The following is a 144179-nucleotide window of genomic DNA, read 5'->3' as shown; positions in this document are numbered from 1 at the left end:
GATCTTGACAATATGTAATAAGAAACATAATGTTTTACTACACCACAAAGATGTTAGGTTAGCATTTATTGGAGGTATTTGAACTAGCATACGGGGATAATGCTTTTTTTTTCTATTTTTGTTTGTTTAATTGTTTTATTTAAGCCCAGCATGCATTTATATTATTTTATTTGTTCTATTATGTTTGTTTAATTGTTTTATTTAAGCCCAGCATGCATTTATATTATTAGAAGGAAGAGTGCTATTTATTAGAAAAAGAGTGCTATTTAACTGTGTCTTTTTTGGAGAAGTGATTGGATATGACTATGTCTTTTAATTTAACTTCCTGCTCTATTCTAACCTCTGAGAATTTTACAGAATGTCTTCTCTGATAATTCTCTCCTTGATTTGTTTGATGGCTCTTTTTTCTTTTTTTTTTTTGAGACAGAGTCTCGCTCTGTCCCCCAGGCTGGAATGCAGTGGCACAATCTCGGCTCACTGCAAGCTCTGCCTCCCGGGTTCACGCCATTCTCCTGCCTCAGCCTCCCGAGTAGCTGGGACTACAGGCACCCGCCACCAAGCCCGGCTAATTTTTTTGTATTTTTAGTAGAGATGGGGTTTCACCGTGTTAGCCAGGATGGTCTCGATCTCCTGACCTCGTGATCCGCCCGCCTCAGCCTCCCAAAGTTCTGGGATTACAGGCATGAGCCACAGTGCCCGGCCATTGACGGCTCTTTTTAATATCTCCTGGAGAGTGCTAGCAATTCTATCATTACTTTGTGGCCATCTACCATCTAAACTAAGATGTGCCATTAAATGTTTGTCTTGAGAAAATAATACTCCATATTTGGGGAGACAATTTTATCAAATAACTTTTAAAAAGGCTCGCTGCAAGACGTGTGTGTATGTGTATGTGCGTTTCAGCACATATTTATTGATTATGTGGTGGCATATAATATCCTTAAACCAAGAACATTTGGTTTCTGCATAAGGATTATTGAATAGAAAAATAAGATACTGTGTAAAACCTGTAAGTGAAGTCTACAATTCAAGCAAACAATGTGCATTATTATCTAAAATTACACTATGAATGTATGTGTTTATTTTCAGTTTTTCTTATCAAATGTGTAAGATCTAGAAGGCAAATATAGCGCTGAATGTTGATTTTTTAACAATGTCTTAGAGGTAAAAGATGCAAGTTTGTTTCCAGATGTATAAAGGTTCTTTTTACATATGTCCCTTGTAACGTTCATATATTTAGCCAGTGGGCAAAATCCAAATGAAACTGCCTTTCATCCAGACTGCCCTTGTTTTACTTACAGTAAAAGATGTCCATAGAGGATCTGATCTTTATAGAAATTTAAATACAGCTGCCTTCCAGTCACCTATGCCAAAAAGAAACAGAGTAGTAGATTATTTCCCTTTAGAACTCATTAAGGTTAACACCATAATTTTAGACATAAGGAAATAAAAACCTAAACCGATAAGAGAACTCACATATAATTGTATTTTTTAAACTAAAAATATGTAAGAAATATTTATCTTGCTACCACAAAAAGGTATTATTTCAAAACCTCGTTTTTTTGTATAGGAGATAAGCTTGCCTAACAAAACGAATATTGGAATGGAAATTTAGATTTACTCATTCATTTATTCACGATTTGGATGCATTTACTTTATATCAAGAATTGTACTACAAACCAAGTGTTTTTTATGCAATAATGAGGAATACACTATCCTGGCATTTATGAAGCAGGAGAGTGGAGGTGATAAGCAATGAAAAACGTACTGTGTAAATATAGTAAATAATCTCAAACTACTGTAAGGACTTTAAAGGAAAGTAATAGGATAATATAAGAGAAAATCTTTGGTACAGGACAGAATAGTGGGAAGGAAAGTCCTCTCCAAAAAAGTGGTGATTAGATTGACATGTGGTAAATACACAAGACCAGTCAGGAAAACATAGGAATAAAAATATCTCAGGAATATTTTAGGAACAACATGTACAAATTCGTTGAAAAGAGAAAGAATAGTCTTCAAGATGATGAAAGGGGTTGAGGTACTGATGTGCCACTGGATCATGAAAACAAAGGGTGAGTATAGTTCAGATGTATTTGAAGGCATAGGCAGAAAATGTATCATGCTTTATTGGTTCTGGGCACGCTTCCCTTCTTTCCAGTTCCCACTGTGCAACAACTACCTATATGAAGATACCAAATCACTTTTCTGGCTTTAAGCACATTTTCCAGTTCTATAAAATGCAGATAACAGTTCTTCTCTCAGCAAGGTTATTTTCAGGATCACACAACATTAGGCATGTGGAAATGATTTAAAAAGTTAAAAATACTATGACTCTATGGGATCAACTCTGCTAGAGTCAAAACCTGCTTAGAGCACCAATGTCTCTGCTAAGTTTTGATATACATAAACAAAGATCAGTTTGTTTTCACCAAGATGTCATGATTTTGTTATACATTTTCTAGATTATTTGATATCACTAGAGAATTTCATACTGAACCTAAAGTAAATGGCAAGAAAATAAAATGGACTGCGTTGATCATGATGAAAGTTAATATTGACCTTTCAATATTCTTCTTCCAAGAAGTTCTCATTATACAAAAACGGAGGCACTACAACCTTTGGTGATAAGTAAATGTTAACTGAGAAAGCATATTAGGCAGAGCGTGATGGCTCACACCTATAGCCCCAGCACTTTGGGAGGCCGAGGCGGACAGATCACCTGAGGTCGGGAGTTCACGACCAGCCTGATCAAGATGGGGAAACCTCATCTCTACTAAAAATACAAAATTAGCCGGGTGTGGTGGTGGGCACCTGTAATCCCAGCTACTCGGCAGGCTGAGGCAAGAGAATCACTTGAAGCCGTGAGGCAGAGGTTGCGGTGGGCCGAGATTGCGCCATTGCACTCCAGCCTGGGCAACAAGAGCAAAACTCCATCTAAATAAATAAATAAATAAATAAATAAATAAATAAATAAATAAATAAAACAAAAAGCCATATTAGGAAGTGAATTTCCCTCAGTGCAGGCAAATTAAAAGGTCTGTAGGGCACAAGATGCAGGTGGGATATCCGGGAAGGATGCTTATACATCTATTTCTTTATTATCCCATTACATGGGCATAAACAAAGCTTAGCTACCCAGCAGAAATGCACATCAGCTGGAGGCTTCTCTAATATCTCTTTCAAGCTGTTAACATCTACAACTCCTTGATTCTCATCACTGATATCACCTAAAATGATGCAAAACTCTGAAAGTTTAAATCTTTGACATCATTTGTTGCTCAATAATAGTATTTTCTTTCTTGAAATAAAATGTTGAGAGGGATAAAGAAATTTCAGGAATCTGGACACCTAAAGCAATAGGAAATATGATGTCCTTAAGTGTCCAGTGGTAAACTGACTGCTTTAAAGTTATGAGCATAATTTATCCTCGGTATGTTTAATTTACTCTGACTTCTGTGTGTGTGTCTTCCATAACATCAAACATTGAAGCAGTATGGAGTATCCAAGTAATTATTAATTATACTAGATCATAAAACTTATTTGAACTCCTGATTCTTGGATGATTTTTTGACAAAGGCTAGTGGAAAAGTAGCTAACTGAGAGTTATGCAGCTCTTTGTTTGTATCATGAGTTTCAGGTCCTGATTATAACAGTATTTTTCTTTTACAAGATATGACAATTAGTCAAAAAAACCCATTCAGAGCTCACAGGAGAACAAACAAGTAGCATGACAAAAATGTAAAGCGGTGGATGAAAGTAAGAATAGTACTGAATATTTTGAGTAAAGTTTAATATATGTATACATATTGCATGTGTGTATCTGTGCCTGTGTGTGTTTGTGTGTGTGTGTGTGTGTGTGTGTGCGCGCGAGAGAGAGAGAGAGAAACAGAGAGGAGGGAGGGAGTAAGGAAGGGAGAGAACAAGACTTGGCCAAATAATATTAAAACTCCAAAGCTGCATTTGCCTAGAGTCATTGTGAACACCTTATTTTATTTTTGTTTACCATATCCATCCTGGGAATATCTTGTAAAACATATTTCACAGGCAGGTAAGATATTTGACTTTTTGTATTGCCATGGTTTAATCCACTTGTGAATTTAAAACTTAAATCCGTTTAAAGATTCAGTCCCTTTGAAAATGCTAATCTCAAAAGGATTTTTATTTTTATTTTTGGCAGAAAAACAATCGCTTCTCTTTCTGGGGAATTATAAACTACATTTTATTTTATTCTTATTGCATTTTTTTACATTAATAGTATTCTCTTAATACTCTAGTTAGGATGCTGCCTATTTCTTATAACTCTATCAACATAAATTGAAAAGGCATTCTTGGAAATGAAAAAAGAATTATATTAAAGTTTTATCAAAATTTTTTCTTTCCTTATTCCTTTTCACTTCAAAACACTGCACTCTAGTATTGCTTTTACATTTGAGGCTAAGTCTGCAACTCAAAAAAATATTGATTCTTTTATGTGCAGGGTGTTCTTGGCTACAGCAGACAGCACAAATGAATAAAAATACATGTGCTTTCTTCATTTTTCAAGGAAGACTCATTATCTGCCTGTGCTCTTTCCTGATCAAGGCACCACGCCCATTGGTTTAATGTGATGTAAAGCATTTCTACAAAACAGTTCCACAGAAGGTTTTATCTTAGGAAAGTGAAAGAAGAGAGAAAAACTAAGAAACTTTTCTATAATGACACATACCATCAAATATTTATTAAGTGCCTTCTAAATTCCCAGAACTGTGCTAGAGTCTGTAGATAAAATGGCCAGAAGAAACTTGCATGCTCCTGGATTTCTTGGAACCTGTGCTCTTGTGAGATCAGGAAAGCCAGTTGTATGGAAAAGAGCATTAGCATTTTGAGAAATTCCTGATGGTCAGCAAGTTACGGAGTAAAGTTTATTTTAGTCTAAATATTTATTAATAACAATCCAGGTTGAAGGTCTACTACCAATTAAATTCTCAAACGTACAATAGAATTTAAAACGCCTGCCTCACAGTGCTTCCTAATAACCTAAATAAGAAAATGCTGTGAAAATATCGTTGTGTACTTTTTCTGTTGATTTTTAGTGTGTTCTGATTTTTGTTGTTATTCTCTAACATATTCTCAGTTCTTTAACATTTCCAGATACGCAACAGTGATATAGATTGATATGAATTTGTTGAATAAAAGACTGCAAATATTGAATAATTGAAGATCGTGTCATTTTGGTTCTTGAAAATTATTGGGGACTCCCTATTTAAAATATAGGGGTCTGCATTTAAAGTGTATCAGGATGATTCTACTTCCCCGTTATTCCTCCAGGAAACCCTATTTTCTTAACTAGTAAAGAAAGATAACTTGTTAGATTTTTTTATATGTTCTAATGTTAAAATGTAAAATACACAAAATTTTGAGATACACTTGATTTTATTTTGTCAAACTTTTGACATTGTTAACCCAAATCCTGAATTTTTTTATTAATGGCGAAGTTGTTACATATTTCTAAGAAGACAGCAAAATAAAATAGGAAGGAATATTGAATTACAAATGAAAGCTGCAATTGCATAATAAGGCTATTGTTGCTACTAATAATTTTCTTCTCAGCTCTGTCTTAAGATATTGGCACTATTCTGAAGAGAAGGAGAGAAAAGGGGGATACTGGAAAGACTAAAAAAGGAAGTTTCGGTTTAGCTTTGTTTTCTCTCTTTGTCTTTTTTCATAAGACTTGTTCAGAATGTCCTTTTGGATTTAAGCCAGAAATATCGAAGCACAAATTTTTATGACAGTCAGCCAGATATTTCTCAGCCAAGCCATGGCTTCCCTCTGCAAAATTTTCTTAGGTTTACAAGTAATAGTTTGGGCTGAGGAAGAGTAGATTCTCTCACAGGTAGCAATTATTTTTTTTAAAAAAGCTGTATGTGTGTATATGTGTATGTCTGTGTGTGTGTTTTCCACAAACAGAGTCATGGCATAAAATGGCTTACCAATGAGTGATTGTCTCACTTACCCTAAAGAAACATGACTTACACTAAAGCACAGGAAAGAGAAAAAAGCCCCTATGAAAAAAGTAATTGTGCAGGCAACAGTCATGGTTTACATTACTGGGCATTGTTTAATGTTGATTCAATAAGACAAAAATAATGCCTCACATAATTCACTAGGTTATGTATACACACTTTTAAAAAACTGAATGTTATAGAGAAGGATGCTCACCCTTAGGCTATCAAAGCAGGATTAAAGTGGATTTCTGAGATGAGCACTGGACTAAGAATTACTTAACATCATAAACCCCTTATTTTGTTTTACTTTATCATTGACAAAGTTCAGTTGAACACATTATTATATTTAAATCGCTAACAAAACTGAGAGGTAAGCAAACCTATTTATCCATTTTAATGTATACCAGAAATAAATTGATTTGTCATAATCAGTAAGAATGCTTTTCAAAGACTAGACTATAAATTTAAGATTATGTATCCCTCCTCACTCCACCATGGAGGCTGTTTATAACTTCTGCCACCTGACCTTAATCAAAAAAATTAATATTTTGAAATTTGCATTTCATCTATGCTGTTCCTCCACAGACATCATGTTTTTAATCAGTACTGCCCTTCCTCTACAGAATTCTCTATGAATATTTCATATATATTTCAGATAGTTATGCTGTGTATGTAAATAGGCATTTTAAGCTTCACAGAATACAAAATTTCAAGAGGCAGTAGCAATGTCTGCCCAATGATACCTTTATTGTTTTAGTCAAGAATAAGTATATAACTACAGTCTTAAATTTATCATCTATTTTCTTATTTAGTAAGTTATCATAAACATTAATCTATTCAACAAATATTTATCAGCATATTACTCTGTAACAGTTTTTAAGCTATAGGTTGCACATATGCATTTGAAAGATGCCCAGATCTTGAAAAAAGAAATAACAGAGACTTTATGTAAAATAATTAACTTTTACATTACTTCAGTCCAAATGCAGGCATCTTTCACCAAAGAAATCCATTCTTTCTTGTAGTTCACATCATTTTTGTTAGAGCCCCTATCTTCATGTGACTATCTTTGCCCTTACCTGATTTACACAAAATAATTTTTATATTGAATCTTCTTTATTATATAAAATCATGTTATATTGCATTTATTTCAGATCTATATAATTGTTGAGGAAAACAGAATATTAAGACTATTTCTGACCCTTTTATATTTGTATACTTAGAGCTCTGGCATCCTCTAGATGGGCATTCAAATATCAGCCCACCCGTAGTCTTGGTTTTCTGGCTTTAGGCAAACAAACCTCTAAAAGCCCCAGCAGCCTCCTCTGTAAGAGGAAGGTCACAGAAATGACTACTTCATTGGCTGGTTGTATAAATTTTAACAGGTAAGCATGCAAAACACTCAAGCAGTCATCTAACACATTAACTTTCACTATTGTTATTTTGTTTTTATTTTTGGTTTTGTAAAAAATTGTCAACTGGAATCAATGATTATACAAGAAATGAAGAGAGGCTTGGCTTTCAGATGAAACTGAAAGAGCATTTGCCTACAATGAAATTATTTAAGTCACTTATAGGAATACAGAAATTATTTGGGGCCAAATGCCAATCCAAGATAAGGAATTACATTATTTTAGAAAAATTATAAAACTCTAGAAGTCAGTAGCACAAAGCAGCACTGGAAAAATAATTTTTTTTAGAAATTTGTTTACAAAAAGTTACATGGGATTATACACATACATGCATACCACACATGTATGTTTATATACTTTGATACAGTCATATAGCTACAAATATATTTATTTATATTTTATTGAATCCCACCTCCATATCTTCCTCAGGGAGTTTATGTCTTCAAGATATCATGTTAGAGTTCACCATGTGACTTGCTTTGGTTATGATGGGTGGAGACTAACACCCCAACCCTTTGCCTTGAGCTTGGCTTTGGGAAATACTTAGAAAATGTAATGTTAACATATAGAATGAAAGCAGAGATTTGAAAAGTGCTTAAGACTTTGAATTTTCCCTGGAGGTTTCTGCCTTCAACACAGTAGGCACTTCCTCCCTGCCCCTCTAGCCACTGCTTCTTATACTATGGATCTAAAAATAATGAACACTTGTGGAACAGACTGATATTGTTTGGATGTGTGTCCCCTCCAAATCTCATGTTGAAACGTCATCCTATGTTAGAATTGGGACCTGGTGGGAGGTGATTAGATCATGGGAGTGGATTTCTCATGAATGGTTTTCCATCCTGTTGGTGATAAATGAGCTTTTGCTTGGTAAGTTCTTGTGAGACTTGGTTGTATAAAAGAGTCTGAGACCTCCCCCTTCTTTCTCACTCTCACTTACTCACTTGCCATATGACCTGCTTCTCCTGCTTTGCCTTCTGGCATGAATAAAAGCTTCCTGAGGCTTCACCAGAAGCTGAGAAGATGGCAGAATCATGCTTCCTGTACAGCCTGCCTAAGAGTGAGCCAAATAAACCTTTCTTCTTTATAAATTACCCAGCCCCGGGTATTCCTTTATAGTGATGCAGAACAGACTAAACAAGGCCTATATCCAACATGCCAATTCTATGCAGACCTCAATATTTAAAGCAGAACAGCTTGGCATAATCCTACCAGGATCATCATCCCCCAGTTAACTGACAGACCCACAAACTAGATTAAATGATTGGTATTTAAAACTACTGAATTTTGAAGCGCTTATGTAATAAGAGCTGGCTGACATAGGATTGTTTATTCTAGATCTATAAAATTCTGAACATTTAGGCAAATGTTTTGCTATTGCATTCAACAGCATTTAAAATACAGGTGAAACGTCACAAGTAGTTATCTACTAAATGTGTTAAAAAATGATTTAGTTTATTGGTGCATTTATTTCCCTTATCACTGAAATTGGAATGAAGAAACTAAGTCATTTCCAATATTACCAGATTGTCATAAAGATTAAGTAAGTTATTATTGTAAAGATATTGGAAAAGAGCCCAGCAAGTAACAAATATGCACCATTTAATTGCATATTAAATAAAATACACACTATTTTCATTAGAGCATATGTGTCCTCTTTCTACTGGCATAAAATGTGCTTTGAATATTTTATTAGTTCTCTTCGGTGAAAGAAATTCTGCAAATGGGTAAATAATATGACCAATATAATGTGATAAGGAATAAAATATTAGACATAAAATACTTTGCAATATTAAAAGAAGTTTATCAGTATGTGAGAAACTACATTTTCTCAAGTAAGATAAAATGTTCATGGTAAAAAGTTAAGCATTAAACACATGGAAATATGTATAAAGTATGAAGATAACATGAATTATCTGAAACTCCATATATAATGTCATATATACATATATATATAACTCCATATATAATGTACATATATGTCTTAAGTCACTAAGTCACTTCCTTCAGTAAGAATCTTGAAGTAAGATCCCTTTGATCAATACTCTGGAAATATCACATTAAATTATAATTCCAGCATATGTTTAAAAAGTCCTCATATTTTAAGCCAGAATATTTTCATGTATGTTTGCTTTGTTCTTTCTCTCTTTCTTTCTGACTCTCTCTCTCTGTCAAGTTGTATGTTTCCAAAACATTGTGGCTATATCTTCTTCCTTAACAATTTGTTGCATGACCTTTAGAAAAATAGACTGTTACACTATTTATTTGAGGATCTTTGGCTTGAAATAGTTACTGTAAATTTTCAAGTGTCCCACATTATTATAAACCTTATCAATGAAAACCAAAAGAATTCAATAGGTAATAAAGTATGTGTTATATGAATTTTCAGTAAAGACTAAGTAGAGAACATCAATAAAATCAAGTGCCAACTGGCAAGGGTTTTTTTTTAATAGGAGGATATATTTCTAATTACTTTTTCATGCTTAGCACATTGACTGGAGATGACTTTTGCTTCCAGCCACTCAAAATATCTACTGGATAGATGTGTCATATAAATATGTAAATGATGGGCAGAGCTGTTTATATCTATTTGCTGTTCCTCCTTAATGTGGCCCTATACTTTCTGTATGCATTTCAATGTGTCACACATATGTAAATGAAAGAAAAAAATTATTGTTTGAGCTGAACTAAGGAGTTCACTAGTTTACAAAAAATTTTAGTCATTTCACCAGAATTAACTATTTTTAATATTAGAAAATATCAGTAAATCCACACTTAAATGTCTTAAAAGTTTTAGTATATAAAAGGTACCATTCTGTTTCTTCTTTTCCTAAAGAAATTCACCACACATCAGTAATTATGAATTAGTTACTATAATCTTAGAGTATTATGCATTTTGAGAGGGAGATCACTTCTGGTTTCTCAGATAAGATTCAGGTTTTTCTCATATAATAACACTCATTTGAAAGAAAAATTAAAAAAACTACTTAAAAATATAGAAACACTTTATTCTACTATATCACTAAAATTTGACTGTAGGTTAGGAAAGGGGTCAAGACTTTTTTTTAGACAAGTCTTTCTACTTATGGAAAGGACTCTTTTGGACAACAGTTTCATAACTTAACAAGGCTCAAATAACATGACATTAAAAGCTTTCAATAATTATCCTAACAGTTTTTTCTATGTATAAATATCCTTATCCAGGAATATTATACATTCCAGAAAAATAACTAAATAACACGATAATTTCTGGAAAATGAGGATGATATTAAGAAAGGGTAAGCTGAATGGCATATGGCTAACTTATTTTTAGACATTTTAGAGAGAATAAAATGCTATATCATTTTTGTTTCATGGCATACAAATTTAGATTCAGATGTTGCATTTTTATCCCAATATGGGTATTTTCTCTTTATTCGTGTTTTGTTCCTGCTATTCATATGTACATCCTCAGTCTTCGCTATTTGCCTTAAGCAGGTTTCTCATTTTTATGATTTTTTTAGTGTGCCTGTTTTGACATTTTTGTTCATCCTCTTTCAAAAGCATGAATATATAAGACAAAAGCGGCAGTAGAAGGAAGAAAAGATAAGTAGGGATTAGAAAGAATGCTTATGTAAAATTTCCACAGAGCAGATAAAAAATAATTTATATTTGGCAGGACATGATATATGGTTCAGTAAATCTGCTGGGTGAATTGTCAAAAGCAACACAATGTTCAATTTATTTTAAGTCTTTGTAAACTTGTTTCTCTTCAGACAAGAAAAATCTAACTACAATAGAGAATAAAGCTTGGAAAAGCAAAGCATTCCTTCCACAGCAGTCTTACTACTAGAAAATCACACTGTGCAACCTCTTTCTCCGACAACTATTTTAATCGCACTGTTCTTCAGAGTGAACCAATTCATCCTCACCTATAATTAATAATTATTTGGCATACCTCCCGGCCAGACTTCTTACCTGTTAAACTCACACTAGCTATTCTAGCTCACAAACGATCTCAATAAATTGTCATGACACTTTAGTTTGTTAATACAAGATTAAGTATTTAGATATTCTCAATTAATTGTATATACCTCAAGTTTTTGCACAGACCATAAACAACAAAGCTAACATTCAACAGTCTTTCTATAACAAATCCCTCTTATTTTATTCTCTGCGCTTATTTTCTCCTGTTTCCAGGTTGTTTATCTGCTATGTTTTTAATGCCATTTGATCCCAACAATAAAAATATATTGATAATTCATGTAGACTCCTTTAAATAATATTGGACAGATAAATATATTTATTTTGTGCATAGAAAAGATACATTCACTTCCTGGATACATAACCATCCCCTTACATCTGTTTCATTGAATGCCTTTAGAATGAAAATATTTACCTTTTCTTTTTCATGAGTCATGGAGGTACCTATTGTGCCTTCGAATGAAGATTATGCTTGAATTGTAAAATATTTGAACAAGGTAGAGATATATTTTTATGTATTTATTTATTTGTGAAGTTAGTGATGTTCTAGGTTTAATATTTTTGTTCCACCCCCAAAAATTCATATATTAAAATATTTATTACCAGTGTGATGACATTAAAAGGTGATGCCTTTGAGAGATGATTAGATCATGAGGGAAGAGCCCTTGAGGATGGGATTAGTATCTGATAAGAAAAATATGAGAGATATCATTTCTGTCTTGGCTATGTGAGGCTACAAGGAAAGAACATTGTTGGCAAACTAAAAAGATTGCCTTAAAACTTCTGGCACCTTGATTTTGGAATTCCAGACTCCAGATATGTGAGAAATAAATGTTTGTTGCTTAAGCAACGTAGTCTGTAATATCTTGGCATAGCAGAAATGACTAACACAGGTGGTATCTATTAAGAAGGTACATATTGGGAGGCTGAGGCAGGTGGATCACGAGGCCAAGAGATCGAAACCATCCTGGCTAACACGGTGAAACACCATCTCTACTAAAAATACAAAAAATTAGCTGGGCATGGTGGTGGGCACCTGTAGTCCCAGGTACTCCGGAGGCTGAGGCAGGAGAATGGCGTGAACTCGGGAGGCGGAGCTTGCAGTGAGCCGAGATTGCACCACTGCACTCCAGCCTGGGCGACAGAGCAAGACTCCGTCTCAAAAAAAAGAAAAAAAAAAAAAGTACATTTGACCCTGCACATCCCCCACCACACAACCCCCACCACAAACACACAAATTTAGACAGCTATTAATGAATAGAAATATATTTGTGAGGGCTAAGGTTTTAATTAAGAATGTCCATCAACACGATAAAGAAATAAAATGGAGAATAACTACAGTGAAAGTTTCACTGGTAAGATTGTCATACCTGAGACATCTGGAGATGCCTAGGTATAAAGAAGAAGGTCAAGAGATATCAGTATCTGCCACATGGTCAATGCCCTTCTTGTCCCCAGTGGCCTGCTTCGCAGAGGACATTGGCAGCTTTCACATTTACGTAATCCACAGACATTACTGCCACAATCTTCTAGGAACTGAAGATATTTCTGTGCTCCATCCCAAGAAGGAGTCATTGCAATGCCACTCCAGACACTGGCATTGTTGCCACAGCATTTGCACCAGCATGTCAGGCACCAGAGCCACCAGTGATGTGGACTAGCCCTTCTCTTGGCCCTGAAACTGTGTTCACTATTCAGGCACCTGTGTCACACACTAGCTCCGCTGCCACTCCATGAGAGTATATGTCTCCTATGTATGAGCTGCCATCACGGTAAGCTAGTCCATGTTGGAACCCTGGAACTCCTGCCACTCAATATGTTCTTGAGCTCCAGACCCAGGTTTCTGATATATACCATGTATGTCCCTGCCTCCACTGGAGGCAGTAATGAAGCAGATGTATCTGCACTGTATCCCTAGAACAGCAGTTATTCTATCTTATGGACATGTGCTCTGGATCCTAACTCCACAGCCACTTCACAAGTGACCTTGTCACACACACCTTCACCACTGTAGTAGTGGGGGTGTCTGTGCCATAGATAGCAGTGCCACCACTGTCCCAGGCGCTGGAGTTATAGTCCCTGAATGTGTGCCTACTCCACAGCTCAGTGACCACTCCATGAGAGTGTACATAAGACAGTAGTGCCACTGTTACTGTGAGTGCACCTGTGAACATAATATTGCGTCCGGAATTGCTGAGTTCTTGGTCTCACTGACTTCAAGAATGAAGCCACGGACCCTCACGGGGAGTGTTACAGTTCTTAAAGGCGGTGTGCCTGGAGTTGTTCATTCCTTCTGGTGGGTTCGTGGTCTCGCTGGCCTCCGGAGTGAAGCTGCAGACCTTTGCGGTGAGTGTTACAGTTCATAAAGGTGACATGTCTGGAATTGTTCGTTTCTCCCGTCCAGAGTTTTTCATCCCTCCCCGTGGGTTCGTGGTCTCGCTGGCTTCAGGAGTGAAGCGGCAGACCTTCACGGTGCGTGTTACAGCTCATGAAGGCAGCCTGGACCCAACGAGTGAGCAGCAGCAAGATTTATTGCAAAGAGTGAAAGAACAAAGCTTCCACAGCGTGGAAGGGGACCCAAGCACGTTGCAGCTGCTGGCTGGAGTGGCCTGCTTTTATTCCCTTATCTGGCCCTACCCACATCCTACAGATTGGTCCATTTTACAGAGAGCTGATTGGTCCATTTTGACAGAGCACTGATTGCTGCATTTACAATCCTTTAGCCTCCTCCAGTGGCCAGAGGGGATGCCAAGGCCGAGGAGGCACCAAGAGTGAGCCAGGGCTGCTAGCACGTTGTCACATCTCAATAAAGTGCCAAGAGAAATATTTTCAGTCACAAATTCCCCCATGGGGGAAAGAAAGTTCAACATGATCACAGTAGATTGCACCACTGAAGACCCCAATAGCTCTTAACAGTGCTGCAGATACCCATAGCCAGGGCTACTGAGGACACCTGAAATCTTTGCTGTTACTGATAGCAGTATACAGACCTGTACAGAGACTATGCTACTGCATCATCACTGTGCCAAGAATTGCCATATCCCATCAGACAGCATCCTCACATACACTTATAAGTGAGGATCTTCCCTCACTGGAACCAATCTATAAAGTCAAGAAGCACTAACTGCTGCATAAAATGAACAGATATCAACACAAGACAAAAAGATGCTATTCCTATCAAACTACCAATTACATTCATATGGAACTAAAAAAGAGGCGTAATAGCCAAGGAATTTCTAAGCAAAATAAAAAAGCTGCAGGCATCACATTATCTGATTTCAAACTATACTACAAGGCTACAGTAACCAAAAAAGCATGGTACTGGTACACATACAGACACATAGACCAATGAACAGAATAGAGAGCTAAGAAATAAGGCTGCACACCTACAACCATTTGATCTTTGACAAAATTGAGAGAAACAACGAAGGAGGAAAGGAATCCCCTTCAGTAAAAGGTGCTGGGATAACTGGCTAGCCATATGCCAAAGATTGAAACTGGACCGCTGCCTTACACCATATGCAAAAATTAAATCAGGATTAATTAAATACTTAAATCTAAAACCAAAAACTACAAAAACTCTGCAATATAACCTATGAAATACCATTCTGGACATAAAACCTGGCAAACACTTCATGACAAAGATGCCAAAAGGAATTGAAATGAAAACAAAAATTGACAATTGGGATCTAATTAAACTAAAGAGCTTCTGCACAGCCAAAGAAACTATCAACAAAGTAAACAGACAACCTACAGAACGGGGGAAAATATTTGCAAACTATGCATCTGATGATAATTTAATATCCAGAATCTATAAGAGATTGAAACAAATTTATAAACAAAAAATAAACACCATTAAAAAGTTAAAAAGTTAGTAAAGGATATAAACAGATATTTTTCAAAAGAAGACATACACACAGCCCACAAGCAAATAAAAAATGTTCGATACCATTAATTATTAGAGAAATGCAAACCAAAACCACAATAAGATATTATCTCACACCAGTCAAAATGTCTATAATTGAAACGTCAAAATATATCATTTTCTAGCAAGGCTGTGGAGGAAATGGAACAATTATACACTGCTGGTAGAAATGCAAATTAGAGGCCCGGTGCGGTGGCTGATGCCTGTAATCCCAGCACTTTGGGAGGCCAAGGGAGGCGGATCACAATGTCATGAGTTCGAGACCAGCCTGGCCAGCATGGTGACACCCTGTCTCTATTAAAAAATACAAAAATTAGCCAGGCTTGGTGGCAGGCTCCCACAGTCCCAGCTACTCAGGAGGCTGAGGCAGGAGAATCACTTGAACCCAGGAGGTGGAGGTTGCAGTGAGCCAAGATCACACCACTGCACTCCAGCCTGGGTGACAGAGCAAGAGTCCATATCAAAAAATAAATAAATAAATAAATAAATAAATAAATAAATAAATAAACAAATAAAATAAAATAAAAATAAAAACAAATGCAGATTAGTTTAGCCATTATGGAAAGCAGTTTGACAATTTTTGAAAGAACTTAAAAAAAAATACCATTTGGCCCAATAGTCCCATTATTGGGTATATACTAAAAGGAATAGAAATAATTCTACCATAAAGGCACATGCACATGTATCTTCACTGCTGCACTATTCACAATAGCAAAGACATGAAATCAGACTAAATGCCCATCAGTGATAGACTGGATAAGGAAACTTTGGTACATATATGCCATGGAATACCATGCAGCCATATAAAAAAACAATGAAATCACGTCCTTTGCAGCAACATAGATGGAGCTGGAGGCCATTATCCTAACTGAACTAACACAGAAACAGAAAGCCAAATATTGTCTGTTGTCACTTATAAATGGGAGCTAAACATTGAGTGCATATGGTCACAAAGCAGGGAATAGCAAACACTGTGGTCTACATGAGAGTGGAAGGTGGGAGAAGGGTGAGGATGGAAAAACTACCTATTGGGTACTATTCCTATTACCTGGGTGATAAAATAATATGTATACCAAACCCCTGTGATATTTAATTTACCTATATAACAAACCTGCACATTTACCCTTGAACCTAAAAGTTAAAAAATAAAAAAAAAAATCACACACACACACACACACAGAAATATGGCAAACCAAGGACAAATATTACCACCAAAGAATCGCAATAATTTTCCAGTGACTAACCACAAAGAAATTGAGATGTATGAACTTCCTGACAAAGAATTCAACATAATTGTTTTACTCAGTGACTAAAAAGTGAACACAGATAATTTAACATATTAGGAAAACAATAAATGAATAAAATTAAAAGCTCAACAAAAGACAGAAATAATAAAAAAGAAACAAACAAGAATTCAAGAGCAGGAGAATATGGTAAATGCAATGAAACCTGCACTTGACAGTGTCAGCCACAGAATTCATCAAGCAGAAGAATAATCTATAAACCCAGAGAGAGGTCATTTGAAAACATGTCTTCAAAAGAGAAAAAAGAAAATAATGAAAGAGAATAAAGAGAGCCTCAGGATTTGTGAAACAGCACCAAGAGAGCTAACTTTTGCATTATAGAAGTAAAGGAAAGAGAAGAGAGAAATGAACAATAGCTTAAAGAAACAATGGCTGAAAACATTCTAAATATAAGGAAAAATACAAACACTTAGGCATATGAAGGTTCAAGGTCTCTAATGAGCTACAACCAAAAATAATTCACAAGATAGAATGTAATTACTATTGAAAGTCAAAGACGGAGGGAATCTTGAAAGCAACAAATGACAAAAGTTTCCTTACAAGCCAGGAAATCCTTATGAGGCATCGTTTCTTTGCAGAAACTTTGCAGGCCAGAAGAGAATGAGATTACATTTTCAAAGTTTTGTAAGAAAATAACACAAAACTTCTAACCAAGGATAATTGGTTAGCAAAATCAGGAAATACAAAGATTTTTCCTAGAGAAACAAAACCTGAGAAAGTTTATCATAACCAGACTTGTTTTAAAAGAAATGCTAAAGAAAATTCTTCAAGCTGAAAGAACAAGGATGCTAATTAGTAACATGAAAATACGTAAAGTCAGAAAACTAACTGAAGGAAGGCAGTACATAGAAAAATTCAGAACACAGTGCAACAGTAATGGTGGTGTATAAATAATGTATATCTTTAATAGGAAGAACTAAATATGATTATAAATAATCATAGCCATAATAATTTGTTAAGGAACATATAAAATATGTAATTTGTGACATCAAAAATGTAAAATGTGGGGGGAAAGTAAAAGTGTAGAGTTTCTGTAGGCAAACAAAGTTCTTATCAGCTTGAAGAAGTTTATTATAATTATATGATGTTTTATGTAAGCCTCATTGTAACAACAAAGCTATATCCTATAGTAAATAAAGAAAATATAAAAATAAAAAATCAAAGTATTTCACTACAGAAAAATCATCTAATCACAAAGGAAGACAGTAAGAGAGAAAAAAAGAAAAAAATATATGCAAAATGACCATAAAACAATTAACATTTCACTAGTAAATCACTACCTATCAATAATTACCTTTAATGTAAGTAGAGTAAATTCTCCAATTGAAAGACATAGAATAGCTGAATGAATTTAAAAAGATGCAAGTATACGCTGCTGACAAGAGACTCACTTTACCTTCAAGGACACACAGAAATTGAAAATGGAGGGGTGAAATTACAATTATTTGATCTTACAAATTATAGGTATGTATTAAACTATCAGATGGGGCCAGGCACAATGGCTCACACCTACAATCTCAGGACTTTGGGAGGCTGAGGTGGGCAGATCACTTGAGATCAGGAGTTTGAGACTGGCCTGGCCAACATGGTGAAACCCCATCTCTTCTAAAAATACAAAAATTAGCCAGGCATGGTAGCAGGTGCTTGTAATCTCAGCTACTCAGGAGGCTAAGGCAGGAGAATTGTTTGAATCAGGAAGGCCAAGATTGCACCACTGCACTCCAGCCTGGGCAGCAGGGCAAGATTCCAAAATAAATAAGTAAATAAATAAATAATCACATGTATCATGAAAATATGTATATCTATCATGTATCCATTTTTAAAAATTAGAAAAGTAGTAATTGAAGGGATAGAAAAAGATATTCCATGCAAATGGAAGCCAAAAAGATTATATGAGCATCTACATTATATCAAACAAAACAGAAATTAAGTCAAAAACTATTAAAGACAAAGCAGGTTATTATACAATGATAAAATTATCAAGTCATCAATCAGATACAGCAACTGGAAATACAGAATAAACATCCTAACTTGAAAATCTAAAATTTTGAATGATTCTAAGTTAGAAACTTTATGACCACCACCATGACCATCAATAGAAATACTCACTGTAGCATTTTAGATTTTAGATTTTTGGATTAGGAATGCTCAGTGGTTAAGTATACAGTGAATATTCTAAATGCCACCCCCCCAAAAATTTTAAATCCAAGACACTATAATCCAAAGCTTTTCAGAGAAGTGATACTCAGCCTTACATATACACCTACATCACAGCACCTGAATAAATAAAGCAAATACAAACCTCTTTTCACTTGCTGTTTTCAGAATTATCTATTTCTCTTTAATTTTTGATAGCGATTAGGTTACATCCTGGTGAAGTTTTCTTTGGGTTGAAGCTCAGTAGAAAACTTTAACACTGGATGTGAACTATAATACAAATGGAATCAGGAGACATAAGAAATATCTAACAGTAGCAAAAAATGCCTCGTTCTCAAGTACACATGAAACATTATCTAGGACAGATAATATGTGAGGCCATAAAAAAGTCTTGTCAAATTTAAGAAAATTTAAATTATATCAAGTATGTTGTGTGACTGCAATGGTATAAATATAGAAATGAGGAACATGAGGAGCTCCAAAAAATTCACAAATATGTGGAAATTAAACAACATTCTCCTTAGCCATCAATAAATCAAAAAAGGAATTAAAATGAAAATTTTAAAAATATCTTGAAGCAATTAAAAATAGACACACAGCATGCCAACACATACTGGATGCAGGAAAGCAGTTTTAAAAAGGAGTTTAATAGCAATGAACACCTATATTCAAAAAGAAAGAAAGATAGATACATCTTAAGTAAACTACCAAACATTTCACCTAAAGGAAATAGAAAACAAGGAACAAACAAAGCCCAAAGTTAATACAGAAAAGGAAATAAAAAAGATCAGAACAGAATAAATGAAATAGAGTCTGGAAAAATACTAAAGAGATGAACAATATTGAGTTTTTAAAAAAGATAAACAAAATTGAGAAACATTTTGCTAGACTAAGAAAAAAGGGAGAAAATTCAAATGAATAAAATAGAAAAGAAGAAATAACTCACACTACAGAAACAAAGAATCCTAAGAGACTACTATAAACAATTATATGCTAAAGATTGGATAACTTAGAACAGATGAATAAATTGCTAGACTCATGGAATGTACCAAGACTGAATAATGAAGAAATAGAAAACTTAAAGAGACTAATGATGAGTAAACAGATTAAGTTGGCAATAAAATTCTCCCATCAAAGAAAAGCCCAGGAACTAAAGGCTTCACTGTAGAGTTCTACCCGATATTTTTAAAAAATAATGAAAACTAATCATTCTTAAACTATTAAAAAAAAAAGTTAAAGAAAAGAGTATACTGCCAGTGGGCGCCTGTAGTCCCAGCTACTCGGGAGGCTAAGGCAGGAGAATGGCATGAACCTGGAAGGCGGAGCTAGCAGTGAGCTGAAATCGCGCCACTGCACTCCAGCCTGTCTCAAAAACAAACAAACCAACAAACCAAAAAACAAAAACACAAAAAACTGTATACTGCTGCCAACATGACTCTGTTACCAAAGCCAGATGAAAATACCATGAGAAAAAAAAGAAGGAACCAATATCCCTAATAAACATAGAAGTAAAAATTATCAACAAAACACCAGCAAACTAAATTCAACTGTACATTACAAGAATAATTCACCATGATCAGAAGAAATTTATCACAGTGGTGCATATTTCAATATCTATAAATCTATAAAGGTGATATACTACATTGACTTAATGAAGGACATAACCATATGATCATATTAATAGAAACAGAAAAAAACTCAAAAAAATTGGTTATAGAAGGAATGCACCTCAATACAATAAAGGCCATGTATTAGAAGCCCATAGTTAATGTAATACTCAATGGTATAAAGTTGAAAATTTTTCCTCTAAGATCTGGAACAACGTAAGAATAACCATTCTTGCCACTTATATTTGATACAGGAGATAGAAAGAAATTATTTAGGCAGACAGTAAGCACAACAGAGCCCTTGGGAGAATTTTCCTTTTAACAAAAAGCAGCCCCAAATCATTTCTTTTCTAACAAAGAGCAGCCTGAAAAATGAAGCTGCAGACATAGATAAGCAAGCTGGAAGCTTGCACGAATGAATGCTGGCAGCTTTGCCAGTAGAAAATGGCTACCCTGGAAGCCAGTTGTGTTCAACGAGGAAGGTCCATCTTGCCTTTTCTTTGTCACCACGTGTACAGTAAAGAAGCAGGCAACATGGTGCTGATCAGGTAGAGAGTCTATTTGCATAACTATGGACCGGAAAACCTGTTCAGGACCCCTCTCTCTACAAGAAAGAGCTTTTCTCTTTCTTTTGCCTATTAAACTTCCGCTCTTAACCTTACTCTTTGTGTGTCTGCATCTTTGATTTCCTTGGCCGGGGACAACGAGCCTCGGTTATTACCCCAGACAACAATGCCACTTCCTATTCACTAAGGTATGAAAAAACCTAGGCAGAGCAATCAGAGAAGACAAAGAAATAGAAAGCATCCAAATTGGAAAGGAAGAAATTAAATTGTCTTTCTTTGCAGATGATGTGAACTTATAAACTCTAAAGACTCCAACAAAAACTTTTAGAGTAATAAAAAATTCAGTAAAATTGCAAGGTACAAAATCAACATATAAAAATCAGTAGTGTTTCTATACACTAACAACAAATTAACAAAAAAAAGTTAAGAATATAAGTGAGTTTACATAAGCTACAAAAATAATAAAATAATTAAGATTTAATTTAACCAAGGAAAAACAAGATATATGGATGAAAAACTATAGAACATTGAAGAAATTAAATAGGACAGTAATAAATACAAAGATATCTGTGTTCATAAATTAGAAGAGTTAATAGTGTTAAAATACCCATACAACCCAGAATGATCTACAGATTCACTGCAATTACTATAAAAATTCCAATGACATTTTCACAGAAATAGAAAAACAATCCTAATATTCAATGTAAACACAAAGATCCTGAATAGTTAAAACAAACTTAAGCAAAAAAGTGCAAAGCATAAAGTATCACACTGCCTATTTTTAAAACTACTACAAAGTTATACTAATCTAAACATGATATTATAAACTCTAAAGACTCCAACAAAAATCTTTTAGACTTATGGACAATTTGAGTAAAGTTGTAAGACAAAAGTCAACATGCAAAAATCAGTTGTGTTCATGCATTACACTGGCATATGATAGTATAAACCCTAAAGACTCCAACAAAAATCTTTTAGACTTATAGACAATTTGAGTAAAGTTGTAAGACAAAAGTCAACATGCAAAAATCAGTTGTGTTCATGCATTACACTGGCATAAACATAGATACATAGACCAAAGGAGCAAAATACAAAGTCCAGAAATAAAACCAACCATTTATAGTCAGTTGATTTTTGACAAAAGTAGTAATAACACAATGAGGCAAGAACAGTCTCTTCAATAAATTTTGTTGAGACCAGGATATTTACATTCAGAAGAATGAAATTAAAACTGTATCTCACACCATATACAAAAATGATCAGCTCAAAATGAACTTAACACTTAAATGTAAGAACTGAAACTGTAAAACTTCTGGAAGAAAGAAATAGGGGGCAAGCTCCAGGTCGTTGGTGTGTGAAATTTTTTTTCTGATATGACGCTGCAAAACACAAGCAACAAAACCAGAAATAGACAAATGGCTTTACAGTAAACCAAATGACTTCTGTGCAAGAGGAACAATCAACAGAGTGAAAAGACATCATAAATGATGGGAGAAATATTGATAATTTATACATTTGATAAGAAGTTAAATATCCAAAATATATAAGAAACTCAACAGCAAGAAAACAAATAACTCAATTCAAATAGGGGCAAAGAAACTGAATACACATTTCTCAAAAAAAGACACACAAAGGACCAACAGGCATATGAAAATGTATGCAATATCACTAATCATCTGTAATGCACATCAAAACCATAACAAGACATAACACCACACCCATTAGAATTATTTTTACCAAAATGTCAAAACGTTAACAAATGTTTGTGAGGATGTGATGAAAAGGTAATCTTTACATATTGTTCATGGGAATGTAAATTTGTATAGCCCTTATAGAAAACGGTATAGAGGCTCTTCAAAAAATAGAACTACTACATGATCCAGGAATCCCGGTTCTGAGTATATATCCAAAGGAAATGAAACTACTGTCTTGAAGAGATATCTGTACCCACATGTTCATAGCAGTATGTTTTCAAAATAGCCAAGGTTTAGAAACAACCCAAGTGTCCGTTGATGGGTAAATAGATTAATAAAATGTGGAAATCTTGCCATATGCAACAACATAGATTAACTGGGAGGACTTCAGGCTGAGTAAAATAATCAGGCGCTAAAGACAAGTACTACATAATCTCACTGATATGTGAAATCTAAAAAAATTTGAACTCATAAAAGCAGAGAGTAGAACGGTGATTGCCAGGGACTTGGAGGAGGTGGAAATGAGGAGATATTGGTCAAAGCATACAAATTTCAGTTTTGCAAGATGAATTAACTCTGGAAATCTAATGTACAGAAGGATGGCTACAGTTAACAATACTTTATCATGTACCTGAAATTTTCTAAGAATTTAGATCTTAAGTGGTCTTTCCTCCCCCACACTCACACGGTAACTACGTGAGGTGATTAATATATTAATTGGCTTGATTGTGATGATCATTTCACAATTTCAAAGCATCACATTGATCATCTTAAGTACATGCAATTTGTATTAATCAATTATACCTCAGTAAACCTGAAAAAAGAATAATTGAATAATTAACAAACTATTATTTAAATGATCAATATGCATAGGTGCTCAACTTCACTTGTCATCAGAGAAATGCAAATGAAAACCATGATATAATACCACTATACCATCAAAAAATAGCTTAAAAAATAATGGTAACCAATATCTAAATTTGGGGAAAATGTAAAGCAACTGAAACTTCCATAAATTCCTTGCAGGAGGATAAACTAGTTCACACATTCTGGAAACCTTTTAGCAAAATTTATAAGCAGCATAAATGTATTACTCACAGTTCTGGATGCTGGGATGTCCAATATCAAGGCACTATCACGTTCAGTATTTGCTGAGGGTCTAATCTCTGTTTCCAAGTGGGCACATTGAATGCTGCATACTCCAGAGGGAACCTAAACTTTTTTATGTCATCTACTAGAAACTAAATATGGGCCAGGTGTGGTGGCTCACACCTGTAATCCCAGCACTTTGGGAGGCTAAGGTGGGCAAATCACTAAGTCAGGGGTTCGAGACCAGCCTGGCCAACATGGTGAAACCCCGTCTCTACTAAAAATACAAAAAGAAATAGCTGGGTGTGCCGACGTGCGCTTGTAATCCCAGATACTTGGGAGGCTGAGGCAGGAGAATCACTTGAACCCGGGAGGCAGAGGTTGCAGTGAGCCAAAGATCACGCCACTGCACTCCAGCCCAGGCAACAGTGCAAGATTCCGTCTCAAATAAATAAATAAATAAATAAATAAATAAATAAATAAATAAACTAAATATGTGTTCTATGTGTCATCAATCCCATTTGTAGGTATATACATACTCAATAGAAATGAGTCCATATGTTCTCCAATAGATCTGTTCCTAGAAGCAGTATTCATAAAAGCCAAAAATTGGAAACAATCCCAAATGCCCATCAACAACTTAATTGAAAAATAAATGTTGGCAAAATCACCCAATTTACAGTAATGGTTCTCAAGGTTTTTAGTCTCAATACCTCTTTGTATGCTTAAAAATTATTACAGAAACCAAGGAACTTTTGTTTATGTGAGTTATACCTATTAATATTTATCATCCAGAAAATTAAAATTCAGAAGTTTTGAAAACCAGGAACACATGAGCACCATCGCTTAACATAACCTCTGAAAAACTCGTCTGTATGCTTATGACAGATTAAGACTGAAAAGGGGAAGAATATCTTAATGTTACAATGAAAATGGTTTAGACCTTGTGAACACCCTGAAAATGTTTCAGGAACCCTAGGAGTCTCTGTGTTACACTCAGAGAAGCGATGCTTATACAATAAAATTGAACAAACTACAACATGTAAAAATATGGATTAGTTTCTCAAACTTAATGAAGAAGCCTGAAAAAGACTACATACAATATTATATCATTTCTATTAAAAAAGATAAACTCAGGAACAGGCCAGGCAAGGTGGCTCAAGCCTGTAATCCCAGCACTTTGGGAGGCCAAGGCAGGCGGATCACCTGAGGTTGGGAGTTTGAGACCAGCCTGACCAACATGGAGAAACCCTGTGACTACTAAAAATACAAAATTAGCCAGGCATGGTGGTGCATGCCTGTGATCCCAGCTGCTCAGGAGGCTGAGGCAGGAGGGTTGCTTGAGCTCAGGAGGTGGAGGTTGCGGTGAGCAGAGATTGTGCCATTGCACTCCAGCCTGGGCAACGGGAGCGAAACTCTATTTCCAAAAACAAAAACAAACTAAAACAAAACAAAAAAACGGGAACAGACAAAACTAAGCCATGCTGTCAGAAGTGAGAATAGGGGAGTATGACCGGAAGAGAGCTAAAGGGAAGTGTTTAGGGTGCACTTACTGCTATTTCTTAATCTGGGTGCTCGGTTTGTGAAAATGCACAGGGCTCTGCACTTACAAAACTTTTGGGGCCGGGCGCAGTGGCTCACGCTTGTAATCCCAGCACTTTGGGAGGCCGAGGCGGGCGGATCACGAGGTCAGGAGATCGAGACCACGGTGAAACCCCGTCTCTACTAAAAATACAAAAAAAAAAATTAGCCGGGCGTGGTGGCGGGCGCCTGTAGTCCCAGCTACTCGGAGAGGCTGAGGCAGGAGAATGGTGGGAACCCGGGAGGCGGAGCTTGCAGTGAGCCGAGATTGCACCACTGCACTCCAGCCTGGGCGACAGAGAAAGACTCCGTCTCAAAAAAAAAACCAAAACAAAACAAAAAAAAACTTTTATGTGTGCATTTTAATAAGCAGTAAAACACAAAAATATAACTTAACGTATGCAGATGCAAATATTGTATATGAATGTTCATAGGAATAGTATTCAGAAATAGTATTCATAAACCAAAAGGTAGAAAATATTTAGAATATTGCCAACTGATGTGATAGATTTTTTGTTACACAAAATGTGATATAGCCACACAATGAACTATTATTCAGCTATAAATTAATGAAGTACTGAACCATGCAACAACATGGTTAAACTCTGAAAACCTGCTAAAGGAAATAAGCCAGGAGCAAATATATTTTATGCTTGCACTTATATGAAACATCCAGAATACACAAATCTATAATAACAGAATGTAGATGAATGGTTGCTTTGGACTGAGGACTGGAGTTGCGAGATGATGGCTAAAATATAAAAGGTTTCTTTTTAGTGTGATACAAATATTTTAAAATTATTTGTGGTGATGGTTGCACAACTCTATGAATATAATAAAAATCATCAAATTGTACATGTTAAATATATGAATTATATCTCAGTAAAGCTGTTACCAACAACAACAAAAAAATCTTAGCAGCTAGCTTTTACATTCTTCCAACTGCTTCTGAAAAAATCACTTCAAATTTGTCAGAAATGTGAACTGCATGTAATACATTTTTATGGAATTTATTCTTCTGATTATAATTAGCTGCTTTGATAACAAACTCTTCTGTTTAGGGAGATCATTAAAATACCGGTTCAAGGCTGTCATAGCCTAGACTATGTTAGGCAGAATTTCTGTAACATTTCCTGTATTGTTTAGTAGTTTATTTTAATTCCCTTTGTGTTTGCATTGTTCCTTATGCTTAATTTCTTGATGTGTGAGTTCTTTAGATCTTGCCTAACATTGGGGAATACTGCTAATTTCATAAAGTCTAGACCTGCTGAATTCACATGATTATGAGCAGTGTTTGGTTGTTCTCACTCCCTCCCACTCTTTCAGAAATCTTTGTGGCAGAATACAATAAGAATTAAATATTATTTTGTTCAAAATGTTCACAGCTTTTTCTTATTCCCTTCTCTACTTCCCTCTGCCTTTAACTTTAGTGAAGTGAAAATACCAAATAGCATCTGGCTTTTGTTCACATTTTAAATAAATGGCAGTAGAAAATCTTTGCCATAAGCATAGCTTGCATAGATATTTGAGGCAGATTATTGCAGAGAAAAGTATGTCTATATAAAAATGGTTTGAAGCTTACAAATAAATATCTGATTTCAAAGAATCTGTCAGTTACTATGAAAAGCATTTTAAAATCAATGAGTAACCTGGTATGAATTAATACAAATATTTCATTTCCACTTATATTTATTTATATTTTATTTCTACTCCATTTACTTAAGTGTGTTTCTATATTAATTATTTCATATCTCTAATATATATTTTTTCTAAATTTTGAACCTTAGAATTGAAGACTACCCAAAATCTGTTAGGAATGCTTGCTTTCCAGGTATCACTGGTACTGCATATAAATAAGATGACATAATTTATTGCTTACATTAGTGAGGGGGAATACCGCCTCAGCACCTCAGCAAAGGTTTTATAGTGTTTCCAAAGGGAAAAAGACAAGGTGAGATTTATTGAGTTTTTTCAGCTTTACTGATTTATAATTAACATATATAAATTGCATATATTTAAGGTATACAACTTGATGTTTCAACATACATATACATTAGAAAATGATCACCACAATATACTAATTAACATATCCACCAACTGACATATTTTGTGAATTTTATGTCTTTTTTTAATGTGATAAGACCACTTAAGATCTACTTCTTAACAAATTTCAAATATATAATATTCTTAACTATAGTCACCATACGAAACATTAGCTCTCCAGAAATTATTCATCTTTTGAAGTCTAGTTTAAGGTAAGTGTTTTATTGTGAAAGTTGGTTAGATTTGGGAAGTATCATAATTTAGCAGTTTATGATTTGGGAGAGCAAGGCACACTTCTGAGGCCAAGAGGTAAATAGCATTCGGAGGTCTGCTGATTCTTCCTATTAAAGAGTTGCTGAGTTTTTCAGAAAATTCCTATAAATATTTCAAGTTATTTTCTTAGTCAAGAGTCTCTTGGAGCAGTAAAATTATACTAAAGAAAACAAGGAATAATAAAGACTTATTAACATAGCAAGCTATGTGAGGGCAGATAGTTCTGGTTCTCTACTGCTTTAACAAAGTGTTCACAGAGAGGGGACATTTGAACTTGTTCTTGCATCTTTGAATCATACTATTTCTTTTTCTTTTATTTTTTGAGACAAGGTCTTATTATGTTGCCTAGGCTGGTCTTAAACTCCCAGGATCAAGTATTCCTTTCATTTCAGCTATCCACGTACCTGGAATTACAGGTGTGAGCCACTGCATTTAGCAATTTACTATTATTATTAATGAGAATAAAAGGATAGAAACAATAATAATATTTATTTCTTTCTGAAAGACAAAAGCTAATAAAAGTTTGAGCTGGAAACTTGGAGATAAAGAAGATATTGACATATTAACTTAAGGTCTTTAGTGAAAAAACATCAATGAAAACATTTGATGTTATGAGCCAAGTAATAAGGAAAGGAAATTTACTACTAAACTGAACAAAATCAAAATGTTAAAAATAGGCTATACTATGCAAAGTACAAAATAAATAATGAAATCATCCTCAAGTAGCAACTGGTAAAGCTCAAGTTTAAGACAGGAAGATAGAGGGTAAATACACAAGTTATTGTGGCACATTTAGTCTCATCTAAGTTATATTTTACTTTTTAAGTTTAATAATATGAAATCTATAATAAAAAAACTTTATTTTAATTTTGTGAGTACACAGTAGTTGTATATGTTTATGGGGTACATGAGATATTTTGATATAGACATGCAATGTGTAATAATCAGATCATGAAAAATAGAATGTCTATCCCATGAAGCATTTATCCTTTATGTTACAAAAATCCAATTATACATTTTTAGCTATTTTTAAATGTACAATGAAATTATTTTGATTATAGTCACCCTGTCATTCTATCAAATACTAGGAATTATTCATTCTTTCTACTTATTTATTTTTGACCCATCCCCACCTCATCCCCACTCCTCACTAACCTTCCCAGTCTCTGGTAACCACCTTTCTGCTCTCAATCTCCATGTGTTCAATTGTTTTGATTCTTAGATCCCACAACTGAGAACATGTGATGTTTGTGTTTCTGTGCCTGATATATTTCACTGAACATAATGATCTCCAGTTCCATCCATGTTGTTGCAAATGACAGGATCTCATTCTGTTTCAAGGCTGAATAGTACTCTATTGTGTATATGTACCACATTTGCTTTATCCATTAATCTGTTGATGGACACTTAGGTTGTTTTCAAATCTTGACTACCGTGAACAGTGCCGCAACAAACATAGGAGTGTAGATCTCTCTTCCATATACTAATTTCCTTTCTTTTGAGTATATACCTAGCAGTAGAACTGCTGAATCATATGATAACTCTATTTTTAGTATTTTGAGGAACCTCCAGACTGTTCTCCGTAGTGGTTGTACTAACTTATTCCCACCACAGCAGGGAATGTGCTGGGTCACACCTATAGTCAGCGTGTCTCAGAGCACGAGTTCCTGGATGTAGTACCTGTGTATCACTGCTGATTATTGTGGGCCCAAGGGCTATTTAGTCAGCAAGTGATGAATTTTGTGAGGACCGGATCCTTCTTTTCAAGGCAGCAAGTTCCCTTTTGTGCCAGGGTGTGTCAATAAATGTCGTCCACCCAGGAGCTAGAACCTGGAATGGGGGAATTACAACACTTCTCAGTGCCCTATCTTACTGTGACAGAGCTGGTTTCCAAGATGCAAAACAAAGTCTTCTTTGTTCTTCCCCCTCCTCCTCTTAAGCAGAAGGAAGAAGACACTTTCACTGTTGTGAGGTGCACTGCCTGGGGTTGGGGAAGGAGTGGCGGCAAGCACTCCTGTAGCCACCTTGGCTGATGTCTCCCTAGGTAACATGCCACCCTAGTCCTCTGGCTCTGAGCCCAGCCCAGCACTAGGAGTTGCCCAGGAATTACAGTCCTCATGTCCTATACTGCCTTTCAAATTTACCTAGGACCCCCAGAACACTTGAGCCTGCCATGGTAAGGCTTGCTGAGAAACTCAAGTTACAACAGATGGGATGGGCGATTCCCCTTTGCCGAGGGCTGGTCCAAACGCTCCCTCCAGGCACCAGTACTGGCTGAGCCTAGCACAGCTTTGCTCTCTACCATAACAGGGCAGCATTGAGTTCAACGTAATGTCTCCCAGTTGCTGTGCTCTCCCTCCCCTAAGTGCACAGGCTCTCCTCACCTCAGAGCTGCTGCTGGGGGATGGAGGGGTGGTGGTGTTGGCGATTCTGGACTGTGTCTCCAACCTTCCTCAATGTCTCTTTCAATGATAGGAAGTTAAAACCAGGTAATATGATCACTCGCCTGATTTTTTGTTTTTGTGATGATGCTTAATTAAGTCATAATTCTATTTTAGTCCTAATTCTGCCATTTTCTATTTATGAAAATTATATAACTATAGTTATTTATTTTGTTTGTATATATGTGTGTGTTTTGTAAACTTGGGGAAATAGCAAAAAAGATTCAATTGTTATTGGTTTAAGTAAGACTACATATATATAGTACTATCACCATATTTAGATTCAGTAGGTTTTGATAAAATTTAGTTGCATTATTTTAATTACTGTTTTGTTATAACATAGGCTTTCATTTTTGAGATGGTCATCAGTTTCAATTAAAAGCAGCAAGGGATTTCCACTAAAGAGTCAAGTTTCTGAAATAAGGCATAATTTTACTATTGTGTTCTCAGACACAGGACTGAATGCCCTCACTTGTAAAGTCTCATGTACTTAAAATACTTTATATTCATCTTTGTCCACTAATGCTCCTTTGGTAGTCACTTGACTTTGGACTTAGAAGAGGAGTCAGGCAATATGTGGTGAGTTTGTTTATCAGGTTGGAAATTATTCAATGCACAGGATGAGAGATGTGTAATATTGTGTTTCAACACCAGGAAGTTATAAGAACTCACAAAACTTCTTGAAGGAGGAAATACACATTTTCTGAAACTAGAATAAATATATCCCTTGCATTTTTGTTCTTCCCCTTCTGCCAAGGAAGAGGATTGTTAAAGATCCTGATAACAATCTTTTTCTGGTTTATTTAGCTGAGAATGGCTCTTCAAACACTAGGAGAATTACACTGATATTCAAAAGTGGTCTTTGAGAGGTGTTGATGTTTCACTAAAAGACTCTTTGGTACCAGATTTTGGTGCTGCCTTCAGCTTACTGTAGTTTCTGAATTATCTTATTAATCAAAATCTGTGGTGGAGAAAGGTCTTCCAAGTGTTATAGGACTGTTTGGAAAGACGTGAGTGGAAACAAGATGTGTTGATCGGAAGTCACAAGAGATGTTATTGAATTTAAAGGCAATTAAGTTTGGGCAAGTATTAAAAGGCTAAACTACAGGACCCTGCAAGTTCCATTGAGGACTGGGGATATTATGGCCTACTGGGGAATTTTCTTTTCCTTGTTGATAGGTAACCAAAGAGAAAGGAGGGTGTTGTCGCTTGTTATGCAATAATCTTTTTCTTGCTTATAAATAATAAAAGTTCTTCAGAACACAGGAAGAGGTAACTGAGTAATAATACAGACTATTCAGATACACAATATTAATAGAATTCTACACATTCTATGTGAAAACTTGAAACTTGGAAAGCATTTTATTTAGAGAGATACTACTGCAACATAAAAACACTGTAAAGAAAACCAAATAAACGGTGATTAAAAAAGTGAAAATTAAAAAAAAAACAAAACTGAAGACCTCAATTCTCTCTATTTCTCTGTAAATTCAATGCAAATGAGCACTTTTCTATTGACTTGAAAGCATGTGTTAACATTTTTACAGAAGATTAAAAGGGGCCAAAAACTGTCCAGATGATTTCCAAAATGAACAAGGTAATGAAATTACCTACTAGCTGCCAAAGTGTATTATGAAGCTCAATCTAACTAGTTCTAGTAATTAGAAAAATATGTGATATTTGAATCAGTAATGGAAAGATTGGTGCATTAGTTCATTCTCAAGCTGCATTGAAGAAATACACGAGACTAAGTAATTCATACAGAAAATAGGTTTAATTTACTCACAGTTCCACAGGGCTGGGGAGGCCTCAGGAAACTTACCATCATGCCAGAGGAGGAAGCAAACATGTCCTTCTCCACATGGCAGCAGCAAGGAGAAGTATAGAGCAAAGAGTGTGGAGGAGCCCCTTAACAAACCATCAGATCTCGTGAGAACTCACTCACTATCACAAGAACAGCATGGAGATAACCGCCTCCATGATTCAATTACCTTTCACCAGGTCCCCCCCATGACACATGGGGATTATGGGAACCACGATTCAAGATGAGATTTGTGTGGGAACACAGCCAAACCATATCAGTTAGATAGGCCAGAAATAGATCCATGTTGACATAGACAACTTTACATATCAGAGGAGGAAGAAGTATATTCAATAAACAGATTTCTAGTGTTAAATAGCACTTTCTATAATGGATGAACATATCAATAATAAAGTACTCATAAATATGACAACATTACAATGTAAAGCATTGTTCAAAAATAACAACACAATAGAATGAATTAGTTAGATAACATTACCAGGTGTATAACTAATAAGGAATTGGGTTCTAAAATATATTAAGAATATCTAAATTCAACAAGAAAATGAAAAAGTCTGCAATAGAAATAAAAATATAAGCAAAATACATTACAGAAAATGAAAGCACAAAAAAGGAAATTTGAAAGGTCAAAAGTGTAGATACACCCACAAAATCCCCACCTCACCCGTAAACAGAAAAGAGCAAATTAAACAACTGAGGTGCAAAAACTTTGGAAAACAAGTAGATAATGTCTAGTAAAGTAAAAAGGGCACATGATATTCAACTAAGTCTTTTCACATTTTCTCCTAAACTTATTTCTACACTGTAAGAGGATGCACACACACACATATTTCTACATTGTAATAGGGTTCACAACCATGTGTGTGCTCACACATACACACACAAGCAACAACAACAAAAACTAAGGTATAGGATCTTAAATGTTCACATAAGTAAGAATAATTTTTTTCAAAATTAAACAACTGAGTATATAGAGCAGTTAAATCAAATAACATGTCAAAATTATATATCAATGATCCTAGTTGATATTTTTTTTTGAGACAGAGTCTCACCCTGTCACCCAGGCTGGAGTGCAATGGTGCAATGTCAGCTCACTGCAACCTCTGCCTCCTCCCGAGTTCAAGTGATTCTCCTGCCTCATCTTCCTGAGTAGCTGGGATTACAGGCTCGTGCCACCACACCTGGCTAACTTTTTGTATCTTTGGTAGAGATGGGTTTCACCATGTTAGCCAGGTTGGTCTCAAACTCCTGACTTGGTGATCTGCCCATCTAGGCCTCCCAAAGTACTGGAATTACAGGCGTGAGCCACCATGCCCAGCCCCAGAGAAGTTAGAAATTTCCTAACTTCTATAATTTTTCTTCTATGACAGAAAACTTTTCTTATTTGAGAAAGAGGGATTTTTTCCCTTAGAAAATATACATGCAAATATTTGATGGTAAATGGGCAGAGCATCTCCAAGATGTTTTCAAAGGTTCAAGAAAATATATATATATATATACATACATACACATGAGGGAGGGAGAGAGTGATAGGGCAAAAGGCACAGGATTGAAATAATTGGAGAATCTGGGTAAGGATGCACAACAATTCCTAGGACTATTCTTGCAAGAATTGTGTAGATTTGAAAAAAAATCAAAATCAAAAGTTTCTACAAGCAAACCTCAACTCAATAAATATTATTTTATCTATGGCATAGAATATTTTATCTATGGCATAACTAAGTTTGTTTTGTTAATGTTCCAAATATGCAAATTATCCTACATGTTTAAACTGAATATTACTGCATGAAGTAATACATACAAAATACATAAGGGATGACCAAGACCAGAAGCAAGATAGTGGTTACTTTTAGTGACAAAGAGAGGGGTATACAGAGTACTTCAAATTAATCCTGAATATATATTTTAAAACTATGATATATATGACATAATATAACAGATTGAGAAATATGACATGTACATGTGTGTTATATGATTAACTATTTAGAAATATTATTTTTAAAGTTTCATCAGATTAAAATGCAAATATCACACATATCCTGTCCAGAAGAATAACAAATTTTTAAAAATCAACTTTGTATGATATTCATATCTAAAGTTCTAGTGCTTTCACATCGAGGTTTTAAATAATGTTCTAATTTTCTCTGTAAATGAAGAAAGAAATTGTTAGCTTCCTCATCATATTCTTTCAGTTGAAAGGGATGAAAAGAATTACCATCCGTGACTTTTAAATGTGTCATGGGATATATTTCAGCAGAGAAATTTTATAATATATATTGCAAATCTTTAAAAGACAGTTATACTTTTAAATATTAAATTCTACCTCTAATAATGTACACTAAGAAAATATTAAGATAAAAACATTTGTGTTGAAAAATGTTCATTATGGCATTATTTATTACTTTACAAATTTGAAAAACAATTTGTTGAGTAGTGTGGGAATGGTTCCATGTTCTTTGATGTGCTACAACATATTGAACCCTTGAAAATAGTGTTTTCATGAAATTTTCCATTACATGAAGAAATTGTATATAAAGTAAAAAAGTTATAAGTCAGTAGTGAATTATATTCACACTAAGAAAAATTTGGATGTAACTGCATAAAAATTTATCTCAAATCAAAAGGCTTTATTTTAATTTTTGGTTGCATTTTAATAATTTTATACTGATAATATTTTATACAGAAATATGTATATATCGTTTGTGTGTTTAAATTTATACTAATTTTCAAGTTATCCACAGCTACTTCAAACTTTATAACTTCCTACCAAATATATGTGTAAGGTATCTTTGATTTCTGGTAGTTTTATGAGTCCCCATCACTATAAGTGTTCATATGAGCCACGTTTTAGAAGGTATCATTGCACAATAGATAATATTTTTACACTCATATTAAATTTCCTAACTTCTATAATTTTTCTTCTATGACAGAAAACTTTTCTTATTTGAGAAAGAGGGATTTTTTCCCTTAGAAAATGTACATGCAAATATTTGATGGTAAATGGGCAGAGCATCTCCAAGATGTTTTCAAAGGTTCAAAAAAAAAAATATATATATATATACACACATACACATACATGAGGGAGGGAGAGAGTGATAGGGCAAAAGGCACAGGATTGAAATAATTGGAGAATCTGGGTAAGGATGCACAACAATTCCTAGGACTATTCTTGCAAGAATTGTGTAGATTTGAAAAAAAATCAAAATCAAAAGTTTCTACAAGCAAACCTCAACTCAATAAAATAACTTAGGGAGCAGATTAGATTTAGGGTGGGGTTTTTCACTTATTTTCCAAATAGCCTCCATATTGCTGGCAGTTAGGCTGAGAGGGGGAGGCATGAGGACTAAAAAAAAATCACAGAAGTACAACGGATTGAGAACTATGACTTTAAAATATGTGTATTTAAATGTATTTTAAATAGTTCTCAGTTCGTTATAAACAAAAAGCTAATTGTTCAGTAATCGATGAAGATCTGAATAAAATATATTGCCAAAGATGAACTAGAAAAATAATTTGACTGTTTAAGATTTAAAATAGCACCATGTGTCACCAATCTTTCACAGATGTGAGGCAGGCTTTGAAGGCTGTGTAGTCTCACAAAGGGCGTGAGTTCCCACAGTCATTTCAGATGGTGTCAAACGTGATCATGAAAAAGGAAGAACCCAGATGGCAAAGATAATGATCTCAGAGAACAGTAGGAATCAAGGAAGTTCCTTCTTGAGAGCAATATTATGGCCTAACCAAGGAAATTTCCAACCTTTATTGTAGATTCAGAGGGCTTTCACACCCATCTGCTCACCGACATTTAGATTGCTATGGACTAATGACTGTGGGATGTCTCCTATCATTATCGTTTCCTAATGTTAGCATCTATATACATATAAATGTATAATTATAAAAATATTTATATAGAGACGTGATGGTTAATATTGAGTGTCAACTTGATTGAACTGAAGGATGCAGAATATTATTTCTGGGTGTGTTTTTATGGGTGTTGCCAAAGGAGATTAACATTTGAGTCAGTGGACTGGGAGAGGTAGACCCACCCTCAATCTGGGTAGCCAACATCTAATCAGCTGAGAGTGCAGCTAGAATAAAACCAGGCAGAAGAACATGGAAGGAGTAGACTTACTGAGGCTTCCTTCCTTCATCTTTCTGCCTTGCTGGATGCTTCCTGCCCTGGAACATTAGACTCCAAGTTCTTCAGCTTTTGGGCTCTTGGACTTACACCAGTGGTTTGCCAGGGGCCTCAGGCCTTTGGCCACAGATTGATTGAAAGCTGCACTGTCAGCTTCCGTACGGTTGAGGTTTTGTGACTCGGACTGATCCACCACTGGTTTCCTTGTTTCTCAACTTTCAGGCAGCCTATCGTGGGACTTTATCTTGTGCTCCTATGAGTCAATTCTCCCTAAAACTCCTTATCATATATACAAATATCCTATTAGTTCTGTCCATCTAGAGAACCCTAATAGATGTATAAATTTTCCTGTTCCACTTTTAAATATTGAGTATGAGGAGGGTACACCACTTGTCTTTTTGGATTATGAGTCACACATATGAAGGAAGAACAAAGGTATTTGGTGACTGAAAGAATGGACAATGAGAGAGGTCACATGTGTCTTCCATGTATCCACATGATTTATATTATATAGCCCTGTGCATCCAGGTATATCAAGTGATCAACCTAGCCTGCCTGTAGGACACAGCAAAAATCATATGCTTCTTCTATACAAGGCTGTTGAGAAAGTACTTTTACACTTTCCATAATTGCCTATGCTCAGTCTGTACAGATGGAAGCAATGTATTCTGACAGGGCAGCAGAGAAGCAGCTTGGAGTCCAGATTTACCCCTTGAAAAATAGCACTAAAGTGAGCTGCCTTAAATTGGGCATGAATAACAAACATTACATACATGTGTATATATGTATGCATATAAATTTATGCTACAGCTGAGAGTTTCCAATCATTTTAAACACTCAACAAAAGTTATGTTATTATACAACAGGTATTACAAAAGTAATTGCTGTCTTAATGACATAATTCTGTTTGTTAATTTTCTGCCAAATCTAATAGTCTATGGTGGCTTTTGGGAACTTTACAGAGAAAGTGTTAATACAGGCAGTTATGCACAATCTGAGCTCTTCATTTTTTAAAATATTTATTGATTTGCAAAATCACATATATAATGTAATCTCAGTTAGAGCAGAAATTCTTTATCTTCTTTATTGGTAACATTTCCTAAGCTTATAGCAGTGTCTGAGAATCAGATATATTTATTGAACAAAAAACACATAAATGAATAATAAATTAATTAATTATATAATGCAATTTTGAAAAGTAAAGTGAGCATTGGCTGGATAGTAGAAACTCTGTTGGTAATTATCATTGCTTCTCCTGAGCAAAAGCATTGCCTTAAATTTCAAGACAGTGAATAATACTTCTGTGAGATAATCGTAAATACTAAAGGGACAATCTTGGCCAGGGGTGGTAGCTGGTAAGATAAGTGCTGTAATCTCAGCACTTTGGGAGGTCAAAGCAGGTGGATCACTTGAGTCCAGGAGTTCAAGACAATCCTGGGCAACATGGAGAAACCCCGTCTCTACACAAAATACAAAAATTAACCCGTCTTGATGATGCAAGCTTGTGGCCCCAGCTACTGGTAAGGCTGAGTAGGGAGAGTCACTTGAGCCCAAGAAGTGGAGGTTATCACAATGAGCTGAGATCATGCCACTGCACTCCAGCCTAGGTGACAGAGTAAAATCCCATTTCAATAATAATAATAATAAAACCCCAAACAAACAAAAAAAGACAAGGGGCAATCTGTGTTCTATTTCTAGTGACTATTATCACGTACATTTTATTCTTGATTATATATATTTTAAAGTCAAATTTGTTTGACTTTCCATAAATTCCCATGACTATATCTACATATTGATTTAAATACATGGCATTTAAGAGCTTCAGCAATTAGTATATGACTTAATTACTAATTACAGTGCCTGGATGTTTACCATGAGAAACAATGGCAAATTCATTCCCCTATATGTATCTCAAAGTGTCTAGTTGTTATGAAAATAGATATTAGTATTCTTTATTTTTCTTCTAAGCCTATAAAAGTAGTCAGCATTTGAAGAAGTCATAGGTCTAAAGCTCATTCTCTCTTTAGATGAATCAATAGGGTTACAGAATGAGTAAATGTGGTTACTACAGGTACACAAAAATCACAATTTCAATGTATTTACTTTTTTCATGAGGCTTTATGCACACTAATTTCATTTGGAAGTTAGATGAAACCCCATTCTAATGTTCTGCCTTTCTTTCTGGCTATGAATTAAAAGTGGTGATTAAAGATAATATTTCCTGTGGTAGGTACTACCTATTATATTGTTATACCCATCACAATGATAAGTTCATTATTTTATTTTATTTTTAAATTTAATTTAATATAATTTTTTTTTTTTGAGACTGAGTCTCACTCTTTTTGCCCAGGCTGGAGTGCAGTGGCACCATCTCGGTCCACTGCAACCTCCGCCTCGTGGGTTCAAGTGATTCTGCTGCCTCAGCCTCCTGAGTAGCAGGGATTACAGGTGCCTGCCACCACACTAAGCTAATTTTTGTATTTTTAGTAGAGATGGGGTTTCACCATGTTGGCCAAGCTGGTCTTAAACTCCTGACCTGAGGTGACCCGGCCCGCCTTGGCCTCCCAAAGTGCTGGGATTACAGGCATGAGCCACTGCGCTTGGCCTCATTATTTTATTTTTATAAAATTTCTAGGGGTACCACATTACCTATATGTTAACGAGAAGGAAGATTGGATGGAGGAGAACTGAGGTCAAACCTCAGAATGACTGTAAACTGTTGTGCTTCAATCCTGGACTTAGCATTTACCGGTTTACAAACCCAGGAAAGTCACTTATCCAAAAAGTTTAAGTGTCTACCACTGTAGAATTCTAATTATCATACTAATTGTACAATAGGATAAAATGAGATGGCATGTGTGAGCATTGTTTTGTCATCAGTGAAATGCTTTCCAAATATTAGAGACGATGCTGATATTGCTGATGTGCACAAGAGTGAGACCTTTAATAGACACAGCCATAGTTGGCATGGCAATAGAAAACGATCTGTGGGTATGATAAGTATTCTGAGACAACACTACTGTGCTCAGTAAGAGAGATGAAATTTAATATCCTTTCTCTTAGGCGTTTCTGTAAGATAAGCAATATGGGTTGTAAGGCAGGAAAAGCAGCCCCATTGTTTCTTACTATAGTGATTTTACTTATATCCAGAAGCTAGACTCAGTTTTGGAAAGCAGAAACATAATTTTGCCTGAATACCAAGGAAAATTTTTCTTTTCTAAAAGTTCAATGAATTTGTGTATAAGGTCAAATATTCATTTTGAAAGGTGTAATTTTAAAAATCTGTCTTCAGAAACTAAAGTTCAATTGACTAGCTCTTTCATTATTGGCAACCAGACATGGTAAACTATGTTATATAAGGCAGATATGGAACCAAAAGAAGCGAAATTAAAATTTAATGGCCACAGGTAAAAATCAGTTTAATGGTTCATCTCTACAGCCGACTTTCTGATGGAAAAAGAATCATCAATATTGTTTGCTTAATTTTTCTTCTCCTGGAAATTACTAACATGGTTATTGCTACTATTTGATGATGTGACTTTCATAGGTGTGAAAAATGACCAAACTGCTTATAATATATATATATATATATATATTTTTTCATTTTGGATTTGAAAATATCTGCTGCAACACGTAACACTTTTTTTAAATCTGAGACTTTGAAGTTTAGGAAAAGATTTGGTGAAATTTTCACAGACATCTAAGAGTCTTTTAAAAGAGAAAGGATTGAGATCCTTATCCGTCTACCTTTTGATACTCAATTTTTCATAATCAGAGTGTTTGCAGTGATAAACCGTGTTAAAAGCCAGTACCTAGTTGGATATTGAAAAGTTTAGTTCTTTGACTACCATGCAATGGAGACAAAAATCTTCTGATCTCATACTTAGAACTTCAAATAGAATAGCCACAGATAATTATGAAGTTAATGCTTTTCATGTGGGTGCACAACTAGGGATGGAGTCCACAGAGACTAATAACCAACTCACTTTAATTTCTATGCTTAACCTTGATAAAAAGTTGCATTCTTCCATAGGAGTGCCTATATCTAATTTCAACAAAGGCATCAAATAGAATAGCAAAGGTCCTGATCATGAACCTGTTTGGGGATTAAAGAGAGTGTGGGTGAATATAAAATTAAGTGCTCTAGGGTATGCAATCTTGTGGAGAAACCAGTCTATATAGAAATCAAGTAGACAAGATTTTTTTCCTCCCACCCACCTCAACTCTGATCCAACAGGACATGCACTGAGGAAATCTTTCAGATTAGGAGAGGTTTCATCACATCAGTTGACAAATGTGCCATACTCCATATATTCAATAGATATCCCTGTGGCTGATCATAGATATTCTACACCTCTTTCTTTGAAACTTGTTCTGAGATGTCTTGATATTGTTAGAGTTTCTTCAAATTTCTCCCTGTTTGACTACTGGTTTTGTTGGACAATTAGAACAACATCTCTGAAAGCAGTTATATATTAGTGTATTAGTCATTTCTCATGGTGCTATGAAGAAATACTGACACTGGATAATTTATAAAGAAAAGAGGTTTAATTGACTCAGAGTTCCACATGTCTAGGAAGGCCTCAGGAAACTTACAATCATGGCAGAAGGGGAAGCAAACACATCATTCTTCACATGGCGGCCGGAGAGAGAAGTGCAGAGTGAAGGGGGAAAATCCCCCCATAAAACCATCATATCTCCTGAGAACTCACTCACTATCATGAGAACAGCATTAGGGGACTTCCCCAGTGATTAATCACCTCCCACAAGGTCCCTCCCCCAACACATGGGGATTGCAATTTTAGGTGAGATTTCAGTGGGGACACAGAGCCAGACCATATTATTCCACCCTTGGCCCCTCCCATATCTCATCTTTTTCACATTTTAAAGCACTATTATGCCTTTCCAACAGTTCCCCAAGGTCTTCATTCATTTCACAATTAACCCAAAAGTTTAAGTCCAAATTCTCATCTGAGACAAGGCAACTCCCTTCTGCCTATGAGCTTGTAAAATCAAAAGCAAGTTAGTTACTTCCTAGATGCAATGGGGGTACAGGCATTGGATAAATGCACCTTTTCCATAGGCAGAAATTGGCCAAAACAAAGGGGCTTCAGGCCCCATGCAGGTCTAAAATCCAATAAGTCAGTCATTAAACCTTCAAGTTCCAAAATGATCTCCTTTGACTCCATGTCTCACATCTAGGTCATGCTGATGTAAGAGGTGAGCAGTTCCAACCTCCTGTGGCTTTGCAGGGTACAGCCTCCCTCTCAGCTGCTTTCACAGGCTGGCGTTGACTGTCTGTGGCTTTTCCAGGTGCACAGTGCAAGCTGTCGATGGATCTACCATTCTGGGTTTTGGAGGACAGTGGCCCACTTCTCACAGCTCCACTAGGCAGTGCCTCTGTGGGGTCTCTGTTTGGGGGTTCCAACACCACATTTCCCTTCTGCACTCCTCTAGGAGAGATTCTCAATGAGAGCTCTTCCACTGCAGCAAACTTCTGCCTGGACATCCAGGCATTTCCATACATCCTCTGAAATCTAAGTAAAGGTTCCCCAAATTTGATTCTGGACTTCTGTGCGGCCCAACATCATGTGTATGTGTAATCTGCCAAGGCTTGGGCATACACCTTGAAGCAATGGCCTTAACTGTATCTTGGCCCCTTTTAGCCACTGCAGAAGCTGAAGCAGCTGGGACATGGGGCAACATGTCCTGAGGCTGCATAGAGCATGGGGGAGCCTAAGCCTGGCCCGCAAAACCATTATTTCCTCCTAGACTTCCAGGCCTGTGATGGAAAGGACTTCCATGAAGGTCTCTGACATGCCCTAGAGATATGTCACCCATTGTCTTGGTGATTAACATTCTTCTCCTTGTTACTTAAGCAAATTTCTGCAGCAGGCTTGAATTTCTCCCCCAGAAAATTGGTTTTTCTTTTCTATTGCATAGTCAGGCTGCAAATTTTCCAAACTTCTTGGTCTGCTCCCTCTTGGATGCTTTTCTGCTTAGAAATTTCTTCCACCAGATACCCTAAATCATCTCTTTCTAGTTCAAAGTTCCACAGATCTATAGGGCAGGGGCAAAATTTGAGTCACTTTGCTAAAGCATAGCAAGAGTGACCTTTACTCCAGTTCCCAACAAGTTCCCCATCTCCATCTGAGACCACTTCAACCTGGACTTCATTGTCTATATTATTATCAGCATTTTGGTCAAAGCTATTCAACAAGTCTCTAGAAAGTTCCAAACTTGTCCACATCTTCCTGTCTTCTGAACCCTCTACATCTTTAAGAAGCTCCAAACTTTCCCATATTTTCCTGTCTTTTTCTGAGCCCTCCAAACTGTTCCAACCTCTGCCTGTTACCCAGTTCCGAAGATGCTTCCACATTTTTGGGTATCTATAGCAGCACTCCACTCTCTGCAGTACCAATTTACTGTATTAGTCCATTCTCACACTGCTATGAAGAAATACCTGAGACTGGGTAATTTATAAAGAAAAGAGGTTTAATTGACTCATGGTTGTGCATGGCTGGGGAGGCCTCAGGAAACTTACAATCATGGTGGAAGAGGAAGCAAATATGTCCTTCTCCACATGGTGGCAGGAGAGAGAAGTGCAGAGCAAAGTGGGGAACCCCTTATAAAACCTTTAGAGTTGTGAAAACTATAAAGAAAAAGAAATCCTTGTACTTAGCCTGGTGTGTAGGTCACTGGCCAACATCACTTTCCTTAGCAGAAGAATCTCCTTCTTCACATGCCCTTAACCAACAAAATGCAAATAATTTAACTATGCTTCCATACTGGTAATCTGCAAACACCATTCTTTCCCTCTGGTCCTGTGCACCATCTTTTCTCTTTCCTTTCTTGAACAATTTCCCTCATTACTTCATAAATACCCTCACTTTTTTAGATAAATTTGACCTGACCCCTGCCCATGTTCTAAAGGTTTCGGTGAGGATGGGGGACCCAGAATTTAATTCTGGCTCTGCCATTTACTAGATATAGGACCCTTGGTGTGTTGCTTATCCCCAATGTACTTTAATTTCTACCATACAATTAAATAAATAGAATAATTGTTTATTCTCAATTCATGGGTTTGTTGAGACAATAAAATGAGATGCAAAAATAATGTTACTTGAACTTCAAAGTGCTATACAATTTAGAGGCCTTTCTAAGATGACAATTGCTATGTAAATTCACTGGAATGGCTTTTCTCCTAACCTCTACTTCTTTCTCTGCTTTATCTGTTTGGAATAAAGTTTTAATAAAGCAGGATACAGAGCAGTACTTGGCTAATCCTGCAGAAATGACTGCAGTGTAGAGCTTCATTACATCAAATGTGTTTACATTTTTGAAATGATTTGTCAGTGGAGACTTTTTACAAAACAAATCCTGGAGATGTAATATTGGAAATTTTAATAAGATCTGAGTATTTTCCTGTGCCTATGGTAACTTTCAATAAGGTTTCTTCTTACAAGGAATAAATGGTATGAAAGCTGTGAGAAGCAAGTTATTATAGAAAGCAGTATTTTTTACTTCTCCCCTCAAAACCACACCACAGATAAATATGGAATATCAGAGAAACCTGATTTATTTTCTTCTTGCTATAAACATTCTTTTGTATATATTCTTAACCCGATATTAATAAGAAAAATGTAAAAAGGAAATCTACAATAGGATAAAATATGCCTATGCAATTTATAAAGAAATTGGTCTTTAAAGAAATAAACAGTATGGGCCTGAATTTGTTAATGAAAAACTCAAATCTCAAAGTGAGCCCTAGGGCATCGTAACTGATAACAAGATCATCATTTTTGTGTGTGTGTGGGGGCGGGGGTGTGGGGGGCTTTAAAATACACTTAAAATACATTTTTTTTTTTTGAGACAGAGTCTCGCTGTTGCCCAGGCTGGAGTGCAGAGGCGCGATCTCGGCTCACTGCAGGCTCCGCCCCTGGGGTTCACGCCATTCTCCTGCCTCAGCCTCCCGAGTAGCTGGGACTACAGGTGCCTGCCACCTTGCCCGGCTAATTTTTTGTATTTTTAGTAGAGACGGGGTTTCACTGTGTTAGCCCGCATGGTCTCAATCTCCTGACCTCGTGATCTGCCCACCTCGGCCTCCCAAAGTGCTGGCACCACAGGTGTGAGCCACCGAGCCCGGCCTAAAATACATTTTTATAGAACTTTATATGTTGATTTTACTTATAGTGTTGAGGCGAATTTGTTTTTCTAAGAAGCCCTTCTGTGAAGTTGGTTGTTATTCATATTTTGTTAAGAATATTTACTAGGGTCATATATTTTGTATTGTTGCAGATACAAGACTCAAATTACAGAGGAATGACATAAAAAAAGAGGCAAATTGACATCATGGAAAGATACTGACTTTGGAGTCTGTCATATTCACTTTCGAATCTGTGAAAGGAAAATATCTTGGGCTCCCAAAATCACTCAGGAAAACTCTAGCTGGAAACTGCTTAGGGCAAACTTGCCTCCCATTCTATTCAAAGTCACTCTTCTGCTCAGTAAGATAGATGCATATCTGATTTGCCTCTTTTGGAAAGGCTAATCAGAAACTCAAAAGTATGTAACCCTTTGTGTTTCACCTATCTGTGACCTGAAAGCTCCCTCCCCACTTCCTGTCTTCCTGCTTTTGCTTCAAGTTGTCCCACCTTTCCAGTCTGAACCAATGTACTTCTTACATATATTGATTGATATCTCATGTCTCCCTAAAATGTATCAAACCAAGCTGTGCCCTGACCACCTTTGGCACATGTTGTCAGGACCTCCTGAGGCTGTGTCATAGGCATGTCATCGACCTTGGCAAAATAAACTTCCTAAATTAACTGCAACCTGTCTCAGATTTTCTTGGTTCACATTTTGGTAACCACGGGGAAGGGGGATTCTGAGTGGAGATGCCCCTGACCTTTGACAAATCTCCTATCCATGCTTGGTCCCAGCATGAGCTAACTTTATGGCTCAAACAAATAGGACAATTTGCTGAGGTCTGAGAGCACCCCCCTCCAGAGTACCTGATCTCCCAAAATTTGTTTGAGATCTAAAGTTTATTTTGCTGTACAACTTCTCGCTCTCTTTTTTTTTTTTTTTTTTTTTGGAGTTTTCTTTGTTTCCAACAGGAAGGCAAGTTTTCCTGCTTCCATGACATTGAAAGACAGGTAACCAAACTGCATTCCTGAGACACAGGGCAAGAAATTAAAGCTACTCAGTTCCTCAAGGCCCAAGAACTGTCACGGAAGAGGTGGGCACGTAAGATTGTTTAAGGGCTGATTTTGAAAGGTAAAATAAGTTCAGTTTCTGTATAAATTAATTATTAATGTCAAAGGCACACTGATGCAAAAACAGTATGTGAACCCCTGAGTCAGATTAACAAGATTTTCTTGAAGCATTAACCAACTTCTTAATAAAGTTTATAAAAATTATAAAAGGCTTACAAAAGTTATTTTCTATAACAAAGATTAAATTTTATAGATTGTTTACAAAATTTTGAAAACCAAATGTATATATATTTAGGATAGCTCTTCTTGTTGAATTGATCCCTTTACCATTATGTAATGGCCTTGTCTCTTTTGATCTTTGTTGGTTTTTTATAAATCATGCTGCTATAAAGACACATGCGCACGTATGTTTATTGCGGCACTATTCACAATAGCAAAGACTTGGAACCAACCCAAATGTCCAACAATGATAGACTGGATTAAGAAAATGTGGTACATATACACCATGGAATACTATGCAGCCATAAGAAAGGATGAGTTCATGTCCTTTGTAGGGACATGGATGAAACTGGAAACCATCATTCTCAGAAAACTATCGCAAAGACAAAAAACCAAACACCGCATGTTCTCACTCATAGGTGAGAATTTAACAATGAGAACACTTGGACACAGGAAGGGAAACATCACACACTGGAGCCTGTTGTAGGGTGGGGGGAGGGGGTAGGGATAGCATTAGGAGATATACCTAATGTAAATGACAAGTTAATGGGTGCAGCACACCAACATGGCACATGTATACATATGTAACAAACCTGCACATTGTGCACATGTACCCTAGAACTTAAAGAATAATAATAACCGCCCCCCCAAAAAGGAAAAATAAATGTAATTGGCTTCCTGCTGTTTTTATTAGGGCTTCTTGTTTAGAAAATTATATCTCCTCTCTTAAATAATGCAGGTTTTCACTTTTTTGGAAATGCTTGAATTATCACTTTGCTTAAATAAATGACTTTACAATGACCTGTAATCCTATTTTGTAATATCAAGTGTTTTAAATCTTTTATATTTGACAAACTTTCCAAAATCAAATTATAAATTATGACTTTTTTGAACCTAATTAATCCTTTAAGACATCAGTTTCCCTAAAGTGTAAAAATGGCATGATATGGCTTATTTGGTATAAAAATTATACAGGAAGCATTGTCAAAAATGAAATGGTGTTTGGTTTTCTTTGGGTTGTATTTGTATAAATATATTATTGGTATGTGTTCCAAAACTATAGGAAACTCCTGTGTTCTTAAATAACTTAGTGTACATTATCAATAATAATCATAATTGTTATGGTAAAATTATTGTGTTGGACACAGGTAACAAATTTCTTTGTCAATTGTGTCTTTTAACTATGGCTGCTTTAAAGTTTTTTTCATCCACAGAAAATTGTCTTGTTTTGTCTTGTTTTAAACTCTCTTTAAAAGTGGGTTTATAATCAGCTATAGGACTCTAACAGGTGCACTTAAATGCAGGTTTTCTCATAACTTTAGAAATCATAACATTAGAATAAAGGAAAAAACTTTTAGAACTCTCATGGAGAGCCAAAATGTTCATGACTATCAAACAGAACAGGAGTTAACTGAATTAACTTAACCAATAGAAAACTGAATTACTCCTTTTGATTTTTTTTGCTTAAAACATTGCTGATCCTTTGTTTTGTTTTTCAGAGTTAAGAAAACTATTCTTTTAAGCTATTTACAACTTTTAACAACTGAGTAAATATATTCCTGTGAACAAAATTTGGAGCATATTTGTTTCTGTCTACCTGATTTCTCCAGAATGTGTGAGTATTCTTAATTTATGGCAGTATAATTATTTGTGAGTATTCTATTATTTGTGAGTGTTCTTAATTTATGGTAATATAGTTATTTGCATAAGTGAAATAATAATCTATTTTATTTTGCAGTAGGACATAATTGGAGACACTGGTTATTTTATCAAGGCTTTGACTGGAATGGTGTGCTTTCCTTTAAGGAATCAAACTTACATTGGAAGGAGCAATGAAGAACAAGTGGCACAAAGGTTTTGGCATCAAAACCACTTGAAAAAGTCACAGAGTAAGTTGGGTCCCAGGAAAGATATGGGTATCAATTATGTCAGGAAATCAGAATCTCAAGGAGATGCTAGTACTGCAATGTTCATCATAGCAGTATTCACACTAGTAAAGATATGGAAACTTGTCTACAGACTGATGAATGAATAAGGAAAATATGATGTATACATAAAACACAATGATATTCATCCTCAAAATGAGAGAAAGTACCACAATTGTGCAATAACATGAATGAAACTTAAGGACACTATTTTGAGAAAAATAAGCCAGTCACAGAAAGACAAATATTGCATGATTCCATATATATGATATATGTAAAATAGTCAAACTCATAGAATTATAGAGTAGAATTGTGGTTGATAGACAGGTGGAAATGGGGATGTGCTAATCAAGGGACATAAAAATCATAATTTAGAAACAAAATAAAAAGAATGAGAGTGTAACATTAGACAAAAGATTGAGGATCCAGGGCATTTAGCCAGAAGGGAATATAAACCACAAAGGGCACAGAGAAAGAAAGGATCACAGGAGTTGTGGTGGAGTGAGAGATGGGGACAGAAGGGAGGATGCACAGAAAAATATGGTAATTAGGGAATGGGTAATAAGGTGTGATCTGGCAACATACGGCTTTGTAAGGAGACTGACAAAAACAAAAAAAATGATACAGGCAGGAGGCAGACAAATGCCTAGGCAGATAGGGGTGGCATCCCAATGAATTCCAACCTTCAACCTGGAAATAGTCTTGGGTAAATCCTCAATCCTCGGTCCCTGATTGAGAATCCACATTCCCGTGTGGCATGCTTTCCTCTGATTGATCCACTTCCTTCAACTATTTTACATATACCTACCCTTTCTTAATTGGTTTTCAACACTATTTTGCCTACCTTTGTGTGGTGTCTTCATTTTAAACATTTTTGCATACTCACAAACCAATTGGCACACTCCCTATTCTGAGCTTATAAAAAGCCCCAGGCTCAGCCATATTGGGAACTCTCATGAGTTTGGGTAGGATGATCACCCCCACATCCCCTCCCTGCTTAAAGCTGTTTCATCACTCAATACATCTTCCCATCTTGCTCACTCTTTGAGTGTTGGTGTGTTTACTTCTTCCTTGTCGTGAGGTAAGAACACGGACCTGGCTGAGCTAAGGAGCAAAAAATCCTGCACCAAAAAAGACAATGATATTAATCTTCAATAAATTGTAATTCTTGTTCTTATAAGAAGTAAGAGGAGTAAGATTAATATATGTGAATTAGGTTGATGGGGCTTCATGAATCATACTAAGATGATTGGATCATGATACATGACAGGAATTTAGATATGTACAGGGTCTATTTTTTTCATCAAAATATATCTATTGATTTATTTTGTATATAAGAAGAAATAAGACAGGCAAAATTCTGTGCCCATAGAGCGTCAAGGTAGTATGGGAACAGGATATACTAATTAAACCAAAAAAATATATAATATTAGTTAATATGGTGAAAAGGCCACCACAAAAAATATGCCAGGTGAGGAGACAGAAAAAAATGACTGGGCTTCTTCTTTGGAAAAAAAGATACAAAATAGTAGAACCTACTATGGAAAGGTTTGTAAGGGCAAGATACTTTAAGGAGTTGATTTCTGAGGACCCACTTTGAAAGTATGAGGAGACAAGTCAGGAAATGCATGTTCGAGGAGAACAGTGTTTCAAACACATGAAAAAGCAACGTCAGGATCTCTGAGATGAACATGATCTTAGTTTATTCTAAGAACCACAAAAGACCAGTGAAGCTGCTGTAAAATTAATTTAAGACACAATAGGAGACACAGCAAGGAGAAAATAAGAAACTTCTCTAAGGAAGACCACCTAGGCCAAGGAAAGGAGTTTAGACTTGTATTTTACGTATGATGAGAAGTTACTGGAAAGTGTTGAGCATGAAAATAACTTGATTGTATTTACTTCTAAATCAACTTAGGATGATCACCACTGACATCATAGTACAAATAAGTCAAGAAGCAACAGTGTATATAGTTCTTATGGTCTTTACATTAGTTTGTGATAAATACAGGAATAATGTTTCCTTGATAACAGAAAAGAGGAGAGTATATTTGAAAAACGGTGAGAACAGGAAAATTGAGGGTACACGTTGAGGACAAATAGATAAAAGTTTTAACTGTGAGGTAAGCCATACAATAATAGATCTTGGCTTGTATTTAACTTTATTTATTTTAATTTTTATTTCGAATGAAGAAAAGAAGAAGGAAAAGAAAACACTTTTTTTGGAAAAAGCAAGAAAGTGTATGTTATGATGGTAAGGACTGCAGAAATATGGATTTATTTTGAATGATGACAAAAGAATAGAGAAAGGACAGATAACATTATTTTAAAGGATGAACTGGCTGAAATAGATACAAAATAGACGTGACTAAAATAGATAAAAATAGGTATTGACTATGATGGCCACTGGCTTTTTATCATATTCTGCAAGGCTGAAAGTGGGCAACATGGTCCTATATTTTATAAATTTTGAGAACATCATTGTGTTGGTTGATTTTACACAAAGCAATACATTTTATAGATTAATGCTGTCCAGAAGATGAAGAATCAAAATTCAAGCGTTTTTAAACAAAAATATTGTAAAACAGACAGACTCCTGGTTCTGGCTATGACACTTAAATGCTGAAAAAAATGTCACTCTTACTCTTACAAGAAGAAATAAAATTGCAACAAATTGAAAGTCAATGAATTTTCTTACAACCAGTAAAATACAGAGTTCACAGTGTGAGCCCCTATCCTGGAATCTAAAGAGACAGAAAAAATAGTGAAAATATCCACTGAGTTAGCTTATTGGAAGCTGAAGCTGCTGGAGGCATTCAATGGTAGAGAAACTTATGAAATTTTTATTGACTTGCTAGAGGCTAAGTGTAGATCAGCTTGAGACTGAGAAACTTCTGGGGGCCACAATTTTATGGGACCCCATATGTTTGTGAGTTTTATCTTTAGAAACCCCACCAGATCCCTACAATAAAGAGCCAAGAAAAATTCTCTGTTTCAGGCAGCCAGAGGGGAAAACAACCATTTTGAAATATGCACAGAGAGTTAGCTGTAACAAACACCTTTTTCTGAAGGAAAATAACTTTATCAGAGTCTTATAAATACTGAGAAAGGCAATTAGCCAGCTCAAGCCCCTTTGAGCTTCACTATATCATCATTAGAGTGAAAAAAGTTTACTAAGAAATACTTTTGAAGGGCAAATTCCAATAATTCAGGCCTACTAAAAGACTGAGATTTAGTAACAATAGAGAACACTCTCCTCCTCCATACTTTATACCACATCAGCAGGGTTCCAGTAAAATAAATGTGGATTACAGCTGAAAGAGCTACAAGACACAGGCTGTATTTTAGAAAAAGTTCTCAGGGAAAAAACAAAGACAACTAGGGAGAGTGTGAAAAAAAAAAAAAAAAAAACTAAAAGCAACTGAAGTTTACAAATGAGGTCTAGCTTTGAATAAAAAAATTACAATGCATGTTAAAAGGCAAGAAAACAAACTTATTTTAGAAAGACAAAGCAAGAATCAGAACCACACTAAGACATGTTATATATTAGGACATTATCAGAGAAGAAGTTTAAAATAACTATGATTGACATGTAAAGGCCTCCAATGGAAAAAAAGTTGATGCATGAATGAACAGTTGGGTAATGTAAGCAGAGAGATGAAAATGTTAAGAAAAAATCAATAGAAAATGCTAGAAATAAAAAAATAGTGTATAGTAATGAAGATTGCCTTTGTTAGGCACATCAGTTGACTGCATATATCTATAGAAAAACAGTTTGAAGATAATGTCAGTTGAAACTTCCCAAAATAAATACAAAGAGAAAAAGGAATGAACATCAAAATCAAAATAAACAAAATGAAAATAAACAGAACATCAAAGAACTGTGAGTTATAATGGATTAGAATTCCCATTAAAATGGGAAGGTGCCATTATGTATGTTATATATAAAATATTATATGTATTATATATTATATAAGGATAATATCATATTTATTATTTGAACAAATTAGTACAAATAATAGATATGATGTTATATATTATGTGTTAATATATTACATATCTAATATTTTATATATTGCATAATATTAAATACATTAATTTAATATTAAATATATAATATTACATATTTCTAATTATAATGGAAGACACCATTATAATGGACAGACACCAAACTACTGGTATTTAGGAAGCTCTCAGAACACCAAGCAGGATAAATGCTTCAAAAATCTACATCTATTCATATTATATTAAAACTGTGGAAAACCAAAGATGAAGAGAAATTCTTGAAAAAAAAAGCAATGAAAATAATGAAATACTTAGGAATATACTTATCCAAAGAGGTGAAAGCCTGTACACTGATTGTAAAACATTGATGATGAAATTAAAGAAGAGATAGATAAGTAAAAGGAAATCATGTGTTCATTATTTGAAATAGTATTGTTAAATTCTCCATACTATCCAAAGTGATCTACAGAATCAATGCAATCCTTATGAAAATCCAAATAGCATTCTCTACAGAAATTTAAAAAAATCCTAAAATTCACATGGAACACCAAAAGATCCATAATAGCCAAAGCAATCTTGAGCAATGAGAACAAAGCTGGAGGGAGGCATCAAACTTCCTGATTTCAAAATATTTTATAAATTGCAGTCACTAAAACAAGCACATAGAATCAGGGTGTCCAATCTTTCGACTTCATTGGGCCTCACTGAAATAAAAGAACTGTCTTGGGCCACACATGAAATGCACTAATACGAATGATAGCTGATGAAATTTTTAAAAAATGCAAAGAAAATGTATACTGTTTTTAAAAAGTTTACAAATTTGCGTTGGGCCACATTCAAAGCCATCCTGAGCCACATGTGGCCCGTAGGCCACACACAGGTTAAACAAGCTTGATATAGATCAATGAAACAGAACAGTGATCTAAACATAAATTCATGCATATACAGTCAATTGATCTTTACCAAGGAAGCCAAGTACACACAATGGAGAAAATATAGTTTCTTCAATAAATGGTGATGAAAAAAACTGGATATCCACATGCAGAAGAATGAAATTATACCTATATATCACATTATATGCAAAAATCAAGTAACAATGAATTGAAGACTTAAACATAAGACATTAAACGTAAAAGCAATAGAAGAGAATATAGAAAAAAAGCCTCTTGACATCGATCATGGCAAAAATTATTTTGGATATGACCCCAAAAAGTATAGCAATAAAAGAGAAAATAGACAAGTGGGATTGCATCAAACTAAAAAGCTTCTGCACAATAAAGGAAACAATTGAGTGAAAAGGCAATCTACAGAGTAGGAGAAAATATTTGAAAACCACACATCTCATAAGGGGTTCATATTCAAAATACATTAAAGAACTAAAACAATTAAATGACAAATAAATAACAACTAAAATATGGACTAAGACACAAAAAGACATGTTTTAAAAGATGACATACAAATGGCCAATGAGTAAATGAAAAGGTGGTCACCATCACTAATCATCAGGGAAATACAAATTAAAACCACATTGAGATATCACCTCACATCTATTAGAAAGAAGACTGCCATCAGAAAAAAAAATGGATAACAAGTGTTATCATAGTAAGGATGTGGAGAAAAGGAAACCCTGGTACATTGCTGATGAGAATGTAAACTGGTACAGCCATTATGAAAATAGCATGGAGGTTTTTCAAATAATTGAAAATAGAAAAACCTATAATCCAGCAATTCAATTTCTGGATTCATATCCAAGAGAAATGAGATCAGCATCTCAAAAAGTTATCTATAGCCCATTTTCACTGCAGCATTTTTTACAATAGTGAAGATATGGAAACAACCTAAGTGACCATCAAAATCTGAATGGATGATAAAAATATGGCATATACATGCAATAGAATATTATTCAGCCTTAATAGAGATGGAAGTCTTTCTATTTTCAACAACATAGAGGAACCTTGATGACATTATGCTATGTAAAATAAACCAGATACAGAAAGACAAATACTGCAGGATCTCACTTATATGTGGAATCTAAAAATGTTCAATGTAATAGTAGAATGATGGTTTCCAGAGATTGTGGTTTGGGAGAAATGGGGATATATTGGTCAAAAAATACAAAGTTTAATTATGTGAGATGAATACAATTTCTGGATATCTGATGTACAGTTTGGTCACTATAGTTAATACTGCATTGCAAGGGATACATTGGAAGACTGCAAGTGGATTTCTGAAAAAACGAATAGTACCAAACCCTATATATACTATTTTTTTCCCAATACTTACATACTTATGATAAAGTTTAATTTATAAAATAGGCAAAGTAAGACATTAACACAATAGCTAAAAATAAAATAGAACAATTATAACAATATACTCTAATACAAGTTATGTGATTGTAATCTCTCTCTCTAAATATCTTATTGTACTGTACTTACCTTTTTCTTTGTGATGAAGGAATGATGTAGGATGTTTCAAGATTTCATCACACTACTTAGAGTACCATGGAATTGAAAGTTTATAAATTATTTATGTCTAGAATTGTTTATTTTATATTTTAGGACTGTAGTTGACCCTGAATAACAAACTGTGGAAAGAAAAACTGCAGAAGGGGAATTACTGTATTTGAAATTCACTAAAGGAGTAGATATTAATTGTTCTCACCATACACACACAAAAATGGTACCTACGTGAGCAGGTGGATATATTAATTAGATTTTTTTGTGGTAATCACTCCACAATATGTATGTACGTGAAAAATCATATACATTTTAAACATATATAATTTTTGGTTATCAGTTGTACTTCAGTAAAGCTGAAAAAAACCTCTCAATGGAAATTAAAAATATTTTGAAGAAAGATAAAAAAATCAATAATCTACTCTTTTACTTTAGGGGACTAGGAAAAGATGAGGAAATTAAGCCTATAGTAATCCAAATAAAAATAGTAAAAATTGAAGCAGAAATTAACAAAAGTGAAAACAGGAAATTAATTGCAAAAATCAAAACAAAAACAAGAGCTAATTCTTTACAAAGATTGTTAAATGTGATAAACCTCTAACCAAATACCAGAAAAAATGTGGAAAGATGAAAATTTTACTGCTAGAAGTTAAAGAGGAATATTGGCAAATGTGTGACTATACATTTGATATCTTAAATCAACAAATTTCTTAAAAGATACAAGCTACCAAAACTCACACAAGTGGAAGTAATAATCTGAAAAGGCTTATGCTATTAAATAAGTTGAATCAATAATTAATAATACTATCTAAGCCAAAAAAACACCAGGCTCAGATGGTTTCACTGTTGTATTCTATCAAACACTTAAATGAGAATAATGCTGTTTCTCTAGAACATCTTCCAATATAAGCAGAGGTATTACCCCCTAACTCATTCTATGAGGGTAGTATTACACTAATGCCAAAACCATGTAAAGGCATAACATTAAAGAAAAATTGAAAGCACTATCTCTTACAAATATAGGTGCAAAATCATCAACAAACTATTACTAATTAAATCCAACAAAGTATAAAAATAGCTGTATGCCCTGTACAAATCAGATAAAACTGAGCTATACAAGACTGGTTCAACATTCAGAAAACAATGAATACATCCACAACATAACTAGTTGAAGAAGAAAAATAATATGATCCCATCAATTTATGCAGAAAAGCATTCTATAAAATCCAACATACTTTAACAACTCTCAGCAAATTGGGAGTAGAAGGACATTTTCACAACTTAAAAAATAACTTCTGTGAAGAAACCCAAACTTAAAATTATACTTGATAGTAAAAAATGATTATGCCCTCTACAATGAAGAAGGCATCGATGTTACCTCAGAGCACTTCTATTTAGTATTGTATTAGAAAATCTTGCTAGTGCAATAAGAGAAGAAAAGGCAATAAAATAAATACATATGTGTAAAGAAGAAATGAAATTGTCTTTGCTCACAGACCACGATTGTCCATGTAGAAAATTGCACAGAATGGACCAAAAAGAATTCTGACACTAATATGCCCTTAAGGCAAAATTTCAGGATAAAAGGGTAATGTACGAAAGCAAAAGGCAATTGCTATACTAGCAAAAAAATTGAAATTTAATATTAATAACACAGTATCATTCAATTAGCATCAACAATAAAACATTTAGGTATAAAGCCACAAAACATGTAGAAAATTTATCAGGTTGGTGCAAATGTAATTGAGGTTTTGGCCATTACTTTTTAATGACAAAAACTGCAATTACCTTTTTTTGCACCAATTTAATACATGTGGAACACTTCAAAACTCTAATTAAAAAATTAAAAATACTAAATAAATACAGAGATAGTCTTAACTCATCTGTCAGATGAGTCATTATTAAGGTATCAATTCTTTCTAACTTGATCTTTTGAGTAAACAAAATCCCTATCAATCCCACAAATATATTTTATAGATATTTAAAAAATGTTTTTTAAAATTTATATGAAAATGCAAAAGATGCAAAATAGTCAACACAGACAAAGGGAGATAAATTTGGAGTACTCATATTACAAGGCTTCAAGATTACTATAAAGCTAGAATGATAAAGACAGCATTGTGTTAGTGAAAAATAACCATAGAGATCAGTAAGCCGGGACAGATTTCTCAGAGTTAGAACATCACAGATATAGTCAACTCATCTTTGACATAGGAGCAAAGATAATTCAATTAAAGAAAGAATAGTTCTTTTTTTCTAGCACGTTGTTCTAGAAACCTAGATATCCACATACCAAAAAAAACAAATCTAGACACTGGCCTTACACCGTTCACAAGAATGAACTCAAAAGGAATCATAGACCTAAATGTGAAATTCGAAACTATAAAACTTCTAGAAAAATAACAGTGATATTGGGTTTGGATATGAGTTTGTAGATACATCATCAAAAGCATAATCCATGAAAGAAATAAAAGATAAGTTGGATTTTATTAAAATGAAAAATGTACTTACAAAACAATGGATTAAGAGAATGAAGAGGATAGTCACAAATTGGAGAAATGTTTACAATACAGATATATTGAAATATTTATATTTAAATATGGAAATAGCTCTTAAAACGTAACAACTAAAAACACCAAATAAAAGAGGCCAAAAGATGTGAACACACACCTTACCAAAGAAGATATACAGATAAAAAATATACATACAAAAATCTGCTCAGCATCATCATCATTAAGGGATCACAAATTTAAAAAAAATAGACCACTATACACTCATTAGAATGCCTAAAATACAGAAAATTAATAATATGAAATGCTGCAAGGATGCAGAGCAATAGGAACTTTCATTTAGTGAGAATGCAAAATGGTGTAGACACTTTGGAAAATAGTTTGGCAGCCTCTTGTAAAGCCCAGTACATTCTTTCCATGTAATTCAACAATCATGCTTCTAAGTATTCATCCAATTGCATTGAAAAATTATGTCCACACAAAACATGCACGTAGGTTAATATACCAGCTTTAACCAGAATCCCTCCAAAATGGAACCAATCAAGGTATCTGCCAATAGATCAATGAATAAAAGCAAAAACCAAAATAAAACTGCTCAATTCATAACATGAAGTGTTAATAAGTGATAAAAAGAAAGCATTTACCAAGCTGTAAGAGATGGAGAATCCACAGATGTCTATTCATAAAGAATCCAATCCAAAAAGGTTAGATATTGAATGATTCCAATTATATGATATTCTGGAAAAGGAAAATCTATAAAGATGTAAAAAGTTTAGTATTGTCCAGGTATTGGTGAGGAGAAGGAAGAGGACGCACAGATGAAGCATAGGGCATTTTTAGGCCAGTGAAACTATTCTGTATGATACTGTAATGATGGATACATGGCATCATAAATTTTTTAAAACCTATAGAACTTTATAACACAAAATCTAAACCTACTGCTTGTAAATATTTTTTTAAAAATCATTTAAGTGGACAAAGGATCAAGGAAATATGCAAACCATGACAAGAGAATCTAACTTGTATCACAAATATATGAAGCAAACTCATTGAAGGGGCTGGAGAAAAAGATGCTGACCTAAGCAACTTTGGAAATAAAAGGAGTCAAAAGGAGGAAAAAAGAACTCTCTGTACTCTAGTCAGTGTGCTCTTTCCACAGGGACATGGGTTAACTATTCTGATTTTCTGTACATGTCAGAAGGAGACTGGAGACAATTTACAATTACACTGATCAAAGCTGGAAAAATGTCAGTAACAAAATAAATAAACAGTAGTTTTCTTTTTAACTCAAAGTGCAAAGTAAATATCCATGAGATTATACTAATATAAATAAAAGGTTGAATTAATAAATAAGCATGGGAGTATATAGTCATATAGACCAATGGAACACAACGGAGACCTCAGAAATAACACCATACATCTACAACTATCTGATCTTCGACAAACCTGACAAAAACAAGCAATGGAGAAACGATCTCATATATTGAATAAATGGTGCTGGGAAAACTGGATAGCCATATGCAGAAAACTTAAACTGGACCCCTTCCTTAAACCCTATACAAAAATTAACTCAAGATGGATTAAAGACTTAAATGTAAAACCTGAAACCATAAAAACCCTAAAAGAAAACCTAAGCAATACCATTCAGGACACAGGCACAGGCAAAGAGTTCATGATGAAAATGCCAAAAGCAATTGCAACAAAATTGACACATGTGATCTAATTAAACTAAGGAGCTTCTGCACAGCAAAAAAAAACCTATCATCAGAGTGAAAAGCAACCTGCAGAAAGGGAGAAATTTTTTGCAATCTACTCATCTGACAATGGTCTAATATCCAGAATTTACAAGGAACTTAAACAAATTTACAAGAAAAATACAAACAGCCCTATCAAAAAATGGGCAAAGGATATGAACAGGCACTTCTCAAAAGAAGATATTCATATGGCCAACAAACATGAAAAAAAGTTCAACATCACTGATCATTATAGAAATACAAATCAAAACCACAATGAGATACCATCTCATGCCAGTCAGAATGGTGATTATTAAAAAGTCAAAAAACAGGCTGGGTGCGGTGGCTCACGCCTGTAATCCCAGCACTTTGGGAGGCCAAGGTGGGCAAATCACAAGGTCAGAAGATTGAGACCAGCCTGGCTAACACAGTGAAACTCCATCTCTACGAAAAATACAAAAAATTAGCCAGGCATGGTGACACACACCTGTAATCCCAGCTACTGGAGAGGCTGAGGCCAGAGAATCACTTGAACCCAGGAGGCAGAGGTTGCAGTGAGCCGAGATTGCACCACTGCACTCCAGCCTGAGTGACAGAGAGAGACTCTGTTTCAAAAAATAAAACAAAAACAAAAAGTCAAACAACAATAGATGCTGTTGAGGCTGTGGAAAAATAGGAATGCTTTTACAATGTTGTTGGGAATGTAAATAAGTTCAACCATTGTGGAAGACAGTATGGCAATTCCTTAATGATCTAGAGCCAGAAATACCATTTGACCCAGCAATCCCATTACTGGATATATACTCAAAGGATTATAAATCATTCTACTATAAAAACACATGCACGCATATGTTTATCGCAGCTCTATTTACAATAGCAAAGGCATAGAACCAACCCAAATGTCCATCAGTGACAGATTGGATAAAGAAAATGTGGTACATATACACCATGGAATACTATGCAGCTATAAAGAAGAATGAGATCATGGTCTTTGCAGGGACATAGATGAAGCTGGAAGCCATACTTCTCAACAAACTAACACAGGAACAGAAAACCAAATATCACATATTCTCACTCATAAGTGGGAGTTGAACAATAAGAACACATAGACACAGAGAAGGGAACAACACACACCAGGGCCTGTAGGGGTTTAGGGGATGAGGAGAGGGAACTTAGAGGACGGGTCAATAGGCGCAGCAAACCACCATGGCACATGTATACCTAGGTAACAAACCTGCACCTTCTGTACATGTATCCTGGCGTTTAAAGTAAAATTGAAAAAAAAAAAAAAAGTAGGGGAGTATAGACAAATCTCCCACTGAACAGAAGAATTTCAAATAAATTAGGTGGATACTCCACTCTAAAGAAAGGAGAACATAACTCTCCATTCCTGAAGTGTGGGCATACATAATGACTTACTTCCCAAAACTACAATATGGAAGGGGGTGGAAAAGAATGACTTTAGATGCAGATACCCAACAACACAACTGCAGCCTGATGCTTGAGGTCAAAATCAGTAGTCATAACTCATATCATTTTTGATAGTATGAACCCTTGATACAATGTGATAAAAATGAAAGTTTCCCCTTTGATTTTCCTTCCAAAATTGCATAACCTCAACTTAATCATAAGAAAAAAAAATCAGGCAAATTTTGATAGAGGAATATCCTACAGTATTTCTCATTATTAATCTTCACTGCTGTCACGGTCATTAGAAACAAGGAAAGTCTGCCAAATTCACAGGGAAGAGGGCTTTAAGGAGACATGACAATAAATGTAATGTGATATCATGGTTGGAATCCTAGACATTAGGTTTAATTAAGAAAACCTGAATAAATTATGGATATTAGTTAAAAACAACTGAATCATTAATAGAAACAAATGTACCATAATATATTGTTAATACATGATGTTAATAATAGGGAAAACTGTGGTGGGAGAGATGTATGCCAACTGTCTGTACTGTCTTCTCAATTTTTCTGAAAATGTGAAATTATCCTTTTTGTTGTTTTTATTCTTTTTTCTTTTTAATTTTTGTGACATGGTGTATATATTTATGGGGTACATGAGATGTTTTGATGCAGGCATGCAATATGAAATAAGCACATCCTGAAGAATGGGGTATCCATCCCCTCAAGCATTTATTTTCGAGTTACAGACAATCCAGTTAAACTCTTTATTTTAAAATGTATAATTATTATTGACTATAGTCACCCCATTGTGCTATCAAATAATAGGTTTTATTCATTCTTTCTAACTTTTGTTTGTACCCATTAACCATCCCCACTACTCCCCAACCCTCCTACTACACTTCTCAGCCTCTCTTAACCATCTTTCAACTCTCTATGTCCATGAGTTCAGTTGTTTTGATTCTTAGGTCTGACAAATAGTAAAACTATTCTAAAAAATAAAATCTAGTAATTTTAAAACTACTGGGAAACAAAATTATATATATATATATATATATATATATACACACACACACACACACACACACACACACTTTGGTATATACTTCTATGCACATCAAAAAGGAACTGGAGATAATTTTAAAAACTAACAATTGCCCGAGCTGAAAAAAATGAGCAAAAAAAAAAAAATGGAGTAAGGTTTTTATTTTTTAAATTCAAAGTACAAAATAAAAGTCCATGAGTCAATTAATTAAATAGGGAAGTATAAACAAAGTATACATCAAAACATGGCATGTAGACTTTATACTTCATTGACTCTCACATCACAGCTCTCTAATGGAAATGTGTTCAATTTTTCCAATATTTTGGTTTCCTACTGCTATCTACCTTCATATTCAGATAACTTCTGTTTTTCCAGTCTTATATGTACATGTCATTAATATATTTTGTTCTTTTCTGTGTGAAGAAATTTCTAGATACTTAAAGACTGTGATTAAGTTATTCTGACATTTCAGGACTGAAGGGCTTACTGTGCTTTTTTTTTCCCCTCTGTCCTCCATCCTTCAGTAATAGTCTTTACTGTCAGCTGGTCTCCAAATATCAAATATTTCTGATAATTTCACATCATAACCCAAAGTCCTGTGAGAAGTCCAAATAAAACTCTGATGGGACCATATTTTTCATAGTGAAAGTCCTGTTTTAATGCATTGATTCTACAGCACATGCAGTATAGGCATTGGTTTAAAAAACTCTTCATGAGAAAATTCTGCAACTCCTTCCTCTAAGTCTTGAACTTAGTAGAATAATAATTTTCATTCATACTAAATCAAGATGTAAATCTTATACATTTTCTTACTTGACTATTAGGTTTTCGTTGTAAAAGTAAAAATAATCGTTTTATTGCTAACAAAAACCTTTGTAATAATTTCTTTTTCTTGCATGAACATAACGGAATGTCATAACACATACCTGTAAATCAGAGGATACAAGGGTGAGATAGAACATTAAAGTTATCATAAATATGAAGTAATTTTACTGTTTTAGATAGTATATTAACTAATTAAGCATGTTGACACAAAATTAATTGAAATAGCGTAGAATTTACCATATTTGCTCTAGGCAATCTGCATTTACAAAGGCTAAGCAGAAGCTAATGTAAACATAAAGCTAAATCCAAAGTATTAAAAGACGAATAATCAATTTACAGTGACTTAGGTTTGTCTTATAATATACTTTTAATTCTGCATTGAAATGTGATGACTTCAGTATATGAAATCTATGCTTCTACAACTGCAAGTATCTCCCTACACACCTTCTTCATTGCTGTTATTTATATATAAAATCATTTTTCTTATTTCATGAACAATTTCCTTTTTGACATACATTTACCATGGCCAAAGGCATCATTCTCAACATTAAGCAAAGGAAGTTTTCAACATAATATATATTTACTGTTTTTAATTTTTTCTTAATTATATAAATTTATAATATTTTGGGTGTTTCAAAATAAATGTGAATACTGGTAAACTGTATAATTTGGAGCAAGTCTACTATCAAACAGAACATAAAACTGGATAAAATACCTGTTTGAAGGCATTGGAGGCACATACAATAGTAAAAAACTATCAGATTAGGGCCTAAATAACTCATTGAAGGAGGAAATCAAAATGGAATTAAATAAATATTTTGCACTAAAAGATTAAAAATGTTATAATACTTGGACACATATAAAGCAATGATGACACAACATAACCTGACATGAATATATTAGTAAAGGGGAAAGACAGAAAATTCGTGATTGAAGAATCTAGCTCAAGAAGTTGTATAAAGTGTGATAAATTCAAAAATCAAATGAACACGTGAGAAGAAAAATAACGTAAGTGTGGGAATTAGTGAAATAGACAATGTGCAATGTAGAGGATCAACAAAAGCAAATGTTTATTATTTCACTAACCAAATTGGCCTGTGGGATAAACTAATAAAGATAAAGGAGAGAAAATACAAATGATTGATAACATAAAGGAAAAGGTGCCATCATTGCAAACCCTGAAGCTCTAATGTAATATAAAAATGCAAAGACAGTATTGTTAAGAATTTTATGTCAATAAATTTGAAAAGTTAGATTAAATGTACATATTCATAAGAAAATTGAACTTGCAAAAATGAACAGATAATATAATAGAAAATATAAATATTGCTATCCCTATAAAACCATCCCACAAAAAAAGTTTAGGAATAGATAGCGTTACCTGAGAAATATATCCAGCATTCTAAATAAGTGCTTGTGAATCTTCATTTTTATCCAGTTAATAAAGTGGAAGACTTAATTATATTTCTATTTATCAGCAAAAAACAGATATTATTTACTGAAATGGGAGAGTTCCCTGAGACCCTGGCAACATGTGCAAAAGGGGTGTGGCTCGTGTGTTCAGCCACCATGTGCTCAAATCCCTTACAAGAGGGGGAGCATGCAGACAGGCAGGTGCAGGAGCCAGGAAGAGTGCTTTGGGGCTCCAGCCCCACAGTAGCATCTAGGGGTGAGTGCCTGCAACTCCCAAAGCCCAAGTGGGCATGGCGTGTGTTACAATGTGCTCTTTTAGCTTTGTTGTCTGTAGACAGCTTAAGTACTAACCAGCTCAGTGGACCCTCTTTCTTTTCAAAAGGACAGAGGGCCAATGTGACAGCTTTCTGTATCCTAAGCTCTTGTCCAGCATCCTGGAAGAATCAGGTCACACATGGACTTGAGGGATGGTGAATGGGGGGTTTTATTGGGTGTTCTATCCCAAATCTACTGACCCATAATCATAAACTGTGGCCTTAAAGGTTGAGAGAGGGCCAGGCGTGGTGGCTCATGCCTGTAATCCCAGCACTTTGGGAGGCCGAGGTGGGTGGATCACGTCAAGAGATTGAGACCATCCTGGCCAACATGGTGAAACACTGTCCCTACTAAAAATACAAAATTAGCTGGGCGTGGTGGTGTGCACCTGTAGTCCCAGCTACTCAGGAGGCTGAGGCAGGAGAATTGCTTGAACCTGGGAGGCAGAGGGTGCAGTGAGCCGAGATTGTGCCACTGCACTCCAGCCTGGTGACAGAGAGAGACTTCGTCTCACAAAAAAAAAGGTTGAGAGAGAAGGACTGAAAAAAAAATCTGTGTTTCAACAAGCCCTCCAGGTTATTCTGACACATGTCGATGATTGAGAATTAGTATCATATATGATGAACCCCTGAAAAAAAAGACTATTAATTGTTAAGTTATTCATATTTTTATTAATTCATCAACCAAAGGAATGTTAGGAAATGAGTTCTCTTCTTGTCTGTGCATAGGGTACTTTTGGTTGTTGTCTAAAAGAATATCATCATGTACAAATATATAATAGTGCACATGTAAGAATTTCTTTCAGATGTAATAAAAATTGAAAAAGCATCAAAATTTGGAAATGTAGTCATTTCTGTAATACGTATGATATTGTTAACATGTACTTAAAGATAACTATTTTTGTCTGCTATCTCTAAACTATTCCATGGTTGAAAGCAGTTAATACTGAGATTTGGAACTCTCTGAAAGGAAATTATGATGCCATTATATTCCAGTTAATCTCTAATACTTATGAAATGGTATTTACATATTTATGTAGTAGAATATAATTATAATATTATATTGTTAAATAATAAATATGTTTTAAACTAAGCATTTGAAAGACTTCAGGAAAATTTAAATAATGGATTGAACCATGACTGTATATCTATATACAGTCATCAGTAAAATACAGCTCAAGGTAGTAATTAATTCTTATTATATATCACTATTAATTGCATTATTTTTAAATTTATTTACCCTTTACCTATGAAATGTGATGCAATGTGAACAAACTTGTGTGTAAAAGATGATTCAGATATCTTTTTTCTACTTTTTTTTTTTTTAGACAGATTCTTACTCTGTTGCCGAAGCTGCAGTGCAATGGCACGATCTTGGCTCACTGCAATCTCCGCCTCCCAGGTTCAAGCAATTCTCCTGCCTCAACTTTCAAAGTATCTGGGATTATAGGCATGTGCCACCATGCCTGGCTAATTTTTGTATTTTTAGTAGAAATGGGGTTTCAACATGTTGGCTAGGCTTGTCTCAAACTCCTGACTTCAAGCGATCTGCCTGCCTCAATTCCCAAAGTGCTGAGATTACAGGCATGAGTCACTGTGCCTAGCCATAAAGAAAATGTGAAAAGTAAATTAAAGTTACATTACAGAAAATATCAACTGGTTCTCATACATTCCCTATTTAATCTAAGAAGTCATACATCTAACAAATCTCTTTCTAAATATTCAGATAGATTGAGGCTTTTATTTGATATTTAGTCTGCATGCATTCTGTTGAGTATTTTGAATCTCTAGACTATTAGAAATACACAAATTAATTGTGTATGGTTCATACTTAACACAAGGATATTTAAATTGATTCATTTTTTTCTTATTGCTCATAAAAAAATAGCTAAATGTTCAGCATGGGATGCATTTCCAAAAAGAATCTATATCCTTGAAAATAAGATAGTTTCAATAACATATGTCCATATTGTCTAAGTAAATATTTATTAAATTGCTTGAGATAAACATTGAATGCATAATGACTAGGTATTTTGCACCTCGCTGTATTGATGGAGGGTTCTAACTGCCAGAACTTAGTCTCCACCCCAAAGCAAAGCCTGTTCACTACCGTGTAAGTTGGCTCCCAATTTCCTTCAGTTTTAGAAGCAGAAATATTGGAAACGCAGTTGTTTGCACATAGCAGCAAGTTATTTACAGAGTAGCTACTGAAAGAGATCATCTCAGAGCTTTGTTAGATACACAGGAAGAGACAATCAGGGATCTCCATCTATAAAGTAAAAGTACAACAGAATAATTCACAAAGTATGCAATAAAATGAATTAGTAGATGAATGGGAAAAGAATAACCTGAGGAAAAGAATAACCCAGGAAAAAAGAATTGCTCTTGGAAATTAAAAATATTGCTAAAATAAAAAGATATAAAAGGACTTAAAAATAGACTTTTAAAAACCTTAAATAACATTGAGTCAAACTGAAATACCTAAAAAACAAAGAGCTTCTGCTAGGGCACACAACAGTCAACTAATTAGAACTATAGAAAGACAAAAATTGAGTATATGCAAGAAAAAAAAAAGAACCCTTAATCCTGAATTCTTCATTTAGTGGAGTTGCCAAATATCAAGAAGAAAGGAGGAAAATTTACATGAAACCAGTTTCTATTGAAATATCATAATACAAAATTAAAGAGAAGATGATAATTATTAGGCTGAGTGATTATTCATAACCAAGAAGGGAAACAAAATAAAACTAGCCTTAAAAATGTAAAACAAAAAAAAATAGTAAAGAAGGCACAGAGAAATTGTAGAATTAACTCATGAGATTTACAGTAACATATCCCATCATGACAGCCTTGCACAAAATTTAGAATGGAAAGTCAGCAGGCTTCCAGCAATGTCATCAGCAATAACATTGGTAATAATCGAATAGGAACTAATCCAGAAGATACATAGCAATGAAGCCTTCTTTTTCTTCTCTTACCGAAGATAAGCAAAAAGAAATTATAGCTACACTACAAACAACACATGTGCATGAGAAATTCTTACTTCAAATTTGAAGATAACTACTGTGGTAGAAATTGGATCCATTTATGAATACATGAAAAGAATACCCATTTAACAAGTAGGTAGATAATATCTGCTTTGTGTCATTGAAAGATATAATAAAAGTGGATCAATGTGATGTCATCTGATTCTACTGGTTGAGCTCCACAAGGCCCTTGGTTTGTTTTTTTGTTTGTTTGTTTATTTGTTTTTAACTTTAAGTTACCCTGAAAGTATATCCTCAGCTAGAAATATTTTTATACACATTGCTATACAGTAGTGAGTCCCTCTCCTGGAGTCCTTCCCATGGTATGTTTATTGCAGTACTGACTTATCCAAGAACACCACCTTGTAATGTGGTGTAAGAATAGAGAATTTCCACACTTTGCTGCTTCTTTGCATATAAGTTACTTGATAAATCATGCTTTATTATATGTGTATACATGATATTGTATTTATATACTGAACAATACAGATTTTAACTCCATTTAGTTTCAACTTATGGAAAAAATGCAGAAGAATTTATTATAGGTACATATAAAATGGAGGTATTTTAACCTCTACCATGTAAAGGGAAAAAAATGTAAGGCTTTATAATGTTGGAGGTGGAAATTGAAAGAGAAGTTAGGACAATTCTAAAGGCACCAATATCCATATTGTACATTTTGAGTATCCCATGAATTAATGCCTGAAGTGAAGAGAGCTAGGGATAGGAATGTATATAATTTCAAGGCAAAAGTTAGAATAACAGAAAAATTAACTTACTCTCATGGGACTTGAAAGCAAGGGAAAATGAAGTAAATATGCTGATGTGTATGTTTCTTTTCATACCATGCATATTACAGTCCTTTTTTCTCTGACTTAGGAGTTTCATGTCTTCTGCCAGCATCCATGAATCTGTAGCTGGCTAATTCATTAGTTTCCAAGTAGGGTAACATTTCATTTTCTTCACAATTTTTAGCATAGCTGACAAACATGTTTATTTTTATTAATTAAATTTTAAGAAATTCAGAAACTGGTAGCAGGACATTTTGCAGATATTCAAAACAATTTGGAAACTACTGGAATTGTTATCTGTTCTTTTTGTCCAGTGAATTTATCTTATATAGGGATGAGACTCTAGAGGTTGTGGGATGCAATATTTCTGGCCACAAGAAATGAGACATTAATGTAGTCATTTACACAGAACAGGATAAATAGCAAAAGACAAGGTCTAAGAACTATGACATAAAATGATTTTATCCAATGTTGCCAAATAAATTAAAGAGAAAAGAGAAATCTAAAATCCCTGTATTCTTATCTGAAAGTACAGACTACAAATCAAGGATTTTCTAATTACACACTAATAAATATGTACAGGTGTAAAGAAGTATTTCCAAAGTTAGATCACAGCAGTATTTTTTTTTCATTAAAAATAAGAAGCAAATTTTGGAAAAATGTAAAAATCACTCTACAAAAGCTAAGTGATAAAGTACCTGTGGTTTATTGATCTCTAAATTATATTTATTCTTGAAATATAAAGAAAAAAATGACTTCTAAACTTTTCAGTATAGGGCCATACCATCATAACTTGGAGGTGAATGATAAAATGATCCAAGAAAATTATTGCAATTAAATAGCTCAGTAAATTCATAAAGATATTCATATATGAGTAATTAAAATATCTAAATTAATTAAATAATACATTATCTAGAAACATACTAAAAATTATCATCTAAATATTATACCTAGTTTTTTAACTTAAGTAACATTTTCTCAACTCTCTTTTTTAAAATCATAATGTTGAAATAACTAGTACTATGATATTAAGAGAATGAATTGACAATTCCTCTATTGATTGATTATAATTTAACAAGCATATTTTCTCAACCATTTCTTATATTTATGAACAAATCCCTAAAATATTTTCAGGACCAAAGATACATCTTCCAATGGCATGAATTTTTTTTAATAACTCATCAAATATTATCAATTTATTTTCTACATTATTACACAATTTTATAGTACCAGCAGCACACATTAAGCAAATGTTACTTACGTAGGGTAGAAAATGGTGACGCCTGGTGGTGCTCCATAGCCATTAGAGTCAGACAGATTTTTTTGCCATCCTGACCTCATTACAGATGAATTCTGTTGTCTTAAGCTAAATAGCTAGCTGCTGGACTCTCACCTTATTTGTAAAATGGGGGTTAATAATATCCATGGCACAGAATGATTCTATAAAGGATGTAACTCATGTAATTTGCATTCAAGATTCCCTGAATAACAACATGCTTATTTGTTATCACCTAAAATTATGATTTGAGTATGTATTAGATTGATTTATTACATGCAAGAAAGTCTTTTGTCAACTACCTTTTAATGGTATTTTATATATTTTAAACTACTAGTATTTTCTTTTACTAATTTGCAAAAATTTGTTCTATGATCAATATTTTAAATTTCTGTTGTTATTATTAACAAATATTTAACCTTTCTGCTTTTTAGTTTTATTTTATTGCTTTCAGATTTAGAACTATAACTCTACCTTGGTAACTGTGGGGGATTGGTTCCAGGATACCCTGTAGGTACCCAAATCCATGGATACTCAAGTCCTCAATATAAAATGGCATAGAAATTGCATATAACCTATGTACAACCTCCCATATACTTAGATTACCTATAATACTTAATACAATGTAAATGTTATGTAGATAGTTGTTACGCTCTATTGTTTGAAGAATAACAACAAGAAAAAAATTGCTATGTATGTTCAGTACAGATGAAGCAATCCACTTCTTTCCCCCCAGATACTTTCAATCTGCAGTTGTTTGAAATCACATATGTGGAACCTAGGGATACAGTGAGCTGACTATATTTGTGTCAGGAGACCTAGTATTAATTTTGCACTTTTAAAGCTTTTATCTGATTATTTTTATACTTTCTTGAACCATCTTGGATTTATTTAGCTTATGGCGTGAATATATTCTAATTTTATCTCTAACTTTTTCTTCTGAAATTTATGATTAATTATTCTGAAGCAGTTATGGATTATTTTTCTTTTCCTCAACTTTCCCTTATTTTATCACCTGAGAATGATAAATACAATTATAAAGAATAACTTTCAAATACCTAAAGATAATCTTTGAAAATATTCTTTGTTATTCTCTCTGGATTTGTTTATCCTTTGTTTTCTTCAGATAAATATATAGGAATTATAGTAAACCATAATATGAACTTACAATTTTTTCACCATACTTAAAGCTTTGGAAAAGTATAAACAGCTGAGCTGTCTTTTGGTATTACAATAGCAGAGAAATTATAACTTGCCCCCTCTTTTTTATGAAAATCATCCGCTCACAACAGGAAGAAAAAGTAGTATTGTTGCAAACTATATCTACATATGTCATCATAAACTCAAGCAAGAAATTCTAAGCTCAAATAGAAGATCTCAGAGACAACAAAAGAGATGAGAGGAAACACACAATCAATAAAGAAGGAAAAAGTCATAGGCAATTAAGAAATTAATAATATGTTGGAAGTAGCAAGAGGAAGACTATGCATCACTCTAGTACAAAGAATGAGATTTGCCAACATACTAGTATAGCTTATTTGCAATAGAAGAAAATTAACACATATTTAAAAATGATCGGAGACAACGTTAGCTCTATGATGTCCTTCTATACTGCCACAATGGTAATGTATCCACTTAAATTTACAAAATCTTCTGGGATCAGTCTTGTAAACAAACTATTCATCCAAATTAGTATATATAACCCATATTATTATTTTTATGCCTTTTGTTTAATTATTTTGAAAGGAAAAGCATTCAGGTTTTATATGAGTCACAATTTTCTCAGCACTAAATTATTAGTGGGCAGAAATCAGCTTCCCGATCACACTGGTATTTCAGAAAAATTTAATTCTTAGCTACACTTATAAGGCTACTTATATGATGTACAATTATAAAATATTTAATCCCAGTTTCTTTAAACTTTTAACTGTATGCAATAAAAATAATTACACAGTTCCACTTTCCCTACCTATCCCACTCTTATTTTCTGTCTTCGTACATTTTAGATATTGGAATCAGAACAAAAGGAGGTGGAAAGTGCAGCCATGAAGAAAAAAAGAAAATAAATTGAAGTCTAAAAAAATATAATTTTAAAGAGACAATGAAAATGGAAGCTTGGATACTACAATAGAAAGTACTCATAGTATTAATGGAAAGTTGATATAGCATGACCAACCTTGAAGCATGGCATTGCCAAGTTACTGCATACAATAATAACTTCAACAATTATAGACATCCTCCTAAGAATTTTTTAACCTATAAAGTAGATAAAACTGATGCTGACAGCATAATTTTTATAGCATTATTGTGTTTTGCTATGACTGTAGTCCCAAGAACAAGGCCAACTGCATACTAGAAATGCCATAAATATTTGTTCAATAGAGAAGGAAAGAAGGAAGGCAGACAGGCAGGAAGGCAGCCTATAAAACAGGGATCAAAATCCACTGGGTCTTTAGTGAAATAAAAATGGACTCATAAAATTTGTATGGATGCTACCACTGAATTTTAAAGACAAAATGATTATTTCTGAACATGTAATAACTTAGGGAATAGAATTTCCATGAAATTGTTCTAAGAAAACCATTAGAGAATCCATTTTAGTCAACCAAGTGATCAGTAAAAAACCTAAAACATGAGTGTTTGCAGAAAGTATTGAATTATTTAAAAAAAGAATTACAAGTTAAAATCATTCATTTATATGGTTTTAGAAGCATTTGGTGCTATAGGAGGCACATATAAGAGAATTAGAATCATCAAAACTTGAGGAAACAATGAAATAATACTTTAAAAATAATGTAGATAATAAATTTGGGAATGGGAGGAAGTAGAAATGTGAAGGATAGTGTAAATATGATCAATTTTCCTATCTTTAATTGTCATATGGAAAGGGAATTTCAAATGTTATTTAAAGATAATTTTAATGATGGGGTTCTAAAATATTTAAAATATAAAGAAAAATTAAAAAAGAAAAATCTATGTAATATTTTAAAAGTAAATAAAATTAAAATAGCATAATGTGCTCTGGAGTGCTGAAGGTGTTGTTGTTGTTGTCAAAAACAGTCTCTTGTTTTGTTGCCCGGACTAGAGTGCAGTGGTTTGAGCATCGCTCCCTGCAGCCTGGACTTCCTGGGCTCAAGTGATCCTCTCACCTTAGCCTCCTAAGTACCTGAGACCACAGGTGTGAGTCACCACATCTGGCTAATATTGAATATTGAGTGATAGATTTGATAAGTCCTATTTGTTCATATTAGCTTGTATCATTTTATTTTATGAATATGTTATAAAATGAGGTGAAGGCCACCATAATGACCACAGCGTGGCCATTTCCTCATCTTTCCCAGCTTATCTAATTTCTGAGAGGAACGTCGACACTTACTGAATAGATTTCACAATTGATTTGATATTCATATACCTATAAAATACCACATTGTTGTATGTATCTTTCATATTTAATGCCATACTGTACCTATTCTTTTGCAGCTACATTGTGTATCTTTGAAATATTTTATTTTTCCTTATTGATACATATAGACTTATGTAAATACATTTAACCTATGTAAAATATTTTGCTATATGAATAAAACACAGTTTATTGTCCACTCACCTATCAATGAAAATTTAGGTTATTTCAATTTATGGCTATTATAAATAATTGTATACAAAACAGATAAAAAACAGTTTTAAAAAAACCTAATTGCTGAGCTAAAAAGGAAGGAAGAGCTATTTTTAAGTACGGAAATCAAAGAGGGAGCTGAAATCCTGAGCAGCATGCTCATAAGCTAATGCTTCAGGGGATGAAGGTTATAGGACAATTATATAGAGCCCTTACTGAGTAGTGTCTGTGCTTTTAATGCCTCAGAGGAAAGCCAACATTGCCTTGGGCTTGCACAGGCAGAGAGCTACAACTGAGAGCATGACAAATGTTGGGTTTGCTCTCCTCAGTGAAAGAGGAAAAGAAAAACAGAAAAAATGTGCCCACAAACCCAAACAAGCAAAGGTTGACCTTTGTTCTTGTTTTCTTTCAGTAAGCAAAATTCAAAGCTGGTTACATATTTGTAATGAATCTAAAATTATGCTACAACTGGGATGTGGGGTTCTACTTGCCTGGAAATAAATGTAAATAATGGTCAGGACTGGTGAAATCCCAGGAGAACCTGCAGAAGCTCAGCAGACACTCTCTGCACAGTGTAGAATGTGTTACATGCAATCCAACCACAGGATTGGGTGGGAGTGGGGTAGCCAGGGTGTTGAGGCAGTAGCACAACACTCCCTGAGGATGAAGTCATAGAGAAAACTTACAAACATTCAAACAATACAAAAAAGACATTTGCATGAGGAATGGGCAGGAGAAACACAATACGATGAAGATCACTAAAACCTTCAGAAAAAAATAGCTAAATATTGCATTTCTGAATATAAAAACTGAAAGTATACTTTAAACAACGTGAGAAGCAAAAATTGAATTAAATAAATTTAAAAATGTATAAGAAATTCTTAAAAATCAGTAGTCAGTGATAAAAATAATTAAATCGAATTTAAAAGAGAAGGAAAGTATCTTTGAAATTGAAACTCTTGGAGTGGAAATAGTGAACTGGAAGATCTTAGGAAATAAATCAGAAAAATTCTGCACATATGGATAAAGAAATGTAAAAGAAATTAAAGTTTAAGAAGAAAAAAGTTTAAGAAATATAGAAGGCAGAATGAGAATACTCAAATTCCATATGATATTGAAATAACTGAAAAATCCTGAAGAGAAAATCACTGGAGAGATAATAGTAAAATATAGGAAGGCTGAGAAATTTCCAGAATTCATGAAAGATGTGATGCACCAGGTTAAAAATAGTATGCTCAAGTTTGAGCATAAATAACAAAGATACATTCATAGCTATACATCACACTGAAACTGTAGAAGAAAAGTGGAAGTATAGGAGTATAGGGAAAGAAAATCACAAAACCAAGCAGAAAAAAAACGACCTAAGTAAATCGAGTGAGGCACAACCAAAACACCATGTTGATGGCAAATTCTTCATCAGTGCCTATAGACAAGATGAAGCAATAATATTGTCAAATTGCTGGGATAAAATATTTGTAAACCCTAGAATTATTAATACAAGTTCTCTATCAGTAGAAGTTAAGAGCAAAATGAATTCAATATTGCATATAACTTAAAGATGTAATATATTTTTTAATTTGAAAGTTAGCAAGGAGATTTTTTCTTATCTGGTTATATAACATGTTGAAATTTTCATTTCATTGTGATTAGAAACTATAAGCACTACACATTCTACTGCATAATATCAATATTAGTGTCATCATTCTTTATAAGAAAATTTAATTTTTAGTGAAGTACCAAAAACAAACATGGTAGATTGAATTTGTTTATACACATACACAAACTTATATGCATACACACATCTATGATATCAAAGCAACAGAACATATTATTCAGATTAATTATATTCTTATTTTCTTTGGTCTGTTTTATCCACGAAAATCTAAGAGAAGTGGATGAGCTGTATAAATACATCTCTTTTGGTGTGTTAATATTCTGTATATGGGAATCAATGTTGCCAGATATATATATTCACAAACATTCATTTTTTGGTGTTAATTTTATTACTATTTCCATTTTTTTACATCTATTAAGTAGAAAATATGCATCAATCTTAAAAATGTATGTCATTGCCACATAATTTTATATCAAACAATTTTGAAATATTGAAGCTATTTTGTTTTCTTGGTAATTACCGTATACTTCAAAACCACTTGTTTATACCACTAGTTCCTGACTTCTTTTTCAGTCTTAGACATTATCCATTGAATTTTACTATGGCAGATCGATATTCAACTTTCTGATACTATCCCTCCCAGCCATACATGCAATTACCTTTCCAAAATTTATTTTTAGCTTATGTTTTTTACTACATTTTTAGTTTATAAAATCATTAAAATATAAATGTTATTCAGAGATGAATAATCTGTTTACATTTTTAGTGGGTTTTTGTATATATCATTGTGGGATTGAATAGTTGCCTCATGTTTTGTTTTTTTTTGTTGTTGTTGCTTTTTTTTTTTGTCTCCCCAAGGCGAAGTTTCGCTCGTCACCCAGGCTGTAGTGCAATGGCACGATCTCGGCTCACTGCACCTCCGACTGCCGGGTTCAAGCAATTCTCCTGTCTCAGCCTCCCTAGTAGCTGAGATTACAGGCACCTGCAACCATGCCCGGCTAATTTTTGTGTTTTTTAGTAGAGATGGAATTTCACCATGTTGGCAAGGCTGGTCCTGAACTCCTGACCTCAGGTGATCCACCCTCCTCGGCCTCCCAAAGTGCTGAGATCACAGGCGTGAGCCATAGCACCCGGCTGCCTCATTTTTTTTTAGTAATTACTTTTATATGCATCTATCACGTCTCCATCCCTAAATTTTCCAACAGGAGTATAGACTTTTAAGTGTCCTGGTTTGTTTGTTCGTTCGTTTGTTTGAGAGTGAAGTACTTTTTGGTTAGACTTTCTGAGGATATTGATGGGTTTGTTCAGTAAGGAAATTCCCTGAAATAAAGTAGACTTGACTATTTTACTGGGAAAACCTTCAAATGCCAGAATGTGGAGTTCTTTAGTCAGGTTGGAAAAGTAGCAGGTGCTTGACACTGTGGTGGAGAGACATATGGGGCATGAGTCTAATCCTTTTTTTTCCAGCCTTACTTTGAAAACAACTTTAGATGTCTGGTCCTCTCAATTCTTGAGCTCTCAGTTCCTTACTCTTGCTTTAGCATACAGATTGTTTGCTCCAATTTCTCTGGATTTCTGAAATATAATATTTCATATCCTTTCCGCTTTCCAATTTTTAAATATATATCATGTTTTGTCAACATTTTTTTTGTTTTTGTAGGTGCTCACCTATTAAATTTTTTAATTTTCATATTATTGCCGTAGCAAGATTGAACAGGGCACATAGTTGTAGCTCAACTACCATATTTAACAAAAGAAAGCAATATTTATCCAGATAGAATTTTCCTCTTATTTACTTTTAAATTATTAATTCAACCTTGTCTAGTATCAACTTTGTGTCCTTAATTTCTTTTGGTTCACTATATACCTGATATTCAGTATGTATTCCTTGCAAAAAGAAAAATACGTAATTGGATTTTATTTTTTATCCATTTTGAGATTTTTTGTGTCATAACAAAAGGGTTTAAGCCATTTATATTAATTGTGGTAACCCATAATTTTCCAGTTGTCTGTTAAGTTTTCTTTACTATTTTAATGTCACCTTATTATGTCTTTATTTTATTCCTTTTACTTTATATGTGAGATATGTTTCTTGCTGTTACCTTCTATTTTATATATGTGGATATATTACATATGAATATAGAGTGTACCTATATCTCTATGTACATGCATGCATATATAACATTTTACTTTGATTTTAAAGACTTAATGGACATTTATTTCTTAAAGTCCAGAGTATAGCAAAGTGTTTTATAATGACTTACTACAGATTATAAATTTATGATACATTTCCCTTTCTATCTTCATCTATATCCAATTTTGAAAATAAAGTGCAGTTACTTTTTTGTATGTTATTTTTTATCTCTTTCATGACAGAAATGTTTCCTCCAAAATATATGTATTAAATAAATCAATTTCTATTTAATCATATGAATACTTTTACAAACCTTATGTTCCTGTTTTTGGTTTAAGAAATAGCCAGGATTCGAAAAATAAATATAAATGTTCATTGCTTATTTTCTATAACACAAAATCCCTGATTTTTAGCTAACATTAATAATTTATTTTACCTGTAGATTTATTCATGTAGTATTGCAAGGGGTACTTTTTAGGAACACTTCAATAGAGAACATCATTTTGAATCTTAAGTATCTTAGGATATTGCTCAGTTTTCTTTAGCTGTCAAAAAAACAAGATGATTCTGCTTTGTTATTTACTGTACCAGAGAAGTTAGAAGGAAAGATAGCTATGTTATTTAGATAGAATGTTCCCTCTTTATTTCTTTGACATTTTTCTGATTTATTTTTTAATTACATTTCAAGAGTTTATATCACTAAGGCTAGATTCAAGTCTCCTCTCCCTCATTTTAAATTTGTCAAGACATCTATGAGCTCACTCAACATACATACACAAACCTTTCTTCCAATCAGGGAACTATACCTCTATTGCTTCTTTTATGACTGCTTCAATTTAGAATATGTTGTAAATTTTTTCAATAACTAAATGATTTCTACACTGAATTATTATCTTTTTTCTCTCAGATATCTATGATTATTAACCTTCCCTTTATTTTCATGTTTGCCCTGAACATTAATTACTTATGTCTATAGAGATTATAGAGTGAAGTCTATGTGTAATTCATCTTCTCTAATATGTATTTTGATTTTGCTGTTTTCTTTTACTTTTCAAAATTGTTTTTATTCTATTCATGTTTTTACATAAGATGTTATTTTCATTTTTTTCTCTCAATATAACACTTTCCTATTTAGTGGAGTTTATATATTCTTGCCTGATATTGAAGACAGTTTTTGAAAGTGTTAAAAAAATTTTTAGAGCTTATGAAGCTATTTTTCCTTTATAGAAAGATAGTTTCTTTTGTTAGCTATATTTGATAATAATGTCTTTTTTTTCTCTCATGACTTCTAATATAAGAAGAGGATTTAAATTCTAAAATCAGGATGATGAACATATGATATCAACATATCATCCCCAAAAGGTTACTTGGGACCCTTTGTAATATCTTCCTTCCACCTTATCAACCCTGACTCAAGAAATAGCTAATCTGCTTTTCATCTCTGTAGATTAGTTTGCATTTTCTAAAATTTTACATAAATAAAATCATACAGTATGTATTTATTTTTCATCTGAATTTTTAACTCAGGTTACTTTTTAAGCGACACCTGTGTTGTTGCATGTAAAAATAGTGCATTTATTTTACAGTTGAGAATAATTCCATTATATTGCTATGATAAGTCTAATTTCATGCTTTATGTTCAAGTATATGATTCATTTTAATTTAAATTTTGTATGTGGTACAAGATATATATAAAAGGCCATGTTTTGCCTATGAATAGCCCATTTGTCTAGCACCATTTGTTGAAAAAAACAATCCTCTCTCCACTAAATTTTCTATATACCTTAGATAAAAATCAATTGACCATATTTGTGGGAGTCTTTTTCCAGACTTTCTATTCTATATATTGATATTTTTGCCTTTATACTAATATCACACTGTCTTATTTTCTGCAACTTTAAAATGGACTTTTTAAATACAGTTTCTTACCTTTTGTAGACTAATATATTTTTAATTTAATCAAGCTAGAATTTATGTAATCTTCCTCTGTATATGTTACTTTCCTGGAAAAGCATCTACTTCACTATAACTTTCACACATTTCAACCTAAAATCTATGAAAAATTTTAAGGTCCTTGCTAAATTTGGCTAGAGCCAGATTTTCCAACATAATTATAAATATATGTTTCATTTATTTAATTTTCCTTGAATAACAAGTAAGATTTTTTTGGTACAATATTTGCTGACTTTTGCTATATTTTTCAGTTTGGTAGGTTTGTTGTTTTTATCACTTTTATTACTGAATATCATTACATTCTAATTTTTACATTATATCATATTATTACATAATTAAATTATATTATTACATTCACTAAACTTTATGTTATTTTCATAATTTCTTGAATTGAGTATAAATAATTTTTTTTGAGATGGAATATTGCTCTGTTGCCCTGGCTGGAGTGAAGTGGCGTGATCTCGGCTCACTGCAACCTCAGCCTCCCGGGTTCAAGCAATTCTCCTGCCTCAGCCTCCCAAGTAGCTGGGATTACAGGTGCACACTACCACACCCAGCTAATTTTTGTATTTTTAGTAGAGACAGAGTTTCTCCCTCTTGGTCAGGGTGGTCTTGAACTCCTGACCTCGTGATCCACCCACCTCGGCCTCCCAAAGTGCTGGTATATTTTTCTTATTACAAAATGAGATCTTTAAATTTTTACTCTAAGTGGAATATTAGCCTTTTTCTAAACATTTGACATAAGGCCCAAATAGGAACATGGTTTATTCTCTGATTATGGAGGAACTGCTTGGCCAAGTCTTTCTTTGTTGTTTCTGCTTTGTTCTAGTCTCCATGTCACATATCAGATGTGGATATGACAGGTTTCTTGTAGCTGCTTGTCTAGATTCCACAGTAAGGAACTCATCATATTAGGAACATACCAAGTTATGAAAAACACTATTGATAGGGATAGGAGGCAGAGAAATTCTAAGCAAAAAGGACAGGCCCCTGGAGAAGCCTCACCCTCAACCTGAAAAGCTTGAGACCACGGCCCAAAGTGAAACCTTATATACCTGTTTTCCCACTCCAATGCTGCCTTTTCCAAAACCACCCATGGCCTGCCCTGTTCCCCATACTGTACCTATACAAACCCCAGACTCAGTCAGCAGAGAGGAGAAGCAGCTGGATGTTAGAGACTACACTGGACATCAGAGAGAAGCAGCTTGACTTCAGAGGGATGGCTTGACAGCATAACTTGAGAGAAGAATCCGACTTGAGATGACTGAACTTCATGGGAAGATTATCTTCCCACCCTGGCCTTTTTAGCTCCCCATCCCACTGAGAGCCACTTTCATTTGCAATAAAATATCCCACATTTACTATCCTTTGATTTGTTCATGTGACCTCATTTCTCCTGGACATAGGACAAGAGCTTGGGAGCCACGAGTGCAAATACAAGAGGGCCCATTTAACTGTTAACACTTAAGCTGTCCATGGATGGCAGAGCCAAAACAGCACTGTAACACAACCTCTGGGGGTTCAGGGGTCACGGGAACCACCCCACCCCAGGCCCCACCAAGGCACTGCTGCAGGGCCTGCACAGAGTTTTCTTTTGCTGGTGCCCAAAATAATTCACCCTAGCTCCTGAACCTGCTCACCTGTGTGCTTCCTCCCGAGAAGGGTAGAACACAGTAGGTCCCAGTGAGTGGAGTTTGCCCCTGCCAGCGCCGAAGTGACCGGTTAGTTTCAGTGTTCATGCACTCCAGTTCCCACCTTGTTCACTCTATTCTCCCATGAGGAGTTTAAAGGTGTGGGCTGGGTGAACGAGGCACCCTTGTTGAGAGTCCCATGCAGTGGTTAGGGAAATATCCTGCTTTATTATCACTGTGATTCTTTTTTATCTATTTTGGCCTGGCTTATCATTGAGCCTCTCAGCCTCGTGGTCCCTAGATTATTTCAATAAGTTTTCTCTTCTGTACTTTGGCCCATTTAGTTTCTAGGCTTTTTTTTTTTCTGGAATTAAGAAAATGCTTTGTATGCCTAAATAAGATTTGCTCAATCTGTTTTCTTTATTTGGACATAATAGCCTTTTGTCTGAAGGGTTTTTTGAAAGAATCTTCAATGTGTTGATACATAGTTTCTAAACTTTAATGTGTTGCTTATGGAAAATGAATGTCACTGTTTTATATATAGCATTATTAATAGAGATTTTTTCTTGCTTTTATATTATTTGGTCATTTCACATTTATGCAGCCAAAAAACACATGAAAAAATGCTCATCATTACCGGCCATCAGAGAAATGCAAATCAAAACCACAGTGAGATACCATCTCACACCAGTTAGAATGGCCATCATTAAAAAGTCAGGACACAACAGGTGCTGGAGAGGATGCGGAGAAATAGGAACACTTTTACACTGTTGGTGGGACTGTAAACTAGTTCAACCATTGTGGAAGTCAGTGTGGCGATTCCTCAGGGATCTAGAACTAGAAATACCATTTGACCCAGCCATCCCATTACTGGGTATATACCCAAAGGACTATAAATCATGTTGCTGTAAAGACACATGCACACATATGTTTATTGCAGCACTATTCACAACAGCAAAGAGTTGGAACCAACCCAAATGTCCAACAACGATAGACTGGATTAAGAAAATGTGGCACATATACACCATGGAATACTATGCAGCCATAAAAAATGATGAGTTCATGTCCTTTGTAGGGACATGGATGAAACTGGAAAACATCATTCTCAGTAAACTATCGCAAGGACAAAAAACCAAACACCGCATGTTCTCACTCATAGGTGGGAACTGAACAACGAGAACTCATGGACACAGGAAGGGGAACATCACACTCTGGGGACTGTTGTGGGGTTGGGGGAGGGGGGAGGGACAGCATTAGGAGATATACCTAATGCTAAATGACGAGTTAATGGGTGCAGGAAATCAACATGGCACATGGATACATATGTAACAAACCTGCACATTGTGCACATGTACCCTAAAACCTAAAGTATAATAATAAAAAAAACTAAAAAAAAAAAAAAAAAGAAAAAAGGTGAATAGTAGTGAATAGAAAAAAATACTGGGAGAATGCACATTAAAATGTAATAACAGTACTATTTTATGGTGGCACTGTGGGGTGATTTCATTTTACTATTGTTTCCCTGTATTTGGCAAATTCTTACTTTACGCACAGAATGCATATGAAATGAGAAAAAAATTACACCAAATTTTTAGGGTGTCTAAAATGACTCCAACATTTTGTCCATTTAATAAAACAATTGGTCAAACCAAAAAAATAAAAATAAAAAAAAATAAAAAAATATTATTTGGTCATTTCAGTACGTATCTTTCCTATTTTGTTTTTAATTCACCAAGATCCTGATCAGTAGGTATCTTTCAATAGTTAAGTATCAAAATGTGTTTGCAACCCTTCCTCATTTTGAACTGCTTTTTTTGTTTGTTTGTTTTATAATAAAGAGGAGGTAAGCTGGCTTTTCATACCATTCAATTCTTATATATAATTATTTAATATGCTGTTCATTTAATATTTTGTGTGAATTTTTTTAAGATTCTAAGAAGAATTATATGAACAATTTTTGATGAATTAGAAAAGAATTAACATCATTGCCACATTTAGGCTTCTTTCAAGGGATCAATATGTTACCCACTTAACATCCTCTATTTTGTCTCAGTCAGGTTTTGTAACTTGCATAATATAGGTTGATAATTATTTATTTTAACATTATTTTTAGACACTTAATGTATTTTGTTGTTGTTAATTATATTTCCAGTTGCTCATGATAAACTTTTTAAATATATAACTCTTTAGAGAATCTAAAATTCAAGAGAAAAATAAAACTGAATTTTAAAAAATCAAGAGACACTTTTACATCATTTTCTTAGAATGGTATTATTGCAATTGAAAGTTTTTGTCACTGCTCAAACTAAACACTTATTTTCAGAAATTCTTACAATGCCAAAAATTAACATTATTAAAAATACATTGTATTGATCTACAGTAAATATCCTAAGACATATGCAAGGAAATATCAATTCCTCATAGTTTAAATTTAAAACTTGAGCAGTGGCAAATGTCCTGTAAGAAGTGATCTAGGATCTTAGTCATCATATTGAGCATTTATGAACAAATATATTTTGGCAGAAGAGAAAATATAGAGCTTTCCATATAGTTCCAGTGATCAAATAGAATGTAGGTGAATACAAGGAAACTTACATGAAAGACTATTTTGAATTACTATTATGTAAATATTAATTGTAATACATGGAATAGGAAATATTTTTATAGTGTTTTAATACAAGTAATTTAAAAAGAATAACTGGTTGCCATGAACAGAAATCCCCAAACGGAAAGTATTCAATTGAGCCAGTTGTTATCATATCACTGATTTCTTCTTTCTCAACGTTTATTTATTCTTATACAACTGAAATTTTGCAAGGGACATAATAGTCCTTTTATGAAACCTCTAAAATGCTCAATGGATTTATTCTGTGAAACTACAGGGTAAGATTAGGAACCATTTTGTAGTTATTTAAATCCATTATTAAGTTTAAAAACAGGAAAGAACACAATTTTAAAATGATTAAGTCAGCAATGAAATTCTAGATACCTTGGAAAACACAAAAATAGAATTGAGATTCACAAGTTATAATGTTATTGAAGTAAATTCAGGTTGAGCTATCTAGTTATATAAGCTACCATTCTGAGATATTTATTATGTACTAAACATTGTAATAATCATTTTATAGACCCTACTTCCTTTATCCCACACAACAACCCAATGTGACAGGTACTATTATCCCAAATTTACAGAGATGGTAACTGGGACTTAGAGTTATTAAATAACTTGCCCAAATCCATAGTTCATGCTTGGTAGAGCCAAGATTTGAACCAAGTTGAGTTTGAATCTAAAGTTCTCGTGCATAAGCATCAGGCCTTATGTGAAACAGGAAGTCTGTACAACTAATCGGATGGCTCTGATACACCAAGCCTGTTGTACAAAGGAAACATCAATGTAACAAACCAAACCCCACTAGTTAGGATACCAGTTTTAGAGGAGAAGAGAATAATTTCAGTTTAAGATACACTGAGGCTGAAAAACACATGTGGAAATTTTCAGGGAGTTCTCAAAACCAGGGCCAGTGGCACAGTAAATTAAAGTAGCCTATGAAAAATAGTTTCTACTATGCAAGGCAGAAAAAGGATTAAATTCAACAGAATAGGAAGTAACAGAGCAAAGTTTAGGTCACCATATCCAAGGCAAGGTTAAAGTCACCATACACAAGGCAAGAAATGTCAAATGAATTTCCCAATTATTTTCAGTTTAGATACACATAATAACTCCATTAGGAAAACAAGCAACAAGATGGTAAATCACTAAGGTTCTTACTTTTTTTTATCTACTCAGTCTTAAAGAGTATTTTACACATGAAAATTGCTCTGTATATGCCAGTTAAGTTACTTATCATTCCCATTTTATAGCTGAGAAACCCGAGGCTTTCTGGAGTTCACTTAACTATGAATGACAGGAGGCAGAATTCAGACACAGGAGTTCAGCGTTGAAGCCCAGGATTTTACATTTCAGCTGGCTGACAAATTTCTAAGCCACCATATATTCCCAAAAGCCTTAGGCTTCTGACCTAGTCTCCTCCCTATCTCATGTGACTTACATTTGCTCTTTTGTCAAATGGCATCAATTCAATAAATTAAAGAAAACAGATGGAGAAGCACATCAACCCAGCAGTACACAATCCACTAAAGTAATTAAGCAATTACTTGCAGGAACACATTCCTCATTCAAATATAATAACGTGTAGCATTATCAACATTTCTCTTACTGAGGATTAAGAGCATTAAGAAAATTAAACACCATTAAAAGGTTTGCCATGAAATTACATAGTAAATTATTAAAGTTAAACCGATTTTTGATTCATCAGCATGTTTTGTTCTTTTATTTAGTGAGGATCAATTTAGTGAAGGAGAAAACAGAGAGAGGAGAGAGAGAAGACAGAAAATCAAAGAGACTGGCATAGTCTTATCATGCCAAAGGAGATTAGTGGTGAATTTCCAACTGGTTGCTGTAAAAACCTTACTTAGAGGCCTCTTCTTAATAAATTATCTTGCAACATAAACTGAGAAGGAAAAGAATTGAGAGACTCCTCTGTGAAGCCTGTGTTGGCACATAAATTCCTTTTTAGTATTCTCCAAAGCTAGCCAGCAGCTAGCTAGCAACTGAAGTCAATCTATAACACACACACACACACACACACACACACACATCATGGTATGTCTCTGCATTGCATGAGAAAGGACTGAAAAAAATGAGAAAGATGAGTTATTGACAGTTCAGCAGCACAGCAGGGTACAGAAAGCTCTCACTTGCCTCTGTCAGACCTAACGGTCTTTAATCTCTGGGCATCAAACCACCCGGATGTGAAACTGACCCTCACTTCTGTTTTCTTTAACATCAGGTAATTTCCAGGCAGTACAGAAAACAATTAAAACATTTACACAGGTTCATAAAATAAGACTGATAAATTTTCAGGCCAAACTGATTATGAACACTTTTAACAATTTGCAATGTTCCTTTAGCATACATCCTATCACACAGGCTGTACCTTTTGTTTCATGGGGATGTGGGGAGATAAAGATAATCAATTTTTTGAAAAACTGCTTTGGCCCGGAACCTCATATGATATTAAGAAAGTGTGGTAGTCTTGTAATGAGAAAGTACTTGTGTAAGTTTGAGATTATGTGACCAAACAATATTACTGTAAATTTCAGTAATATAGGAAGAAATTTAGGAAAAGTCACATATACCTGTTAACATGATAGGATATTTGGCAAGAAGTCACATATGTTAATATAGTTCTGTATAATACAGTTCTGAAACATACTTACACATTGTATTTCTCTAATAGAATACTGAAAACAAACTTTTGGAAAACAAAATCAGAGTACAGACAGGTAAAGAAAGGAAGAATATCAATGTTCAGAAACTGTGTGTTGTATAATAATTTGTGAAAAATAAGAAGAAGTAAAGAGAATAATTTTTTCCTTGTAAGCATTATCTCTTAAGCCATCTGTTTTGATAAAGACATCACTTGACAGTTTAATCCTCTGTAAGCGCCTTTTGATCAAGTGAATTTCTCCCAAGTGTAAGAATCTGAAGTTAAAGGCGGTGCCTCAACTCAGGGTCCTAAATATTGTGCCACGGATTGTCAGCATAAGAATCATTATAGAGCTCTATAAAAATGCATATATATGCATTATATATATAAATTTTTTCTAGTCCTTTTTCAGGGATTTAGTAAGTTTGGTGTGAGACCCAGAAATTATTATTTCTGATAGTCCCCATGTTAATGCAGGAAGTCCCAAACTTAAGACCATAGAGTTTGGGAAACCACTGTCCGTGGTTAAAGTAATAGCTCTGTTTGAAGAGAAAGAAAAGTACAAAGATGGCGGGATGCTCACAGAAAGTATAAAAGGTGCCACTTCCATTATCTGGAAGAACAGAAGGGACAATATTCTATGATTTCTATGGCTTTGAAATCTAGACCTATAAAAATACAAATCCAGTCAGCATCACTCTACTTTAATGAATCATCATGTTGAATAGCTACCTGAGATTTCTCCCAAGCTCCCTTCCATATTACTGATAATCACAACAGTATTGTCTGATCATATATAAATTACCTTTGTCACAAAAAGGCTTACTTGTGGGAAGATTGCCATATTTAATCTTCCTTGGAGTGAATATGTGAGGTTCTTGGGGGTGGAGCATGAGATGCTGGGGCTTGACTCCATCCTCTGACTTTAACCCTGGACACTACATTTTACATAGAAAAATGACACACAATCTCCACTTTGTGAAAATATAATATCAACCTGCCTTTTAAAAAGGTTCAAATGTAGAATTTGTTTAGCTAAAAATTATTAAGATTGTGACTGCCTCAGTCAAGTTGCGGAGTATAGAATTGTTACATTGAATTGGATCAGGAAAGACCTGAGTCAAAAGCTACCCAACATTTCCTGTTTATCCAATTTCAGGCCTGATCACCAAGAATATTGTTTCAAATTCACTGGTCATTTAGACATCCTGGATTTTTATTTATTTGAAGGGCTAAAAGGAAACAGTAATAAATATGTGAACTTCGGCATGCAAAAACCTAAGTAAATTCTTGAACATTAATTGCAAATAAATCTGGAAATGACATTAAATGTCATTATTTAGGTCTCAATCATTAATAAAGTGTTTCCACAGAAAAATTTTGTGAAAAAAGTTATTTTACTTATTGTCTGCTAACCCAAAAACATTCTCACCTATCTAATGTATTAGGTAAGGCTTTTAGATTGCTTACTGAAACAACACAGACTTCTTCAGGATCCTTCAGGCAATACTACAAGGGTCCAAGCATCTTAATCCAGAATAAAACAGTATTTTAGGAATTCTGAAATGTTCAAGTGAAAGATACTATATGAAAATCATCACTGTCTGAAATCTAAATACAGGTTTCAGTTCAATTTCTTCAAAATCTTGAATGTCCCATGTTCTCATGAGAAAAGGGGAATATATTTGCTTTCCTGCCTATCATACAGCATCATAAAATAACATAGGTGAAAGATATGTTGTGAATGCTAGGTACAATTGTGGATGCAGTTTGGAATTCTAAGATCTGAAGTGAGGCCAAAGGAGAAATTAAATCCAGATAATTATCAGGTGGGAGAGGATGAGCTTGTGGTGGTAAAACACAACTTCATTGTCTCAATGTCTTGAAGCAAAATAATGAGTTTATTCCTCACTCATGTCACATGCCCCTTGGCTACTGGCAGGAGGGCCTTGTTTATTACCATCACACAGAAATTAAGACAGAGGAGACATCACTGCAAACATGGCCAACCACCATACCAGAGGAATGGAGAGCCTTGAAGGGTTTAGAACCAGTAATAGCACAGTCTAGCCCAGAAGTGTCTCATGCCATATCTGCTCACAGGTTATTGGGCAAAATGAGTTATGTGGCTGAATCTGACCACAAAGAGACCATAAAAGGCAATCTCACTATATATCTGGGAGGCTGACAGTGAGAACTATTTGGCAATTAGTGATGATGACTGCTATATGTAGACGTCAAGCATTAATCTGGATTTTGGACTCCAGGGAAAGGATCCAGTAGAAAATGCAGTTTGGACTAATTGAGAGTAGTATAGTTCCTCTGGGATCTGAGGGAAAGGATAAAACTACACAAACTTATTATGAACATATGGCTGCTGAACTCATGACAGGAGCTGTCTGTCTTCTATCCTAGGGTAAGTAGGTTTTCTGATAAGGACAGACAGAATCTAGAGGGTTGGGCTGTGCTCTGTGAAGTAGGTGTATCTTCAGAAATTATTTTCTATATGAAGAATCTGAAGAACTGTAGGGAGCCTCACAGTTCTGACAGGATTCTTTATTTCAAGTTCCCCCTTTTATTCTCTGATTAGTTTCTGAAATACTCTGCAAATATTTTAGAATTTTATCATACGTATAACCTGGAGTTTTCTGTGTTTGTGTGTGTGTGTGTGTGTGTGTGTGTGTGTGTGTGTGTATGTTTAATAAGATAGGAGGAAAGGCTCCATCTAGCCTGGTATCAGGAAAATGATGAATTTTTAGAGGTTCTATGTCGGCAACAACAGGGTAATAATAGTGTGGCAAAAGGTTCACACACACGCTAGTAAGCAGTGGTGCACCTGAAGAAATACTGTTCTTTCATTAAGATGGGAACATGGTGGAAAGAAAGTGGAACTATGGGATACAGAACCTGTGGAAAGCACTCTTTGCCTTCCCACAATTAATACTAAGAGCCCCTAATGTTTATCAAGTGCTTACTAAGAAGCAGGGCCTATGGAGATGTATTTTATAATGTCTACCCTACCAGTGAGAGGTGACAGCATGCTGGCAGTCCTCACAGCTCTCGCTCGCTCTCGCTCTCGGCGCCTCCTCTGCCTGGGCTCCCACTTTGGCGGCACTTGAGGAGCCCTTCAGCCCACCGCTGCACTGTGGGAACGCCTTTCTGGGCTGGCCAAGGCTGGAGCCGGCTCCCTCAGCTTGCGGGGAGGCGTGGAGGGAGAGGCGCAGGCGGGAACCGGGGGCTACGTGCGGCCCTTGCGGGCCAGCGCGAGTTCCGGGTGGGCGTGGGCAAGGAAGGCCCCGCACTCAGAGCGGCCAGCCGGCCCCGCCGGCCCGGGCAGTGAGGGGCTTAGCACCTGGGCCAGCAGCTGCTGTGCTCGACTTCTCGCCGGGCCTTAGCTGCCTCCCTGCGGGGCAGGGCTCGGGACCTGCAGCCCGCCATACCCGAGCCTCCCCAACGAGCGCCGCCCCCTGCTCCACAGCGCCCAGTCCCACGGACCACCCAAGGGCTGAGGAGGGCGGGCGCACAGCGCGGGACTGGCAGGCAGCTCCACCTGTGGCCCCGGCGCGGGATCCACTGGGTAAAGCCAGCTGGGCTTTATATATACGTTGTGTGTGTGTGTGTATATACATATATAGTGTGTGTGTGTGTGTATAGTGTGTGTGTATATATATAGTGTTTGTGTATATATATATATACATATAGTGTGTGTGTATATATAGTGTGTGTATATATATGTAGTGTATATGTGTATATATATGTAGTGTGTGTGTATATATACATATTGTGTGTATGTGTATATATGGATATATATATGGATATGTATATATGGATATATATATAGATATATATGGATATGCATATATACACATATATATGGATATATATATATATGCCTGGTGTGGTGGTGCCTGCCTGTACCCAGCTACTCTGGAGGCTGAGATGAGAGGATTGCTTCAGCCCAGGAGGTAGAGGTTGCAGTGAGCTGAGCTAACACCACTATACACCAGCCTGGGTGAAAGAGTGATACCCTGTGTCAGAAAACAAAACAAACCCCACAAATTTATTATCTTATAGTTCTGGAGGTCATAGTGTATATATATCTATATATATCTATAGATATATAGATATATATACACACACCACACACACACTATATATATATACACACACACTTTACATATATCTGTAAAGAGTATACATATATACATATATACATGTATATGTAAAGAGTGTGTGTGTATATATATATATAAAGAGTGTGTGTGTATATATACACATATACACACACACACACTTTTTTTTTTTTTTGGTAGAGATGGGATTTCGCCATGTTGCCCAGGCTTATCTCAAACTCCTGAGTTCAAGCAATCCACCCACCTTGGCCTCCCAAGGTGCTGGGATTACAAGCGTGATCCACCACACCCAGTCAATTTGTGTTTTTTTTTTTTTTCTTTTGAGACGGAGTCTCGTTCTGTCGCCCAGGCAGGAGTGCAGTGGTGCGATCTCGGCTCACTGCAAGCTCCGCCTCCTGGGTTCACGCCATTCTCCTGCCTCAGCCTCCCGAGTAGCTGGGACTGGCCGCTCAGAGTGCGGGGCCTTCCCTGCCCACGCCCACCCGGAACTCGCGCTGGCCCGCAAGGGCCGCACGGAGCCCCGGTTCCCGCCTGCGCCTCTCCCTCCACACCTCCCCGCAAGCTGAGGGAGCCGGCTCCGGCCTTGGCCAGCCCAGAAGCGCTCCCACAGTGCAGCGGTGGACTGAAGGACTCCTCAAGTGCCGCCAAAGTGGGAGCCCAGGCAGAGGAGGTGCCGAGAGCGAGCGAGGGCTGCGAGGACTGCCAGCATGCTGTCACCTCTCACTGGTAGGTGCCCGCCACCACGCCCGGCTAATTTTTTTGTATTTTTAATAGAGACGAGGTTTCACCGTGTTAGCCAGGATGGTCTCGATCTCCTGACCTTGTGATCCGCCCGCCTCGGCCTCCCAAGGTGCTGGGATTACAGGCGTGAGCCACCGCGCCCTGCCCAATTTGTGTTGTTTTAAGCCAGTGTTAATATTAATTTGTTACGGGAGCTATGAAAAACCTAATCTATCTTATCTTGTGAAAACTACAGCATGTTCCCAAGATAGCACTCTCTTTTCTGTCTCCCTCTATCTCATTGTCCACTTCAGAGTTTTCTTTGCTCATGCCTTGCCAGCAACAAAATGGCTGCAAATGAATCCTAGTATATTTTAAATCTATCTATACTCATTGTTTATGTCTTTTTACACATTGTATTTACTTTAGAGCCATCTAAATGCCGATGACTCCAAAAATTATCTTTCTAAACAATATTTCTTTCCTGAATTCCAAACGCATATGTATTTACCTGTCTCCTTAGTATTTCAACTTGAAGGATTATTAATTCACAGCCAACAATTCCAAGGCACAGTTCTCCATTCGTATCACTGTCCCCCACATAAACAAATATTGTCTCATATGGCGTCTCCTCTATCTAAATGAATAACATATGTGTCTTCCAGTTGCACCGGGCAAAAATTATTGTAGTTATCCTTGACACCTTTCAAATCCTATATCCAGTCTATTATCGAATCATGCTGGCTCTACTTTCAAATAATCTACAAAACTTCCAAATAATCTGCATCATTTCGTATTTCACAACTGATCACCTGCTATTATTTATGCAAATAAATATTCTCTTAAGCGTTTTCACATTTGCTTTTCCATAGGTTTGAAATAATTCAGCTTCCCCGTTTATCTGAATAGATTATTCCCTCACCTCCCTCAAGTCTCCTCTCAAATACATTATATTGAAAAACCTTCTCTAACCAACTTATTTAAAATCATCGTATTTAAAACCTTTCCCGGGAACATTATACCCCCAATATCCTGGTTTATTATATTCACAATACTTATCACCCTCGATTATGCTACATTTCTTTTTCATTTGTTTATTTTCTTTCACCAACAGCATATAAGTTTCATGAGGTTACATCTTTGTTTTGTTCACATCTGTATCTTTGTACCAAGAATATGATGAAGCAGAGTATAGAAACTCAAATCAATATGTATTGTTTCAATAGATAAAACCGTGCACATAGACTTTAGCGAATGCTATATCTCTCCAAGCGCAAGGAAGTGAAATTTTTACCCCAGTCCTTATATTACCACAACAAGTATGGTTCAGTTTGGTGTTGGGAATGCTCTGTTTCCAATATCCTGTGTTTCACAGAAACATTAGGCTCTTATTCTAGGAGAAGTAAATTCTTCATTTTCAATATCAGTAGCAAATGGCTAGTGAAATTGAGAAAGGCAGGAAAATAATCTCCCTGCTCATATTTGTGTTTTTCAGCCTATAAATCAGTTTACTACCTCTTAGAAGATGCAAGAACCATTTTTCCATTCTTTAAAAATAAATAGAAATTATCAGGTTTAAAAAATGATGCCTAAAATCACTGAGGGAGAGGAGACCTGGAAATGATTTTATTTATTGCATAGGGCAGACAAGGTTTATTCAAAAGACAAACCGTCTGGTTTTGAGCCATGAAGTTTCCATCATCCTTATGTTTCCTTGTTCGTCAGTCAGCATCTCCTTCTCCTTCCTATAGCTTTGGCTTGGAAGGAGCATTCCAACTGCAAGATGGAAAACAGAGTCCAAAAATCAGAAGCAATATGCAATTAGCATTCTGAGAAGAGATGGAATGGGACAGCGGGATTGTGTCATGATTGTGTGTGTGATGAGCTATGTATAATTCCTGAATTTGCCAGCCCTTTAATGTACAAACACTCCAACTGTAGTTCTTGGCAGCAGCTGTTACTAAGCAAATAATTTACTTAGCTGCTTTGATATGGCAGTTTTTCATTTTCTTTTTTTAAATAGTGACTTTGTACCTAACCCTATTTCTGGACAATTCTCTCACTGAGGAGAAGATAGTCACTAATATTTCCTTGCTCCCGATTGTGTACATGTACGTATATTCACTCATTATCCTATGGCATAATGGTCTACTCTTCCTCATGTGTATATTGTTCTAATGCCTGTCATCTAACAGTATCCATTCCTAAGAAAATATATGGCTTTCCATTATTGTAAAGTATAAATGACAGAATATCTAAATTTTTTATTTATCTTAAGAGTAGTTGTCTCTTAACAGGAATCAGAGGTTTAAATAAGAAGAGGCATAGCTCTAGGGAGACTCTGTATATGGCATTACACACATGACGGGGCTATTACATAGTCTTCCTGAGACTATGTAGTGCTACCAATTGCTATGTTTCTACTAATGCTAACTTATTTGTATATTTTCAAAATATATTAGACAGGTTTGTATTTTATCCACAAAATCCATATGACAAATTTAGGATTTCTTTATAAATTTCACGTTAAGAAGTAAATATTAATAATTCAAAATGACACAAAATGCCCATATATTTGTTTTTCCTGTAACAATTAAATCAGAATTTTAAAACGAAACAAAAGAACAAAAGGGCACATTCACTCTGTCCCTGAGAAGTATAGGGGAAGACAGGATAAATAGCATAGTCCTGTTTTATTCATGTACTGTCAGTATACAATTAGTGAATATACATTTTTCAGACTTCTGTTTATTTCAGTGCATAACTAAAACAAATTTGAAAAACAATATTTTTCCAAGAATAGTATTAATATATCCTAATATTAAAATTTAGTTAAATATAGTTAACAAAACACTCGTTTATTCCATGACATCTCATGAATCAACTGAGGATAGGTGCTGTGTACATTAAATTAAAGTTTGGTTTTATTGCTGTTTTTATAAGTGCAAAGTTAGATTTTTGTGGGATGGGGCAAAAATGATGCCCAATGTGTGATAATAGTACTCCTGTCAAAATTCAGAAAGAATCTCCTTGAACAACATCTGAAGGGAAAGCAGAGTTCTAGGAGAAACAGCATGGTGTATACATTCCCTTGTGGTTCACAAGAAAGGTGTGATAATGTCTAGAACATAATTGTTCAAGGACACTTTCACAGGAGCTAGGCTAGGAGGAGGAGAGATGCCCATTTTGTATCAGAGCCATTTACCTGGATGTTTTTTCTATATGCCTTCATTCTTTGTCACAAGAAGTAGAATATATAGTAAGAATGCATAAAACTTTTTGCTAGTCCTTTTTGTCTAAATTATGGAGCACTCAAAAATCAAAGGATTAGGACATCTCTTTCAGTGCATATGGAAAACAAGATATTCTAAGAAATCTCCTAATCCAAATTACCAAAATATATAGAATATATTGCAATAAATATATTCTAAGGAATACTAGAGTTCAAGAAAAATTAAGGGAATTTTTGTAAGGGAAAAATATCAAAGACAGAATGGTTAAAAAAAAAAAAAAGGTACAAAAGTAAAGCTGAAATCCTTGCCACTCAAACTCAGTAAAGAAGCTTCTATGTAACAGTCTCACAGCTAACAGAATGGGCAAGGCCTTGACACCGTCAGTGTGAGCAGATGAAAGTGAGGCCTCATAAATCTGGGGTGTTTGGAGTACATCTTCACTCATAGGATGAATTCCCCTGCAGAAGAAGGAGAAAAGGAGGAGGAGGCGGGGGGGGGGGGGGGGGGAAGGAGAAGAAAGAGGGGGGGGGGGAGGGAAAAGGGAGAGGGAGGGAAGAGGGGAAAGGAGAAGGAGAGGGAATCCACCTGGTAGCAAAGAGAAATAGCAAGGCGTGAATTTTCAATGATAAACAAAGATGGCTTTAATCTGCCTGAACATCAGTTTAGAAATCAAATTTACTTTATCATTGTGATCTCGGAAACCTCAGGATAGTATGTTAAATATCATGGTGCAGTGTTGATATGATGCTGGGTACTTGGAAAAACAAAATGAAAGTCCTCACTGGAAGAAAGACCTCCTAGGTCTCTCTCTAGGTTCCCACAGACAAAGTCTCATTGAACATACATGTCTTCTAACTATATAGACTGATCACACATAATGTCAACGTACAAAATGCATGAGAAATTAACCCTTATTGCACAAGAGTAACCAAAATTAAATCCTTGAAGAAAAACTTCAGATATTACAATCATCTGATAAGTTTATATCAACAGTTTAAAGGAAGAAACTATGGAATTAAAAAGGGGAGAAAGGAGCAATGCTCTTCAAAGTAAGAGATGAACTAAAAATACACAACTTCTAGTTTTTTTAAAAAAGATATAATAATTAAAATTAAAAGCTTACTGTATGGGAGGGAATTCAGATTAGATTTCACTAAAGAAAAAATATTGTGATCTGTAATATATGTCTGGTTAACTGAAAGGAATAGCCAGCATTGCCTCAAGAACAGGCAAAGAGATTAAAAATATCAAAGAAAGATTAAATTGTAAGGAGGACAGATTGAGAAGGTCTATTTAAATTTTAATTGAAGCATGAAAGATGGCAAAAAAAATAATGGGGAAAAAGAATATTTGAAAGGATAATATATGTGATAGAATACTACCGAGCCATAAAAAGGAATGGATTCATGGCATTTGAAGCAACCTGGGTGAGATTAAAGACTATTATACTAAGTGAAGTAACTCAGGAATGGAAAACCAAACATCGTATGTTCTCACTCATAAGTGGGAGCTCAGCTATGAGGATGCAAAGGCATAAGAATGACACAATGGACGTTGGGGACTCAGGAGTAAAGATTGTTAAGGGAGTGAGGGATAAAAGACTACAAATAGGGTGCAGGGTATACTTCCCGGGTGATGGGTGCACCAAATTCTCTCACAAATCATCACTAAAGAACTTACTCAGGTAACCAAACACAACCTGTTCCCCAATAACCTACAGAAATTTTTTAAAAAGGAAAATGGACTACAATTTTCCATTTTATATAATTTTACATTTCATGAGGGCAAAAATATCAAAGTATAACATAAGACAATAAATGTTGAATCACCTAACCATATCACAATAAAAATGTAAAACATCAGAATCAAAAAGAAGATATTAAAAAGACAGATTACTAAATAAAAAAGCAAACATCAAAAGAGAAAAAAGATAGTAGAACGATAACTTCAAGTTATTTTTGTTTCAATTTTAATTTTAAATATAAATGTTTTTAATTATTCAGAAAGTAGAGATGGTGTAATAAGTGCTCATAAGACTGTGACCTATATTTTAAAACATGGCCATTTTCCCTTATTTGTTTAAACATTTATTTTGTAGATTCTTTGGAACAAATACCAGATATTATTTTATTTCTACCCTAAACTTGTCAGTATGAATCTCTTTTTAAAAACTCACCAGAATTTTATCTCACTTATAAAAATCAATAATAATCTACTAATTATATACTAGTATGCAAACCATATTTAAATTATCCCAATTATCAAAAATATATTTTAGTAATATTCTAAAAAAAAGTGACATTTTTTACAATAGAGTCAATCAGGTCCAGTGCTTTGGAATTGGTTTCAAACTTTCTTAATTCTTCTATAATCAGTAATTAACTATCCTCCTTTCCATTTTATTCATTACTTGTTGATGATATGAGGCTTTCTATTTTATATGATGACCTCTATAGGGGTGTACCTTGTTTCCTTATGTTAAATTATAAGTGGGTTCTCTTAACCTTTATTTTCTTTAGACGAAGTTAATTCAAAAGCTTTGATTAAATTTAATATTTTTTTTTTGTAAAATAACTACAAAATCATTCTAGGTACATTTTATTTCCTCATACTTGGAACCACATAATATCTATGACAGACTGTGTGTAATGCCAGATTTCATCATTGAATCGAGGTAGATACAGCCAGATTTCTTTTGAAGTTATTTTTTTCTGTGGTGATATTTTGGAACACTGTGAATATACAGCCCTCATATATATTTCACCCTATGATTTTAGCAACCATTGGCTATCATTGCCTGAATCAGTTATTTCCTTACTTTTTTTGTAAATTTAGAACTTTCTAATTCTATAATTCCTGCCATATTTATTAGCCAGTGTTTTCTAAAAGCAAGCATGAAATTTTTGTTTATAACATGGACTGAAATATTATTTCTTCTGTACAGACAAGACATAGGGTAAATTATAGTTATTCAAGTACCAAATTTCAGAATAAGTAGTTTTCTAAATTTCAGAAAAATAAATTTCAGAAAAATAAATTTCAGAATAAATAAATACCAAATATCTGAATAAATCATATCCTACAGTGGACATAAAATTTATTTTTATTTTTATGTCTTTTGTTTCTCTTCTTCATCTATTTTATACTTTTTATTGAGGTAGATAATACATGCAGTGAACTGTACATGAGTGTAAATTTCATAAAATTTTACAAACTGAACACACAAGTTAATTATCAAAATAAAGAAATGGAACTTAATAACATTACTCCCTCATCCGTTTAGGATATTGGCTTCTCTTCTCCAAACATAAGGAAACCCTGATTTCTCATACCACAGACTACTTTTTGCCTAATAATTGGTGAGATTAAAACCATTTATTTTTCTCATTGAGTATCTCCTTTAGTGAAATGTCTGTTGAAGACTTTCACACTATTTTATAGTACATCAACATTTTCTTCCCATGAATGACTTCTCTGTCTGGTATATACATCACAAATATCTTCTCTCACCATATGACTGCATTTTCATATTTCGAAGGATGTTTTCTTTTGATGAAGAGGGTATGTTAATTGTAAAACAGCCCATTTTATCAACTTTTCTTCTATGGTTAATGCTCTTTATGTCCAGTTTAAAAAAAATTGCTTCCCTTAAGTTTATAAAGATAGTCTTCTATATTTTCTTTTACAGTTGTATTTTTTAACTTTCACACTTAAATTTAATTTTACATGAAATTGAATTTGTTTATTGAAAGAGTTGGGAGTCAAGATTAATCTTTCGTTTTCCATGATGTGTGTCCAATTGACCTAGGAAAATTTATTGAAAAGATCTTCCCTCACCACTTTGTAGTGTAAAATCTGTCATAAATTAAGTCCTAGTATGTAATGGTTTGTTTCCTTTCTATTTATTGTTTCATTGAGCTGTACTTGTGTAAATACCACACAGCCTTATAAGTATTATTTATTGCTCAATATTAGGCACAGTCTTTACATTTGTTATTTTACTCTGAAGTCATCTTGACTATTTCTAGCCCTTTGCATATTCAAATAAATTTCAGAGTCATCTTGTCAATTTTTCCAAATTATACCTTCTGGGATTAAATTTCATTAAATATATAAATAAAATAGGATATAATTCACATTTTAAAAACCTATTATCCAATTAAGGGATATATCAGCCAATTTATTAAAGCTTTCTTTAATTTTCTTCGATGTACTTTTAAAACATTCTATTCACCTGTGACTACTGAAAAATTATGTAAATTTACTTTTGAAGGTCTATGCATTTTTAAAATTCAACACAAAGATTTTACGAATACCTGATGATTAGCTGGAAGAAAATCAGACTTCAGAATATACTTTTGTAATGATGGTGACTTTGGGACTGTGAATATTTTTAGATAGCTACACTTTTTTTTCGCATTTCTGCCACTGAAAGTGGGGTCTTCGTCCCTCTGCCTCAATTCAGCCATGGTCTGTGTCCGTTTGGACCAGCAAAATAAAATTCAAAGAACATTCTGACACTTTCTAGTCCATGACCTCGAAACACTGGAGACATTCACTTTCTGTTTCTTGGAACCATTATCCTATGAGCCAAAAACACAGTAAAGAAATTCTAACTATTTTGCTCACGTGGAGAGCAGCTAGAATTTCATATAGGATAAGAAAGGCCCATAGCACCCCACCTTCCTTTCCCTCAGCAAAGACAAAAGTCATGTGAATAAAGTCATTTCTGACCCTACCAGCCTGGCCCCAAACTGAATGTCATTCAATGATCTCAATTACCAATCAGCAAATATAGAAATCTTACAGGCATGTAATGCTTGAATTCCTAGTGCACAAAACCATAAATCATAATAAAATGGTTGTTATATTAATTCACTGAATTTCAGAGTAGTTTGCTATGAAGCAACAGTTAACAGTTGTCTGATTTATCTCCACCAATTTATTATGTTTCCATTTACTTTTCCTGTTTTATAATCCTTTCTGTGTTATTTTTAAATTTTTTTTCCATAGGTTTTGGGTGAATATATGGTGTTTGGTAACATGAATAAGTTCTTTAGTGGTAATTAGTGAGATGTTGGTGCACCCATCACCTGAGCAGTATACATTGAACTCGATTTATAGTCTTTTATACCTCATCCCCTTCCCATCCTTTCCCCCTGAATCCCAAAGAGATTATTTAAAGCAATAACTTCACTTTGTTTCTTAAATGTAAATTAGAAAGGTTATGTTTTGATATGTTTATGAATTCTGTATGTATTTTAATCTCAATAAAACATTGTTCCAAGATAGATACATTCAGGTAAAGCCCTATATTTACCTTTTCTTTGTTTTCCTTCTTATTGAAACATCCATCCAGATTACTTTTTTTACACAAACACATAGGCAAATTTACCAAGCTTGGATTCTAATTTCTTCAATAGGTTAATTAAAACTATTTTAAAATCCTCATACGAAAACCCCATTATCTGGATCCATCATAGGTCTGTTTTTATTGGCTTTTGTTTACAATTTTTTTTCCATGTATGCCTCGTTATTTTTGGTCCATTATTAGACAATGAATATAAAAGTTTGTATATATAATGTGAAACTCTGGGTGATGTATTTTTTCTTCAGCCAGGCATCTAATTATACTACACCAGTAACTCAAGTTCACCTAACCCAGTTAGGGATTAGGGATTAAGTAAAGTTGGGATTCAGCATCTGTGAATGTGCTTTTCAGTGTTAATCCCTGTGAGTCCTGATCTATTTTCAACTTGTCCTTACTTCTGAGGTGTGACCCTTGTAAATCTAACCCCAGATATAGGGTTATTTATCAGGTTAGCTGAACTGTGGCAAAACTGAAACCAAATTTGTTCCTTCAGCCCTGTGAGTATATGTTCAACTTCTCAGGCCCACCCATAAACTTCTGTTATTTGGAGGATCAAATGAGGACTCTAACCTAAAAGTAGTACCACGTGCTGAGCAGAAAGCTATCAGATCCCAGAATCGTGCAGTTCTTGGCCCTGCAATTATCCAGTGCCTTGATAGTTTTCTAATAACTTTAAATAGATTTTTTTCAGGCTTTTTTTTTCTATTTGTTCTCAGTGGAAGAGTTAATTTGAACTGCCCACTTTGCCATTATTGAAATGTGTATTCTTTTTTAAAAACTTTTTATTGAGTTCGTTTAGCGACAACAATCATTAAATCTTAGAGACAGGTAGCTCACACACTCAATTTTCATAGAAACACCTGGCTTAATAGTATGATCATGTAATTTTTGAGTGAAATGTGTTACTGATAATTCCTGCAGACAATAAGCCTAGGTCTGAATTGGTCTATGAAAAATCAGAATGTAAATTGAAATGTATGATTACCAAATTTTATGTTAGAATTTTTTATGCAAGAATTATCCTTAAAGTATTAAGGGTATACAAATATATAAACAGTTGCTTTTTTTATTTTGTGAATGGTTTGTTATACTGGGTGGTAAACCAGGCCTTCAAGAATATGTACCATAGGCCAGGCGCAGTGGTTCTGGCCTGTAATCCCAGCACTTTGAGAGGCCAAGGCAGGTGGATCAGGAGGTCAAGAGATCGAGACCATCCTGGCTAACACGGTGAAACCCTGTCTCTACTAAAAACACAAAAAATTAGCTGGTGTGGTGGGAGGCGCCTGTAGTCCCAGCCACTTGGGAGGCTGAGGCAGGAGAATGGCGTGAACCCTAGAGGCAGAGGTTGCAGTGAGCTGAGATCGTGCCACTGCAATCCAGCCTGGGTGCGAGACCCCGTATCAAAAATAAATAAATAATAAATAAAAGAATATGTACCATACTACCATAGATACAGGGTGTGTAAAGCCTTTCTACATAGAAATCAGCAAAGTTACAGAGCCACCAATTTTTGTGTGTGTCAATTTAAGGAGAAAAATAAAGTTTCAATAGATAACATGAGCATTGTTCAGTTGCTTATAACAGCATTTTAAGGCCCTTTTTCTGATGTGCAAAATATATGAGAAGAGATAGGATATATAACACAAAGAAAGTGGGTGCCTAAAATGAGCTTTTTTTTTTTTTAGACAGTCTCACTCTGTCGTCCAAGCTGGAGTACAATGAAATGATCTCAGCTCACCACAACCTCTGTCTGACAGGTTCAAGCGATTGTCCTGACTCAGCTTCTGGAGTAGCTGGGATTACAGGCGTGTGCCACCACACCCAGTTAATTTTTGTATTTTTAGTAGAGATGGGGATTCACCATGTTGGCCAGGCTGGTCTCAAACTCCTGACCTCAAGTGATCTGCCTGCCGTGGCCTCCCAAAGTGCTGGGATTATAGGCATGAGCCACCACATTTGGCCTAAAATGAGCAATCTCTAAGGAACCAGAAATCATTCTAAAAGTAAACACTACCATCATTCTATCAATTTATAAATCCTTGTCATTAAAGCCTTCATTTTTTTCTAGTTTAGTTTCTCAGTGACTAAGACAGTAAAGCTACTAGTTGAATTAATTAGTAGCACCAGTAATATCTTATTGCCTCATATCTATCTTCTTCACATAAACCATAAACCTTTCAAGGATGAGGAGTTATTGCCTAGAATACATAGATACCAAAAATGAATAAAGAATGACATACATTAAAAAGTATATGTCTACATATTTTCTAAAATATATTTTTATAGAACAGAAATACACTTAATGTCTTATTTTCTTTTAAAATAAGAAATTCAGTTCAATTCAGCCTGGATTTAGTTCAAAGTAAAACAATTTATCAGGAAACATAAATCTGACTCTGCCAAGAAGAAAATAGCTATTAAATCTTCCGAGAATTGACTCTGATAGGTGACATGGTAAAAATACAGTGGTGTTGATTGCCCAAGAATATGGAAAGGAAATAGCATAATGTAATAGATAGTACATAATATAAGAAACCTTATATTAAGTCAAGAATACGTTAAAAAAATCATCCAAATTCTCAAATTCTATGCAAGCTAATCCAGTTTATTTTTTGCACTTTATTTTTTCCAGTTTTATTGAGGTGTAATTGTCAAATAAAAATTATATATATTTAAGGTATAAAACGTGATTTTTATATACATATATATTACAATCAAGCCAATTACTATATCCATCAGCTCACATAGTTACCATTGTGTGTGTGTTTGTGTGTTGGTGTGGGTGGGGAGAGCATTTAACCTACGCTCCTAGCAAATTTCAGGTGTTAAATACAGTATTATTAATGATTGTCACTAGGCTGTGCATTAGGTATCTAGAACATATTCATCCTGCATAAAGGAAACCTTGTATTCTCTGAGCAATGTTTCCCCATTTCTTGCTCCCCTCGGCCCATGACAACCACCATTCTACTTTCTACTTCTATAAGTCTGATTCTTTTAGATTGAAGATATAAGTGAGATCATACAGTATTTGTCTTCCTGTGCCTAGTTTATTTCACTTAGCATAATGTCCTCCAGGCTTATCTACGTTATTGAAAATGACAGGATTTTTTTTCAGGGTGAATAATATTCACACACAGACACCCAAACACACACACACACACACACACACACACACACTACATTTTCTTTATCCATGCTTCCATCAATGAATACTCAGGTTGAGTCTGTGTCTTGGCTTTTGTGAATAATGCTGCAATTAACATGGGAGTGAAGATATCTCTCTGAGGAGTTGATTTCATTTTATTTTGATATATACTCATTAGTCAAATTGCTGTTTCACATGGAAGTTCTACTTTTTAATTTTTTAAAGAACCTCCATATTTTCTATAATGGCTGCACCAACTTACATTCCCTTCCACAGTGAACAAGGAGTTCCTTTTCACCATATCTTCTCCCAACACTTATCTTTTGTTTTCTTGATGATAGCCGTCCTAACAGGTGTGAAGTGATATATCATTGTGGTTTGGATTTGCATTTTCGTGATGATCAGTGATGTTGAACCTATTTTTCTATACTTCTTGGACATTTGTACATCTTTTTGGATCAATATCTACTGAGGTCCTTTGCCCATTTTTAATTTGATTCTCTGTTTTCTTGCTACTGAATTGTTTGAGTTATTTATGTATTTTGGATATTAACCCTTTCTCAGATGTATGGGTTGAAAATAGTTTCTCCCATTCTATGAACAATGCTCATGTTATCTATTGAAACTTTTATTTTTCTCCTTAAATTGACACACACAAAAATTGGTGGCCCTGTAACTTTGCTGATTTCTATGCAGAAAGGCTTTACACACCCTGTATCTATGGTAATATGGTACATATTCTATAGGTTGTCTCATCACTCTTTCAAGTGTTTTCTTTGCTGTGCAGAACCATTTTTAGCTTAATATTATCACATTTTCTATTTTTGCTTCTGTTACCTGTGATTTTGGGGTTATATCCAGAAAACGATTTTCCAGATCAATATCAAGAAGTTTTTTCTCTGTGTTTCTTCTAGTAGCTTTACAATTTCAGGTCTTACATTTAAGCCTTTAATTTATTTTGAGTTGACTTTTATAAATGGTGTGAGATGAGTCTTATTTCATTTCTTTGCATGTGGATACACAGTTTTTCCAACACCATTTATTGAAAAATATTTCCTCACTGTGTCAAAAACTATAATCAGTTGACCACATATGCATGGCTTTATTTCTAGGCTTTCTATTTTGTTCCATTGGTCTGTAAGAGGGCTGTCATTATTTGTTCTGTCAGATGTGACTCAGAATCACCTTGTAGTTTCTCGACATGCAGTATGTGTCAACTTTCCTTAATTTGCTGGAAGTCCAATGCTCCTAGAGTTACTTTAGCCTCTAAGGATATCTTCAATAATACTTTATGTCCTTAGTAATATACAAAGATGTAGGCACATTTGTTCCTTGCCACCCAACAGAATAATAACTCATCCAAGGGGCTGGAAAGGAAATAACATGGTAACATAAACAGCATATTATAAAAAAGCTTATATTAAATAAAAATACCTCAAAAGATCACCCAAATTTTTAAATTTAATCCAAATAATCCTGCACAAACTAACCACTGCATCAAAATGTATAAGAAATTCCATTCTTAGACCTCATTACATCCCCATTAGATTGTCTTAGCATTTTCTTAAGTAGCTGGATCAAAATCTACCATACTCCATCTAACGGTCCAAAAACCGGTATTCTTTTCTTTTGTTTTCATTCAAGTAGCATGTTCACTGATTCACACTCCATATTCCAGGGCCCTTTTTGGTAACAGCACCTTGTTCAGGAGCCCCTTGTTCTTTCCAAGGGATTTCAATATAAATTTAGATCTTCAGCAATATTGTTTACAGTCTCAAGGCTTTTCCTTATAAGAAATACTCAGTTTATCACATCCCCTGCTTAGCTTTCTTTGCATCGTATGTATTAATTATTTCTCCCATGGGGGGAGGAGCAAACAAAAACAACAACAAGCTACATTTACTTTCAAAAAGACTAGCCATTATTTTGTCATCTTTTTTTTCCATGAACATTATTACATCATCTCTGTACCATGTTATGCCAATTATAAACTGGCATATATTGTGAGAAAACAAACCTTCCTCTAGTACAGGGCAACTTGACCAAGCACTCAAGTTCAAAATGACCTCTCTGGGAAGTTGAAATAAAAAATATAGATTCTGGGCGGGTCTAAGGGCAGTGGTGCTTACAAATGTATTTGTTCATTCTTCACTCCCATTGCTTCACACTTGACTAGCCAAAACAAACAAAGGAACAACAACAAAAAAGCTAAAACAAAAATTAAAAATTGAAAAAACAGAATTATAGATTCTGTATTATAAAGACCAGATAATATTATATAGAAGGAAAAAATAACATCCACTCCAAAAATGACTTGCCTAACTAGAGTAAATAAATAATACAAATGGTTATCTGCCCAGGGGGGAGTATTATATGTAGTTCGGAATTACTCAATTATTTCCAGTGTCATTAAATGATAATTAGGAGCAGAAAGATTTTTCACAGAAATAGTTCTTGTTTGTTTGTTTCTGTCTGTTTTATCAAATTACAGTATCACCTTATAACATGCTGATAGTTAAAAAGTGACATAAGTTGTGAGGAGCTCAAATTCAGATTTCAGTTATGAAATTACTCATTTGATTGTATTGAAATATGTGTTATTTAAACCTCTATCTGTAACCTATGGGTATAACAATATGTCTATACTGAGGTAATAATCATTTAACCTGGCATAATATCGATTCGTTTAGAAAATATGTAACTGAAAACTCTTCCTTTTCATAAGAGTTGGGGAAACATCTGATTTATTTGTGAATGCTAGATGTCTAGTACCATGTTTAACATTATATTTGACCAGTATTCATTGAACAGCAACAGTAAAAATATAGAATATATAAACAATGTTCTCAAAAATCTATTAGCAGTAAAATAAAATATTTTTCATATAGCGAAAAAGTAATCACCATGATAAAGCAAATTCCAATATAAGTACAGAAATATCATACAAAATATTTTACAGTTTTTGGTTCCTTTCCTGTTATGTATGTTATTAAATAAAAATTAGAATATTTTAAAGCCTATGTATTGCAATTAACTATTAGAATTATTCTTGTACATTGAAAACACTAGACAGTAGAGAGAAAACTTAGAAGCATCAGTGAGCCAGGTGCAGTGGTTCAAGCCTGTAATCTCAGTACTTTGGGAGGCCGAGGCGGGTGGATCAAGAGGTCAGGAGATCGAGACCATACTGGCTAACATGGTGAAACCCCGTCTCTACTAAAAAATACAAAAAATTAGCCGGGCGTGGTGGTGGGCGCTTGTAGTCCCAGCTACCTGGGAGGCTAAGGCAGGAGAATGGCGTGAACCCGGGAGGCAGAGCTTGCAGTGAGCTGAGATCGCACCACTGCACTCCAGCCTGGGTGACTCCATCTCAAAAAACAAACAAACAAAAAAAGCATCAGCATCAGTGACAACTTACAGCTTCTAGCAAAGCAAGAAAAAATTAGTATTAAAAATAAACATTTTAAATTGTCATAATTGACATAAAATTTTGGCTATAAAATGAATGTGTCAATCAAGCAAAGAGCGAGTGGCCAACTAGAAGGAAGGCTGTTCAGTTGGAGAAAATATTTGGAACAAGAGCATAAAAATGTATGCTTAAAATGTATAATATAAATCACATTTCTGTAGCAAATAGTATACCAAGAAGACAGAAAGGCTTTCACTTATAAGTAGGTGAGATTTCAAAAACTCTACATGATTTTTTTTGTCATGGTTTTCTGTAGATTGAAAGCCATCCTGAGACCAAATGTTACTCCTGTTTTGACACACAAACACACACAGAGCATAGTATTATTTGTATATTGAAAATAAATGACTTAGAATTATCTTTACTCCATCCTCCAAATGATGCAAATTGTAAATCTCAAAATATTATTTTGCAAGTTTCATTGAAAGTGTTATTCCATTGGAAATTCAATCAACTAATGTTAAAGTCTTTAAGAGAGAAACAGAAATCATGGGGCTTACATTTAAATTGAGAGAAAAATATTTTGCTACAGAGCTAAACTATCTGCTTTTTTCCTCCCCCATGAGTCTTTTAAAGAAGTAACTACATTAAAACTGCTGTTCTATTTCTTGTCTGAAGATCGATTAGTGAGCAGGTTGGATTATGGAAATTTTTATTCAACTTAGCATTGAAAATTTCTAAACTGACATTTCTACATTTTTTGCAACTCCTTCTATTAAGGCTTTTGGGAAGTATTTATGCCTAAAAATTAGATGTGGTGCATTTGAAAATAGAAGAGAAGATTTTCTCCCATGTTTTTTTAAATATATTTCTCAAAAATTTATCTTATTGGAGTCAGTATGTTTATGAGTAGTTTCAAGAACATGAAAAATAAAAAATAGTTTTTTTGTTAAATAAAAAAATCAACATACAGTTTTTTGTTAAAAGATAATATTTAGTTAATCCTTTGAAAATATGGAATTGTGGCATTTGTGCTCGTACTTTTACAAAGATTGCATTTATTTAGTTTTGTAAATATTTCTTAGAGATATTTTAATTATTCTCATTTTGTAAAATTGGCAATAAATGATGAGATTGCTATAAAAGAGATAATGTTTTAAACAATGACTGTTAATTATTAGTTTTTGAAACCAGATGTTGAAAATATTATGCTAAAATTTAGTAAAATAACCAGTCTTATAATTTTCTTATGCAATACCTCTCATTCTATCCATGCACTCAATCTGTTAGCTAGTATAGTCACTCTTTTCTATAGAAGGATAATAGTGATTAATAAAAACCTGAAATGCTGCCAAATTTTTAAGTTACACATCTTGAAAGAAATATGGATATGTTTGGGATGCATTAACTATTCTGTTTGCTTTATCACAATTCTTGAAAACCATGTGTCTGTGAATAATAATTATATCTCTATTGGCAGAGATATTTATTCATGTTTTTCATTATTTTGTTACATTTTAACTTATGTCCATATTAAAAATACTTTCTAGTAAAATCCAGATTATCTGGGGGAAAAGTATTTAATTAATTTTAGGATGAACAATGCTAAGTTCCAACAAGCGGTAGGGGTATGATTTGGAGTGAACCTCTCCAAAAATTGAGCTGTGTTTCATGGCCTCCAAAACCTATAGTATTAATTGATGGAAAGAGGAACTTGGCCTCTAAAATGGGTGGTCATAAACAGACCTCTCTTCTAGCCCCTACAGACTGACCAGTCTTAATGAATTCATGGACTGCATCTTCCTAAGCTTCCCTGCAAAGGTGAGCAAGTCAGAGCCCTTAAACCAAAGTTAATGACCAAATCATTTAGTCTGGTCAATAATAAAAGATTTGTCAATTTGTCTTAATAATGATTTGAACTACCCATGGCCATAATTCTATTCACAAATTACCATGATTCATCAAGAGTTAACTGCAATCAACTGCCTATTTGTTTCCTGCAAATGATTTTAAAATTCATGTAGGCAGGAAAAATTATTTTTTGTGCCCCAGAACATATCACAAAACTTTTATAAGTGGCAGGAAAGACTAAGTATCTGTTAAACATGCGAACAACTGACTTAATGAATGAATGGAAGGATATGTGATTTTACAAATCTTTAGTGCAAAGAACTTGACTGAATAATGAAGATGTTACCTTATTTTTAGAAATTAGTTTACAATTTAGTATTCTACAGGGGTCTATAATAATTTAAAAAATAATTTCAACTTTTATTTTACATTCAGGGAGAACATGTGCAGTTTTATTACATGGGTATATTGTGTGATGCTGAGGTTTGGGTAATGAATGATCAACCAGGTAGTGAACATAGTACCCAGTAGTTACTAAAGTCTTTCTCCCATATTTCCCTCTCTCCTTTATTGTCCCCAGTGTCTATTGTTGCCATCTCTATGTCCATGTACAACTGATGGGAAAGATTAAGTTGGTTAGCTCCTACTTATAAGTGAGAACATGTGGTATTTGGTTTTCTGTTCTTGTGTTAATTTTCTGTTGATTTTCAATGAACAAAATAGACCAAACAGTGATCTCCCCTGGTACTATTGGGTAAAAAGATATAGTCTCTAATCACAGCAGTCCAGTTTCCCAATGGTTTCCAACACTATGGTGTCTCTGATTTCTAGTTATGTGATGAGTTCTGCAATGGTAACTTGACTTCATTATAGTCGAAATATGGATTTAAGGTTTGGCAAAGGTGTGCCAGGCAGGAAGGGAGGCTAAGAAACAATACATAGCATCCTATATTGGAAATCAAGCAGAGCGGTTATTTAATGTGTCTTCTAGGTATTCCTTCTCACAATGCTTCAATAGTTTTAATGGATTTATTGAAATGTATTGAAATATTCTTTTCTGACTCTTTCTTATCATAGTATAATAGTTATTCTGAGTGTGGACACAAATCTAAAAGAGATTGTTCTGAGAGGTTAAACTTTTATCATTCTCACCAACTAATTTCCGTGATTCCCAACAGTTTCTTCACCAGCGTATGATGTTCTTGGTAGAAAACACATGATAGCATGTATATATTTATTTTGTTTGAATGAAGCTGTACATGTTCTTTATTCATTTACTAAAACCTTTTCTAATGAGTTATTGCAGTTTTCCCTTAAAAAATAGCTCACTATCTAGAGGTCTTAGCTTTTCTACAGGGCCTGACCTACGTGTGATATTCTAACATTATCCTGGAAAGATCTGCTACTACTGAGACTTATTTCCACTTCCCACTCTGTAGGATGCACTTCTCTATGGGCTAGAGTCCTTATCATAGATACATGCTGTCATTATTAGTGCTAGTGTTATTCCAATGGAATAGACAATATTTTGTCAACCACTTGTAGGAAGCTATGACAGAAACAGTTATGAACTAAAATGGCAAAAAAAGTTTTAGCAAATAGGTCTGACTTCTCCCCTTAATCTTTCCCGTCAGTTGTATACACAGGAAAAAAATTTCAAGAGGGTAGAGGAGTCATGAAAGGTAGGAGCCTGGGTCCCTTATTTCCCATGCTAAGCAGGAACACCAGCACTGGCCTGATTTATAAACAAAGAATAAATGTCTATTATGTTAAGCCACAGAAACTTGGGGATTCATTTGTTGGATTATCTAGTATTTCTCTAAATAGTCTGATTGACTATAACAGTCTACCTTTCATCCATACTATTAAATATTAGTTTTGAGCCACATTTTGATAAGCCCTGAATCATTCCATTGAACCATGATGTAGAATCATGGATTCCCAAGATCATGCTCTTATCTCCCTTGCTTTGAAGATGTTATCTTCTTGCTATTTTGCTCTGTTTACATGTTTCACTGTGTTCCATATGGTTACGTGTAAAGTATTCTACTTGGGGCTGGGCACAGCGGCTCAAACCTATAATCCCAGCACTTTGGGAGGCAGGAGTGGGCTCATCACTTGAGGCCAGGAGTTCAGGTCCAGCTTGGGCAATATGACGAAACCCCATCTCCACTAAAACTTCAAAAAATGAGCTGGGCCTGGTGGCACATGGTTGTAATTGTATTCTAAAGACACAGGGAAGAAAGAATTGGCAAAGCTTAATACTTACTGGTTGGTAAAAATGCACCAATGTTGCAATCATACATCAAGTTAATCAGTAACATATTCTTTTCAGTATAAAAAGTTAACACGCTTTTACTAAGTCATCTCTGAATATGCGGGCATAATAATGCCCTAAGCCCTTTGAATTCTGTTTCTTAGGGGTACTCCATCAGGAAACAATCTATTACAAAAAGAGTTTTTCTCAATACATTTCTAGGCACACTTTGAAAAAGAATACAATTATGTAGGTTGTTTGAAAATAAAAGAGAGAGACCCTGCCATTTGCCACAGGATGGGTGGAACTAGAGGACTTTATGTTAAATAAAATAAAAATAAAACAGACATAGGAAGGAAAATACTGTATGATTTCATTTATATAAGGAATTTTTTTAAGTCAAATATATAGAGATAGAAAATAAACCATAGTTACCAGGGATGAGGGTGGAGGGGAAGGAAATGAGAGGGTGTAGGTCAAAGAGTACAAAGCAGATATATAGACTGAACAAGTCTAGATATCTATTGTATAATTTAAAGGTATAGTTCATACAATTGCATTGTATTAGGGATTTTTTTTAATAAGTAGGTTTTAACTGCTCTTGCCACAGAACTATAAAACTAAGTGAGATGATAGACATTTAACTTGCTTCAGTCTAGTAACCATTATACCATTTAAAACTATACCATATTGTATACCTCAAAGATAATCAATATAAATTTTTTAATAAGTAAGGTTTACTTACATTTTATGATGTCAGGTAAAACTAACTTAAAATGCATTTACTAAGCTTTATTATTAATTATATTATTTGTATTCAATGTTTTTCTGAATAAAATTTAGTTCCTTTTAATCAAATTGTTTAAAATGCTTGGTGTAGTCTTTTGTTGAAAACAGAACCCATTCTGCTGTCATTCCTAAGCACTGGTTAAAACCAAAGGGCTTCTGACTTGTTCTAAAGTGAAATGCAACATGAAGCTTTGTTTAATTTTTACACTATACAAAAATGCCACTGTAAGCTTCCAGCAAATGTGTACTTGAAAATATGGATATGGATATTTATTCAGTACATTATTTGACAGGAAAAAAGGAGACTCACACAATTGCTTCTCAGGAAAAGAGCCTGGTTTATTCATGCGATAATTATACCACGTTGAATTTAACATGAATAACCTATAACTGTGTCTAACAACAAATGCAATCATATTTTGTGATTTATACAAGTTGCTTATACTTACCTACGGTATGAAAGGATTTAGAAAAATTTTAAGTACACAGAAAAATGACATTGTTTAAAAGTGCATGCCTGTGCATGAAATCTACATAAATAATGCATAAAACACAAAATAATGGGTTATAAACAAATTTAAAATCCCTAAATTTTAAAAAGTTTAAATGCTCCTAAAATATACAAATGTAGGTATGAACAAAGGAAAAGAAATCCCCTATATTTAGGTAGAATGATTCAAGGTTATCAACATGATAAGTCTTTAATTTGTTTTATACATTTAATTTAATGATTTATAATTTATAAATTTTATAGATTTATAATTTAATGAGTTCTCAATAAAAGCACCAACTAGCTCTTTTCTAGAATTAGACTAGTTGATAATAAAGTTAATAGGCAACATAGATAGGCAAAGATTTGGAAAAACTCTGAAAAAGAAACAAGAGAAGTTAGTACTTCCAAATATTAAGGCATTCTGTGATGCATTTGGTTATGAGTTAAATTGCAAGCCCCCTAAAAATATGCTCAAGCCTTAAATCCCAGTACCTGTGAATGTGACCTTAAGTGGCAACTGAGTCTTTGTATATGTAATCAAGTTAAGATTAAGTCATACTTAATTAGGGAGGGCCCTTAACCAGTAACATTACAGTCCTATCATAAAGATGAGAAGAGACAGATTCAGGCACACCAGAAAGGAGATAATGGAAGATATACAGGACAAAAGCCATCTGATGAAGGATGCAGGGTTTGGAGCGATGCATCTTCAAAGTAAGAAATGCCAAGGATTAACACAAACCACTGGAAGCTTAAAGACTCAAGACTCAAGGAATTATCCTCCCCTGGAGCCTTCAGAGAGAGCATGGCACTGCAGACACCTCGATTTCAGATTTCTACCCTCCGGAATTATAAAGCAGTGAATATCTATTGTAATATGTCTCCCAGTTTGTGGTAATTTGTTGTGGCAGGGTAGGAATTAATACACATTTATAATTAAACAGTATGGTGCTGGTATAGGAACAGACAGAAAACTACATTGTAAAAGAAAGTCTAGAAGTAGCACCATAAATATATGAAAATGTAGTATATTGGAATGTGGCATATAAAAATCTCTGGAGCAAAGATGAATTTTAAAATAACTGGATAGCCTATTTCGAATAGAATATTTTATATTGTATAGAATAAAATATAAACATAGTTACCTAGCAAATAAAAGTAATTTAAAAATGAAACTATGCAAGTACTCAAATAAAACAAGGGTGAATTTTTAAAAATCTGTATGTAAGGAATGGTGAACTTATTATAACTCAAAACTCCAAATTAAAAAAGAGATAGCAATTTTGACTACATATATATTGATATAGTCTGGCTGTGTATCCTCTCCATATCTCCTTTTGAAGAGTAATCCCCAATGTTGGAGGTAGGACCTGGTGGCAAGTTTTTGGATCATGGGGGGCAGATTCCTCAGGAATGGCTTGGTGCCATCCTCACAGTAATGCATGACTTCACACAATATCTGATTGTTTAAAAGAGCATAGCAATTCCCCTAACCCCTCTTGTTCCTGCTCTCACCATGTGATATTCTGGCTACTCTTTTGTCTTCCACTATGAGTTAAAACTCCTTGAGGCCTCACTGGAAGGCAGGCAAATGTTGGCATCACACTTCCTGTACAACCTAAAGAACCATGAGTCAGTTAAACCTCTTTTCTTTATAAATTATCTAGCCTCAAGTATTTCTTTATGGCAACTCAAAAATGGCCTGACACAGAAAATTGGTAGCAAGGTGTAGGAAGTTGCTATAAATATACCTGAAAATGTTTAAGCAGCTTTGGAGCAGGGTAATGAGCAGAGGTTGGAAGAGTTTGGAGGGCTCAGAAGAGAACAAGAAGGTGAGGGAAAGTTTGGAACTTCTTAGAGATTGATTAAATGATTGTGACCAAAGTGCTGATAGTGATGTGGACAGTAAAGTCCAGGCTGATGTAGTCCCAGATGAAAATGAGAAATTTATTGGGAACTGGAGTAAAAAATTATCCTTCTTATGCATTAGCAAAGAACTTGGCTGCTTTGTGCTCACGTCTTGGGGCTTTTTGGAAGTTTAAACTTAAGAGTGATGATGTAGGAAATCTGGTGGAAAAAATAATCTAAGCAGAAAACCATTCAAGATGCAGTCTGGCTGCTTCTAACAACCTACATCAAATAGGAGTGCAAATAAATGACTTAAAGTTGGAGTTTATAATTTAAAGGGAAGCAGAGTATAAAAGTGTGGAAAATTTGCAGATTGGCTCCGTGGTGAGAAAGAATCCAATCAGGCTGTGGAGCTACCACTTGCTAAAGATATTAACATAATTAAAAGGGATCCAAATGCTAACATTCAAGACAATGAGGAAAAGTCCTCCAAAGCATTTTGGAGATTTTCTAGGCAGCCCCTCCCATCATAGACCCTGAGGCCTAGGAGTAAAGAATGGCTTTAGGTATCAGGCCCAGGACCATGCTGCACTGTGCAGCCTCTGGACACTGCTCCCTACATCCTGGAAGCTCCAGCCCCTGCCTCAGCTCAAAGGGCTCTAGGTACAGCTCGAGGCCATGCCTGAGGGTACCAGCCATAAGCTTTGGTGGCTTCCTCATGGTGTTAAGCCTGCAGGCACACAGAATGCAAGAGTAAAGGAAGCTTAAGAACTTCTGCTTAGATTTCAAAAGATGTATGGGAAAATCTGGGTGCCCTGGCAGAAACTTGCAGCCCATACAGAGATACTCTACTGGTGCAGTGCCAAGAGGAAATGTGGGATTGGAGCCACCACACAGAGTGACCACTAGGACACTGCCTAGTACAGCTGTGGGAAGGAGACCACTACCTTCCAGATCCCAGAATGGTAGCCCCACAAGCAGACTGCACTGTCTTCCTGGAAAAGCCAAAAGCACTCAACTCTGACTTGTGAGAGCAGCCATGTGGGTTGCATCCTGCAAAGCTGCAGGGGAAAGGCTGCTCAAGGCCTGGGGAACCCACTCCCTGCACCACTGTATCCTGGATGTAGGACATTGTGTCAAAAGAGGTTATTTTGGAGTTTTAAGATTCACTGACTGCCCTATTGGGTTTAGGACATGCCAGGGGCCTATTGCTCTTACTTTAGGAGGATTTCTCTCCTTGGGGATGGGAATGTTTACCCAATGCTTGTACCACCATGGTATCTTGGAAGAAAATAACATTTTTTCGTACGTTTTACAGAAGGAACTTGAGTCCTAAATGAGACTTTGGACTTTTGATTGATTTAATGCTGAAATAAGTTAAGATTTTGGGGAAGTATTGGGAAGGCATGAGTGTATTTTATAATGTGAGAAGAACATGAGATTTGAGGGCCAGAGGTAGAATGATATAGTTTGGATGTTTTCCCCCTCCAAATCTCATGTTGAAATGGAATCCCCAATGTTGGAGGTAGGCCCTGTAGCAGGTGCGGGGATGGACCCTTCATGAATGCTTGGTGCCATTCTCACAGTAAAGAGTGACGTCACAAACTATGTGGTTGTTTAAAAGAGAATGGCACTTCCCCTTTCTCTCTCTGTGGCTCTCTTTTGCCATATGATACTCTGGCTCCCTCTCTGCCTCCTAACATGAATAAAAACGCCTTGAGGTCTCACCAGAAGCTGAACCAATGCTGGTGCCATGCTTCCTGTACAGCCTGCAGGACCATGAGACAATTAAACCTCATTTCTGTATAAATTACCCAGCTTCAGATATTGCTTTATATCAATTCAAAGATGGCCTAACACATATATTGATATATGAATATAGTTAATTGCAAGGTAAGAAGCATGATGATCAGAATTAGAAGATAACCAACAATTAGGAAAAACATTGCAATATATATTATAGATAAATAAATAATAAATATAAATAATTATTTTTAAAGATGCTGAAACAAAAGACCATAGAAAAATGGGAAGATATAAGAAAAGAATTCACAAAAAATGATATAGTGATTCTTATAAGAAAAAGTACTGCTTCTAGCATAAGGTAAATGGAAATTTGAACTACACTGAAATAACATGACTCAAAAGTTATATAGTCAAAAATTGAAAGCTTGACTGTTGGCATATATATACATGGCCTATGCATATATATATGTGTATATAAATATATATGCTTAGGCCATGTATATATATATTTAATGGAAATGAAATACTATATGTATGCTTCTGATAAGATTGTGGCAATACCTATAAACTATTTTATCTATTAACTTACTTTTTGGAATTAATTTTCTAAAATATGCTTTTTGAAATAAAGTTAAACAATAAAAACTTCTTAACAAAGTTATTAATTAAATAACTATTTGTAATTACAATGTTTTGGAACAATAAACTAAATTACCATACTTGGGAAATCAGTGAATTATTGAGCAGCTGTAAAAATAAACATAAAATCTCTCTGAACAGATACTGAGTCATTGCCAAGTTATATTAGAAATTGAAAAAAGGGGGGCCAGGCATGGTGGCTCACGCCTGTAATCCCAGTACTTTGGGAGGCCGAGGTGGGTGGATCACAAGGTCAGGAGATTGAGACCATCCTGGCTAACATAGTGAAAACCCGTCTCTACGAAAAAAATACAAAAAAATTAGCCAGGTGTGGTGGCGGGCGCCTGTAGTCCCAGCTTCTCAGGAGGCTGAGGCAGGAGAATAGCGTGAACCTGGCAGGCGGAGGTTGCAGTGAGCCGAGATCATGCCATGCCACTACACTCCAGCCTGGGAGACAGAGCGAGATTCCATCTCAAAAAAAAAAAAAAAGAAATCGAAAAAAGGAAAATGTGCACACATAGAGACATACATACATCCAAAGGGATAAACTGTCAAATCATACTTACAATAATCAGAGCTCCTACCCGGTACTAAGTTTGCTTTATCAGTAGTTTCAAGAATACAGATAGTCACCAGGCATATACAAAGCAAGAAAAAAAACCTAGGATAGACAACTTTGCTTTCCATGCATATCATACTACTTTAGAATCATTCAGACTTTATATACGAGTTCATTAAGTACAAGAGGTGATTGCATGCACAAAGGAAGCTTTTTGGTTCAGGATGTATCTCCATTTGATATTCCAGTAGTTATACTGTTAATGTGACATGTTCAAGAGAGCCACACTCTATAAATTCATGTATTCCAGATTTTGTTTAATATAAGCAATTCTGTTCAGATATGGTAAAACTTTTCCATCGATAAGATTTTTTTTTCCATTATAAAGCATAATTAGTGTGTTTTCCAGGATGTCTCTCACCAACGTATTTAAAATGTGATTTGTCTTGTCCACCTTAGCTTATCTCCTGCAGCCATGAGGCAGCCATTGCACACATACACACTTACGTACACACACATATATCACACACACACAGAGCCTGCATGGGTGGATTAATAAACTTAATTATTAGAAAACTAAAGAGAAAAATTAAATTGGGCAACTAATAAATTTGGTTCCCTTCTAAGTGATGGATGAGAATTAGGGAAATGGATGATAAAGGGAATTCTATTTTTCTGAAGATTAACTATTTTTGAAGACATATTTTTATATTTTTTAAAATTAAAATAATGAAATTGAGAGCATGCTTAAATTTGCAATACAGAAACAAAGTAATACTATTGTATATGTAATTGATAACAAAATTACACAGAAGAAAATGGGAAAATAAGCAGCACAATCATTTTCTGAATACATACTTTTAACCAAATAGTTTGAGTGGAGTATATTTTAAAAACAAAAATGCCATAAAAACCCACTTAGATAAATGGCTAATTGCAGTGTTGGAGCAAGAAAAATACAGGCTGAACTTGAAAATTCTTGCTGTGCCAGAAAAAAGTAAATTATCAAAAAGAAGAAAACAAAAAAGGATGGAAGCTTATCAAACATTCCAATAAGCCAGCTTAGAAACACTACTGCAGGCCAAAATCGAATACATTTTTTGAAAACATTTATTATAAGACTTTGAATTTTAAAGGATTACACTAAATAAGTAAGTATCCTCAAACAATTGAATAGAGTTCAATCATATAAAGGAACAAACTACTGATGTATACAACAACCAAATGAATCAACAAAACATCATGCTAAATGAGAGAAAACAGACGCAGAAAACTATATGTTCTAATATTGCATTTGCATAAAATTCTAAAAGAAGAATAATGATAGTTACAAAGAGAAGATCAATGGTTGTCTGGGGCCAGAATGATCACTATGATGCTTATGTAACAAGAAGCAAAATGATTTGGAGATTGTGTAAACTTTAATAACTACATACATATATGTAAGTGTATAAAAATAGCTTATTCTATTTGTAAATTTTTTTTAAAAAATCATATGTACAAAGAAATAGCTAGTATTTAGGATGTTTACTATATTCCAGGAAGCATTCAATGAGCTTTATAAATATTAGCAAAGAATTCTAGCAAAAAAATTCTGAAGATTCTATTACTATATCATATTAGAGATAAGAAAACATAGGCACATATGTATATAAATGAAAAAGCATGTGTATATAATAGCTACTTTAATTCGTAGAGAAAATGATATTCCTGGAAATAATAAATTTTTAATTTTCCTGACTTACATGAAAAAAGAAGTATCAGAAAAAAAGGCATACAAAAGAAATAAGTTTGTAATAACAGGATAAATTCAGGAAGAAATCTTAAAATGAATAAAATAAAACAGAAATTTTGGAATTTTTTGAAAAAGAAATAGATCAAAATTCAATGCACTTAGTAATAAGGAGCTGTGGCTCTTTTTTTAAAGAGGTAAACTTTTTAAAGAGAATTAAAGACTTTTTAAGTCTAAATTGTGATAAGAACAATAAAATATCTAGCAGAAAAGCATTAATTAATTGCTTGAATTCTTTGGTAGCATTTCTAAAATCATGAAAATAAAAGTTATTTTGAAAATGAAAGTTATTTAGGCAATTGAGATTTTAAAAGGCTTGTGATAAAATTTGACACCTTCTTCATGTTAAAAATTCTCAAGAAACAAGATATTGAAGGAAAACCTCAAAATAATAAGAGCCATCTATGAAAAATCCACAGCCAACATCATACTGAATGGTCAAAAGCTGGAAGCATCCCCCTTGAAAACTGGCACAAGAAAAGAATGTCCTCTCACCACTCCTGTTCTACATAGTATTCAAAATCCTGGCCAGAGAAATTAGGCCATCCTAGAAATAAAGGGCATCTAAATAAGAAGAGAGGAGGTCAAACTATCCGTTTGCAGATGACATGATTCTATGTCTAGAAAATCCCATATCCCATAGTCTTGAAACAAAAACACCTTTCACTGATAAACAACTTCAGCAAAGTCTCAGCATACAAAATCAATGTACAAAAATCACTACATTCATATGCACCAACAAGAGCCAAGCCAAGAGCTAAACCAGAAAGGCAATCCCATTCAATTGCAACAGATAGAATAAAATACCTGGGAATACAGGTAAGCAGGGAAGTGAAAGATCTCTGCAAAGACAATTGCAAAACACTTCTCAAAGAAATTGGAGATGACAGAAACGTAAAAACATCATACGCTCACGGATAGAATCAGTATCATTAAAATGGGCATACACCTAAAGCAATTTATAGATTCAATGCTATTCCTATCAAACTACCAATGACATTCTTCAGAGAATTAACAAAAAACTATTTTAAAATTCATATAAAACCAAAAAAAGAGCCCCAAAGAGCCAAGATAATCCCAAGAGAAAAAAACAAAAAGGCTGGTAGCATTACATTACCCAACTTCAAACTATACTACAGCACTATAGTAATCAAAGCAGCACAGTACTGGTACAAAAACAGGCACATAGACCAATGCAATAGAATAGAGAACTCAGAAATAAGGTCACTCACCTGTGATCCTCTGATCTTTGACAAAGTTGACAAAAACAAGCAATGGAGAAAAGACTCCCTATTCAATAAATGGTGCTGGGATAACTGGCTAGCCAAATGTAGAAGACTGAAGCTTGACCCCTTACTTACAACATATACAAAAACCAACTCAAGATGGATTAAATACATAAATGTAAAATCTAAAATTACAAAAACCCTGGAAGACAGCCTAGGCAATATCATTGTGGACATAGGAATGGGCAAAGATTTTATGACAAAATGCCAAAAGCAATTGCAAGAAAAGCAAAAATTGACAAAATCTAATTAAACTTAAGAGCTTCTGCACAGTGAAAGAAACTATCAACAGAGTAAACAGACAACCTACAGAATGGGAGAAAAATTTTGCAAACTATGCATCTGACAAAATATTCAGCAGTGTAAGGAACTTCAATTTACAGGAGAAAAACAAACTCATTAAAAAGTGGGCAAAGGACATGAACAGACAGTTTTCAAAGGAAGACATATGTGCAGCCAAAAAGCATATGAAAAAATGCTCAATATCTCTGATAATTAGAGAAATGTAAATCAAAACTACAATGAGGTACTACCTCACACCACTCAGAATGGCTATATTAAAACGTCAAAAAATAACAGAAACTCTGACAAAGTTGCAGAGAAAGGAGAACACTTATACATCGTTGGTGGGAGTGTTCAACCATTGTGGAAAGCAGTGTAGCAATTCCTCAAAGAGCTAAAAGGGGAACAACCATTCAAACCAGCAATTCCATTACTGGGTGTACACCCAGAAGAATATAAATCATCCTACTGTAAAGAAACGTGCATATATGAATGTACATTTCAGCACTGCTCACAGTGGCAAAGACATGAAATCAACCTAAATGCTCATCAATGACAGATTGAATAAAGAAAATGTGGTGAATATACACCACTTGTATATGTATTATATACCACTTATATATGTATACATATACACCATGGAGTACTATGCAGCCATAAAAAGAATGAGATCATGTTTTTTGCAGGAATATGGATGAACCTGGAGGCCATTATCCTTAGCAAACTAACACAGGAACAGAAAACCAAATACCACACTTTCTCACTTATAAGTGGGAACTAAATGATGAGAATCCATGAACACAAAGAAGAAACAACAGACACTAGGGTCTACTTGAGGGTGGAGGTTGGGAGGAGCGGGAGAAGCAGAAAAGATAACTACTGGGTACTGGGCTTAGTACCTCGGTGGTGAAATAATTTGTACAACAAACCCCCATGACATGAGTTTACCTATATAATAAACCTTCACATGTGCCCTTGAACCTAAAATAGACAGTTTTTTTTTTTTAAAAAACCTATTACTTGGAAATTTTTTTTATTTAAAAAGGTATGAAAAATTCTTAGTTACACTAATCACACATTTATTTAATTATATATATAGTGACTAGTTAATATATACTTAACCAGTGCTTACATTTAATTAGTATTTTTAGAGCTTTCAATATTAATAGCAATCACAGCATCATAAATTTTAAAGACTCAAGTAAGAAATATAATGTCTAATATTCTCAGACATATTTAATCAATGGCTTCTTTTTTCCTCAATAATTCCAGGAAAAAAGAAACTGATTTCTGCATAATAATCAACAAGAAAGGTCTTGGTAGTGATGTTCTATGTTTATTAAAATTAAACAAATATTCATGGGCTCAAGGTTTTTAAGCTCTGGGAGTATTATTTCTTTCATTAAATATATACTACAGCTGTGGAATCTGTACAGCAAGTATATTCATCCATTCATTAATTCATCTATTCATTCATTGTTTGGATATTTATAGAGAGAATATTTTACTCTGAAAAGTCAAGATATGCAAGTGTATAATATAATATCATCAATCTTAAGAGTTCACAGTCTAGCAGTAAGGTGGAAATACATTTGATTTTAATTTAACACAAGAGTGCAATAATAAAAATATTATCAGCATGCCACCAGCTGCAAATAAAAAAGTCATCTACTGACAGGTTGAGTACTGTCTACCATTTTGTATTTGAACATATACCTTCATCTTGTTTTATACTTTCAGATTTGCCATCTTTGCCATTTCGTTTTATTGCTGTGCTTGATTTCATTGCTCTTTTGGCTCTGGTGATTTGGGACAAATTCATCTTAATTTAAATTCTGCTAGTGGCTGTGTTGAAACTCTTAAAATGTAATTGTACATACATTTTCAATTAAGCAAACCACAGACTTATTTTAATGTTTTTCTAATTTATGTATATAGGATTCTGAAGTTTGTTTTTTAAAACTGTCTACATTAAATGCTGCTTGATTTTCTCATTTTCAAATCCATCATGGGTAGCTTTCTAATTAATAGCTGTAAATCTAACATGCTCTTTTAAAATTTATGTAATATTGAATACCATGGAGTGCAATTCTATATTGCTCTATCATTTCACATTGAGAACATTTATGTATTTCTTTGTCATTACAAATTTACGTACATATACATATACATACCCATACACATGCACATACATGCATACTGTTGACCCTTGAACAATGTGGGAGTTAGAGCTGTTGACCACACACAGTCAAAAAACCACATATAACTTTTTACTCGCATAAAATGTAACTACTAAAGCTTACTGTTGACCAGATAGAAGACTTACTGATAACATAAACAGTCAATTAACACATATTTTCTATGTTATATGTATTACATACTGTATTCTTATGATAAAGTAAGCTAGAGAAAAGAAAGCATTATTAAGAAATTAATAAGGAAGAGAAAAACATCTATAGTACTGTACTGTATTCATCGTTACCGTAAGTTTATGTCATCTGCTTACCAGATGTATTTTCTGACTGAAATAGTGAGCACCCACAGCTGCAGACCCCAATCTACTGTACACATCAAGCAACTCAACTTTTTCTTGTAATGTCATGACTTTTCTCTGCTTCTTGGATGCACTTTCAAAAGCACTAGTGGCACTTCAAACGAGTCCCATGGTGTTATCCGAGGTTTTCAGTATTGCAGTAAACAGGATGAAAAATATGTAAGAACTGCTAGAGATCACTTTTTACTGCTATATGCAATTTACTGGAGACATGAACTGCTTACTCAAAGACTGTTAGCATCACACAGCATTTTAAGTGGGCACCTTTAAAATTTGAGCTCACCATGATAGCAAGAGGAGGTGGCTATAAAATTCCTACAGTAGTTCAATATGTACTACAGTTAATTTTATTCAGTTATGATTGAATACTGCATCTTTATGTTTGTTTACATTTCTCTCAACTGTGGTGGTGCCATGTGTGATCGGTAAGTGTTTGTGTGCATAAGTGTTAATAAATTTTAACTTTTTATAATAGACTTGTATATTACAGTAGTAAATGATAGACTAGACTTGTGTATGTATATATTTTATGCACTTATGACATATTTGAATTTTTCAATATTTCTAGGCTATATAGTTATCTGTGAGATTTTTTAAATTGCTGCAAATCTCCAGAAATTTTTCCAACGTATTTATTTTTAAAATACACATACAAATGACCCACACAGTTCAAAACCATGTTGTTTGAGGGTCAACTGTGCAACATATATCCTGTCAGTATACAAATATAGACATGCATGTGTGTATATGTATACTCTCCTTTTGCTTTGAAATATATAAATGGCATACACACATGCACACACACACACACACGCACACACACAAGTGACATTGTCAAAATTGTGGGGGCTTCATTTGGAGGTGGAATTAGAAGTTGAAATCCAATCAAGTCCTAGAAACCTAGAGTGGTATATGGCAAACATCCAATACCTCAGATAAATTAGAAGAAAGGGATTCTCAAAGGGTAGGAATGGGGAACCTAGGTACAACTTTTCTGAATAACAAGAGTTAAACCTATTTTATATTTATCTAATCCAGGTGGTAGGTCCTTGAGTTAAGTCATGTAAGCTGCTTAAAGTAGAAACAAGTGATTTTCCATTCACTCATTCAGAGAAAACAAACTTATTTAAAGATTTAGCCTAGTTTTAGCAACCTGAATCTCCGTAATTCTAAAGCGAAGTAGGCCTGTTCATATTTTATTTGCTTTGGCTGTTATTTATGTTTTTCCATGGCTTGAAATGTGGCTATTCATTTCCTTAGGATATTATGGTTATTGTAAAAGAAAATGAATAACTTGAGGAAGAGAAACTGGAATGGAAAGAGCAGAAAAATTGGTGGTAAAGTTATGGCTAGTAGCCATATTAGGGGAACAGAAGAAAAATGAATCATTGAAGAAGTGATGATCAGGAGACACAAAGAACAAGCACAATATTATACTGTCTGGGTAAGGAAGGAGAAAAAGAGTATCCATACCACTTTATCATCAGATTTAGAGAGATAGTTGCCAAGAATGGTATCATGCAAGGACATTTGAAAAATTTTTTAAAAAGGTAAGAAAATATTTAGATACAAATTTCAGGATCAAATAATATTTTCTTAAGCAACATTATTAGAAATATGATATTTGCATTTATTTAGCATTTACTATGTTTCTAGGAACTACTTAACTCTTTTTTAATTTTTTTTAATTTTTTATTATTATACTTTAGGTTTTAGGGTACATGTGCACAATGTGCAGGTTTGTTACATATGTATCCATGTGCCATGTTGTTTTGCTGCAACCATTAACTCGTAATTTAGCATTAGGTATATCTCCTAATGCTGTCCCTCCCCCCTCCCTCCACCCCACAACAGTCCCCAGAGTGTGATGTTCCCCTTCCTGTGTCCATGAGTTCTCATTGTTCAACTCCCACCTATGAGTGAGAACATGCAGTGTTTGGTTTTTTGTCCTTGCGATAGTTTACTGAGAATGATGTTTTCCAGTTTCATCCATGTCCCTACAAAGGACATGAACTCTTCATTGTTTATGGCTGCATAGTTTTCCATGGTATATATGTGCCACATTTTCTTAATCCAGTCTATCGTTGTTGGACAATTGGGTTGGTTCCAACTCTTTGCTATTGTGAATAGTGCCGCAGTAAACATACGTGTGCATGTGTCTTTATAGCAGCATGATTTATAGCCCTTTGGGTATATACCCAGTAATGGGATGGCTGGGTCAAATGGTATTTCTAGTTCTAGATCCCTGAGGAATCGCCACACTGACTTCCACAATGGTGGAACTAGTTTACAGTCCCACCAACAGTGTAAAAGTGTTCCTATTTCTCCACATCCTCTCCAGCATCTGTTGTTTCCTGACGTTTTAATGATGGCCATTCTAACTGGTGTGAGATGGTATCTCACTGTGGTTTTGATTTGCATTTCTCTGATGGCCAGTGATGATGAGCATTTTTTCATGTGTTTTTTGGCTGCATAAATGTCTTCTTTTGAGAAGTGTCTGTTCATGTCCTTCGCCCACTTTTTAATGGGGTTGTTTGTTTTTTTCTTATAAATTTGTTTGAGTTCATTGTAGATTCTGGATATTAGCCCTTTGTCAGATGAGTAGGTTGCAAAAATTTTCTCCCATTCTGTAGGTTGCCTGTTCACTCTGATGGTAGTTTCTTTTGCTGTGCAGAAGCTCTTTAGTTTAATTAGATCCCATTTGTCAATTTTGGCTTTTGTTGCCATTGCTTTTGGTGTTTTAGACATGAAGTCCTTGCCCACGCCTATGTCCTGAATGGTATTGCCTAGGTTTTCGTGTAGGATTTTAATGGTTTTAGGTCTAACATTTAAGTCTTTAATCCATCTTGAATTAATTTTTGTATAAGGTGTAAGGAAGGGATCCAGTTTCAGCTTTCTACACATGGCTAGCCAGTTTTCCCAGCACCATTATTAAAGAGGGAATCCTTTCCCCATTTCTTGTTTTTGTCAGGTTTGTCAAAGATCAGATAGTTGTAGATATGCGGCATCATTTCTGAGGGCTCTGTTCTGTTCCATTGATCTATGTCTCTGTTGTGGTACCAGTACCATGCTGTTTTGGTTACTGTAGCCTTGTAGTATAGTTTGAAGTCAGGTAGCGTGATGCCTCCAGCTTTGTTCTTTTGGCTTAGGATTGACTTGGCGATGTGGGCTCTTTTTTGGTTCCATATGAACTTTAAAGTAGTTTTTTCCAATTCTGTGAAGAAAGTCATTGGTAGCTTGATGGGGATGGCATTGAATCTATAAATTACCTTGGACAGTATGGCCATTTTCACGATATTGATTCTTCCAACCCATGAGCATGGAATGTTCTTCCATTTGTTTGTATCCTCTTTTATTTCATTGAGCAGTGGTTTGTAGTTCTCCTTGAAGAGGTCCTTCACATCCCTTGTAAGTTGGATTCCTAGGTATTTTATTCTCTTTGAAGCAATTGTGAATGGGAGTTCACTCATGATTTGGCTCTCTGTTTGTCTGTGATTGGTGTACAAGAATGCTTGTGATTTTTGTACATTGATTTTGTATCTTGAGACTTTGCTGAAGTTGCTAATCAGCTTAAGGAGATTTTGGGCTGAGATGATGGGGTTTTCTAGATATACAATCATGTCATCTGCAAACAGGGACAATTTGACTTCCTTTTTTCCTAATTGAATACCCTTTATTTCCTTCTCCTGCCTGATTGCTCTGGCCAGAACTTCCAGCACTATGTTGAATAGGAGCGGTGAGAGAGGGCATCCCTGTCTTGTGCCAGTTTTCAGAGGGAATGCTTCCAGTTTTTGCCCATGCAGTATGATATTGGCTGTGGGTTTGTCATAGATAGCTCTTATTATTTTGAGATACGTCCCATCAATACCTAATTTATTGAGAGTTTTTAGCATGAAGGGTTGTTGAATTTTGTCAAAGGCCTTTTCTCCATCTGTTGAGATAATCATGTGGTTTTTGTCTTTGGTTCTGTTTATATGCTGGATTACATTTATTGATTTGTGTATGTTGAACCAGCCTTGCATCCCAGGGATGAAGCCCACTTGATCATGGTGGACAAGCTTTTTGATGTGCTGCTGGATTTGGTTTGCCAGTATTTTAATGAGGATTTTTGCATCAATGTTCATCAAGGATATTGGTCTGAAATTCTCTTTTTTGGTTATGTCTGTACCAGGCTTTGGTATCAGGACAATGCTGGCTTCATAAAATGTGTTAGGGAGGATTCCCTCTTTTTCTATCGATTGGAATAGTTTCAGAAGGAATGGTACCAGTTCCTCCTTGTACCTCTGGTAGAATTCAGCTGTGAATCCATCAGGTCCTGGACTCTTTTTGGTTGGTAAGCTGTTGATTATTGCCACAATTTCAGAACCTGTTATTGGTCTATTCAGAGATTCAACTTCTTCCTGGTTTAGTCTTGGGAGGGTGTATTTGTCGAGGAATTTATCCATTTCTTCTAGATTTTCTAGTTTATTTGCATAGAGGTGTTTATAGTATTCTCTGATGGTAGATTGTATTTCTGTGGGATTGGTGGTGATATCCCCTTTTTCATTTTTTATTGCATCTATTTGATTCTTCTCTCTTTTCTTCTTTATTAGTCTTGCTAGCAGTCTATCAATTTTGTTGATCTTTTCAAAAACCCAGCTCCTGGATTCATTAATTTTTTGAAGGGTTTTTTGTGTCTCTATTTCCTTCAGTTCTGCTCTGATTTTAGTTATTTCTATCCTTCTGCTAGCTTTTGAATGTGTTTGCTCTTGCCTTTCTAGTTCTTTTAATTGTGATGTTAGGGTGTCAATTTTGGATCTTTCCTCCTTTCTCTTGTGGGCATTTAGTGCTGTAAATTTCCCTCTGCACACTGCTTTGAATGTGTCCCAGAGATTCTGGTATGTTGTGTCTTTGTTCCCGTTGGTTTCAAAGAACATCTTTATTTCTGACTTCATTTCATTATGTACCCAATAGTCATTCAGGAGCAAGTTGTTCAGTTTCCATGTAGTTGAGGGGTTTTGAGTGAGTTTCTTAATCCTGAGTTCTGGTTTGATTGCACTGTGGTCTGAGAGACAGTTTGTTATAATTTCTGTTCTTTTACATTTGCTGAGGAGAGCTTTACTTCCAACTATGTGGTCAATTTTGGAATAGGTGTAGTGTGGTGCTGAAAAAAATGTATATTCTGTTGACTTGGGGTGGAGAGTTCTGTAGATATCTATTAGGTCCACTTTGTGCAGAGCTGAGTTCAATTCCTGGATATCCTTGTTAACTTTCTGTCTCGTTGATCTGTCTAATGTTGATAGTGGGGTGTTAAAATCTCCCATTATTATTGTGTGGGAGTTTAAGTCCCTTTGTAGGTCACTCAGGACTTGCTCTATGAATCTGGGTGCTCCTGTGTTGGGTGCATATATATTTAGGATAGTTAGCTCTTCTTGTTGAATTGATCCCTTTACCATTATGTAATGGCCTTCTTTGTCTCTTTTGATCTTTGTTGGTTTAAAGTCTATTTTATCGGAGACTAGGATTGCAACCCCTGCCTTTTTTTGTTTTCCATTTGCTTGATAGATCTTCCTCCATCCCTTTATTTTGAGTCTATGTGTGTCTCTGCACGTGAGATGGGTTTCCTGAATACAGCACACTGATGGGTCCTGACTCCTTATCCAGTTTGCCAGTCTGTGTCTTTTAATTGGAGCATTTAACCCATTTATATTTAAAGTTAATATTGTTATGTGTGAATCTGTTCCTTTCATTATGATGTTAGTTGGTTATTTTGCTTTTTAGTTGATGCAGTTTCTTCCTAGCTTCGATGGTCTTTACAGTTTGGCATGTTTTTACAGGGGCTGGTACCGGCTGTTCCTTTCCATGTTTAGTGCTTCCTTCAGGAGCTCTTTTCGGGCAGGCCTGATGGTGACAAAATCACTCAGCCTTTGCTTGTCTGTAAAGTATTTTATTTCTCCTTCACTTATGAAGCTTAGTTTGGCTGGATATGAAATTCTGGGTTGAAAATTTCTTTCTTTAAGAATGTTGAATATTGGCCCCCACTCTCTTCTGGCTTGTAGAGTTTCTGCCGAGAGATCAGCTGTTAGTCTGATGGGCTTCCCTTTGTGGGTAACCCAACCTTTCTCTCTGGCTGCTGTTAACATTTTTTCCTTCATTTCAACTTTGGTGAATCTGACAATTATGTGTCTTGGAGTTGCTCTTCTCGAGGAGTATCTTTGTGGCATTCTCTGTATTTCCTGAATCTGAATGTTGGCCTGCCTTGCTAGATTGGGGAAGTTCTCCTGGATAATTTCTTGCAGAGTGTTTTCCAACTTGGTTCCATTCTCCCCGTCATTTTCAGGTACACCAATCAGACGTAGGTTTGGTCTTTTCACATAGTCCCAAATTTCTTGGAGGCTTTGTTCATTTCTTTTTATTCTTTTTTCTCTAAACTTCCCTTCTCGCTTCATTTCATTCATTTCATCTTCCATCAGCGATACCCTTTCTTCCGGTTGATCACATCTGCCACCAAGGCTTCTGCAATCTTCGCATATTTCTCGATACTTGGCTTTCAGCTCCATCAGCTCCTTTAAGCCCTTCTCTCCATTGGTTATTCTAGTTATCCATTCGTCTAATTTTTTTTTCAAAGTTTTTAACTTCTTTGCTATTGTTTTGAATTTCCTCCCGTAGCTCGGAGTAGTTTGATCATCTGAAGACTTCTCTCAACTCGTCAAAGTCATCCTCCGTCCAGCTTTGTTCCATTGCTGGTGAGGAACTGCGTTCCTTTGGAGGAGGAGAGGTGCTCTGCTTTTTAGAGTTTCCAGTTTTTCTGCTCTGTTTTTTCCCCATCTTTGTGGTTTTATCTACTTTTGGTCTTTGATGATGGTGATGTACAGATGGGTTTTTGGTGTGGATGTCCTTTCTGTTTGTTAGTTTTCCTTCTACCAGACAGGACCCTCAGCTGCAGGTCTGTTGGAGTTTACTAGAGGTCCACTCCAGACCCTGTTGGCTGGGTGTCAGCAGTGGTGGCTGCAGAACAGCGGATTTTCGTGAGACCACAAATTCAGCTGTCTGATAGTTCCTCTGGAAGTTTTGTCTCAGAGGAGTACCCGGCCGAGTGAGGTGTCAGTCTGTCCCTACTGGGACTACTTAACTCTTACAACCACCCAATAACACCTATAGATCTAATTTCAGAGATAATATATAACTCTTACAAAGTGACATGTTTAGTGAACAGCAAAATCACAGCTCAGAGCAGTCTTTCTGATCGCTGAGTTTGCCAGCATTCTGCCTGTATTTTCAATGTAAGTAGAAAGAGCAAAGAAGGCACATTTGAATGAGCTACAGTAGCATACAGAATGAACAGGTGAGTGGAGATGGGCATATAAGCAATGTGGGAAAGAGATGGAATTATCAGGTGACGTGTTTAGAATGAGGTGTGAATTAAAAAGAATGACAATAGGAATCTAAATAGTGTCAGTGAGGAGGATGAGGGAGCAAGAAACTAGCTTATGCCAGATGACTCATATCTTCCTCGCACGATATTTTCAATCATGAAGACACGGTGGACATACAAAAATACAGTCATTTTGGATAAGAAATTAGGCAATTATGTCTATTTCACATTCACTTCTCTCAAAGAGGCTTCAATTGTTTTATGTGATTCAAAATAAATTATCTTTCACCAAAATGGAAATCTGATATGTTATGTCATTTCACATGTATAGAACAAAATTTAGTGCTTTATTTTCCATTTAAATTATACTTTTTAAAATTCAATAAATATTTTAAAAAATAGTTGTATAATCTATACATTCATTATTCTGTTGATGTCTCAATGGTTGTGCTACATTCATTCTGCTTCATATAGGCATTTGTTCAATGGAGATGAATGAAGGTAAAGTAAATAAATATATAAATGAACGAATAAATAAATAAATAACATAGTTAAACTCTTTCATCTGAAACATAATATGCTGCTTCTATTTTCATGCAAATATGTTAAAATTTATGTTTTCCTTAAAAATAAATTATGAATAAATTTGTCAAATGAAGATAAGCCATTAAATATTATTTTAACAGCCATTTCTGCAATAGTAAACTGGTATAATTATAAAATGAAGAAATTAGTAGAATCATACAGTCAAGAAAACTCCAATGTTAAAAAGATGATGCATACTTCAAAATATTAATCTATAAAAAGTAATATCAATTTAATTAAAGTGAGATCTTACACAATCTGGACTAATTCATATATGAGGACTTTTGATAGACAATGAAGATATGTAGATAGATGACAGATGAATAGAGGGCTTCTCTGTGATTTCTGCTCTGATACACATTTCAAAAGGGAATATAAAGACATAAACTGGGAAAGGAGACTTCAATTAGTTTAGTCAATAATTTGTAGACCATAAAGCACACAATATTGTCTTCCACAAAGGATACATCCACTCCCTGCAAAAAAAATCTCAAAACAAATGTATGCTCCTTTCTAATCTTTCCCCTACCACTGAAATCTCTCTCTTTCTCCTTTCCTTAAACCTCTTTTAACCCACCTCTTAATGTTGGACTGCCTTAGGGCTCAGTTTTCCGTTTTCTTCTTTTCAACACTAATTCAGGCTGTTGATTTTATTTAGTCTCATGGTCTAAATTTTTCTCCATTTTTATGCACAATAGACAGATAAAACATATTTCACCAAAATTAAATTCTGCCCTTCCCACCACCGCCAACATATTCCCCCAATCTTCTTTACCCAGTCCCTTAGCTTAGTTGACAGAAAATCCATCCTTCCAGTTGCTTAGGCTGAAAACCTTGAAGTTATCCATGACTCTATTCTTTTTTTTTAAACTCTGCATGTCATCACAATATCTACAATGTGACAAATTCTTAGCACGTACACTTGCTTTGTTCACAGGCGTAACTCAAGAGCCTGGAACAGTGCCTGTCATATAGTATCACTTGTTCACTTGAATATTTTGTGAATAAATGAAGAAAGATAAATAAATTTGAAGAACCATTAGAAAAACCCTAAAAACAGAAATGTATACGGTTCTCTCAGTTAACAATAAATAACCAGAGTGAATGTTGGGCAAAACATTTTTGCGGGGGTGATGTGGAGGGGAAGGGGAAATGGAACGTAAGTTTCAGTGAAAGAGAAAATTAAGCATATGTTGCAAAACTTTTTATAGCCGAGACATTTTAATTTAATCCCAGACATATTGTAAGAAAATAATTCGAATTTTCTAAAAAGACTTTAAACCACACTGGGTTAAATTACATCAGATTGTCTAACCAAAAAGCTGAAACTACTATGAAAATAAGTTCCCTCATGAAAAGGGGTACTTTAAATTTTTGCAACCTTAAAAAATAATGCTCATTAAAATGTTTAAAATGTCAGCTTGTTCTTAAATTATATTAATTAGAAACAACAGCAAACACTTTTATTTTGCCTCACAGTCATACTAATTAAAAAATGTCCAATGTTCACTTAAAAGTAAGTTTCCTGCAGCTTGTTCAAAGAATGTCAGAATAAAAATACTACAGCATTTTGTGTATTAACACCTAAGAAAGTTCAATAAACCCATTAAGCTCACACACACACACACACACACACACACACACACACACACAGGATGTACTTTTTAAAGTCTTCCTGAGTCCATTGTCAATATTAAGCACACAAAATAGGAGCTTATTTCTATGATGAGTATAAAGCAAATTTCTTTCTTTTTTTTTTTTTTTTTTTTTTTTTTTGAGGCAGTCTCGCTCTGTTGCCAGGCTGGAGTGCAATGGCACGATCGATCTTGGCTCACTGCAACCTCTGCCTCCCGGGTTCAAGCAATTCTTCCGCCTCAGCCTCCCAAGTAGCTGAGATTATAGGCGCCTGCCACTGTGCCCGGCTAATGTTTGTATTTTAGTAGAGACGGGATTTCACCAGGTTGGTCAGGCTGGTCTCGAACTCCTGACCTCAGATGATCCGCCCACCTCAGCCTCCCAAAGTGCTGAGATTACAAGCGTGAGCCACTGCACCCAGCTAAAGCAAATTTCTTAACTCATTTCTTCAGTCACTTATTAAAGAAATAGTTTCTGCAGAACACTCAGGTCTAAAAAAAATGCATTGGGAGCTATGGAGGTCACAAATAAGCATGGAGCTTTTGGACTATATGATAAGAGGATAGAGAAACTGTGTGCTCACCATTATCTCCCTAACACCTATCACACTTGAGCACATAGTAGATGCTCCAAAAACAAATGTCAAATCCCGTGGAAACTGGGTTGATGCAATAAGGTACACACAAGCAATAAGGTACACATTAAATGACAATCACCTACTATTTATCATTAATTCATCCTATTTGCATGACACTTGCAACTTTTCCGAGTACATTTCTAAATAATGTCATTTTTTTTAACAGCTCCACAGCATAGGGTAGACATTTTCCTTTCACTAATTAGTATGTATTAATTGACTTCTCCAAATTCACACAGTAGAGCCATTAAAACTTCCTTTTTTCATGAAATTACCATATTTTTATATGCTATCTTTATATAATAGGAAATATAAACTAAGGAAATTGCTTCAAACACACTTATTGTGTCATTATTCTCTATAACAGCTCCCCCTCATTCTGGTAAAATAATTTATCAGAAATACCCAAATCGAGTTCTGCCAGTAAGCAATTATTATTTCATATATCTTTATTTCTCTAGCATACTATTATATTACATATGAAGTAAAATATAAAGAGCTTTTTGAATAATTTATTTCATTTCCTAGATCCAAGTACCCTAAGATTAAGAAGATGATGGGTGTTACAGAATCTGCTTTAATATTCTGAATAATTATTTCAATTACCCATTTTTTAAAGTTACTTTTCTAATGTGTATCTATGTATGAGGTAGATACTTTTATATTCTATTATTTTGATGAGGATGTTGAGGCTTAGGGAGTTCAAGTAACTTTTCAAAGTTAGATATTAAAACAAAAACTGAAACAGAGGCAATTTGATTCAAAAGCACTTCTTTGAATACCATGCTTACAAGTTTTTTGCTTGTGTGTGTTATCCAGCATGTAAGCATAAATGTAGTAACTATTTCTCTGCATTTTCAACCTCCTGATATTTCCTAATACATTATTTCACAATGATTTTATACATACATGTATATATGCACATATGTATTTATATTTAGCCTCACAATCCAAGATCAGTTACAAACCGTAGATGGGAAAGAGGAAAATAATAACTTATTTGGTATTTATGTACCTCAACAATGAATCAGTCAGAATTCTCTGCCTAATTTAACTTTACTGGATTCCATTTGTTAAGTGGTTGTGATCTGTCAATGAGGTCTCTTTTTCTTAGTCACTATTCACATCTTAAGGAGACCCTGCTGTGTCTATTATCACAGAAGTTTGTAACCCAACATCAGTTTCTATCTGTCCAACACTGAGTCCTTATAATCTGATGCAAAATACTTTAGGCTATGGAATGTGAATTATAACAGTGGCAGTCAGTATGAAAACACAATGGTTGGTTTTAAATAACTAGACTGGAGTCACTGGAATGAAATTATATATGCCAGACATATTACATATATCTAGGAAGTCTAATTAAGTAGGCCCTGTAACATATCTAGGAAATTCAGAAGTAGGCACTGAATGAAATTGATGGATTACTGATGAATCAAGAAAACTGATTTTAAAATAAATAAACAATAGAAACAAAAAGAATCTGATGTAGAATTTGTAGACAGAATATGATTTATAACTTTGAGGCATTTTTGACTCATCCTTCTCTTTGATTTCCTTTTGCTCCATCCCTACATATATTCAACTGTCTAAGGTCTCTATCTGCCATGACTCTTGAGTCTTCCCACTTAGTCTAATACTCAATCAACACTATCTTCTTCAAATATGTATTACCACTTTGCTAGGTTATTCCAATGACTCAGCAGTAATTGCTGTTATCTGACTATGGAGATAATTCTTTTGCATGCCAACCAGAGTTGTAAAGTAGTGCTTTCTGGGTCACCAGCACAGAATAATCAACAGGATATGCCATGAGAGCACATACCTATAGCTTTTCATGGAGATTCTCAGCACAATATTTGAGGGCCAAAGCACCTTTAAGAACATGTTTAGGTGTCAAAGATCATTAGTATATATTTAGTTGTGATGTGGGAGGAGGCAGGGAAGTTCTGGGAGAAGAGCGTGGTCCCTGGGGAGGGCTCTACCCCTAGGTGGTCTGTGCTCACAAACCTTGGTGAGGGACAGGCATTTCTGTCTTCGTGCCCAGGCCTGTACCCGCAGACCTAGGTGAAGACAGGCATTTCTGTTTTCCTGCCCAAATGTTACATTTTCCAAGACCATCCTGGCCCACTGTGCCCCCATCCTGTGTCTATAAAAAACCCTGGACCCTAACACAAGCGGTTGGACTTTGTGAGGAATACACTGGCAGAAGAGCGCACCGACAGGCACGGGCAGACGCTAGCAGGCCATTGACCAGGGGAAGACGAGGTGTTTGGCTGGGGCGGTTGGAGGAGAGCTTGGCCACTGGGCTGCCTGACTCCGGGGGGGAAACTACCTTCCTACTCCATCTCCCTTCTGGCCTCCCTATCCCTCTACTGAGAGCTACTTCCACTCAACAGAACCTTACACTCTTTCTCCAAGCCTACATGTGATCCTATTTTTTCGTACCCTAAGGCAAGAATCCCCGGGATACAGAAAGCCATCTGTCCTTGTGATAAGGCAGAGGGTCTAACCGAGCTGATTCACATGAGCTGCCTGCAGTCAGCAAAGCTGAAAGAGTGCATTATAACACACACTCACTGGGCTTCAGGAGTTGTAAACGCTCAGCCCTAGACGCTGCCTTGGGGTTGGAGCCCCACAGCCTGCCCGTCTGCATGCTCCCCCTAGAGGTTTGAGCAGCGGGGCACTGAAGAAGCGAACCACTCCTGGTGTGTCGCAGGAGTGTTCTGCGAGGGGGACAAGTGAACTTTTTCCGTTTCAATGTGATTTAAATAATTCTTCTAAAAACCATTGTTAACTGGGACTATTTTTATTGACTCATTTTTAGGAAAATTTTTCCTCATTCATTTATGAAAGAATACTATTTGTGCTATGATCTAAGAGTCTCAAAATTCACTCTGCTTCAGACATGGTATGTAAATACATGTATTGTTATCTACTAAATTAAATATGGACTTTTCAGCCTGACATTCAAGGTCTCCCATGCCTGTTTGAACATCCACGTACCTAGCTTCCTACCTCCTGCTCTTTCTGCAACTACAAACATACACTATTTTTGTAAAGGTACTTTTCATCTTTTCCTTAAACACAGCACATATGTGTATGCTTTTGATTATGCTGATAGTTATTTGCATTCCCCTTTCTGGTTTTTGAATCCTTATGAATCTTTAAAATATTTCTAAAAATCATGTTATTCTGTTGCCCATCCTGATTTCCATAGTACCTCTTTCAGAGCTTTCTTATTAAATTTATTTGGGACTTTGGTTTATCCTCCAACTCTTAGATAATAAGTTTCTTGGCAGTGTTGTGTGTGCACATCCTGCTAGTGTGCCTCTTCTTATCTTGCATTGTGTAAATGCCTAAATGGTTGAGAAATTCTTAATATATCCCAATAAGCATGAATTGTGCTGCTCATACTCTCTGCTCCCAAACCAATGCTATCCATATTGTTCTGCTAACACCAAGGGGGATTTCAGGCAGGCTGAACCTGTAATCGTACCCTGGGTCTCCTGCTAAATCACCTGGGAACTCAAAAGAAGTATCTGGACTTCGTTTTAGTAGGAGGCCTAATCGGCTTTTTTTTTCTTTGCCTCCCAAGAGTCTTTGACACTTTTTTTTTGGAACAATGATCTTTAAATTACAGCTTCCTCTAGGCTGCTGTGAGCGCAGAACATGCCCTCAAATTACAAGTCTATTTGTGCTGGTCAGCAACTGCATTTATTAGCATTAACGTATCAATTATTTTTAATTAGTTCTTAGAACTTCTCTTTCACCAATAGTAAAGTCATTAACTGCAATTTGCAAATGAAAGTGATCACACTGTTTCTTATGCCCCCACACAATAGTGCCTGTCATTATCTAACCCAGAAAACCACTTATTATTTCCTCTTATTTTAGTCCCTCTTTTCTCTTTATCTGTTTGTCTCACAGCCTATGGAAATCTTAACAATGCAGCGAAAGTTTCCTAATTGCTCTCATCCACCCCATACTGATATCAGAGTGAATTCTGACCTCCGCTATTCTTTTTGCTGGCTTATCTCTGGGTAACTCAAAAAACAGAACACTTACGCAACCTCCAAAAACCCTGCCTTTGGAATTCACAGTGGTTTTGTCTTTGAGGCCAGAGAGGAGGAACTTTCAACCTCCATTCTCCAGATCATTTCAGACCATAAGTGATTATGTTTTTTCCATTTAAGGCAATTCTTTGTATGTTTAAATTAAAGAGAATTAATTTTTAAATGTCATTTTAATATTTTTTAAATGCTGAAACAAATCTAAAGACAGTTCTTAACTGGAGCAGGTGGACCTTGAGGCAGAAGATATTATCACAAATGAACACCAGGAATAAACAAAATGTGGGATGAAAGATTGAGTTTCTCTATGTAAAAAGGACTCAGATGAACCTGTGAACCAATAACCAAATTATAATTAGCTCACTGAGCATTTAATCTAACATTTGAAATCATTAAATTATGAAATAAACCTAATTCATAACCACTTAATTTTTAAGTTCATGTAAAAGTAGTTTAAATGAAGATACACCATATATAGTTTACTTGAATAAGTTAGAATTCCAAAAGTCCTTGAACTGAAATTTAACTTGATTTTTATTTTTGATTATAGTACAAAGACATCACCACACTGCATGCTATTGGAACAAACTTTGGTTTGAACTACAGATTGCACTTAAATATTGTCTTGGACACACTGGTGGTGATTATAGACTATCCTAGCTATGTGAAAATTAAGAGAAATTTGGTATGTAAAATATGAAATAGATTACATTTTCCATATTATTTATATTTCCAAAAATATTCACGTGTGTGTGTGTGTGTGTGTGTGTGTGTGTGTGTGTGTATAGTTTTCACTAATGACAGAATTCCTCAAATACTTTAAGTGACTTACTCAAGATCAATAACTAATTACTGAAAGAGACAGGACTGGAACCAAATTCATCTGATTCCTGTTTTTATTTCACTTCTGTCACAATATTGTTTTTACAACAAGATATCATGTCCACTATGTAAGACCTTATATTAATTCAATCAATACATACATTGAATAGCTTCTTTGTAAGCTAAATTTTAAACAAAAGCAAAGGATACTGAGAAAAATCTGTCAATGATCACATACAGAAAACTGGAGCACATGCTGAAGACCAGCAAGGGCAATCATGATAAAAATGTATCAGTTCCAGTTAGGACAAAAAGGAGACAGGCAAGAACTGAGAAAATAAGAATGAGCATTTAAACAGGACTACTCGTGCTACCCAAACATAGTTTGTGCTGTGATTCATCCATAAGACTGATGAGGTAAGAGTGTTTGCAGTCATGTTTATAGATGAGGAAATGGGCTGAGGTCATTTAGAGCATCTAACGAATATCACAGTACATGGGAAGAGAAATGCTAGATGTGCAATCAACTCTGTTTTACATCAAAATCATGATCTTTCAGTGTTTAATATCAGTGACAAAGAATTGGCCTGGATGGAGCAGTCATATATTTAGTGTGTTTAATGCTCAAAAAATAAAAATCAAAAGTTTTCAGAAAACAGAAAAAGAGGAAAGATAGAAAGATTTTTGCATTAAACATAATTTTTTAAAACTTTTATTATAGGTTCAGCGTTACAGGTTCAGTTTTGTTATGTAGGTAAACTCATAACGCAGGGGTTGGTTGTACAGATTATTTCATTGCTCAGGTACTAAGGCTAGTACTCAAAAGCTATGTTTTCTGCTCCTCTCCCTTCCACTCTTCACGACCCGAGTGTCTGTTGGTCCCTTCCTGATGTCCATGTGTTCTCATCATTTAGCCCTCTCTTGTAAATGAGAACATATGATATTTGTCTGCTAAAAAAAATGGCCTCCAGCTCCACCCATGTTCCTGCAAAAGACACGATCTCATTTTTTTATGGCTGCATGGTATTCCATGGTGTATATGTACCACATTTTCTTTATCCCATCTATCATTGATGAGCATTTAAGTTGATTCCATGTCTTTTCTATCATAAGTAATACTGCAATGAACATTCATGTGCATGTGTCTTTATGATAGATTGATTTATATTCCTTTATTCCATTATTCCATTATTCCAATAAAGGGATTGCTAGGTCCAATGGTAGCTCTTAGAGAAATCACCACACTGTTTTCCACAATGGTAAAACTAATTTACACTCCCACCCAACAGTGTATGTGTTCTGTTTTACCTGCAACCTCACCAGCTTCTGTTATTTTTTGACTTTTTCTTAGTAGCCATTCTGTGTGGTGTGAGATGGTATCTCATTGTGGTTTTGATTTGAATTTCTCTAAATATCAGTGATTTTGAGTTATTTTTATGTGGTTGTTGGCTGCATGTATGCCTTCTTTTGAAAAGTGTCTGTCCATGCCCTTTACCCACTTTTTATTGGGGTTATTTGTTTTTTTCTTGTAAATTTGTTTAAGTTCTGTATAGATGCTGGATATTAGACCTTTGTCTGATGTATAGTTTTCAAATATTTTTTCCCATTCTGTAGGTTGTCTGCATACTCTGTTAATAGTTTATTTTGTTGTGGAGAAGCTCTTAAGTTTAATTAGAGCCAATTTGTCAATTTTTGCTTTTGTTGCAATTGCTTTTGGCATTCTGTCATGAAATTCTTGCCCATTCCTATGTCCAGAATGATATTGCCTAGGCTATCTTCCAGGGTTTTATACTTTTGGGTTTTACGTTTAAGTCTTCAATGTATCTTGAGTTGATTTTTGTATATGGTACAAGGAAGGTTCCAGTTTCAATCTTCTGCATATGGTTACTCAGTTATCCCAGCACCATTTATTGAATAGGAAGTCTTTCCCCCATTGCTTGTTTTTGTCATCTTTGTCAAAGATCAGATGATTGTAGGTGTGCAGTCGTATTTCTCAGCTCTCTATTCTGTTCCATTGGTCTGTGGTTCATGTTTTTGTATCAGTACCATGCTGTTTGGTTTACTGTAGCCCTGTATTATGGTATGAGGTAACGTGCTGCCTCCAGCTTTGTTCTTTTTGCTGAGAATTGTCTTGGCTATTCAGGCCGTTTTTTGGTTTCATGTGAATTTTAAAATGATTTTTCTAGTTCTCTTCCTGATTTGGCTATTGATTTGGCTGTTGCTGGTGTATAGGAGTGCTAGTGATTTCTGTACATTGATTTTGTACCCTGAGACATTGCTGAAGTTGTTTATCAGCTGAAGGAGTATTTGGGCTGAGACTGTAGGGATTTCTAGAGATAGAATTGTGTCTTCTGCAGACAATGATTGTTTAAATTCCTTTCTTACTATTTGGATACCTTTATTCCTTTCTCTTGCCTCATTAATCTGGCCAAGATGTCCAATACCATGTTGAATAGGAGTGGTGAGAGAGGGCATCTTTGTCTTGTGCCAGTTTTAAAGAGGAATTCTTCCCGCTTTTTCCCCATTCCATAAGATTGCCCCAGAGCTGCAGTGGGCAGCCCAGTAGTGCCAAGCCACAATCACAGACAGCACTCAAATGGGAGAGGAGCCTACACTTTCAGAGCATTGAGAGGGAGCACGGCTGCAACTGTGAGGAAATATAGGTAAGCCACACAATCAAGCAAGTGCCTACCAACTGACCCATTACACCCTAAGCACCACCTATTCGATCATACCCCAAAGCTTCAACACCAAAAATATCTTGCTAACATACTTCCCTGTGAAACCAAAGAGAAGAAATGAGCTACAAATAAAGACCATGCACAAAGCCTCAGCCCTGTGGAAACATCTAGAAAAGAAGTCTATTGTCTGTACTCAATCTACACTGCAGTTAATAGATCATCCATATGCAGATGTGAGAAAGAATTAATGCAAGAACTCTGGTAACTCAAGCGATCAGTGTCTTGTGTCCTCCAAACAACCGCACTAATTCTCCAACAAAAGTTCTTAACCAGGCTGAGTTGGCTGAAATGACAGAAATAGAATTCAGAATATAAAAAGGTGTGAAGGTTGTTGAGATTCAAAATGACAAAACCCAATCTAAGGAAACTAAGAATCACAATAAAATGACACAAGAGCTGAAAGACAAAATAACCAATATAAAAAGAACCTAATGGATCAGATAAGTCTGAAAAACACACTACAAGAATTTCATGGCCGGGCACGGTGGCTCACGCCTGTGATCCCAGTACTTTGGGAAGCCGAGGTGGGTGGATCACCTGAGATTGGGAGTTCAAGACCAGTATGACCAACACGGAGAAACCCCGTCTCTACTAAAAATACAAAATTAGCTGGGCGTGGTGTCACATGCCTGTAATCCCAGCTACTTGGGAGGCTGAGGCAGGAGAATCACTTGAACCCTGGAGGAGTAGGAGGTGGTGAGCTGAGATCGTGCCATTGCACTCCAGCCTGGACAAAAAGAGCAAAACTGTGTCTCAAAAAAAAAAAAAAAGGAATTTTACAACAAAATAACAAGTATTAACAGCAGGATAAACCAAGATGAGGAAAGAATCTCAGAATTAGAAGACTGGCTCTCAGAAATATGATAATCAGACAAAAATACAGAAAACAGAATGAAAATGAATAAACCAAATCTCTGAGAAATATGGCATTATGTAAAGAGACCAAATCTATGAATCACTGGTATCCATGAAAGGGAGGGGCAGAAAGCAAATAACTTGGAAAACATCTTTCAGGATATTGTCTATGGAAACTTCCCCAACCTTGCTAGAGACACTAACTGTCAAGTTCAGAAAATATAGAGAATTGCTGCAGAAGTCTACACAAGAAGATCACCCCAAGACACACAATCAACAGATTTTTGAAAATCAATACCAAAGAAAGAATATTAAAGGCAGGTAGAGAGAAGGGGCAGGTCACCTACAAAGGGAGCCCCAGCAGGCTAACAGTGAACCTCTCAGCAGAAACCCTGCAAGCCAGAAGAGATTGGGGACCTATATTCAACATTTTCAAAGAAAAACTTTTCAACCCATAATTTCATATCCAGCCAAACAGAGCTTCCTAGGTGAAGGAGAAATAAGATCCATTTCAGCTAAGCAAATGTTGAGGGAGTTTGTTACCACAGACCTGCCTTACAAGAGATCTTGAATGGAGCAGTAAATATAGAAAAGAAAGTCTGTTTACCAGCCAATAAAAAACACACTTAAATACACAGACCAGTGACACTATGAAGCAACCACAGAAACAAGCTGGCATAATAACTACCTAATAATACAATGCCAGGATCAAATTCACACATATCAGTACTAATCTTAAATGTAAACAGGTTAAATCCCTCACATAAAAGGCAGAGTGGCAAGCTGGATAAAAAGGCAAGACGAGGTCAAATGGTGCCATTTGACCCAGCCATCCCATTACTGGGTATATACCCAAAGGACTATAAATCATGCTGCTATAAAGGCACATGCACACGTATGTTTATTGCGGCACTATTCACAATAGCAAAGAGTTGGAACCAACCCAAATGTCCAACAACGATAGACTGGATTAAGAAAATGTGGCACATATACACCATGGAATACTATGCAGCCATAAAAAATGATGAGTTCATGTCCTTTGTAGGGACATGGATGAAACTGGAAAACATCATTCTCAGTAAACTATCGCAAGGACAAAAAACCAAACACCGCATGTTCTCACTCATAGGTGGGAATTGAACAATGAGAACTCATGCACACAGGAAGGGGAACATCACACTCCAGGGACTGTTGTGGGGTTGGGGGAGGGGGGAGGGACAGCATTAGGAGATATACCTAATGCTAAATGACGAGTTAATGGGTGCAGGAAACCAACATGGCACATGGATACATATGTAACAAACCTGCACATTGTGCACATGTACCCTAAAACCTAAAGTACAATAAAAAAAAAAAGGCAAGACGAAATGATTTGCTGTCTCTGAGATTTATCTCATGTGTAGTGACACCCATAGGCTCAAAATAAAGGGATAAAGGAATATCTACAAAGCAAATGGAAATCAGAAAAAAAGCAGGGGTTACAATCTTAATTTCAAACAAAACAGACTTTAAACCAACAGAGATCGAAAAAGACGAAGAAGGGCCTTACATAATGGTAAAGGGTTTAATTCAGCAAGACCTAACTGTTCGAAATATATATGCACCCAACACAGGAGCACCCAGATTCATAAAGCAAATTCTTAGAGACCTACAAAGAGACTTATAAACCAATACAATAATAGTAGGAGACTCCAACACTCCACTGAGAATATCAGACACATCATCGAAGCAGAAAATTAACAAAGAAATAATTTAATATAGATAACTAAGAATACTCTAAAATGCCACATAGACCTATTTTTCTCTGGATCACATTCATTATTTCAGTCTCTCCTTCATCTTTCTTCATTCAATAATTATGTCGTTATGCCTAATTAAATATCAGGCAAAAAAAAAAACAAACTAAATTTGAGCAATGGTTGAGCCTTGCCATCTAGCAGGCAAGGTGCCAAGTGTCTTGACAAATATATAGTCACACTAAATCTTCACTGAGACTGCAAGTTATATTGTCTGCGAGTCTCAGAATGTTGTCAGGATAAAGACAATCTAAATTAGTAAAGACAAATATCTTTTACTTATTTGACAGAAAGAAAAGTCAGGTGATCATCTTCTCCCTTGGAATTAATTGGTTATCCCAGGGTATGATATCAGAGACCCAATGGTAATCACCACCAACAGAAATTTAAACACATAACAAAAGGTAGTAGCCTAGTCAGCTTTAGAGAGCCAAGGTATAAACTCTACTCCTGCTCCCACAGCTACTTTGCCCATAAACTAATTGAATAAGACTGGAAATGCTGAAAAAAGAGGCTGAGAGAAATCCATGACGTCTTTAAATCCTTGTCTACAGAGTCAGGCTTTTAATAAGCATTTCATCTGGGCTATGCATAGTATCATAATCTCTGTCATACCAAGATGTTTAACTGCATATGTCTTCCTCAAATACTCAAATTGTCTTATGTCCCATTCTCTTTTTTGTTGTTGTTGCTTTAATTCCTTGACCATTTAGACAAAGTGTTAGATACTACCCTTGTATCACAGTAAATCCACATCATAGAACATCTCTTATACCCAGCAGAAAGCATGAGAAGTTATTTTTGAGATTCTAATGCCCCTTGGATCAACTTGAGGCTGGTTTCAACACAGTATTCAATGACATCTCTGAAGTAAGTTCACTTTTTTTTTCTACCTTGGTCAACTGGTAATAGAAAATTCAGTATAAGCATACCAGCATTCCAAGCTTTAACAACTTTTTAATCCCTTTTCAAGGGATTTCAATGCCTACATTACCAGTTTATGTCAAAAATCTTAGTTCTTGAAATAAATTTGCAGATATTTTGGAGAGTGAGGCAGGAGTATTGACATAGTAGATTCATCAGTTTTGTTACTGTGTAATTCATCATTCTACTAAATATGTTTTAATAGGCCATGATTTCATCTGAATTTTCATTAACTTATCCTGTATAATGATAGAATCTCTCCCACCTGAATGAATTAGTGCATTAAACATGGACTCTGGTATATACACACACATAACTTCTCATTCAATCTGAGACAAAACGTATACTTCTTCTTCCTTCAGAAAACTCCCTAAAATCAATTCTACGTACACATTCCCAGTTTTAATGAATTGTTACAATCAGTTTCTTGAGCAATCCTTTCTTGCTAAGCTTATGGCTCCAACTGATCTATGTTCCTTTTGTTGATTACATTATCCATTTAACAGTGTTGGAAAAGTAGGATGCAAGACCATTTATAAAAATAGTTGTGATAAATAACAAGGAAATCAAGGTACCTCTGCCTAGGGCATTTCCTCAGGTGAGGAGGGTACAACATCTTCAACAGAAAATGAGCAATGAAGGAAGGGTCAATTTCTTCTAACGGGGAGGCAACGGCAGAAGATAATTTTTCAGGTATCAGGGAAATCCAGATGCCCCCAGATAACACTATTTCAATATTCCAGGTTGTATTATTTTCTTATTTGTGTTATCTTCATAAATATCTCTTCACCGGAGAGACCAGGCAAGACTGAGAATACAGATGACTTGCAATTCAACAGTCTGCAGAAACACTTATAAATTTTAGTTTTTGGCTATTTCAACTACCCAGTTTTAAGAAGACTGCTGTTTTAATAAAGTCATGCATACTCCTTGAGTTTCAGTGTGCAGCTTGAGGAGAAAATTTAAATATTTGAGCTAGGTGATTCTTTTTCTCTGAATTTCTCCAGTCATTCAACTGTGACTACCCTACTATGGGCCTTTGACCTCCTCTTGCTCTTCACAGTAATCTGCGGCAATAACCAAGAGCAAATTCTTCCATAGAGCAACATACTTGTTTTATCCTTACATCTCACAGACTCTGAAGTCCCATGCCAGATTATGAAGAGTGTTTTCCTCCCTATTGCAAACAGATTTCTTTGAGGATCTGTTGAATAGATGCAGTCCTCTAGATTGATGTTTTCTATTTGTTAGAATTCTTTAGATGCAGTCAAGATGGTCTTAGTATAGTTAACATAAGCAGGAGGGGAATTGTTGGAGATATATTTGGACACAGAAGAACTAGAAATCAGACTTGGAAATTGGCAGTTATCAATGCAGTTCAGATGTTCTTGGAACAGATATAGTCTTATAACAGGAACATCCTCTTGGGGATTTAGCTGCAAGAATAAAATGAGCTCTGAACATTTAGGTGTCTTTATTCGTCTCTTCATAATTCATATTTCAGGAAAAGAAGAGTTAATTGTCTAACTTTGATTCCACATTTACTACTTAGCTAGGCTAGGAGAGAACTTCATTACAATAAATTCTGTGGGGAAGAGTTAAATCATCAAAAGGATATCAGGGTAATTATACAAAATGAAAATCTGTGATGGATATGTAGGTTACATTGCATTTAAATATTTGTATTTGGGGCCTCAATTTCCCTGCTTGGCATTATACAGGCCTAAATGTAGCTATGAAACTTACATATAAAGTGTCCAAATCAACTGACTTGTCTGTCACAGATATGAGAGTCTCGATACTCACCTTCCCTAAAAGAAAGATGCTGGTTTTATGATCCTCATTATAACCTTCTAACAGGCTCTGAGGCCAGAATCAATTTCACATTTGCTTCTTTATGTCCCACAATGCTTTGCCTATAGTAGACGCTTTATAAATGTTTGATGAATTTAAACACACCAGTAAAAGCTTCAGCTAGTGCTTGTGTATAGTTTCTTATTTAGAGTCTTTTCCCATTATACAGAAAATATTGCTTTAGATTACTTGAAGTATAATTTAAAAACAAACAGTATGATAATTGACTTAATAACATTCAGGACCCTCTATAACCACATCAGAAAAGCATGATTTCTTTTTGAAAAGCATGGGTCAAAATTTGTTTATATGACTCTTATTATTTAAATTTTTTCTCACTTATGTTATTTATGGGCTCACGTTTATATTTATTAACCTTTGTTTCATGAAGCCTCCAATACCTTGCAGAAAAT

Source organism: Hylobates moloch, unplaced genomic scaffold (genome assembly GCF_009828535.3).
Source record: "Hylobates moloch isolate HMO894 unplaced genomic scaffold, HMol_V3 SCAFFOLD_15, whole genome shotgun sequence".
Classification (NCBI taxonomy): Eukaryota; Metazoa; Chordata; class Mammalia; order Primates; family Hylobatidae; genus Hylobates; species Hylobates moloch.
The sequence above is the reverse complement of the archived record's forward strand: the minus strand, read 5'-3'. Positions refer to the sequence as shown.